The sequence below is a fragment of the Lytechinus pictus genome, chromosome 12 (assembly GCF_037042905.1).
Source record: "Lytechinus pictus isolate F3 Inbred chromosome 12, Lp3.0, whole genome shotgun sequence".
NCBI lineage: Eukaryota > Metazoa > Echinodermata > Echinoidea > Temnopleuroida > Toxopneustidae > Lytechinus > Lytechinus pictus.
The window spans coordinates 24,420,989-24,532,070 of record NC_087256.1 but is presented as its reverse complement, the minus strand read 5'-3'; the positions used below and the strand labels follow the sequence as shown (position 1 = coordinate 24,532,070).

The 111,082-nt window shown below is 35.9% G+C and overlaps 4 protein-coding genes and 1 long non-coding RNA gene across 5 annotated transcripts; 1 reads left to right on the top strand and 4 right to left on the bottom strand.

Moving 5' to 3' along the window:
* Nucleotides 1-1,025: 1,025 nt before the first annotated feature.
* LOC129272605 (ankyrin-1-like) lies at nucleotides 1,026-14,727 on the bottom strand. The gene is made up of 5 exons (XM_064107745.1): nucleotides 14,353-14,727; nucleotides 10,973-11,122; nucleotides 9,814-10,041; nucleotides 7,588-7,800; nucleotides 1,026-4,586 (listed from the first exon to the last, which is right to left on the bottom strand). Exons 1-5 carry the CDS (start codon nucleotides 14,621-14,623, stop codon nucleotides 4,093-4,095), a joined length of 1,356 nt encoding a protein of 451 aa, XP_063963815.1. The 5' UTR covers nucleotides 14,624-14,727; the 3' UTR covers nucleotides 1,026-4,092.
* A 2,463-nt stretch (nucleotides 14,728-17,190) lies between these two features.
* Nucleotides 17,191-33,800, top strand: LOC129272604 (BTB/POZ domain-containing protein 16-like). The gene is made up of 15 exons (XM_064108016.1): nucleotides 17,191-17,753; nucleotides 18,622-18,688; nucleotides 19,380-19,536; nucleotides 20,316-20,499; nucleotides 22,505-22,611; nucleotides 23,585-23,762; nucleotides 24,122-24,294; nucleotides 25,453-25,567; nucleotides 26,318-26,387; nucleotides 26,811-26,873; nucleotides 27,707-27,774; nucleotides 28,692-28,811; nucleotides 29,606-29,858; nucleotides 30,590-30,691; nucleotides 31,208-33,800. Exons 1-15 carry the CDS (start codon nucleotides 17,629-17,631, stop codon nucleotides 31,463-31,465), a joined length of 2,040 nt encoding a protein of 679 aa, XP_063964086.1. The 5' UTR covers nucleotides 17,191-17,628; the 3' UTR covers nucleotides 31,466-33,800.
* On the bottom strand, nucleotides 31,912-36,346 carry LOC135156230 (uncharacterized). Its single transcript, XR_010295371.1, has 2 exons — nucleotides 36,055-36,346; nucleotides 31,912-34,465 (listed from the first exon to the last, which is right to left on the bottom strand). It is a non-coding gene; the product is annotated as an uncharacterized LOC135156230 (long non-coding RNA).
* Nucleotides 36,347-37,839: 1,493 nt separating this feature from the next.
* On the bottom strand, nucleotides 37,840-62,839 carry LOC129272603 (angiotensin-converting enzyme-like). Its single transcript, XM_064108015.1, has 12 exons — nucleotides 62,060-62,839; nucleotides 61,322-61,492; nucleotides 58,202-58,307; nucleotides 48,489-48,632; nucleotides 47,916-48,107; nucleotides 43,614-43,708; nucleotides 42,342-42,514; nucleotides 42,018-42,244; nucleotides 41,227-41,371; nucleotides 40,562-40,660; nucleotides 39,546-39,668; nucleotides 37,840-38,510 (listed from the first exon to the last, which is right to left on the bottom strand). Exons 1-12 carry the CDS (start codon nucleotides 62,450-62,452, stop codon nucleotides 38,276-38,278), a joined length of 2,103 nt encoding a protein of 700 aa, XP_063964085.1. The 5' UTR covers nucleotides 62,453-62,839; the 3' UTR covers nucleotides 37,840-38,275.
* Nucleotides 62,840-91,048: 28,209 nt separating this feature from the next.
* LOC129272301 (vacuolar protein sorting-associated protein 51 homolog) lies at nucleotides 91,049-110,230 on the bottom strand. The gene is made up of 15 exons (XM_064107387.1): nucleotides 110,100-110,230; nucleotides 108,267-108,355; nucleotides 107,363-107,519; nucleotides 106,109-106,212; nucleotides 104,286-104,397; nucleotides 102,807-102,987; nucleotides 101,416-101,555; nucleotides 100,280-100,402; nucleotides 99,167-99,271; nucleotides 98,667-98,807; nucleotides 96,974-97,203; nucleotides 96,096-96,222; nucleotides 94,787-94,899; nucleotides 93,809-93,887; nucleotides 91,049-92,580 (listed from the first exon to the last, which is right to left on the bottom strand). Exons 1-15 carry the CDS (start codon nucleotides 110,187-110,189, stop codon nucleotides 92,551-92,553), a joined length of 1,821 nt encoding a protein of 606 aa, XP_063963457.1. The 5' UTR covers nucleotides 110,190-110,230; the 3' UTR covers nucleotides 91,049-92,550.
* Between the last annotated feature and the right edge of the window lie 852 nt (nucleotides 110,231-111,082).

Sequence of the window (111,082 nt, the reverse complement as noted above, 5' to 3'; positions counted from 1 at the left end):
TGAACTTGTAAGCTAGTGAACACTTTTTGCGAGAGTGATCACGAATTTCCTAGAAAGCTAGTGAACACTTTTTGCGAGAGTGATCACGAATTTCCTTGTTGACCATAGTAGATTGCGAGACAAATGAATACCCTCTAGCGATTATTATGAGGGCCGTTCAACAAAGGATTCAACAACTGAACAAATCCAAGGAGAAATTCTGGTCAAGTAAAACAAAATACAGAACATCAGTAATAATATTTTTCATGTCCAAGTTTGTTTTCTTATAAGCATGGGCGTAAATCCTGATGTCGCACTATTCAAGGGGGGATGAAAGAATAGTTCACCCCCCCCTGAACAATAGGTACGCCACTTGATTTACACCAGGGCCCCGTCTTACAAAGAGTTGCGATTGATCCAATCAATCGCAACTATGGAAAGCCAGCAAAGTCAACATATTAAATGCATGTTTATTTATTAAAAAAATCTAGATATAAAAGTATATCCATAAATTCATTGATTTCTTGACAATTTGGTATGATCTCCTTTGCTTACAAAGGATATTTTGCAAATTTCCTGTAGAAAAAATTCTGACACTGATGGATTTCCATAGTTACGATTGATTGGATCAATCGTAACTCATTGTAAGACAGGGCCCTGGCCCAAATGCCAGTCATATGTCAGTAATGTGGTGACAGCATGCAGAGTTAAAAGACTTGAAGAGGATGCTTCGGCCTGGAGAGATCATCATGTACATGAAGACTTTTCCGAGAACTATAGTCTCAAGCATCAGGGGGAGATCCAATCTGCCCACTGGTTCTAATGACAGCTGTACCATTTTTACTGATGTGGTGTACTTCTCAGAAGGAAAGGACAAGGTGCATTTTGCATTGGTGTCTGATGAGCTGTGCCACAACATAGAGGCTGTTGTGGGATTCAACAAGATCTTAGTTAGAGATCTGAGAAAAAAACTGAGCTATCCTATCACAAACTTTCACTACTGGTCCGATGGAGCAGCACATCAATTAATTTTTTTCTTTAAGTTTTGCTAACACACTCTACCAAAGTCAAGACTTCAATGCAACCATGGAGCAGTTGACAGTATTGGTGGGACTATTAAGAATGATGCTTGGAGGGCAGTCCTGAGGAGGAGATGCAGCAAAATCTGATGTTGCCCAATGTCTCCGCAAAGACACAAACATCTTGTACATTTCTGCTGAAATGTTGAAAAATGAGACCCAATTTTTTAAAAGCGATGGATCGACTGCAACGCAATCCCCCAAACTCATAAAATCATCTTTTTGAGGACAGCAGCTGCAACCAAACTAAACATGTTGCACACCACCATTCCTGGAAAATCAAACAAAATTGTAGAACATTATCTTCTTCTTGGCACTGATACAGCCTAGCTGAGAGATAGGGAGTCACTCACCAATCGACGTTATCGCAAATAGTGCTTGTTGCGTGGGAGCACATATCGCACAGAAGATCACGGGAAGGAAACGGGGGCAAACACGTTTTCAACCGCGCTGATGCCATATAATGTCATATATTTTCTACAGTACAGCTTAAATACTCAGCCTCTTTTTAACCTGAAATTTCAAAGCATTTTTTCAAACTCAATCTGGGAGTTTTAGAATGCTTATTGTACTTCATGACTGAACCCTGTAATCATGGCCAACATGATGGGTGACACTGTTCGTAGATTTCATCAGTTTTCTACAGCTGAACTCAAGCATTTTTTCAAGCTCAATATGGGAGTTTTAGAATGCTTATACTGTACTTCATGACTGAACCCTGTAATCATGGCCAACACGATGGGTGACGCTGTTTGTAGATTTCAGCATTTTTATACAGCTGAACTCAAGCAATTTCTGAGAGAAAGGCAAGTTCCTGTTAATGACAAGAAACACAATAAACTTGCTGAAAAGGCCTACTGGGCAGAGAAACTTGGTTTGCCTGTAAACTAGTGTTGTTTTGTCAAATTCATGAGGAAGCTAAACTTGTGGCCAAGCTTAGTTCACAGACAGGGACCCAAACGGATTGTGGAAATTTGCAGACTTCCTTCAGCAAATCAGTGTTGCCAAGATGACCATCAACTCGCTTGGCATACTTGACTTCCCACAAGAAAATGTCAAGATGCTGTTTTCAGGTGCAAAAGGAGAGATAAGAAAACCAAATGGTAACAATGTGGATATGGCGGTTACTGTATGATCATAAGACTCGTTACTGGCTCTTCAACCTCTCCTTGTGGATGCTGTGACGACAGCTATGTCAACGATGTTAGAAGAGCTGAAGAGCTTGAAGCCTAGCAGTGTAGGATCGCCTTGGAAGGAGGACGTCGATCGGCTAGAGCAAGACGGTCAACGTGACAACGTCTGTATATTTTGGAATAGAGTAGACTCCAAATGAGCATACAACACAGAAGGGGAATGATCCACACATTCAAGTCATCTTGTGATTCTATAGAGTCCTCCACTCATATCATTATCTCAACTTCCGTTCTGACCACTGTTCCCAGGTCAATCTTTTAATCCACATCTCCATTCCCAAGACTTATGGAGAGTGAACTGACCAACATTTTTGTGTGGTCTCTCACGGACTTTGTATTATTATTTATCTGCTATCTTGATTATTTGGAGTCATGAGACATGAAATAAAATCCCCCAAAAAAGGATAAGAAAAGAGAGTCTAGGTCAGGGGGCAAGCATCCCAGCAGCGAGGCGTCTCGTCTCTCAGCCTGAAGGCAGAAATAAACAGCCGGGAAGCATATGGAGGATGCAGGCGTGAGGGGATGGTCTAGGTGCGGACTGTGTTGTCTCAATATGCAAATGTATTTTTTCATGGGGAAGATTATAGGCATCCGCTACGTGTATGTCATCATGTGTGATACCGTCTGAGTTATTTCGATAGGAGTTACTGTAAAATAACAGCCATAGTCACATGGTGGCTGGGAGGGAATCTGCAATGGCTCGGCATCAGGTACATATATCAGTTACTCCCCCTTCCCAACTGAAATCGAAGGAAAAGTAGGTCGAAAAATGGAAGTTATTTTTACCAATTATGGACAAATTATGAGATCATTATAGAGCTCGCTGCAAAGATGAGGGGATTACGATGAGGGGATTTCTTTACTGCGAAAATTTCCACACAGTGAAAATTTTCACTTTTACAGGAGACTAGATTTTGGGGTAGACTTTACCTTTTATATTCAATTTGGATCCTTTCTTTACAAAAGTTATAATTTATTCTAGATCAAATTGATATTTCAATTAGATTTCTTGAGAGATATGAATTAAAATCATTCTTGATCTGAGTTTGAGTTGAATCAATTGCGGTCACATAAAATCATCAGTTTTATTTATAACCAAGGATAATCTCTTCACGATACAGACTTAAGCAACAGACCTGGAAGACTTGGAAACCTATACCACTTTCACACACACAGAGGCAAGTTAGTATGGCGAGTTGTTGATGGTTTACTTTTTAGAAGCACTTGTAATAGTGTTTCATGGCAAAGACATTTCAAAGACATCTCAAGTCAACTTCCGAACTTGACATGGCTCGGTGCACTTGACCGCAAGCTGAACAGATTTGCAGCAACAAGTCATAGCATTCTGGAATTGCTGCAAGTACACTGAAGAGCTCATGAAAAAAATTCTTTAAAAGAGGAACTTGAAAACTATTACCAAAAAAAAAAAAAAAAATTAAAAATAGATGGATTCTCGACTAAAAGCAGTTAAAAATCTCAACATTTTCCCAATGCCAGTTCTGAAATAAAATGTACACGTCAGATCACTATTCCTACGTGAATTCTATTCTCCATCAAAAGTCTCTTTTCATTAAAAATGGTTCATTTTATAACATAATATAATAACATCATCATCAACTCAAATATGCCAGAGGGAGGTGAACCCTGCCATCCTGTTCAATGGGGACAAAGTCAGATATAAGACTTTGAACTTCTGACTGAAAGTCCTCATATAGGTCAGATCTCTTTGCATGCCTGCTTAAATACATACCTTCATACACAAATTCATGTATACCATGATAATCCAATAAATATTGAAATGTTTTAAGTGGATTTTATCCGCTGTGACAATAATTGCATACTCAACATTTTAAGAGGATGTATTCCTTGAGGCGATCGGGAACAGCCAGCTCCCCGACTCTATTAAGACGTGTCGGTCTGAGGAGCCTCCTGACGCGAAGACGGCACAGATGTTGGAGCGGTCTCGGGTTAGAGAACAGAGTCCGCAGCATGGTCAATCTCTCTAAATCCCTTGACATTTGGCTATCCCTCGGACTGGGGTGGTGGGGTATCTCAAAGGAGTCCGTCGCTCGCAAGATAGTATCTAAGATGACATCATCATCATCGTCATCATCTTTGTTGTAGATCTCCTGTTGTAACAACGACCTGCCGTGATACTCGATGTTGAAGTCTGCTCCGTACTGCAGCAAGAAGCAGGTCAGTTCTGGGTCATAGCGAGGTCGGCCGGGGTCAAGGGTTATATGATCACGGGACATGTGATACTCTATGGTGTGTACGTGATGAAAGTGCTCTCTTCCGTCCGACTTGAAGGCCACAAGATGAAGAGGTTTTAATCCTAAAAAAAATATAGCACAGACCAGTGTGATGTTGATACTGCATGTCAGGAAAATTACAGTACACACATAAATCAGATCTATCCCAGGAATCGCATAATAAAATATCCTTCTACTAGTAAATTACTTGTATAAACGTATAAACGCACTTTATCACAAAACGCTTGAAACAGCCTACAAGAATGCAATAAAACGAAACTTGTACAAATCCTGAAAATCTAGATATTATTTATGTATTCATTAGGTGGTCTGTCTCTGACAGATCACCTCTTAATTTTGTCAGAATTTTCTTTATTTATTTCTTTATTTCTTTTTCGCACCTATGTTTGTCGCCAACTTTTCTACAAATCGGCTATATCAATTTTGCTGAATTTTTCGTCATATATAAAGTCTATCACAGAAACGGCATACCTAGCTTTTCAAGTTCATCAAGTTATGATGACGTCATCTAGGCGCCATTTTGTAAAATGATTTATTTCATCATATCTACATAACGGATAATCAATAATCAGTCATATTTACATCAAATAAACTTTAGGTCAAAGGTTAACTGTCGATGCCATCAAAGGTCATGAAAAATTGAAAAATGCTCAAAATGGCCTATAATTAATTTTGGGTACGTTTCAGGTCATTTTAAGCATTTCTGCGCGCGTTTTCGTGCGTAACGGTGTTACGTAGCATAAATTTGCTGTTTTTTCTCTGTGTTTTCATCAATGATATAATTCTGATCAAATTGATACCTCAATCAGCTCTCTACGATCATTAATGAGGGAATGAGCACCCATTAAAGTTTGCAGCACGCGTGCCCGCGAGCTATTTCAATAGGCTCTATATGGGCAAAAACATGCCTATTAAAAATTCACTGTAGCTCTTCAGAACGAACGGGGACCCCAATTTTGAATCATACATATGATTTCATGTCTCATTGGACCCTAACGTATATTATGACAAAATAACCATTTTGCGTGTTATGACGTCATAATAATTATGCAAATTTGGCTCTAACTCCATGAATATTGATCAATTTCCGCCCAATTTTGGATATGTTGTAGCTTAGGTCTTACTCTTTCTAATTTATTTTTCATTTTGATCAACGGATCATCCTGAAAAATTGCAAATAATAAAGGCATGTCATTTTTACTAATTATGCGTGTAATCTCTATGGGACATGACTTTTTCTAAAAACTAGATTCTACATTCCTCTATTTCATGAGCCATATCTCCATTTTTTCTTGTCAGTTATCCCTGAGCTTTTAGTATGTTGTAGCTGAGATTCTAAGCTTTCGCCAGTGTTGCCTTCATTTTCCGATCAGATGCCGGGATCATGCCCGTATTTCACTTGCAAAATTGGATTTGAGATTCTCGTATTTTGCATACGTGTAAAGTCTATGGCAAATATTGTAGCTCAATCGGCGTCAGACTTGCATCTCATTCAGTCATGTGGGCAGGGGTTCGAGTCCGGGGGTGAACATGATTTTTTTTTTTTAAACTATCTTGCGCGCGATTATTTATAAGAATTCCAATGAATAATAGTTAAAATATTGCAAAATAAAACAGATTATAATTACTTTTTTCATATTATATCTATCTAATCATATCCGTCTATCTATCCGCTATCTATGTTATAAATCTATCTATCTTTCTATCTATCTATCTGTCTGTCTATCTATCTACCTACATGACATATCTATCTATCTGTCTATCTCTCTGTTTAATATATATCTATCTATTTGAATATGTATATCTTTCTATCTATCTATCTGTCTCTCTCTCTCTTTCACTCTATCTATCTATCGATATGTCTGTCCGTCTATCCATCCATCTATCTATCTATCTATCTATCTATCTATCTGTCTGTCTATCTATATATCAAGATATTATTATCTACTTTTATTCTATTAATCTATCCACTTATCATTTATATCTCCATCCATCTATCTATTTATTTATCTTTCTTTTGTGTATCTATTTAAATATGTTCTGATACGTATCTAATACGTATTTATCTGTTTATATATATCTATCTATCTATCTGTCTATCTATCTATCTATCTATCTATCTGTATGTCTGTCTGTCTGTCTGTCTCTCTGTCTATTTTCTATCTATCTATGTTCTATCTATCTACCTTTCTTCTATTAATCTATCCACTTATCATTTATCTCTCCATCCATCTATCTATTTATCTATCTTTTCTTATGTGTATCTGTTTAAATATGTATGTCTCTTATCTGACTGTCTATTTATCTTTCAATCTAATATCAACTCTTTTGTTTAAGTAATTATGTCTGTTTATCTACTAGTATTTATCTTTCTACGACAGACCACCTAATTCGTCCGCATGACGAATTTAAATCTAGTTTTATTTTATTTCATTTCCAGGTACACATTATACTCGTAACAATAATCAAATTCATTACATTGAAAATAATCATCATACAATATCAATACGATATTAGATGAATAATTTATGACCTGTGAATTTCAATGAAAAAATATCAAATAATAAAACAATAATTGCAAACAAACTGCATAAAGCCGGCCCTGGAGGCGGCTCAATGTAAGTGCAACACCCTGTTTTTAAAAGCTGTACTGACGCCAGCTCGGACCGAGTCAATCTCTGGATGTGGTTTGAAGCCACTGTCACTCCAGTTTCAGTTCTGCAATTGGTACGTGTATCAACCCAAAGTGACCTTTGAACTATTAATTTTGTATTTCTACAATGGGATTGACGTGATAGCGAACAATACTTACAGCTAACCACCCGTACAAGAACTATTCATAATGTTTACATGAAAAGTCAGGTGACTCGTGTCACGTGAATAGGCAACATGAAGCCAGCTTAAGTGTAGACACCCAACTGCAGGACTCGGACCATGTTTAACAGGGGGTATAATGATCCTGAGGCGGCATCAAACTGCAGGCGTGAAGGCAGTTCCAAAGCTGGCGTTGGAGCCGGCTTCAAACCTGACGCATGTGTACCAGGGGCCTGAGAAGACATTTACCTTTTCTATTCGGAAGGTTGACCTCAATATCGCGGCCATGCAGTATGAGAGTTCGTATAAGATCTGGTCCAGCATCACTTGTTTGTATCATAGCAAAGTGCAGCGGAGTATAACCAGTTGGATTAGCTGCGTTCACCTCGACCCCGTAGTCTAAAAGAGCCTTTGTCGCTTTCAGAAGGCCACAACGTACGCAGTCATGGAGTGGGCTATTTCCTAATGGGGTGGTGGGGGGGGGGATATGATTAAAAAAATAAATAATTTGGATTTAATAGCCATCGCCTCAATCGAGACCTAGAAGTAGTTTAGAGAAATTATTAGGAAAATGGATGAACATGATATCTTTATGACCCTGACACTTTTCCCATTAATACAATCACTGTCCAAGCTAGAGACTTCTTATGGCGACCGCACACCTTACGACTGGTCTGCGACCCGATTTCAGAATAAAATGTAGTAGAATTTGATGCTAATATTGAGACTTGGAATATCTTACCGTGTAATGTTCTAAATCATCGAACGAATACCTATGATCAAATTTGTGACTATGCTATCATCCTTCTTAGAATAAAAGCGAATTTAATATCTAGTCGTAATGACGTCATAGCAGTCGTACAATTGGCTACAATTTGTAACTAATTTGGTCTTTACTCCAAAATAAGGGCTTGCAATCTTTCAAAATGGTTATAATATTATTATTTCAATTAATTTTAACCTCAAATAAAATGATATGTTCCATTCACATCTTCAGAAATTGAGCAAAATGCGATTTGTTCCAAAATCGGGTCGCAGACCGGTCGTAAGGTGTGCGGTCGCTTTTAGTGGTGGTCACAACTTGACAGCAACAAAAAGTTTTATAGGCTGAGTTACTTATCTAAAAGCTGAAAGTGAATGAACATAGTGACTCTTAGAAATTGTCAAATCTTTGAAGAGTAATTTTTTGTAATCAAATATACAAATGAAATTACAATTCTTCGTTGCAAGGAGTTGGGTTTGAAACACTTATCATTAACAAGTGGAATGCCTCTGGCCGTCTCACCTGCATCACGCGATTCAATATAGCAGCAGTGCTGATTTTGAAAACTACTATAACTCGCACAAGATGTTCAGTGATACTTGGTTACTCTTATTTCCACGTTTTATGAACTAGACCAATACACTTATAGAGATATGATGGCAATTCAACAAATACCCCCAATGTGGCCAAAGTTCTTTGACCTTACATGACCTTTGACCTTGATCATGTGACCTGAAACTCGCACAGGATGTTCAGTGATACTTGATTACTATTATGTCCAGGTTTTATGAACTAGACCAACACACTTTCAAATTTATGGCTGTAATTCAACAAATACCCCAATTTGGCCAAAGTTCATTGACCCTAAATGACCTTTGACCTTGATCATGTGACCTGAAACTTGCACAGGATGTTCAGTAATACTTGATTACTATTATGTCCAAGTTTCATGAATCAGATCCATAAACTTTCAAAGTTATGATGGTAATTCAACAGATACCCCTAATTCGGCCAAAGTTCATTGACCCTAAATGACCTTTGACCTTGGTCATGTGATGTGAAACTCATGCAGGATGTTCAGTGATACTTGATTAACCTTATGTATAAGTTTCATGAACTAGGTCCATATATTTTCTAAGTTATGATGACATTTCAAAAACTTAACCTTAGGTTAAGATTTTGATGTTGATTCCCCCAACATGGTCTAAGTTCATTGACCCTAAATGACCTTTGACCTTGGTCATGTGATGTGAAACTCAGGCAGGATGTTCAGTAATACTTGATTAACCTTATGGCCAAGTTTCATGAACTAGGTCCATATACTTTCTAAGTTATGCTGTCATTTCAAAAACTTAACCTCAGGTTAAGATTTGGTGTTGACGCCGCCGCCGCCGTCGGAAAAGCGGCGCCTATAGTCTCACTCTGCTATGCAGGTGAGACAAAAATTAGTGGTGGTCATGAAGAATGGTGGCCAGATATCATCTGTGCATGTTGGGCCCGACCGCTGCAGCTATAACACTGAACAGGATCAAGGATAATGTCGGGACCTTTTAGATTTCCGTTGCTGATTTATTGTACTATTTTGAGGTAGTTTTGTTATCTGAATTAATAGAACAGATGAGTTTCAGATATTGATAATCCAAATGAAGTCATTATTTGCATCACTGTATCTCAGTATTCTCAGTATGTCATGCAACCTCACTTAAACTAACCTGTGCCTATCGATGACTTAGCCGCTATCTTCTTTTCTCGAGACAGCCTAAGAATGGTGAGAGCACTCTCTTCGTGGCCAAGTTGGCATGCAGTGTTCAGACAATTCATTCCAATCACGTCTTTCTTGTCAAGATCAGCATGGCCTTGTTGTACCAACTCTTCAATGCAGTCGCTGCGGTTCAACTTGGCTGCCATGTGTAAGGGTGTGGTCCCTCCTCGAAATGGCTCTGCAAACAAAGATGTGACATTCTTTTCTTACATTTCCTGTTTATACAATTTATACCCCTGGGGCCCATCTTACAAAGAGTTACGATTGATCCAATCAATCGTAACTCTATGGAAATCCATCAGTGTCATAAATTTTTCTACAGGAAATTTACACAATGTCCTTTGTAAATAAAGAAAAGCAGAGTGAATTTTTTAAGAAAACAATTAATGCATGAATACACATAGCTAGAAAATATTTTGAACAAACATGTTTAATACATGTTGACATTGCTGGCCGTCCATAGTTTGCGATTGATCGGATCAATTGCAACACTTAGTAAGATGGGGCCTTGTACTGACAAATGATAAAAATATGTTATTGAACACAAACATAAAGTGCAGGTTTGTTTGTTTGTTTTACTGGTTGGTGTTATTTTATTCATATTGTCCTTTGTGATTTTGTTTTCTTTCCATGGTGCAAAAACCATTAGGTGACCCCTTAATTTAAATTGTAGGTCTGGTTGGCTTTTGTCCCCAAAAATACAATTTGAAAAAGAAAGTTGAAAAATGAGATATAGAGTCACATATCAGTAGTAATTCAGGCCATTACATTTGCATTAAAAGCATACAATTCTTGAAATTTTACTTACAATTTTTAAGAATTTTAGTTTTTCAAGATAAAAATGTATTGAAACTTGTCTGTTTAATGTCAAAATATTTGACTTGATAAAAATCAGAAATCTCTGCATTAGCATTATCTTGACTGTCAATGAGGCCATAAATCAATAATAACCTACAATTATCATGTCTTTGCATGTACTTGTAATTTCAAAGATTCTATTCTTTCAAGACAAAATAAGTGTATCCATCAGATAAAAATTGTCAAATGCATGACAAAAGATTCTTCTTTTTACCAATATTTACAACAAAATTGAACTATTTCAAGCTCACTTTTGTAGACACCAGGCGCATTGAAGTCCGAAGTCTCCGCGTTAGCATTTGCTCCAGCATTGAGAAGCAGAGTCACACAATCTCTGTGACCGGCATGGGCAGCAAGATGGATGGGCTGGACATGGTACCTGTTCACACCACACGGATCAGCTGTATCAAATAAATTTTAAAAGAACGTGGAACTATAAATGTAGTAAGATTGTGGAGGCCGGGGGGGGGGGGGGGGTGGGCTCTTCTTGTCCAGTTTATTTCCACAAGCCTCAATCAATGCTATGGTCACAAATACCTTTACATACTGTACCATTTATAACAAGTGGAGTGCCTCTGGCAGTTTCGCCTGCATTCAACATAGCAGCAGTGCTGAATTTGAAAACGACTACAGAATAATTATTCACAAAAACACCATTCATATGATACCGGTAATAAAATACTATGTTCGTTGACCCTAAATGACAGTTGACATTGATCGTGTGAGCGAAGACTTGTGCAAGACGATCGGTGATACTTGATTAATTATTATGTCCTCATTTCATGAACTAGATCCATAAACTGTCAAAGTTATGATGGCAATGCAACAATTACCCCCAACACAGCCAAAGTTCATATACCTTGGTAATGTGACCTGAAAATCACACAGGATGTTCACTGATGCTTGATTACTCTTAAGTCCAAGTTTCATTAACTAGATCCATAATATACTTTCAAAGTTATGACATTTCAAAAACTTAACCTTGGTTAAGATTTCATTTTGAATCTTTGAACATAATCTAAATTCATTGACCCTAAATGATCTTTGACCTTGGTCGTATGACCTGAAACTCACAAAAGATGTTTAATGATACTTGATTACTCTTATGTCCAAGTTTCAAGAACCAGATCCAACTTTCAAAATTATGAAGGAAATCAAGAAATACCCCCTACATGGCCAAAGTTCATTGACCCTAAATGGCATTTGACATTGGTCATGTGACCGGAAACTCAGGAAGGATGTTCAGTAATACCTAATTACCCTTTTTGGCTAAATTTAAGAACTAGGTCCAAATACAGTACTTCCTTAGTTATGATGGCATTTCAAAAACTTAACCTTAGGTTAAGATTTAATGTTGACGCTGCCATTGTTGTCAGAAAAGCAGCACCTATAGTCCCGCTCTGCTGTATGCAGGCAAGACAAAATCGTTCGTATGGTAGTTGTAAAGGTATTTGTGAGCGTAGCATACATGTTAGTTGCATCTTGACTAAACAATAGTCAGAAAACAGCACAACTTATGACAAATAAATGTTCGTTAGTTGTTACTTGCAATATTGTCCAAACAAAGTCTAAAGCAATATGGGCAATTCCATAGGTTGGTGGACATGAGCTTAAAAATTATAATTCAATAGGTAGCCCATCTGAACTGTACATTTTAATTGTGTTTGCCTTACTTATACTTATTGCTGGTTCTTTAATGGATGTTGAAGGCTTGAGGCAAGAAATGGAATGCATTTGTTTAACATTTTTTGATTTACACAGCCCAAGCCAGATCTCGTACAGTTTAGTTAATACATTACTAATATACTGACCAATAAGTAAAAGAGGAGGAAACTTATTCAGAATGTTACCTTTAAACATAAACTGGTGTCTAAAATCCTACTCATATTATTACAGAACAGAAACATGAATCTTACACACTTTATTGAATTTTTAGTGACATTTATGTTGTTGACCATACATGGACAAAATGTAACGTAACCGTAATGTGAGTAACCACTTTATCTGCACCCCTAGTAAGACCCATGTGTTCTTTATTTTTTTAATTATATACAAAGTTTGTCTCCCTAATATACTTCTTTGAAATGGATATAATCAACTTTCATAAAAGCCATGAGGTCACTTTTCACTTACAGGTGTATGTCGACATTTCATTTTATGCATGTCCAAATCATGTAACATGAGTAACCGACACATTTCAAAGATTTGCCAGGAGCATAATAAAATTTCCCAAGTTTTGTTTTTAAATACAAAGGATAGTCAGACTGCGTACTTTGTTGTGATAAAGAGATGTTTAGTTCCTATCAATAATAATGGAGTTACAGCTCCAAGTATGAGTCAAGGTGTCTCCAAATGTAACGTGGGTAACCGTGGAATAGCCCATATGTGAAATATTGCTTATCAATTCAGGGAATAATTTTCCTAGTATCACATCACAATTTGCTCCACATTTTAAAAGACTGAGCACTACACAAAAAGTGTAATAATAGGTGTAGCAGATTTTCTACATAGGACTGTACATCAGATTGCAGAACTATGAACTTTTCTCTTATGACCCAAAATATATAAATCAAATGTTGTAAGCAAAATTATGCCCTACAATTTCTTTTTAAAAAGAAATTGTAGGTAATAATTTTGCTTACAACGAAATTTCTATTTGATCAGTCCATCCATCCTAAACACTAAAGCCTTTATAGTTGAAGATTAAATTTAAAACAGAAGATGAACACATGATTTCATCAAAGTCATGTCAGCATATTGTATGGTTTGCAATTATTTTTTCTATCTGGAGGTTGGCCTGGGGCTATACGGGCATGGTATGTCCCTACAGAGTTTTAACATAACACATTCTTACTCTGTGCTTGCCTGAGGTGATCTGCCTTGAGATGGTGTACTGATCTCCCTCGAGATTTATTTGCATAAACATTTTTTTTTTTAGAATTGTAAAAAATTAAGATGATTTGTATACAAAAGGAAGAACATGAATATAAATGACTTTCTAATTAATATAAATGAGCTATGAATAAACATTACTTTAATTTTACTATTAATTTCTAAATGCTAAACCATTGAGAGTGAATCAACTGAACCATTGAATGAACATGAAGAAAAGAACATTGTAACTATTGCATGAGGAATGAAAGGCAGGAGGTGAAGGATGGCAATTTAAAGACTTCTTTAATATGTATTATGAAGCAGAGAGGAGATAAAAATGTTCAGCATGACTTGAGATGATAAAAGGAGTCACTATACATGTAAGTATTAGAAGTGGAGAGATCAAACTCAAAGTCAAGACAAAGGAAAGGTAACATCAAAGGAAATAATTCACATTGATTATTTGTGTTCAAAATAAAGTCTGTTTTTGATATATGTCAATACAATAAATGCAAATCATCAAATGACTGACTTTTTAAAAAAAACTTTCACTTTGCCTTTGGCAGATTTTAAAAAGTTGAATCCAAAAATAAAAAAACACGATTGAAAGACGTTCAAACGGTTCAAAACAAGTGAAACTGAAATGACAAATGTTTAATCAAGAGAGACTAGACAGAGTGCAAGATGATTTGTTTTTATGAATTCAGTTCTAAAATAACCAAAATCAATAACACTCTATTAGTATTAAGTATCATACCTCCATTGTCTAACAACAGCTGCGCAATCTTCTTGTGCCCGTTCATCACTGCGGCCATCAGCGGCCGCTTGAAGTTTTCCCCACTCGCAATCTGTGTCATCGCATACGCCTCTCCTTCCGGGGAGGCTCCCTTCTGCAAAAGGTCGATCACCGCATCGTCATCTCCAGACAGACAACATTCTACGAGTGCTGTATCCAGTGCTCTTTGTTGATTTACTCCACGGTTTTCTTGGAAGAAATTCATGGGATTATGAAGCTTCTTCTTGGACATGATTTACTTCAGATGGAACTAACTAAATTAAAGAGTAAACATGATGGTAATTTGTGTTCTAATTTGGCTCAGGCAAGGAAGAAAACAATGATGGTATGAGTGACGAGACAAAACATCAAAGAAATAAAATGCATAGTATCCAAAGGAGCTATGACCGCGGGATCCATTCAGTTAATGGTTAAGTTGGTTTACCTTATCATTTGGCTAAACTCGTTTGGGCTACTATCATTTGATCCTATCGCCGTTTGGCCTACACTACACTAAGATCTAATCTATACCCACTTGATCCAAATTTTTCATTTAGTATAATCCATGCAGCTAATTGGTCTAATTTGAAGTTCTGTTAATAAAATAAACAGTCCATAACCGTATAAAGTGGATATCAGACGAAATGGTCTATGACCTATATGAGAATTGGACTAGATGAAAAACTGACTGCTAGTAGCCTAAGTGGCAATTTCAATGTAGACCATAAGATATTATTAGACGAACTGGTTGTAGATCATTTAACAATCCGAGACCAATCGGACAAAATGGTGGGAATCGGCTTATCGGCACGTTGGTGGTGGGAGGTATGCGGCGTGCGGACCAGGAATACTATTCAGTTGTGAAAAGTTCATAAGAGAATGGAATCAAATTGCAAAATGAGTGAAAAAAAGTGGAAAAAAATATATACCTCTTCTTTATTTCCTTCCTTCCTTCTTTGATTCTCTCTTTCTGTTTCTTTACTTTTTTCCCTCTATTTTTTTTAATTCCAGATGTGGCACTAATTGATGGAGAGGTTAATAAATTTATTAGCTGTGTATTAGGCAGCGTACAACTAACCGCACATAGGTGGAGAGGGGATTAGTGCCACTCTGATCCCTCCAAAAAAAAGTTCGTGATCAAGAAAAAAAAGTATTAAAGAAGAAAAGGGTATGATATTATATTATTTTGTAAGAACTCCTAATATGTCAAAATCTATCACAAAATTAGATTTTCATTTTTAAAAGACCAATATTTTCGTTCACTTGCGACTAGTAATAAATAGTGTCCTATATAACCCAATTGTAGCTCACTGCATCGACCACGACTGGTGTTAAGTCTCATCCTCGACCAAAATGTTTTTTTTTTTTTTTTTTTTTTTTTTTTGGGGGGGCATTCTTTGGGCTTGAGAAATTTTCGAAGTTGGTTTATTAAATACAATGAAATTGCCTATGGTGGGATACTGACCAAGCAGCTTGTCCCCCCCCCCCCCCTCCCCGACTATAAAAAAAATATTAATAATATCATGGCGAGGGACTCGGGTGTAGCGACCAAGCGGGGGAGAAAAAAAATCACATTTTCAAAATGCTTGAGAATTTTTCCCCTATAACATGCATCAGGGCCTAGTGGATGTTATAGATGTAGATGAGGGCATGTAACGATGATGGTGGGGGGGGGGGGGCAAGGACTGCACTCATGAAATGGGTTTGTGTTGTTACTCTCGTCAGGCGTTTTTTTTTTAAGAGCGATATTCTCAAAATTTGCATTGGAGCCCTAATTGGAAACTTCCAAATAACCTAATATATACTTCGTTAATACTGAACGGGGATATACTCAACATGCATATGGGCTGCAAAATAACCCAATGATCACTGCTGCCCTGTATAATGCAAAAGTCTACAGTATAGTATTGTAGAGAATAGAGTCAAACCATTCTACATGTTGCTTCTATCATGGGACGGAGGGGGGGGGGGGGCAGGGGCGATCGCCATGAAAATATTGGGGATTCGGCAAACATCAGTTGATTTGCCCTGCCCAATAATTTTGAAAAAATGAAAAATTTATTAATCCAATGCAAAATTGTGTTGGAAAAAAACATCTGAAAGCGCTATAAAATCATCAAATTTGACATAAAAATAATATTAAACATATATATTGCAAAATTTTCGATGTGCTTCACATGCAAAATTATGCATAAGGCCTATAATTTGACGAAAATTTTGGGCATTGACTTTACCCCTCTCGCCATCTGAAACATGGATCGACTCTCCTGACTCTAAACTGTATGTTTTAAATAAATTTATATTAAGGAGTTTATAGCGACGGAGCCATTTTCTAAAAAAAAATCAGAGCGCTTTTGACAAAACACGGTAAGAGTTAAAACTTCAATTTTATGGCATTTGTATGGTTATATTCATAGTGGGTGAAGTATAATGAGAGGGAGGTTAATTTAATCTCCTTCTTAATCTTCTTTCTTCTTCTTCTTCTCCTCCCCCTCGTTCTTCTTCGTCTTCTTCAACTTCTTCTTTTTCTTCTTCTATACTTATCATTAATTACATAACATTTGGCACCCATACCATTTCTTGTTTCCCTTACCTTTTTTTCCCTTCAAATTTTATCAGGCCTAAGTACTAGGGCAGGGCCTATATGTTTCTATTGCTTGTTTCTTGCTGATCAAGGGGGAACTCGGGAAGGCATTCATATCATTGTTCATATGTGATTTTACCTGACAGTGATAAAATAAAATTCAATTCAATTCAATTCATTACGACACCTCCGCCCCGCCCCCCCCCCCCCCCCCCCCTGGCGACCCCGACCCCAGCGCAGTGTGCATGTGAGCGCGGCTGAGCTAGCTGAGCTCCTTACCCTAGCAACCGTTACTAACGCCATCATTTCCACACGTGAGACTCCTCCTCGAAGGTTGCATTGTAAACAAAAGCTGTCGCAGGCAAATGGAAAGCGCCAGCGAGTGCTGATTATCATCGTGGCCGTAACTTCCCGGGCGGGCTATAACACCGCACCGTGTCCTGTTCTCTTGGCAGAATCAGCGCTGATCAACGGACCGAAATAATCAACAAAACTTTCATGACATTTGAACATTTGTTATAGATTTCTAGAAATGGATCGACAAGAATGACATTATTGTCAGGAGTGTGCGTGCTCGTTATTTAGTTAAAAAATAGTGAAAAGATAAAGAGATTTTGCAATCTGATCGTCTGGATTTTGCAGTGAGAAACGAGACGAGAAAAAAAAACAAAACCATGGCTGAGACAACTGTGCTCCGGAATATTTCTTCGAGTACATCGCATGCATCTGGAAGACTAATGTTGCCATATTTACCAACAGAACCTCCAAGATTTAATCCTCGTGCACTTTCTTATTCCATGTGAGTGGATTTTTTTGGCACTGTCTGGAAGATTCTAGAATTGGACCGAAGAAATTTGATTTGAAATGAATTGATAAAGATCATGTCATGACATAAACAAGTTCACAAGATTTTGTTGTTAAACTTGTTTAGACCCTAAACAAAGAAAGAAAGAAGAATAGTCTGCAGTACAAACTAATTAATTAACGCAGGGGTGGGAGGGGGGGGGGGTTACAGGGGTTAACCCCCCTAAGTTTTTTTGTGAAAACTTAACATTCTTTTTTTTGTTTGTCAAACTTTCATTCAACTCAAACCCCCCCTTTCAAAAATCCTGCGTACGCTACTGAACACCACAACTGGGCATTGTAGCATGTGCCTGTATGTAAATGTAATCCAACCTAGATATATAATTATATTCATATTTGAAAGTTACTTACAAATTGATACAGAGATTGAGAATCAATTGAGGTTCGTGTTTGAGTGTCTTTTGGATGGTGACATTAAAGGTCGGTCTCGGACGTAAAAAGTCATATCTGATTGAAACATGTCTGACAAAACTCAATAAACCCCCACATACCGGTACTTTAAAAATAAATTGTGGTTTATAAATAATAATTGTCTGACATATGTTCCACTGCTATAATAATCGACACTACGTCTTTGATGTGGTCATCAAAGCCAATTCAAAAGAAAAGACAACAATTAATGAAAATATTGCTTACTCAAGTTACTGTTACTTGCAATTGATAAGAGTCTATTTTTTTTTAGCTCTAGAAGTGCTGTCTTTTCCAGACACAACCTGTCAGATGTGTACTATAATTATGATGGTGAAGTTAATCATGCTAAATTGAAATCTGAAACTAAAATATGAATATTTTGTTTTACACAGGGCCCTTCAGAGTGCTCCTTACACGGCTCTCCGGGGTGTTGTAGTCGATGGAAGACAACCACCAAGAGTAAGTTTACAGATAAACACCAAGTTTGGTGATGATTTCAAAATGAGTTCGTACAGAATCCACTAATATAACTACCCAAGTGTCTGTTTGCATAAAGAAAAAAATGTGTGCCAAAAGATACTGGAAGAAACTCTGTCACTGCTGAGAAATAACTGGGATTCGAGCAAAATGTCAGGTATATTCCCACGCAATAATATCTACAGTGTGACGGTTTTTCAGCTTAGATTACAGGATTGATCACTAAGTTCAGTTCATCACTAACTACCATGTTAAGGTCCATGATGATATAGTGATAATTAATCTAGGTTTTACATATTTTCTTGTGAAATCAGTGTTTACAGCTCAGCTACTTCATTCGAGTGTCTACATTCCAATACAGTTGTTCGTCAATTTTTTATGTTTCATCAGAGGGATAAAAGTTGGAAATTAATACAGAAATGAAATTATTTTTTTGGGGGGGTGAGTACTGAGCAATTCATTTAGGATTTTTGATATATGGGAGTGTGCTGTGAAAATGACCCCTTGATGCCCAATGTTAGGTGTTACATTACTGTATATTGTTTAATGCCTTGTGGTTCTCTTTATTTGTTATTCACTTTCATTTCAGTCTGCACTGCGAGACTGTTTTTAATGAAAATCCATTTGATCTATCTATCTATCTATCTTTATCTATTTTTTCTAAATTTGACAGCATCCCGAGTCTCCACGCTACAGGATCAGGAAGCAGGTCGGAGGGACCAACAGGTGGAGGCTCCCGGAGTCACTCGGAGGTGATCTTCTGGGAACTTCTCAAGCCATTCGATCCATCAATGAACCCTATAACAAGAACACTGTTGCTATTCTATCAGGTAATATTCTAGTCCAGTTCCTAGGCCTTGGCCTTGGCCATGGGTATTGAAGCCTTGGTTTGGGCCTGGAGGGTTTGGGCCTTGACTACAACACTGACTCTAAATAATGAAATAGAATAAAAGCTAATCTCTCCTAATTCAGCAAGTGAAGATTATAATTGATTGTTATTATTTTTGCTTTTTTGTAATCAAACAGCTGGAAAGATATAATTTTGAAGTGAAAATCCCCCTATTACAAATTTGCTCCAAGTTCACTGTGGTTATTATTTTCCAGTTATTTGTTTATTGAAACATGCAAAGATGTCACGAATGTATAGTTGAAAGTTCCTTGTGGTCTAGTACTTTGAACCTTGAAAAATAATCCCTTTCAGCAGCTCCAAAGCTATCAGGGGAAGAAAACATTCTGTGTATCAGTGGGAGGTGTCACAGTGAAGTAAATTAAGTTTCACTTATATATGTATTAGTGTTTTGACTGCACTCATTTTGTTATAAATTTTCTGTTTAAAGCTGTTTCATTAATTTGCTTTGAATATGAATCTTCCCATAAAACATATAGGTCTGTTTGAAAGGAAATAAGTAGCCTATAAATGTTAAATTTATTAGTTGTATGTTTCATATTTTACAATATCTACATGTAAAGATACAGTTTATCAAGATCTCAAATATAACAGTGAGGGACCGACCAAACCATGGAAGGCTTGTAAAGAAGATCTGTTGGTGTCGCTTCATCGCAAAATCTTATTTTTCATCTTATCTCAATTTTCATTGTTATTCCTTAGCTGACAACCCTGCTACTACAACCAACCGCGATCCTGACCGTCCCTATCAGTTTCATTCCACAGAGGGCCATGATAAGCCGATGACAGCCCCTCAGTTTGCAAGCGAGAGCTGGTACAACCAGAGAGGGCCCAGTCCACAGCCTCCCGCCACCGCCCCAGTCTATGGGAAGAAAACAACATGTCAGTAAGTTATCTTTAAAGGACAAGTCCACCCCAAAAGTTGTGACATTTTAAAGCCTCGCTTAATTTTACAAAACAGTTATATGCACATCCTGGTTATGACATCATCCACTCACTATTTCTTTTGTATTTTATTTAGATATATGAAATAATCTAATTTTTGCCTCATTATCAAGTGAAAAAATGATTAATTCCTCCCTGAAAATGTGGAATTAGCATTATTTAATACTGTGTGGTTAAGTCAAGTTGGCCCTTCTCATTAAATCTGTAAAAAATGAAATAATGTATAATTCAAACAATAAAAAACAAAGGAAATAGTGAGTGAGGGACATCATAGACTGTCTCATTTGCATGTCACTAAGTTGTGCATATCACTGTTTTGTGAAAAATAAGCGAAACTTTAAAATGTCATAACTTTCTTATTTTACATCCGATTTTGATGAAATTTTCAGCATTATGCTAGTTTGATTTAGCTCTATTTATTCTAATCAGCATTTTCCTGGGGTGGACTTGACCTTTAATTATAGCCTCTGTTCACAAAGGAATTGCATTTTGATTTAATCCATATTTTGATTTCACAGTTGTATCATATCTTGACTTGATATGACATACGGGTTCTCACAGCTACAAACAAGTGATCTCAAAATATCTAAGACAAATCTAACATCTTGTCTTGTTTATTTGACCTTAACTCAGACAAGAGGTGACGCTATATACCTCTATTCTTATAAATCATATTTGTACATTTATGCATGTACGTATGTTTATCCATTGTGGATTGTAATTTCTGCTCAATTTGACTTCCATATGCAATATTAGACAAAACCTACTTGTATTGAACTAAATTGAATCCAATGTTAAACAAATTCTCCAGGCTGAAGATATTTATATCTAAATAAATAGAGTAAAACTCACAAAGCAAAATGCTGAAAATTTTATCAAAATCGTATAACAAATAACAAAGCTATTGAATTTTAGAGTTTAGCAATATTTTGTGAAAACAGTTATATGCACGTCATGAATATTCATTAGGTGGGCTGATGATTTCACATCCCCACTTTCCCTTTTCTTTGATATGTTATTACATGAAATCATAATTGTTTCATTTTTCATACATGTGTAAATGATGTGTCTCCATTATGATGAAATAAGTTGTAGCAATAAATAACCAATGCACTTAATAAGTTGTCAATTCAGTTGTTTTAGTTCTTGGTAGAAAATTTTTGAATAAACCTAATTTCATATAAAAAAATACAAAAGAACAAGTGAGGATATGACATCATCAGCCCACCTAATGAATATTGATAAAATCATGCCTAGAACTGTTTCACCGGAATAATGCAAATCTCTAAAATCTTATAACTTTATTGTTATCCGATTTTGATCACATTTTCAGCATTTTGCTCTGTGGAATTTACTCTATTTATTGAAATATAAATATCTTTAGCCCGGAGCATCCCTTTAAGTCACATAATGGTTTGTGCTTCAGTTAAGGGCAATCGGATCTGTAGAGGTATATGAAGATGGAGGGATAATATGGACAGAAGGTCAGAAATGAAAAGGAGTCTTAAAGTTGTGTAATTTATCCTGGTATAGCGGTTCTGACTCTCGCCTCGTAATCGGAGGGTCGTGTGTTCGAATCCCACCATGGCCTAGCGTCCTTTGGCAAGACGTCAATCCACAATTTGCCACTCTCCACCCAGGTGTTAAATGGGTACCCGGTAGGATGTGAAAGCCTATGTAGTATTGCCTAGAAAGTGAGCCTTGGAACTCTTGTTGGAATGCTCCCTAGGGAGTGGAGAAGGTGCATATATTGCATGCAGGCATGCAAGGAGCCAATGACCGGGGTAATAATATATCTGTAAAGCGCTTAGAGACGTCGTTCCGATGTGTTAAGCACTATAGAGAGACCTCCCAGGCACAGGTGACGCCAAACAAATAATAATAATATAAATGCAGAATATTATTATTATTACTCAACAACATTGATTGATTTTTTATTTTCACAGACCCCCTGCTCCAATAGAGACGTTCCGACCGATGTCTGCCAGGTCTCCCACGCCTGTTGATATCTTTCACTATCATTCAGCTCCTGTGCACAGTCTGCTCGGGCCTGGTGAGTACAATAGCCTTTCCTACTTGACGGCTTCTCCTAGCCCTGTAACATAAAGCCTTGTTATTGATCATGGAGCTAATTTTTACAATTGATCATACACAATAATCAAAGCAATCAATTGTAGAAATCAGCCTTATGATCAATGAATAACCTTTATGTAATAAGGCCCAGATTACTGATTATGTATGTTTTTTTTTTTTTTTTTTTGGGGGGGCACAATTTTGCAAAGCTCACATCTATCACAAGCCTTAACCCTATCTAGGCCGGGGTATTTTGGGAGATCATATGGCCGGGAGGGGGGAGCGGGCGCCTCCCAGGCCCCCCTTGAGAATCTAGGCCGTCGATAATGCGATCGCGCCGAAAATTGGCACGCAGGTTGCCTGGGACATAATCTACAAAATTCTGTATTAATTTATGAATGCATTATATTCAACAAATATAAGTATATACATGTATATCTTTGTTATATTGGTCACAGTTGCACAAACTTAGGTTGATCGATCTATACCAAGAAGGAAGAACCAGTTTGAACCAGTAGAATTTCAACTGGTAACTCTGGAAATTCGAATGGTTTTGCTAATCTACCTGGTCATTCTGGTCCAGTTGAATATCAAACTTGTCTTGAATTGTAACAGGAATTTTAAACTGGTCTTGATACTTGAGTTTGGTCTAAGGGGTATTTTAAACTGGTATCCAATTCAACTGGCCTTAACTCAACACCAGTTTGATGAAAAACAATTTAACTGGTATTAATCCTTTGTTTCAACTGGAATACATTTGATAGAACTGGTCTCCAGTAGATTTTTACTGGACCAGTTAAGAGTCAAGTCAAAGTAAGAATTTACTGGAAATCAGTAAAAATCTACTGGAAACCGTTAAAAAGATAACCGGTCTTCCTGGTTTTTTCTTCTTGGTAGATCTCACTCTGTTTACAATTGATTAATTTTTTTATTTATCTCATTACCTCCACCAGACATCTTGCTCCAGTGTCTGGATACAAATTGGGAGTTGCACCGTCCATACATCCGCAAGGCATCCACCCTGACACAGTTGCTGCAGAAAGCTATCGATAAACCACACGAAGAGCTCTATTACAGAGATCCCATGTCTGCAACCGTAGACCAGTATATCAGCAAAAGTCAGTTTTACAGGTGAATATGATTGCTTTATTTTTGCTATGGATTTGGACCCTAAAGTTCTGGAATGAGAACTTATCATATAGTGGTCCAAGATTATTGGACCACATTTTTTGTCATTGTAATCTACATCTCAATGCTATTTAGGTCTTGAGTGAAATGCGAACGTTAAGCTTGCCTGATAAAATCAATAAACATAAAAGTGAATGATTTTGAACCCTACTTATATTGCTTATTTTTTGATGAGCTGGAAAACCAACTAAACATGGAAAGGAATATGAGCCAATCTAAATTACTTGTTATGCATTTGTGAGGAATGTGTGCAGTACAATTGGGTCAAGGATTCACAACTTCCCTGTTCTTGTTCTTTTCAGCTCTGAATATCAGAAGATTAGCAGAGAACAGAGTACCCGACAAGCTCCCCCAGACAGCGTCAAACAGACCTCTAAGAAAGACATCAACCACCCAGCACACGTCGTAGCCGCTAGAACTAGTAACATGGTGAAACTCAAGCTGAAGATCAAAGATCCGATGGTCTCCAAGGAAGGTATGTAGGAATGTAAAGGGAAATGGGTAATAATGCAAGTGCCGGTGGTACGCGATGCTGCTCCTTCTGTGACCACGGCTCTTGGGACTGCAAAGAACTGTTGCTACTGCTACTGTTACTCTTACTACCATGTACTCATAATGCTTCTGTTACTGACTCTTACTGCTCATGTAGCTGCTAATATTAGTGTTACTGCTACTTCTGCTAGCACTATTGCTTTTGCTATTTGTTGCCTGATATAGTCACTTGTGCTAAATTGGCAGTTGCATCTCTTATCTATGATATTATCATAGTCGTTAATGTCAGTATTATTTTCATCTTTATCATCATCCCAATCATTACCATCTTTATCATTATCCCATTTTTATAGTCATTATCATCATCATCATCCTCATCATCGTCATCGTCTTCGCCCTCATCACTGTCATCATCATCATCAACACCATCAACACCATCATCATCATCATCACCGTCATCATCATCAATATTATCATCACCATCATCATTATCATCATCATCATCAATATTATCATCATCATAATTATCATCAACATCATCATCATCATCACCGTCATCATCATCATTATCATCATCATCATTCCAATCAATGTCATCATCATCATCATCATCCACCATCATCATCATCATTATCATCATCTTCGTCATCATCATCATCCACCATCACCATCATCACCATCATCACCATCATCATCATCATCATCATCATCATTATCATCGTCATCATCATCATCTACCATCATAATCATCATCATAATCATCATCGTCATCATCCACCATCGTCATCATCATTATCCACCAACATCGTCATCATCATCATCACCATCATCATCATCATCATCATCATCACCATGACCATCATCATTGTCATCATCATCATCCAGCATCATCATCATCATCATTGTCATCATCCACCATCATCATCATCCCCATCATCATCATCATCCCCATCATCATCATCATCATCACCATCATCATCGTCATCATTTTCATCATCGTCATCCACCATCATCATCATCATCATCCACCATCATCATCATCCACAATCATCAAAGTACACCATCATCATCATCATCCAAATCAACATTGTCACCATCATCATCAACCTTCTAATCCTTGGTATCTCATGTTTGTTTTCAGCTTTTGCCATCGCCCTTGGTAACCTATACCATGAAGGTGTTGACCCGGAGAGGACCGATGTGGTTGGGGTTCTAGCGTCAGGACACGCCTTGGGATTCTCAGACCTTGAACGGAGGTAGGTACCCCACCCTCTTTCAAAGAATTTTAAAATTCAGTGTCAGGTCCAGTTTTCCTGGTCATGGTAAATATTACCTTGAATTTGATTAAAGTATGATAGGCCTTCAGCCAAATCTCGGCACCTCCATCCCCATGAATTGATTCCCATGAAATTTTGGATGTGGATATTTTTCCATTATCCTCTATTTATATATGATATGCATGTAGCTGAAATTAAAAATAAAATGAACTACAAACTCAGTTTTTAAGCAAATCCGTGAATAATGTGTGATATATTGGGGAACGGGAGCCTTTGGAGTTTTTATTTTTATTTTAGATAATTGGTGCTATATAAATTCTGTTCATCATCATCATCATCACCATCATCATCATCACCACCACCACCATCATCATCATCATCGTCATCATCATCATCGTCATCATCATCATCAATCATCATCATCACCATCATCATCATCATCAGCATCATCATCAAGATAAGAAAATATGATGTCATCACTTAAGTACTCATAAGTATACATCTTCTTTCAGTATCCCCGAAAAGGGGTGAACATAGTTTAAAAGTCAAAGTTTCTAGGTAATCTTTATCCGTAGTAAGATGAATTTTGCAAATTTATAACAATTTGCTATTTTGTGCACTTAATGAGAACCTTATGAAACACCTCGTACACCAGAGACATTCATATTCTGTCCTATTTTTTTTTTTTTTTACAAATTTCTCTCCCCTTTTTCTTTCCCTCTTCAATAGATGTGCTGATATTATGATGGATGACATACAGTCAAGTACAATTTGTAAATATCATCAGGCAGCACTCAAGGTAATTAGTTATTTTATTATGATATTTAGTATAATATTTATTATAATATTTTTCTGCTTTATTTAATTAATTTCAATGAAAATATCAAAATAATCAAACAAGGGGGCCCATTTAGCAAGAAACAATTGTAAAAAAAAGTGTAGCAATATACTTATTTTGAAGAAAATATTATTCCTGTTGTGTGTTACATTATGGATTTGATGTATATTCATTAAATTAATACTATTAACACAAATAGGAGAGCTGTTAACTGTTGTTATTTCAAGCTTATTTAAATAAAAAGAAGGAAATTTTGGTTTATTTCTGCTTATTTGCAGAGAATCGCCTGAGAAGAAAAACTCTGTATTTTGACACTAAATATTACATATTTTTGTTTGATGATGTTTATTAAAATATTTGTCATGTTATATTTTCCCATTCCAGTACAAGATTGGTCAGGTTGTGAATGCATGTGAGCGTTGGTTAGAACTCAATCTGGTTCCACAGGTAAGGCAATAGATTTTGATATGTGACTGAAAAGGTGAATACCTTTATATATACATGTATGCAACATACATTTGTGCTGGTTTATAATAATAGAAATTTGCCCATAATATTCATTAATGATTCTGTCAATTTACAGAAACATAATGGAATTTTGTCTTTATGCAACACGCATTTCTATTGGTTTATGATAATAGATATTTAGCCATAATATTCATTAATGATTTTGTCAATTTACAGAAACATGATAATGGAATTTTGTATTTGTATTTATGCAGTTGTAATTCACCAAATGTAAAAAAAATGTACTTTATGGACAATTATAATTGTGATGATTATACTTTGAAAGTGCATATAACACTAACTTTATTAGGGAAGCATGTTGTGACGGGACTTGGCAGATATTTTTATCTTAGGTCTGTTTTATTTGACAGTTAAGACACCTTTGCTTCTCAGCTAATCAAATAAAGGATAATTGGCAAATCTGACAAGTCAGATGAGAACTCCCTGGTGATATTATCAAGCTGGGATCAATAGATACATTTAGATCCCAAACTTTGAAATTTTTGAACGAATGCTCTTGACCATGACCACATACCTTAGTTGCGGTGTCTCTACATGGACTAGCAAGTCTTTGAAGAAGAAGAAGAAGGAGGAGGAGGAAGAGGAGGAGGAAGAAGGAGAAATGTTGATAAAGCATGCCCTGGGAATCTCTATGTGCTCTACTTTGGCTATGACAGAGCAGTTGGCACACACTCTATGTAATTCAGTTCAGTTCAATTAAGTTCAAATAAATTCAATGAGTAAATTATTTAAATACCCTTCTCTATCCACAGTTGTCTGTTCAGATTCAGCTGAGGCAGTTACCCATAGAACTTCTTCAGAAGATTATCAAGTCAAGCAGGTTAGTCTTTTCAAATAAACTTTATAATGAATACAATATATGCAACATTTTTATAGCGCTTGAAATAGTATTTCTGAACACAGCATTTTATTAAACAGACTATATAGCATGGCTACCCTGATCAGGTTCTTGAGCATTATAGGAATTCCTTCCTACCAGGTACCCATTAGTAAACTGCTATATCACAAGGATATAAAAATCATCTCTGTACAGTTAAACTTGGTTTAGAAACCACCTGTAAAAAAAAAAATAATAACCATATTCTATCTGGGAGACTTGCAGACTGCGCACGTGTGAATTATAGAAAGTTTTCAATGTAAAGGCTTTATGGTACAGCATGTATATCTTGTGAGCATGTTTGGTCTTGAAAGATACATTGTTCCGTGAAGCCTGAGCCATATTGATTTGTCCTTCGCCATGGAAACCTTCAGAAGTTATGAAATGTTTTGTCCTGTTGATAGGCATTTGCCATTAATATCAGTGACATCATTTTTTCTCTGTATTGAGTGAAATTCTTCTTCCATACTTAAAGGTAGTAAAGTCATATGGATTTTTTTTAAACCTTGAAGCTTACAGTAATTCGACCAACAATATACAATACTGACCATGTCAGTATACTATCATAATGCTAATATTATTTGCTTTGCAACACATTGATATCATGCAAAAACAGTGTAGTGAATGATATTGTGTATGTTTGTCGTGCTCACACACACAACACTTTCGCTTGATCGTACATGGATGTAGTAGCCTTCAAGCTCACTGTACTCTCTCCTTATGTCAAGCTTTCAAACTAACTTCTGTTTCTGAAAAAATACTTCTGCCAGACTCTTTAAAGTACCACTGTGTTGTAGTTGTCATATTTAAGGCATGCAAAACATTTTGTCCTTAATTATTTCTTTTTTTCTTTTGTACAGGTTCTTTACGTTCAATGAATACTATGTGTATAAGACGCTGTGTTACTGGATCTTCCTTCAGGAGAATGATCATCTTCAGTTGATGCCATCCCATAGTACCATCGTCACCTTCTTCAACAGGTAACTACCAGTTTTAATTGGTTTAAACTGCATCAGGAATGTTTCATACCAATTTAAGGTTGACTACATGCCATAATGTTAGTTTGAATGTGTCAAGTCTCAATGATATTGATAATTATATTATATTGGATGGCTCAGAATGTAATACCAGAAATATTCCAAGAGTGAGGGCCAATATTCCACTCATCTGCAATTCATGAAATATTGGCCCAATAAGTGGAATATCTCTGGTATGCCATGAAATGAAGCCATCCAGTATAATTGATATTATCTAATCCCATCCCCTCCCAAAAAAGAAAAATTTGCATGAGCAAGTTACTTCACGTCAAAATATGGCCTCACTTCACAAGATTACTTACATGTATAGTTCGTTATGAAATTCAAGTCAATATGAAGGACACAGATTGTTTTTGTTTGTTATCAGTGTAATCATCATCACCATCATTTATATCATTACCATTATCATCATCATCACAATAGTAATCATCATGTTATCAGTGTATTCATCATCACCATCATTAATATCATTACCATTATCATCATCACAATAGTAATCATGATCATTGTCACTACCACGACCACCACCACCACCATCGCCATCATTAACATCCTCATCACCGTGATCATCATCCTCAACATCTTCCTCTTAATCATCACCATGATAATCAACATCATCTTCATCTTCATCATCATCATCACCACCACCACCATTCATCATAACAACTACTACCACTACATCCACCACCTCAAATAAAACCACCACCACCATCATAATTTTTTTTTTTCCCCTTCAGCATGTCGCGCTCCAGTGCCTTCATAGAGCAGGAGCGGGGGCAGCCGTACGCCGGCCTCTTTATGTCGTTGAGGATGAGTGGTATCACCGACACCCGACACCTAGACGACATGCTCCAGATGAACGTCGTCCCCAGCCAGTGGATCCTGCGAACCCTCACCTTGCATTACCACGCCCTCCAGGGAGGGGGCGATATGTCCCTGATGCAGGACTTCAAGAAGGATGCCATCAGACTCGGTTTCATCATTGAACTGGTAAGTGGGATTCTGGCATCACACTAACCAGTTTTATAGCTACAGTGGACGGCAGTGGTCGGGCCCAACCAGCACAGAAGATTTCTGACCACCACTCATGAAAAACACTGCTTCCGTCCAACACTAATTTCAAATGAAAAGTGTTTCAAAACTATCTCCTTGGGAAGAGGAATTGCTCTTGCGTTCATTTCCATCTTTAATCTTGTTTTATTTGCATAATGTCAGATTGTTATTACATCTAACTCAGCCTGAACAAACTTTGTAATGCTGTGAAATAGCGACCACCACTAAAGTGTAGGTAAATTCTCCAAATAGTGAAATGTCAACCCACTTTTTAAATGAAATTTTTTTCATTTTTATTGTCAATTTTGAAGAGGAAAATTTGTGTCTATGTATCATACCATAACACTAGGTTACATTTCATCTGACTACTTATAGTAGATGACCAAAGCTAGAAAATAGGTGTATGCTGATTATTATTTGACATTTTTTAAAGCAAAGTATACACTCTTCGCCACAATAATTTGAAAGATGGTCATACTTTGCTGTCATATCAAGAAATTCTTTCTTTGTTTTATAATTAAGCATTTTTTACTCCAATCATTTGTATCATCATGCATTAATTTACAATCAGCTTGAAATGAATCACCACTGGGTTCTTGTACACAGTTCCTTAAGTGTGTGTGTCAAAATAATAATTTTGTATTTTGTTTTGTTTTGTGTGTTATTAGGAACCTCGCTACCACTGTGAAGTAGTCTCACTGCATGGATTCCACTTTGAGCTGAAAGCACAGCGTGTTGGCAAACAGAACTCGTACCAGTTCTATATCCAGGTTAGTTGTACGCGATACTTTTACAGAATTATAAAATTCTAAGTGGACAATAGTATTCTATTCAAACTGTTTTTTATACAGTCATCAAGGGTTATTATGCTAATGTAAAACTGCTTTCTTAATTTCTTGATTCCTTTGTAATTTTGCTTATTTGCTTATTTAATGTTTTTTTTAATTCTCTTTTGTGAATCATTTGTCAATTCAGCTGTCAGGCTGCAATAATATATCTTTGGTAAATCTTGATATCTTGAAAGGTTCTTCCTTTTCCAACTGGGGAAGGAAAACAAAATTTAAACAGTATTTGAACTGTATTGATATGAATTTTCATTAAGTTTAGGAATTTTCTTGTCCTAACATAATAAATTTGTATAATTACTTTGAGTGCTGTTAATCTTACATTTAAACTCTGTTGAGATGAATTTTTATAAAGTGTAGTTATTTCTTGTCCTCATATAAAATTTTGAAAATTAGTTTTAAAACTTTTATCTTATTTCAATCTCATTGTTTTCTTCACAGCGTCTGAAGCCCCGCGACCCTGCCCTCTCCTTCCGCGTCTGTGAGCGTCAGACGTTCTCGCTGCGGCACGATCGGGAGGTCCTCTATTCCATCCGCATCCAGTGCCGCATCAAGGGCCAGGACTATGCGTTCAACACGGGCATCCTGGGAAAGCGGTTTGGGATCGGACCCAAGACCTGCAAGAGCGAGGTCCTCACCCTGGAGGGGCTTTGCTTACCCCTCTATGTCACCTACTCTATTCTCTTCCCACCATCCTAAAGAGAGAGAGGATGGAGAGACTTATTGACGTATTGGACTTTAACATCTTGAAACAACATGTTATGGAGGTCAAATGTTATGAAAAGCCAACGCAGTGGAAGGAAAAGTGAAGATACAGATGATAAGACCCAAAGTTATATACATGAACTAAAAATTTGAAAATTTATAATGAATTAATTGTGGTTATTGATGGGGGTATGTTGACAAATGGGTTTTAAGTGAAAATGGCAAGTTTTTTTCTATTATTTCTCACCAGAAGAATTCACTTGTATTAGTTTGGTTATTGGCCCATAGAGCAGAAGCCGAAAAACATTTGGTTTTCTGTTGCAAAGAATGTGAAGATCATTAACTAATGAATATCTAGAAAGAATGTGAACAAAATGGGAGGAGACAACTTCAGACATATAAATGAGAAATAAAAAATGACCAGGCAGATGTTCTTGTGATTCAAGTTTATGCATTATTTGTTTTATTATTAGTGAACATAATGAAGATAAGAGCTACATACAGGCTGATATGAATATAAGCTTTACAAGGCAACCTGAAATATTCTTCATTCCATGATGATAATGATAAAAATAATACTATAAATTTACATATTGCTTTGTACAGATGTTTCTAAGTGCAGTATATCACCATTATTATTATCAATGCATGACGTTTATCTTATACATCCCATCTGTAAAGCTTGTATTATAGAGAGCTTTTACAAATTTATAAACAAAGTATTAACGCTCAGTATTTAATGAGGTGTGAGGTTTTGTTTTTGTTTACAGTTAAAGACATAATACAAACCTGCCTTTAGCTGTGTATGAATGCCTGGTACTATTTGCATTGCATTGAAATTATTTTCTATATATTACACTGTATATTGTGTTAGTTACAAGGTAGAAACAATTTCAATCTATTACTTCATGGATGAAATGCTCCAAGTTTCTTACATGTTGATGTTGTGAAGGATATATTTTGCATTTACCAATTATACACATAAAACAAAAGAAAGCAAGGCCCTGCAACACAAAGTTTAAAGATTAATTATTGACTAATTTATTAAAAATTGGTTGCACTGATCGTTATGTACAATCAATTATAAAAAGCAATAAAATTATCCACCATTAGTTTATGTTACAGGGCTCAGGAACTTTGTTAAGAGTACCTTTAAAATGTATTCACATTCACATTGCACAATAGCTGAATTGACAGAGTGACCAGCATACAAAGATTATTTGGTGTAAGAAACTGAAAAAATATGTTAAATAGAGTCAATCAAAAGTTTTTAAATTGTGCACTCATCAAAGTTTTGAATATGAATCGTTTGAAATTAGATTTAAACAAGCCAATTCACTGTTACACTAAGCCAGTAAATCAGGATACAACAATTGTCAGAAGAAATTCCCCATTTAACTTGTCTCATTTGCTATAATTTATGCATCATATCCTCATAAAAGCACAATTTAAAGCTTCAGTATGACTAGTGTAATAATTGATAAAATATAACTATTATTTTAAAAACAATGAAACAGATGCCTTATTACACTAATACACAAATGTATTGTAGATTTAAGTGAAATTTTACATATTAACATAAAGGAATTATAACTTATGTAATTTTTGTAGAAAACTACTTTTTGTCATTTATTTTACTTAGAGCAAGGGAGCATTAAAACAAACATATTGTATATTTTTAGAGCATAATATATTAATATGAATACAGGGTAAAAAACATTATCAACATATTTTAAATGTTTACATATGATAATATCCAGGTTTTAATGTAAACATCTTTTGAATCAACTCTTCGTAGTATTATTTTCACTCTTTATTTATTTGTATGATTTTAGGATTCCCTTAATATTGCTTAGCAAGGACTGCTTATTTTGTATAATCCAAACAAAATTTTATTCTAAAGATTGTTAATACCTTAACAAAAGAAAAATAGAACCTGTACACAATGTAAATATTTTATTATGCCATTTTATTGTTTTTATTTCTTGCAGCTGATATAAACATACCCTTTTTGCATAGGAAAGGGGAAAATGTACAAAAGATTTTAAAACCAAAGACGGACAGCTTTGGCATTTTCTGTAAATACTTTTGATTTTGATGAAACAGTTAGTAGCAAATATTTCCCCTTTCATTGTCTAATTTGATTTAATTTTCTAAAATCTCTTCATTCTACAGCAAATATTATTAAGAACTACTCTATTTATCTTTATATTGATTTCTGTATCTAACTTTTCACAATCAAATTGTGGTTTGTGAGTGGCTGATTTTAATCCTTCTTGTGCATCAAATGCATTGTGTGAAACATAATAAAATGCAAAGCATAATTCCATTTTACTTGTCGAGCTTGATTTTTTATTCTCTGAAAGCTGTTACATGCCAGGAATGTATATATCTATCTATCAATATTGTGACCCCTGTGCAGGGCTTCATGAGCAAATTGAGTGTGACATTTCAAGATACACAATACAATCTTGATATAATTCATGAACAACTGAAATTCTGTGCTCCCCATAGTCTTTGAACAGGGCCATTGAATTCCAATAGGCAAGGAGTTAAGAAAATGTTAGTCTATCAAAATAAATATATATATTTTTTCATTGACAAAAATGTTACTCCAAATATTTGATTCAAAATTCCATTTACAACTTTAGCTTATAAGAATAAATATGATTAGGAATGTCATTTTTCTTTCCATATGCAATTGACCTATAAAGCAGTTCTATACTTTTAGAATAGCTTTGTAATTTGTCACACACCACGTCCTCAGGGTATGAATATTAGAAGACATTTTATGATGTAGAGAGCAGGTTACAAATCTTCCCATGTTGATGATGTTCAGCTATTCATTCAGTTCAATGGGTGAATCTGATGAAGCCCGAATTAATCTGGTTGAGTCTTGTTTAGTCCGGTTGAATATGGTTGTATCTGGTTCAATTTAGTTGAGTCTGATTGTAAAGATTGTATCTTTTAACAGATTGATCACCCCATGATTAGCTAAGGAAACAAAAAATAAGGAAAAATAGAAAAAATTAAAACAAAGCTAATTTAAAAATACCTGTTAGACCTCTCCCCGTTCAAGATGAAAAAAAAGTTTTTTAAAGTGTAGTGTTCTCCTACATGTATGCAATAATGTACCCTTAGTCCCTGTTGCATGAAATGACGATGACATAACTTTGCCATTAATGACAACTACAATGGTAACCGTGCTCAGCGGCCAATTAGAATGGTTTTGACATGGTAGTTAGCATTGATGGAACAGTTATAGCTTAAGGAATTACAATCTATACAATGAAAATCCAAATTGAATCTGTTTTGTTGAAATATGTTCAGGGGGGGAAATCCTTCTTAGGGCGGCAGTGGATGGTATTTAAAATAAAATCAATACATTTGAAATAGTTTTAAAGTGGTCATAGTATTCTTGGTTCACATTTATGAACTTTGGACGTCATATTTTGAACCTTTTGTATCCAAAGTAACCCCCTTGGAAAGAACACAAGTGTGTTCACAGTGTGCTCACAGTATGTTCATAATGTGTTCACAGTGTGCTCACAGTATGTTCATAATGTGTTCATAGTGTGTTCACAGTGTGTTCACAGTGCGATCACAGTGTGTTCACTTTTTGTTCATAGTGTGTTCACATTGTCTTCACAGTGTGTTCACAGCGCGATCACAGCGTGTTCACAATGTGTTCACAGAGTAGACTATGTAAAAATGTTATTCACACTGTTAAATGCTCAAATTCACTAGTGTGAATATATTTTCACACTGTGGACACTTTGAGAGTGTGACTGTACACAGCGTGTTCACATGAGTCAACAATGTGAATATGTGATTCACACTGTTGAAATGCTCAAACTTAACAGTGTGAAGGTGATTTTACATTGTTTCCACACTGTGAACATACTGTGACACACACTGTGGGACAAGGTGTTCTTTCCAGTAGGGAAAGCCTCGTGCTACATACAGTCACACCAACAAGCCTGACTCCAAACTGATCGATGGTATGCCATTGGAAATAACGTACAGTGAAAATGAGCTAATCTGTACCCTAATCACACTCCTCCCAGAGTGAGACGAGGTACCAGTCATTTTGGAGTGGGATTTACATCTTTTGAGAGTGCATTATAGCTCCTTCTGGCACTCTGGAGTGAAAATGTCTAAAAATATGCACTGTTCACTCCAGACGGAGCTATAATGCACTCTCAGGATTGAACCTTTTGAACAGTGTATATTTTTATACATTTTCACTCCAGACTGCCAGAAGGAGCAAAAATGCACTCTCAAGAGATGCAAATCCCACCCCAAAATGACTGGTCCCTTGGCTTACTCAGAGAGAGAGGAGTGTGACGAGGGACCAGGAGCCCGTAACACAAAGCTTAGCAATGATCGTAGAACATTTTTCTACGATTGATTGCATTGACTACAATGTACAATCAATCGTGAAAATCGTACGATCAATCGCTAACCTTTGTGTTACGGGACCCTGATCAGCTTTTGCATCAAGAATTTTAAAGATTCGGTCAGCCCGGAGTCGGATCCACTTGTGTGACTGGGGCATACGAAAGCAACTTCCTGCAGCTTACTCTTATATCATGGACCTAGGTCCATATCTTCATTAGATTTTGGTCCATTCCTATGAATCCAGAAGTCAGCTAGTTTCAGTCCATCTGTAGGAGCCTATTTGAGCTTGGTGTCTTCCATTGGCTTGTTGATCAGTTGATGGTGAAGGTTCACGGCCATGGTATGTTCAGTCTAGCCGCAGGGATCCCTTTATCTGTGATCTGACAGCACCTTGCTTCTTAAATAATGGTCAGGATGCTGATGTGGTGTATACTTGTAAGTACTCGTTAATTCTTGATAAAAATAAACTGTGAACTAAAAAGGGAGGGGAGCCAAAAATCTCAGAGTAGAGTAGAATGTTACAGTTATGCTATATTATACATTGGTGGCCAAGTTTTCATAGATGAAATCTTACCTGGAAGAGTAGAACTTGGAGAAGGTAAGGAAATGCACTCCTCTGCAAAACTTTTTTCACGACGTGTATCTTAGTCCATCATGTGCCCTCACATACGGATGTATTTATGAACATCTATCTGTTGAACATAATACGGATAGGAAACTGAAAAAAGAAAAATGTGACGGACAAAAGAGCTTGTAAAGAAAACAAAATGGTTACGGAATGGCCAAACAAATTTGGACAGTTGTGTCTGTTTTCATTGTTTACATACCTCTCTCACAAATCTTGGAAGGCACGATGCTGGCCCTGCTGGAAATACATTTTCTCAAATGATCATCTGACGACAATGGACGAGTCCTCTCAGTACGTTCTTTCATCTTGGCGAACCTGTGAAGCTTCCTTATGAAGAACGTGACAGAGAAAGGTGCGCTTCAGAAGGTAAAACCCCTGTGAAAATGGAGTGACTTTTGATCCAATTGTTGGGTTGTTTACTTACCTATTTCTTTCCAATTTCAAAGGTATGGAGAAAAATGAGTATAATTGTGATCCGAAACGTATCTAGATCATTTCATATCCTCGCAAAATGATGTCCCAACTAGCTGCAGAAGAGAAGTAGTTCCTGTCAAAATCTATTGAACCTGCTTGTGAAATACAACATGTTGAGGAGAAGGAAAGCATATGTGCATCGAATATGTTAAAAATTCTCCGGGTAATTTGCATGGTGGCCAAGTTTGTTATAGTCATTGATTATTCACACAAACCTTGAATCGAGATGTTATGATTGACGTCTTTCAGAAACTTCAGGTAAGCAGGTCCGAAGACATCCGAGCGATCACGAGAGCAGCTGAAACAGTTGATTCCAGTCGTCCGATTACCCAACGACACGAAGATGAAGATTAAGATGCCAACGACCAGCTGAAATTATTTTTTTAAAGAGACATGAAATATGCACCTGGGCATAGTTACGCCCTTAGGAGAATAATTATCTGATTATGGTTACACAACTGTTGGGTGGGGTAGCTGGTGGCCAAGTTTATATCATTTAACAATATTAACTTAAACAAGTGTGTGAGAATCATCATTTGTTTACTCAAACTTTGCAGGTTGAGATAATGCAACGTTCAGAAGCAGGTCCGAAGTCATCCGAGTGATCGCGACGGCAACCAAAACAGTTTTCTTCGGGAAACAGTACAGGCCACCGTCTGGTGTATTGTCGTACTGGCTTTTTATTCTGGAAACAGTTGATTCCAAATCATCCGAAGACACGATGATTTGAAGATGTAACCGACCTGCTTAACTGTTATTGAATATTTGGGGGAGAGACATGCCATATGCACTTTGGCAAAGAACAACCATCTGATTATGGTTAAACATTCCCATAGGGGGGGGGGGCTGGTGGCCGAGTTATTTCCGGTTAACAATTTAAACTTTTACAACGCTGATGACAAAGCTCTGTCTATTCACATAATCAGCACTGCTTTCTCTCCCTCTCTTTTGCTCTCTCTCTCTCTCCCTCTGCTCTCATTAGGATCACTCATATGAACAAATACCATATACTGAAAGCAACTCTAAATGTAATTGATGATATCATGATGATTGTCTTGTTTTAGATCGTGATGGTGTATATGTATGTATTAATGTTAAATGTTCTATGTTTTATGTTATATTTATGATAATTAAATGAAATTACCGCTGAGTTGTAAATATGAAAGAAAAGAAATCTGATAAACGATAGCTCTTGGATGAAATCTTCCAATACTACAACACAAGGTTTTTTCAAAGATTATTGATAAATATGTTTGCGCTTGTGGTTATATTCTATCATGATGATTAACGTCATCTCGACATTACATACGGTCATCGGGTTTACTAGGCTCCGTTCGTCCAGGCGTTTGGTCGGGCCTTCTTCTTGCAGACAGTGCCCAGCCAGTAGAATCCCCATTCCTTCGATTTTCTCTCTCCAGAAACTCATTGAGCGGCTGGAAATGTTCTAGGAATGGTGACGTATCCAAATCGTATTGTTGCGTCAAGATGTAGAAGATCTCGGTCCATGAACGTGTTTTCCCAAGCTGCATTGCGGTGCTGTAAAAAGACATAGGGCAGATAAATTAAAACAAGAATACAAAACAAAACAAAGAAGGGGTGAGAGAGAGAAAGAGAGAGAGAGAGAGGGGGGAGGGGGTGGCATGAGGGGAAGATTGAAAGTAAGGGCAAAAGGTCTACCAAATCATATTCAAGACTTCTACATCTACTAAAGATCATTAAAAAAAATTACGTAACTTTCTCTATCCAGGCATTAAATATGAGGCCATTATTTTGAAGTCTCGAAAAAATGTCAATATCATATCTACATATCTATCTATCTATCTATCTATCTATCTATCTATCTATCTATCTATCTATCTATCTTTCTATCTATCTATCTATCTATCTATTCTTCCATCTATTATTTTTATGTCTATAATCTATCCATCCATCGATCCATCCTCCCATCTATCTATTCATCTATCTATCTATCTATCTATCTATCTATCTATCTATCTATCTATCTATTCTTCCATCTATCATTTTTATGTCTATAATCTATCCATCCATCGAACCATCCTTCCGTCTATCTATTTATTTGTCTATATATATCTATCTATCTATCTATCTTTCTATCTATCTATCTATCTACATATCTATCTATCTATCTTTCTATCTATCTATCTATCTATCTATCTATCTATCTATCCATCTATCTATCTATCTATCTATCTATCTATCTATCTATCTATCTATCTATCTATCTATCTATCTATCTATCTATTTATCTACATATCTATCTATCTATCCATCTATCCACCCTATCTATCTATCTATCTATCTATCTATCTATCTATCTATCTATCTATCTATTTATCTACATATCTATCTATCTATCTATCCATCTATCCACCCTATCTATCTATCTATCTATCTATCTATCTATCTATCTATCTATCTATCTATCTATCTATCTATCTATCTATCTATCTATCTATCTATCTATCTATCTATTTACATGTCTATCTATCTATCCATCTATCCATCCACTCTATCTATCTATCTTGTTATGTGAATAATGATGATGCTTACGTAATGAGTTGTCCTGCCACTCTGTTTCCATACAGATTGCAATCTTGGATTGGTCCCGTATGCGCAGCCGCTTGACACAGAGATTTTATAAATTGAAACTTCATTATCTGTCCAAGAAAATGCCTGCAAATTAAGAAAGAGATAAGTATGCGCACTGGTCATCAGTCGGGGTCATCGGGCCGCAAACATAATAGTCGAAGGATTACATACCTGAGATTAAATTATATATATACATATATATATATATATATATATATATATATATATATATATGAAAAAGCAGGACGTTGCAACTCCACACGTGGTAAAAGAAATGATACACGGCCTTTGGTAATTTACAGAATATGAATACAAATTAAACAAAAAAATATTTGTTATTTCACTCTCCTCTCGCTCCAAGAATGAGGAAAAATTACTCATATAAGAGCACTTTTGAAAACAATCATGGTTGCTTATCAATGCAGCAGCGGAATTTCAGGTTATATACGTCTCGATTTTTAAAATTGATATATCTATAATCATAAGAAGTAGTGGACAGACGGAGGTTTTGAAAACGTTTATATCATACCTCCCATATCGGTCAGTTTCAATCTCCGCCTCGTTTGATTGTATATTTATATTCTATTCACTTGAATAAAATAAACTTCAAATCGTGGGAAAGGGGAAGAGGGGGGCAAATTGAGGACAAAGAAAAGACTTATTGGAAGAAAATTTCCTGTGCCCTCATATGATCATTACCCTTTTTTCGTGTCACCGCTTATGCAAGGGGGCTTAGCGACCTAGCAACAAATGTTTAAATATGAAGAGGATAAGGTGGTATTTCATAGATCAAATAATGTGATGTTTATGACAACATTTAAGCCTTAAAAATGTATTTTTAAGTCTAAAAAATCAGGGGCGTCGCAAAGACTCTGATTAAGGAGGGGGGGGGGGCATTTGCCCCCGCACATGCACACCAATCTGGCACCTCTACTTTTGATCATGGTTGAACTCATGTGTATAAAAGAATTTCTTACTTTGCATACGAGTTGTCTGAGATGATGTTGAGCTCCGCGCCGGGATCAAAGTCAGCTTCAGTCCTCTCCAATGGCGGGACAATACCTTCATAATTCGATCTAAGAAAAAGAAAATATTCATGTAATGTATATAGGTTTTGGTTGAATTTACTTAAAATGACGAATGAATTTACTCTAAAATGATGTACCTGTATAATTTTCATAGACTCATTTCGGACAGGAAATGTATTTTGAATCAACGCTAATGCTCAGATAGAAGATATCCATATAAAACGTAAATATAAGATATAAGATATTCATATAAAATATAGCTTTGTTAATTAGTTATTGAAACTAAGTTTAGGGACTTGCCTTTTATACAAGCATTGCCTTTCTTGGCAAGTCCCTCCCCTCCGTTCAATTAATTTATCGTCTATATTTGTTATGGAATGTCATTGAACTGACTATATTGTTTTGAATATGTACTATTACTTTGATTATATTTGTCTATTTTGTTGAACGGAAATAAATCTAAATCTAAGAAAAAATGTATCGATATGAAATCAATAAATAATAATTGTATACACATTTTTGTAGGCTAACTTTACTAATCAATATTTAACAAACAATTGAATATAGATTGGATAGAACTGTGGAGTACTCTCTATCACCTCTGACCAACTAACCTGAGTTTCCACCACTTTGAATTATATTGATCAGGTTGAATGGATCCATTAAACACGCCCCATCGCCACTGATCTACTGCACTGGCGTAGGGCAAGAGCGCAAGGGAGTCCAACGCAGTCCTCATCAAACCATTGAGTTGTATCTCTGTAAATGATATGAAAAGGGTGGAAAATTTAAAGAAGATAAAGTGAAGTGAACTCAATAACAGTGGATGGAAAGCATTTACAAAGCTTGGGAAAGGAGTGTGTATCTTATGTAGCCACAACTTCTTGAAATGAGCTACCAATCACAATCAGAAAGAAGCCTAAGCATCAAGGTCAAGTTTTCCTAAAGCTGTCTTCGAACATCTTTTTAGAAAATTGAATACATTGGATTTGTTATCATTAATATCTTGATATCTAAATCAATAAATTAATTGTGTTATGCAAGCAGTGTTTATGCATGTACGTTTATTGCAGACTATAATTAGCAGATTCACATACAAAGTGATGTAATGTTCATTTTTAATTAACAAGTTAAGAAACATGTTTTAACTGCCTAAACTTCAAGGGGCCAGACTTGACTAGCATTCATGCTACTTTCTGGTTCCTATTTTCCTTGCTTTTTATGTATTCGTATATAGCTAATTGGCTATAAAAACTTGTGTAATTGATTTGGATAACTAATTAATTCATTCATTCATAAATCTGCATCCGGTTCAAGTCCTGAATCATGATGTACGCTAGACCCGACTTGGCTTACCATTTATAACATCTAACCAATCAAAAAAGTTTACGTGACATGCGCTTACTCTCGTCATTCTCCTCGTCCAATGGGAGCCCAAGCTGCCTCAGGTAGGCGGGGCTAAAGACTTCAGATGACGTCAGATCAGCCAGGGCTTCGAACAGCGCGGGACTCGCTGGTTCCCGGAAGGCTAATGGATGGTGGCTGTAGGAGTTTTGGTATTGGGTGTGGCCAAGAATATTATGCGCCCTTGAGAGTTCGTCAATGGTCACTTCAGATGAGCATGTAGTAACCCTACATACGAAAAAAAAAATAGAAATCATAAAAATAAAGAGGAAAAAATATTTTTGGGACATTTTGTAGGGCCTATATCCAGAAATCACAAAAGTACCTGAAATCTGTTTGATTGTGGAAGTCCCACGATGTCGGCTCACACGAGACATTGCGACCGTCTTGGGGTTTGCCGAAGACAGAGTTCTCCCAGAAGGACTCGGGAAGCTCTTCAAACCCCATCGATGTGTAGAAATCTTCCGCGGTCTCATAAAGTCTTCGTACGTCATAGTTCTGATAAAAAAATGACCGGTAATTATTGAATTTAAAAATCATTATGGTGGGGTGGTGTATGGACAGGGAGGGGGGGGGGGGATTCATTAACAACCGTGACGAAAAAAAAATTGTTGCATATAGAAATGACTATTAAGACTTTATCAAAAATCTAAGTTTATATAGCCTGTCATTTCAATTTCGAATAACATTACAAATACATAACAACCGGAAACCGCCAAATCCTCGCAACTTCATTTAATTTTGTTCATCTTCATAAATGTTTTATAGGTTAAATGTGAATACTTTGCCTGTCTAGCAATCAATATCAGTAAAAATATAATTTTCAGTTATCAATTTTATCTGGAAAATGTTCAATGTCAAGAAAGGTCAACATTGGATAGTGTGATTCGGAGAGATTTAAAGTCCTCTGAAAAGGGAACTTTATATTCTGGTAAAATGTACTAAAATTATAGCAACATTGAACATTGATAATTCAAGACATTCATAATATAACAAAGTCTAAATTTTTTGTTAGCAAGCATAATATCTTCAATATTTCAACATCATTTTGATGAGTGTAGAACAGGAACTCATAGTATCACCTACTTCATTATTGTATAAATTACATACAGCATGACAATTACTTGCAATATGTTGACTAATGTGAAGTAAAGTAAATCTTAAAGTGTCATCTTGTAATCTCAAAAGCACTGCTTTTAAATTACAATTGCCAACACTCAAAAACGAATTTTTGTAAAAACCGTACTATCTACGTTGCAACTTATTTATTCAATCAGCTATACTGGGACCATTCACAATTTCAAAAATATATTTCTTCTGTCTTCATTCTTGAATTATACTTTCATTCATTTTTTCTGTCACTATTTTTTTTATTCATTTCGATAGTGCATTTAATGAGTTATATATACCTATGTAAAATAGGTATATTTATGTTGAACTTACGTTTTGTTATTTTTCTGTTTAGTTGTAATGGTTATATTTTTAAGGACTTGCTGAAAAACAGTCTAACGGCTGATCAATTTTTTTTTTAAATCCCGTATTCAAATAACAAAACAAACAAGAAGCAAAGTATAAGGGCAGGAATTATATCCTTCACCTGTTCTTGAAGGAATTGAGTGGGGTCATCGTCGTCGACTTCGTAGGGTTTGGCGACATCGAATAGATTCGACCACGAGTGGGACCACATACCACCTGAATATCGGAACAGCACATACAGATGTTTCAGTATTACAACAGAGAGAAAATAATTGCATCTCAGCTTTTATCCTCATATGATTATAGTTCAGTGTGCTATTATTGTACAATAAGTTAGATTTACAACCAGGCGTGCGATCATTATTAGCATTTAGTCGATTTGACAGTCCCATAGGCTCAATACACCAACCTAGAAATGTTCTTTCCGATGAAGTTTTTTTCTTGATTCGTGTTCCTATGGGGTCCTAGAACAAATTCAGCTTGGTTGCCCAAAGTTGCCGTTTGGGCAATTTTGCTAATTTGCATAAATCCAAAATGGCCGCCAGATGCCATCTTGAAAACCTAACTTTTGAACCCCTTTCCACAAAATGATGAGTAATGAGTCGTTTTAGTGGTTTAGAGATGTGTAGAACCGATTTCTGGAATCATTTTTGCAATATAAGGTCATCTTCAGGTCAAATCCAAGATGGCCGCCAGATGCCATCTTGAAAAATTAAAGTTGAACCCCTTGCCACAGAATGATGAGTAATACCTTTGTTTAGGGGTTTTGGGGTGTGTAGAATCCATTTCTGCTTTCTATTTTGCAATATAATGTTATCTTCGGGTCAAATCCAAAATGGCCGCCATATGACGCCATCTTGAAATATCAACTTTTGAACCCTTTGCCCCAAAATCATGAATAATAACTCTATTCGTGAGTCATTTTGGCATGTTGATTCAATTTATGCTATAATTTTGCATAAAGGATAATCTTCAGATCAAATCCAATATGGCCGCCAACCGCCATCTTGAAAATTACTTTCCGTTGCTTATACGTGGAAGAGCTAATGTAAAGGGATTTTAGTATAAGAATACTCACTCTTTTATTAATTCTCACGTTTTTGTCCCAGAATCATGAATAATCCCTCTTTTTGTGAGTTATTTGGTATGTTGATTCCATTTCTGTAAATAATTTTACAATATATGATCATCTCCAGGTCAAAATAATCGAACATGGCCGCCAAACTCCATATTAAGAAAAATATATATTTCCCGAGACTATCGAACCTTGAAGAAGTACTCTCCCTAATAAGGTTACTATTATGGATGGGAGCTCATGTAAGGGGATTTCAGTGAGAATGATTCATGTCTTTTAATCACTCCATTTTTAGTTCGAGGTCAAGTCACGTCTAAGATGGTCAGATGGTTGATAGATTTCGTCATTAACCGCTTACTTTAGAATGAAACCATTCAAGGTTTGGGCTATGATTTCGGGAGTTCTAATCCTTTTTTTTTAATATTTCTGTCCAACCATACTTTTCCAGTGAAAGGACTTTAAAGTATTATTTAAATTAAAAAGTGATTTCTCCGTATTTTTTTCAAAAAAATTAGTTAACTTATTAACTTTCTTTATAATTATCATTGGAATTTTCGTCCTGACAAGAGCCATTGACTTGGTCAGCAGGAGTGCACTATTTAGCCTCCTGCAGAAGATAGGCTCCCCAAGACTGTTCCATGGTCAGGATGGTTCTCACTCGTGAAATGTTGTACGGAAACGATGTCGCCCTTGCCTCTCAAGAGGTGAGCGTACAAGACCTAGTCATCAGAACAGCTGCCTGTCCTGTGCATGTAAGGAGTTTGGATCACCCATCAGCCTCTGAGACAGAAATCCTGATCGACTCAAGACACTGACTGTCCTCCAGATATCTATATCAACAGCACGCACTCGTCTGTTTGTGGTGGACTCCTCACCTACCTTGGATCGACTACATAGGCCCTACATGTAGCTCCCTTTCACTGGACGAGTATATAAGCACCGGGATAGTAAAATCTGTCAGTCATGACCAAGCTCCTGTACGGAAGCAAGTCCTTGAAAACGTACGCCGACCAAGAAAAACGGCTAAACACCTCCCATGTCAGCTGCCTCGGACGTATCATGCACATTAAATGGCAGGACAAAGTGAAAAATACAGACGCCCTTCAGCGTAAGTGCTGGCATCCCCAGCTTATTCTCGCTCCTTAGTCAAAGGCACCTCAAGTGGTTGGGGCATGTTCGCCGCATGAAACCTTGGCGAATCCCTTCTTGGATTCGCCAAAGTAAGGTCCCCAAGGCAAGGTGAGCTGTGTGATTGGTCTCACCCCCATCGGTAGATCACACCTCCGTTATAGAGACACCTGCAAATGTGACAAAACTTGCCGGCATAGACAAGAACACTTGTGAAGATGTAGATGATAGTCGCCATTCTATGGAGAGCTACTAAGTACAGGGGTCAAGACGTCAGAAAAAAATCGGAATGCTAAATTGGCAGACCAAAGACCTAGGAGGAATGCTAGGGCAGCATCTCTATCTAAACCTGTCTCAGCGCCATCCTCCTTCATCTGTACAAATTTGCTATAGATACTGCCACTCTAGAGTGGAGCTCTACAGTCACTCTCGAAATTGTAAGACCTAGCGCTACACCATCGTCTTTTAAGGGGAACTGATGCCTACCAATCATTGGACACATTGATTTAGAAAAAAATATTGAGAAAACACATTCAAATAAGACTCTAAAGCCTCTTCAGTACAAAAGTATGGATGGACATTATACTAAAAATTGAGAATTAATACAAGAAATGGGTATTCCTAAATCCCTTTACATTAGCTCTTACACGCATAAGCCTCGGAAAGTAATTTTTTCAAGATCGCGGTTGGCGGCCATCTTGGATTTGATCTGAAGATTATCCTTTTAGGCAAAATTACAGCATAAATTGAATCAACATACCAAATGACTCATGAATAGAGTTATTATTCAGGATTCTTGGGCAAAGAGTTAAAAAATTGATTTTTCAAGATGGCGTCATATGGCGGCCATCTTGGATTTGACCTGAAGATGACATTATATAGCAAAATAGACAGCATAAATGGATTCTACACACCCCAAAACCCCTAAACAAAGGTATTACTCATCATTCTGGGGCAAGGGGTTCAACTTTAATTTTTCAAGATGGCATCAGGCGGCCATCTTGGATTTGACCTGAAGATGACCTTATATTGCAAAAATTATTCCAGAAATTGGTTCTACACATATCTAAACCCCTAAAACGACTCATTACTCATCATTTTGTGGAAAGGGGTTCAAAAGTTAGGTTTTCAAGATGGCATCTGGCGGCCATTTTGGATTTATGCAAATTAGCAAAATTGCCCAAACGGCAACTTTGGGCAACCAAGCTGAATTTGTTCTAGGACCCCATAGGAACACGAATCAAGAAAAAAAATTCATCGGAAAGAACATTTCTAGGCTCGGAAAATGTCAAATCGACTAATCATTGCCATTCTCATAATTTCGATGAACGATGAATATTCTAATCATCATAAAAAGTAGGAGTAGTAGTAGTAGTAGGAGTAGTAGTATAACGTAGTAGTAGTAGTAGTAGTAGTAGTAGTAGTAGTAATAGTAGTAGCAGCAGCAGCAGTAGTAGTAGTAGTAGTAGTAGTAGTAGTAGTAGAAGTAGTAGTAGTATAGTAGTAGTAGTAGTAGTAGTAGTAGTAGTAGTAGACTAATTATTGCCATTCTCATAATTTCGATGAACGATGAATATTCTAATCATCATAAAAAGTAGGAGTAATAGTAGTAGTAGGAGTAGTAGTATAACGTAGTAGTAGTAGTAGTAGTAGTAGTAATAGTAGTAGCAGTAGCAGCAGCAGCAGTAGTAGTAGTAGTAGTAGTAGTAGTAGAAGTAGTAGTAGTATAGTAGTAGTAGTAGTAGTAGTAGTAGTAGACTAATTATTGCCATTCTCATAATTTCGATGAACGATGAATATTCTAATCATCATAAAAAGTAGGAGTAGTAGTAGTAGTAGGAGTAGTAGTATAACGTAGTAGTAGTAGTAGTAGTAGTAGTAGTAGTAGTAGTAATAGTAGTAGCAGCAGCAGCAGCAGTAGTAGTAGTAGTAGTAGTAGTAGTAGTAGTAGTAGTAGTAGTAGTAGAAGTAGTAGTATAGTAGTAGTAGTAGTAGTAGTAGTAGTAGTAGTAGTAGTAGTAGTAGTAGTAGTAGTAGTAGTAGTAGTAGACGTAGAAATAGCAATAGTAGAGTAATAGGTCTATTTGGTAGTTGCAGTATTCCGTTCATCCCGTTTCACCCTTCTTCATTCTCCCCCCCCCCCCTCCCTTCTCCGCTTCATTTACCAATCTCTGAATATGGCTATGGCAGTTTGAGCTTTCTACAGCTAATTGGGCTCACCAAGAAGATGTGAAGGAATCGGTCCATCTAGATCAATGACCTCGGGCCCATGTATATCATACAGCCTTCTCCTGATGAATGCATGGAGGTTGTTATAAAGAGGCTGGAGATCGGTCAGTAGGTCCGACATGGTGTTTTCCAAATGAGGCATGTTGTACTCTCTCCGCAATAAGTCCCCGTGATCGTCAAAACCTATAAGAATCGAGTGTTTGAGACATAAATTTGGGTTATTTCTAGGGCAATTTTCCTCGTGTAGAAGGATAGTCATTTGAGATACATTGAGTATTCTGTATTCAGTATATCTGTATAGAGAGACATGGACAGTTTATTACAGAAAAAAAGAACATGATTATGACAATGATCAGATGATGGATGATCAAATGATGCAACCATGGTACAGAGCACACTCTTCAGGGTTATACACGGTAGCCTTTTCTACCATGATCATCCCGGCATTTAATTTTGTGCTGGAAACATGCATAAAATGAATATATTCCAGTAAAGCAGAATAATAAATAAGCCCACAATGGTAATAAACATGATAATTTATAATACAGAATGAGGGGATATTACCGCTCTGTTCTGCCACAGTGTTGCTGAGTTCTACGAACCGTTGGAAGTCATCCCGATTTGGAGCCCCTGTCTCGTTCCGCCAACCCTGCCACGCCCATAGAAGCTCTTCATCGTCGCGACTCTCACCCATTACACGTTTCAAATCTGAAATAAGAGTTGAATGAGTTAAAATTGTTAGTGAACAAGTTCGTACTTCTTATGAGTGACTACTGTATATAACCGGCATGCTTATCGGGAATCATGGTTATTTACTGAGAACTGAGAGATGATGATGACGGATGATGGTGTTGGTGGTGGGGATGATGATGATGATGGCGATGATGATGGTGATGATAATGATGATGATGATAGTTGTGATGATTATGACAACGACTATGTTGACGATGATGATTGATTAACAAAAATCTATTTCATTTTAATAAATTCCGCGATGGTGATGATGATGATGAAGATTTTGTTTAACCGGATTGCTAAGAAAGCATGAATGCTTGTTAACAAGTAACCAGAGGACAAATACTAGGCTCAATCAACATGATTAAGATATCTAACTGATAATGAAGAAAATGCCTTCCCAAAGCATACAAAGAGCAATATAGCGCAACAAATGGAAATCGAACCCGGGTCGCGTAATATTGCTGGACCACCGCCATCAACAGCTCTACCTGATGATGATGATGACGATGGTGATGATGTTGATGATGATGATGATGATGGTGACTTATGATGATGGTGGTGATGATGATGATGATGGTGATCGATGATGATGATGATTTATGATGATGGTGATGATGATGATGATGACTTATGATAATAGTGATGATGATGACTTATGATGATGATAATAGTGGTGGTGGTTATGATGATGATGGTGATGGTTGATGATGATGATGATGATAACTGATGATGATGATGACTTATGATGATGGCGATGATGATGATGACTTATGATGATGATGATAATAGTGGTGGGGTGATGATGATGGTTGATGATGATGATGGTGATAACTGATGATGATGATGGTGATGATGATGATAATGATGACGATCATGATGATGATGCCAATTTGTAAATAATTAGCATTGCTAATATTTTTCAGATTCATTGTGGAAGTATTCAAAATAAAATGCCAACGATAGATCAAAAGTTTATCACGTTATGATAAAACACAGGCACGCGGAACGAATATGAAAGGAGGGGGGGGGGGGGGTTAGCATGCATCCCCCCAAAAAAAAATCAAAATTTGATGGTCATTCTCACATTTCTATGCACTATTTCTGATAAACGGTACGTTTGAATTTACTTTGAGCATCCGCACAATGCAAGTGTCACGCACTAAAAAGCTTAGAGAAACAGATTGTATATACAAACATATTTATCATTCAGGACACTGCATTTATAAAATCGGGATTTTTTTTCAAATCTGAAACCTCTTTTGTGAGTTCGGCCCTATAATGTATATCATATTTGAGTGAAGTAACCCAGAGAAAAAAATTGGGTATGATTATGTTACATCCTTTTCTCTATAATACAGTTTTCCCTAAAAATTGACGTGTTGAGGGTGCCCGCCTGCAGATAACAATAATGTCGTGAGAATTTAATTTATTTCAAAAAATCCTCGATTTGACAAAGATCTTGATATAGCACCTGACAATAAGATCCTACTCGGGATGATCCGAACACTATCCAAACAAACTAAGATATCCTCAACGTCCAAAGGTCATCAAAGTTGTCAAGTTCGAGAAAGCAGGATCACTCATGGACGTTGTATTCACCGAGGAGGCGAGACATTCTGAACTTAGATCTAAACAAGATGACACGGTAACCACGTAATTCTTGATTTCCAAATATTGGATTCCAAAAAACCCATTCTCGTAAATCCAGGATGTTGATTATTCTTTATATTATTCAACTCCGGGGGGGGGGGGGGGGGTTCAAAGGAGGCTGTGATACTCAACATCGATTTATTTCTCCTTTTCCATTATTAGCCTTACCTTCTTTTCGACAAAAACAGCTACATAAAACATAGAACATGACAAGTTTCTGAGTAACAATGGCAAAACTACAAAAACGAGACATCTGAAGACCGATTGATGAAAGTTGTCAGCACTGACAAGTTGACTTTCTCCGACAGTTACCATCGTAACAATCAGAGGGCAGAGCCTTTGAGCCAATCAAAACCAAGGATTTCTCTGAAATTGTAAGCGCTGACAATGTTTAGTCAAAGCTGACAATTTTCACGAAACGCCCCCGAATTCGTCATAAATTTATATTTTGTGGTTAAATAATGATTCTCATATAAGTCGAGTGATATTGAAACACATTATTTAAAAAAAAGGTTACTTCATTTTACAAATTACACGAGTCTACACAACGATTTCTTGATTGTGATAAGGTATGAAGATATTTTATGATGGGATCTATTAATGTCATAATCATCATAAAAGTCATCAACTCCAACGACAATATTATCTCCATGAGCATCATTATCATGACCATCACATCATTTCCATCGTGACTGACACGCCTGATTATGTACACCATCATGATCATCGCTCTGTCGGTACCACCATCATCAACACCACATCCACCACCATCGTTCATTTAGCCATCATCAACATCATTATCATCAGCAGCAGCAGCATTATCATCTTTATCATTTCCATCATCGAAATCATCATCATCATCGTCGTCATCATCATCACCATCATCTCCTTCTTCTTCACCACCATCTTCATCACCATCATCATCATCTTCATCATCATCATTGTCATCATCATCATCATCACCATCATCATTATCATCGTCACCACCACCACCACCACCATCATCATCATCGTCATCACCATCGTTGTCTACAGAATAACATCTTGGTCGACGTCGTCATAATCATCATCATGATCACTACCACCATCACCACCCATCATGCCACCCACTACTCCCATCCACTACCATTTCCACCCCTTTGGGATCCCCAGCATGATCCCTAAAACCCGGTATATAGTTCACCCTCCTGCATGGCGTTTCGCTTCATTGATACTTTCCATTTCGCGAGATTAACAAAGGTCCTTGACCATGAGTATCATGATGATGTCTGGCTGAAGATCAAGACTCTGTGATCATCACCAAAGCTGTCATCACATCCTATCACCCTTCAATGATGACATAAAAAACGAAAGGGACCATATCTTGATTCATTTTCCTCGCTTCAATTGTAATTTGCTGTAAAGTTGTAAACACACCTGGTCGCCGTGGTTACACATCTCCAAATGTACGATTCGTAATGTTTGCATGTGTATCAAAACAAGGACGAGTTGGAAGTTTCTCATAAGTCCTGATGTAGTATACTTATCTGTATAATGCAATTTCTGCTAATGCCAATACCTTGGTTGAACTTTAGACAAATTAACACCCACGGATCAAAAAGACATTGCTTTTATTTTTAATGTCCTTACAAGAAACATGAAATCCCTTTTTTTAAGCATGTGGCACACGATCAAAATTCGATCAGGTTTTGAAACAAATTTCATTTTTCATTAATCATGAATGCTTCGAAATGCAAAAAAAATTAGCTCCGAAACTGATAAAAGGATCATCAACTCGAAATGTTATTGAACTGAAATACTGCAATTCGTTTTCGAAAATAACTCCTATTTCCGATCGAATCCGTCCAGAAGAGTACTAAAGATGATTAGTCAACCACTGACATCACTTTTGATTATATATGATTAAGAACTAGAAACGATGATATTAACTTGATTAATATTAGAAATTCATGCAACTATTTAGAGTTGAAAGTGTGAGTTTTTAAAGCTTGATGATTTAATGCAAACAGATCAAAAGGGATTCGTTGAGGGAGCTTTATAGTCCGACTCGTCCTGGGGGTAAATATAGGATTGGTTTACACCGATGTTCTACCAGAATAATACAAAATATGGATGGTGGCCACGTGTATCTGATTATAAAGATGGTCATGTGCTCTCCATGTTGAACCAATTATCATATCAAGCAGCACCCCAGGCATGCCAGGTGACGTGTCGGAATTGGCAAGTGGGAACGAATTTTCTAAGAAGAGGTGGGGGGAGGGGGCGCTTCCAGGGGGCGGCTTCAAGTGGCGACGTAATAATAACCAGAAGCAAAAAATAAGGCGGCTGTACATATCGCTGGTTCAAAATTAATATTCGCACAAATTCTCACACAGCATGCATCACACTCGTTGGGAATTGATAGGTTGCTGATGTTTAAAGACTGGTTACACGGGAGGGGGGGGGGGGGGCAGGGTGGTAATGGCGTGGTAATAAAGGCTTCCAACGAGAGGGTCAAGTTGAGAAATAATGACCAGAAGCCATGAGACGCGAGTTTACAATTGATTTGAATATTTCATCAATTTTCACGCAACACGCATTGATCCCACCCGGTGACGGGGAGGTTTATTTCCAATTCGTCAATGCCAATTCGTCCAATTGCCAACTTGTCTACTATCATTTAGTCTACCATCAGTTCGTCCACTCACCACATGGTCTACTCTCATTTAGTCTAATGCCATTCCGTCTAATAACCAGTTGGTCCAGTAGCCATGTTTCGGTCTAATTGGACTAAGTGTTAAATTGTGCAAAATGGATGAAAATGAAATGGATATTAGACCAACTTGTCATGAGACGAAATGGTCATAGACGAAATGGTGATTAGACGAAGTGATGATTAGACCGAATGGCTAATGGACCAAATGGTTGTTAGACGAAATGTTGACGGACGGAATGGTATTAGACTAAATGAAAGTAGACCATGTGGGGAGTGGACGAGTTGGCAGTTGACGAATCTACTGATGCAGATTGCTGAGATGCTAACATTTGGGGACCTGTTAATGGGAAGGAGGGGGGGGGGGGGCTTCAACAGGACATCAAGTGGCGGTTTAATAACCAGAAGAGGCGAGTTCACAATGGATTCGAAATGTTGCACTAATTTTCACGCAGCACGCATCACACCCGGTAAACGGGAATTGACGAGCGACTAAAATTAAAGGGGTTGTGGGACGGCTTCAACTGGCGTAAAGGGGCGGCTTCCAAGTGGCGGTGTAATAACAAGAAGGTATACAAAAGGCAACTGGACCTCTGGAAGAAAAAGATTGTCTGAATTTTTACACAACACAAATCGGTCCAGTGTGTCGAAATCGACAAATTTTCTCATGTATGTGGATGGACAGGTGGGGGCGAGGGAAACAAGAAGGGGGTATTTAAGAAGGGATGAAACCCTCCTGACCATTTGTAACGTAATTTAGCTGCTGAAACTAATTTCAAAGCATGAATGTGTATATTGTGAGGCTGTCGTGGTTTAGTGGTTACGCTCTCGTCTTTCACGCAGAGGGACGTGGGTTCGAATCCAAGGCAAGGCGTGCTTTCCTTCAGCAAGAAATCTACCCAAATCGTGCTGCACTCAAACCAGGTGAGGTGAATGAGACCCGGTCAGGATTAATTCCTTGAATGCACCAAGCGACTTTATCAGCTGGAGCTAAAGCCGGAGCATATAATGCGCCATTGAATAGGCAACTAGATAATTATTGGCGCCTCATAAATGTTATATATTATTATTATTTTTATCATTATTTAATACTTTCAGTTTTTAAAAGATTCGCGTTTTTGGTATTGCGTGATAGAGGGGGTGGGTACTGCTAGTTAGATATTTTCATGTAATACAAAATGATAAGCATCAGCTGGCATCGATTCAAACTTTAAATTAGCGTTAATATTGAATTTATTGTGTTTTGGTTTGGGCGCTTTGATGTTCGTGGATCGGAGGGGAGACCTATGTGACATATCCATGGTGACTATACTAAACATACATGACATAGTGAAATAGTTATATACGGAAGGAAATGTCCGGGGGAAATGTACGTGTTTAAATGCATGACTTCACAAGTTCACAGCCACTTGGGGGCGTTGAAACGCGAGGGGGGGGGGGGGGCAGGGGAAGGACCATCCGATTATTTAAAAGCGAAAAAGGGACGGAAAAAGAAAAAAATAAGAAGAGAGAGAGAGGAAGAAAAAAGGAAGATTATTCGCTTTGAAACGCGGATTGTGGGGAGGGAGGGGCAGGGGAACGACCGTCCTGATTATTTATGGTAATACAAAAAAGAATAAAATAAAAGAACGAGGGAAAAAGAACAAATAAAGAGAGAGGGGGAGAGAGCGCTGAATGAAGATGAGTGAAAAACACAATATTTATTTTCACTGAACACACTGAAAGAGAGAGAGAGAGAGAGAGAGAATACCGCATTTATATCAGCTCCCCTCATGGTCTTGGGGGGTGCTGCGTTTGTTCCAAATCACCTTCATGTTTGGAGTGAATTTTTTTTTCAAACCAATACCCCCTATCAAAAATAGTTCCCAGGGCCCCGGCTCTCCCCTTATCAAACTGCCCTGGCGCCGCCCCGGCTCTCGACAACAATGGTGATTTATAACAGCCAACCATCTTGAAAGAATCGTACAAAAATAATGAGCCATTTGAAATATCCCCATCTATTGACACCCCACCCAATTATCACAAAACGAAAGCATATCGAATAGATAGTGCAAGTCAGAAAACTCTTGTTATTCTGGGCCCTGTTACATAAAGCTTAGCAGTTAATCGTATAGGGCTCATTTAACAACTGATCATACGCAACAATCAATGCTACCAATCGTAGAAACCAGCCTTATGATCAATCGCTAAGTTTTGTTTAACATGGTCCCGGTGACACATCCAATCACACTGCGGTGCCTGTTCAGCAATCATCTAATTGATCTCGTTCAACTTCTAAAATAATGCTGATGTCACCAGCATTTAACCTTTGACCCCGTGAGGTCAACGTCATTACGGAATATCGGCAGATTGCTCATGACACCCATTTGACCTCCAAACACCCAACTTTCATTAAGAGTAGTAATCCATATGGTTAGTTAAATGAAAAGTAGGAGAGACCAACATGACCAAAGGAGGTGATGTAGGGTCAAGTTTAGGTTTAGATTAAAAACACGACATTCCTGAGGAAATGACCTCAATATGACGTCTTCTGGTAGAACTATAGTGCGAACGGTTTACTAATTGATATCCCACGCTACAAGTGTAATGCACCTTGCTATATAAGTGCGATACCAAGACGATATTATCCAAAATCTGGTTTTAAATGCATTAGTTAATTAAGCAAAAATAGCGAATGCTGAATTGGTGCCATTGATGGCACAAAATGATATGTTGAATTGATTAAGGATAAGTTATCATCGGAGTATAAAAAATAAAGCATAATATGTGACACAACTGCAAATAAATACTTCATTCTTTAAAATCTTACTTGTACTTTCACGGTAATAATTATTTCCCATAACTTTCGCTGACGAGTTTGAATATTGCCAGTTCAAAAGACCGAAGTACATTAAACAAAAGTCAGGATTCATAATCTGACATACATTTGAAAGTGACTGTAAGCGATAATAATCTATCATCTTAAAGAAAAATGTCATTTTTTCGCGGAATTCAGGATTGGTGCAAACAAGATTCCATATCTTCTGGATATAATGTGATTCCTTGTTACATTCATCGCAATAAACAAGAATGATATATTCGAGAAGGAACATAAATTTACATTTCCATAAATTTAATATCGGTGAAAGTATACTGCTTTAACCGTGTTAACGGAACAAAATACAATGTTTACGACATGCTGCAAAACCCTTGAACCCTTCATAAATTGAAGTGGGCGTGAACTCATGTATCCATCCCTCTGTTATTTGATACTATTGAACAATTTTTTTTTAAATTCTCTGAAACATTTTCTCTTTTTTATAGCTGCATATGAGCATGAATGATTAAACAAGTCTACTTTTTTCAACTCGAATACAACGTCAGCAGTAACCTAAAATATTTTGTAGCATTCTTTGATAATCACAATGATTCGAAGTGAAACTATGAAATTCGTGTTCACTTCCATTTCGTCTAATAATAATTTTCATATTTTGTTCTATTCGTAAATAATTTTCTCAGATTATTATGAAGGACCATGACAAAATTTGTCCCTTCTTAGAGACAAAAAACAAAAGAGTATTCTCTCTTGCCCCTGCTACCACTCTACACGCCGACTCAAGCCAGCCTTCTCTCACCTACTCAAGCCTTCTACACAAGCCTGCCTACTACTCAGTTTTCCACTCCTTCTGGTTTACAGTCCTTTTAAGGGCTACACCAGAGGCGTCGATCCTGGGGGGCAGGGGGGGCGATCGCCCCACCAATGAAAATATTGGGGAGGGGGGCAAACATATCATTTTGCCCCCCCAATAATTCCGGATATGCATTAAAAGAAAACAAGATTGTAATGTTCAGCAAGCGAGATTGAGATACACAACTCGTTCTTTATTTAAAATCGTGCTCAAAATGTCCGCTTTTCAGATTGGAATATAGTTCAGCTCGCGCTTCGCGCTCGCATCATTTCTGTAGCAAAAACCCATACTTTTCATGATTAAATTGGTGAATGTAAATGTCCCATTTTCAGTTCTAAGCCTCAAAAGAACTGCTTCAATTTGCAATCATCTTTTCTTGGATATATAGCTTGTTCTTTATCAAAAACGTCCAGTAAACTGTCATTTTTTCAGATCGAAATATCAAAATTTTTAGCTCGCGCTTCGCGCTCGCATCTATTCTCTTTTAGATACAAATCTTATTCATTGGTACAAAAAATGCTTAGAATATCAAGTTTTCAGCTCAGAATATAAAGAAATTTGAGCTCACTCTCGGCACTCGTACTATCTGTGTAGTGAGATACGTGTCTGTGTCTCATGAGTCATACATATATATAGATATATACATATATACATATATATATATATATATATATATATATATATATATATATATATATATATATATATATATGTGTGTGTGTGTGTGTATATATAATATATATATATATATGTATGTGTGTGTGTGTGTGTGTGTGTGGGTGGGTGTTTTGTACGATCGAGCGCCTTTCGAACGTTAATGATTTCGCCCCCCCAATCTGAAAAATGGATCAACGCCCCTGGGCTACACTCATTTCGAAAAGAATACTCTACTTTCAAACCTCCACTTTCTCACCTTTCCAATTCACCTCCATTTCTATCCAATTTTCTTGTCTCAGTCCTTCCAGGACTTTACACATGGTGTACCGAAAACCTCTTCTGCGATTAAAAACAAATGTTGTATTTTAGTTACGATCCAGCCCTCTCATTTCATTATCTCCTCTTTCTTTCTTTCCTATATCGAAATTTCACGTCCTCTTTCATGCCCTTTTTCTTTCCCTCTTTTTCTTATCTTTTTAAAAATATTTTGAAAACCATAGGGGCATTCGCCCCTTTCCTCCTTCCACGTGGTACCATCCCTGACAGTCACAAACTATGTTATGATATCGAACCTAGTCATCTTCCACAATACGCTATGGCCATAGTTATAACGGGGGAGCATTTCATGAAAAAAAATTTGTCCGACAATTTGTCAGATCTGACACAACTTTCCTTGATTTTGATTGGCTCAGAAGCATTGTTACTATGGTACCTGTCGAATAAAACAGGACTTGTCTGATAAAACGTCCCCGGGGTTGTGATGCAAGAGTCAAGCCGACTCCAGGCCGACTACGTTCGGAGTCGGATTCTTCTGTGCCTGTTTTGCACTGGGATTGGACCTAATAAAGACCATGAATTTTAAGATGCGTTACCTGGATCTAGAGGCAGGCATTCTTGTCGTGCTCGTCTACCACGTTTCTTCCTGCAGACCTGAGCTGTGTGGTATCTCTGCTCCATACGAGACTTCACATCTTCAAGCTATAATAAATATAAAAATATAAATGAAAGACTGACATCAATTGTCTGTAAATTTATTGATCAGGAAAAATTATGATTTCCTGCAAGAACAACTACATACGTGTACTATGAATTAAAGGAAATCTGGTTACAAATAGAGGGTCCAATATACTGAATTATCAACACATTGTATTATTGGGTATGTTATTGTACAGGAATGTTTAAAGAGATATAGCTTAATATCATTCTTTGCATCTTAATCAATCGTCCGTTATGAAATATTTCCAGTGATATATGTAATAAACAACACTTTATCATCAACACCGAAAATCGGACTAAAATATTAAAAAATTTGTGAATTTCGGTGAGAAAACTGTTTTTATTGAAATTGTCAATGTTAACTCTAAGAATATAATTGTTGGGAATGTCTATAGACCTCCCAATACAGAAATTGACTCGTTTTTACATGATATGGATTCTATGATTTCTAAAATATACAATGAAAAAAAATTACTATACTTAATGGGAGATTACAATATCAATTTGTTAAATACTGATAGCCACACTAAAAGCAAAGAGTTTGCTGATACTATGTTCTCATATGTTAGCCCATTGTTTCCTTTTTTTTTTTTTTTTTTTTTTTTTTGTATTTCAATGTTATTTGTTGTTCACTCTTTATGTATGTATCATATTAATTTGTATTTGATTGTACCATGGTGGTGCCCCACTCACAAGTTTTTTTTAATGAAAACTTCTAGGGGCTCCCAATCCCATGTTTTTACATAATTTGTATATACCTGTATTTTTATGATCGATTGATTGAATTTTTTTTAAATTGAATTGAAGTTGAACAAGTGAACGTGTCTACATAAATTCAATGACTAAGTACAGTAAGTAATATTACAAAAAAGAAGACATTGTCTCTTAAGTATCAAGGCATAATTTCATTTGATTTGTTTTCTTCTGCATTCATTACATTCGTATATAATAAATTTTTCATTACATAATAAACATAATAAGTTATTATTGTTTTTCGCATGAATCATAAAGAAAAAAAAATAATAAGTAAAAGTCATTATAAACAAGTATGATCTACTACCAAATAATTTTAACATTCACAGTTTGCAGGAAATGGATTGTTATTATAAGCGGATTGCTTGAAAAAAATGACAACCCCGGAATAAAACTCATTAAATTAATTAATACATTTATACAGCAGAATGTTAATATTATTTTGTTCGTAATTTTGATGAGGAAGATGGAGATGAAAATGATGAGGATGATGGTGAAATGCAATGAAGGCCATGAAGATGATGATAATGGTCATGGGTGATCGTTTGGTGAAGATTAAATCAAACGAAGAGTGATTTACTGATTATCTGAAAAACTGACAAAGCAAACTTACTTCAAATATTCTGATAATAACATGGATTTAACGTTTGCCTTAAATGAGTAAAGAGATGAACAATTTTTGTTTATAGATTTAGGATGAAATGGCAGAAAATCTGGAAACAAAAGGTTTCATTGAATCCAAGGAGATGTCAATAAAACGATTTAGATCCCTCTCTCTATCTAAAAGAATATGATTTTCTCATCCTCTCACGGAAGCGGTGTTTGGATCGAAGCTTTCATCGCAAATCACCTTATCCAGGAGCCCGTAACACAAAGCTTAGCAATGATCGTAGAACAAATTTTCACGATTGATTGCATTGACTACAATGTACAATCAATCGTAAAAATCAAGCGTCCGATCAATCGTTATGCTTTGTGTTACAGAGCCCAGGACATTCCATGGCTGAAGGTGAACTTCTCAACTGGTTTATTATTCAACCTGTCAAGCAACCAACTGATCTAGGTCAAGTTCAAAATTGGTTTATTTGGGTTTTTCTTTGTGAACCGACTCGATGAAAACACTCGATCAGACGAAAGGTAAATAATAGTGATCGAGCCCATTGCTGTAGGCAAAAAAAAAATTATCCCGAGCAAGGCGCATACAAATTTTCAAAGAAACCTGAAAGCGAGAGAGAGAAGAGACTGAGCTTGTCATGGGGGGGGGGGGGGGGGAGGCGCTTCTGCGTAATTATTCTAAAGTGAAATCCCCCGGCCCCCTCCCGTTGCGTATGATCGCGCCTTCTGTGTATCTTACCTCAAATGAAAATAAATGTTCTAAGAAAAATATGTAAATAGATGTAATGCACGCACATATCGAATAAAGCTTGTATATATTTAAAGCAAATTAAATACCAACATACATCCAAATGCAAACTCCGTTGATCAACTTCAGACAATGCTAAAATGTACCATTTTAACGCGTAGATTTTCCCTTCTCATATCACAGGTGGGTTGGTCTATTTATATGAAGGTTTTTGTATTATGATTCTGAGAGTAAGTGATTTAACTATTTCTTTTTAAATTCTAACTTTAGATTACGGTCACCAATTATAGTCCGAAAATTGCCTTATATAGAGACATCAGTAGTCATAGTATTAATATATCTATATCTCAACATGTATACAAATATATATTTAATCCTCCTTCCATAAATGTCGGAGTTTTTTTTTAATTCTTTAAGAAATCATTTATTTATTCATCGGCACGTATGCTTCTAAAAAATACGTGGGGCTGTATCAATATTGATTAACAATTATTTCTTGAAATATCTGTTAAGCAATAGAAATATATAATCATATTTGAGAAAACCAGTCATGATGTTAATATTTGGATGAATAATTTAACAATAATTCTTTCATGCTAACTAGGAAGTATTCATGTTGTTGGTGTCAAACATACCTCGTTTAAAAGTGATATAATGTATAATTGAGGATATGCACTAGCGATATCTATTCATAAATTAAGTAAGTTGTAAATTGAATAATAATTTATAATTCATTATTCATAATGTCAATCATATTCACCTGTGTATATGGAAAATATAATTGCGTCTCTCAATACAATTCATTGTAAGCAAAAAGGAAAACTATTATAGTAAAAATTATTTGTATACAATGCGATCTTCATACGAGATAAACACTTACTTCTTGGGTGACTTCGTTGACGTACTTAGGTGAGCCCGACGTCGAGGCGACGGCTTCGAGCTCGCGCCTGATATCGTATGATATCTGATGAGACGGGTAGGTATGGTAATAGGTCTGGGCCGTCTGACGGGCCTCGGAGTCAAACCGAGTGATTCGAATCTCAGCTTCAACCTGACAGAGAAATGGGGGAATTATTGATGAAATTCCTTGGAAAAAAGGACCAATCACTTGATAACAATATTGTTGTCAGCCATCAGTCATTTAATGATGTAATACAAGAAAAAAATGAACAGGATCATTTTTTAATTTAAGAATAAATTGCAATGAGTTATACAAATATTATGTGAATTATATGTACTAGCATGTCACAGATTATCATCAGAATGAGGTTGATTTATTTGTAAAAATAAATATGAAACATTATCTGACAATAGTAATCTATTATTATTATTATCATTATTTATTATTTTACAAGAGTAAGATATAGAATAATTTTTCATGTTACTTTCATAATTATGAAAACATCAATGTCATTATACTTCAGAAGAGTCATGATTATTTACTCGTTTTTTAATTTGCTCCTAAAATAAATTGATTTAGGCTTAAAAATCTAATTAAGATGAGAAATAAAAGAATTATCACATATTATATCATATAATATTTTTTGTACCAACAGGTGGAAATACATGTCTTTTCATTAAATTTTAAAAAAATCTGAAAAGAAATAATCATAATCACCTTTATTTGTCGATTTTCCTCTGTCAGATTGGTGTAATAGGTCCATTTTTTCTCCATCAATCCGGGAAACTCCCCATCAGCACGATGGTCGAAATCGTCCAAGAAGGCTTTTATGATCTGGTCAGGGGTTGGGTCGCCATCGCCCTCCGTCGCACCACCGAGCACGAACGTCCCCGTATTGTCGGGAGCGACGACGGAGCTGAGCGAGCTGGATGCATCGCTGGTTTCGAACGCCGCTCCGAACTCAAACTGAGCGGAGACCAGCACCGGGCCGTCATGCAGTGAAACACAGAGGACGAACGCGAAGAAAATTACAATGCGCTGGAGAGCCGTCATGGCATCAAATACACTGGTTTCTTGTCGTATTTGAAAGATTATGAGGAGAGAATTCATGAGTTTATTTAGAAGAAAATTTTCACTGAATCCCCGGATGCTCAAAATACTCCTGTATTTGTCCAGATGAATATTATTACTCAAGGTTGACAAACATAACTAACTTTTTTTTCCATAAAGTCGACCATGCCTCTATCGGGGCACTAAAATTTCTAAAAATATCAATTTTAGACAAGAATATTATTGACAATGATGATGAAAAAGTTGAATATCAAGCTCAAAACTCCCTGAATTTGAGAGGCTGATTATGGAGATGACATTTTCCGCTGCATCAACTTCTTTCGGCGGATTCTCATCTCAGAATGCAAAATGAACCCGAACGTTCTTCTGCTCCTGACCCGTACATCAGACGTCTGGCTCACTTAATTATTCTCCATTTCAATAGTCTCTTACCCCATCCTTCCCTCCCTCCCCATCACCTCTCATTTTTGAACGAGACTTCCCTCAGCATCATCGCACCCCATCCCTGTGAGAGATTCGTCCAATCAGCGCCCATAGCTTCCACATCGCACCGACTCACCCTCACATTTCATCCAATCGGCGCGCAGGTTGCGTCGACACGAAGAGTCGCGAGAAAGATCCCTCCAATCCGCACTCGCCTCTACATCGATAGAAGTACAGCCAATCAACGCCCGTCTTACATCGCGGACTGGCTACCGAGAGATTTCGATTATCCAATCAGGATCCACGTTCCTCTGCAGGTGGCATAAGAGTGATCGTGGAGCGCTTTTCGGAAAGTCTGCACAGAGAATCACGGAAGTGTCATGACTTTTGCCCGAAATAACACAGTTCATTTTCTCTATACCATTTTCACGGTGGATTTTCCTCCCTGAGTAAGAGACGGGATGGAGGTGATAGAGGTGGAGAATGTTTATCCCAGGTTATCTTCTGTTGGATGAAGTTTATATTCCTCGACATCACGAAACGAACCGAGTCGTGGGAACGAATACGTCATGATGTTGGCCTATATAGTTAAAAAAAAATACCTGGGCAAACCAAAATAATGTTAAGCTATCAAGAGCATATTTATATAAGATTCAACCCGCATTGGTGCACTTTCCACAAACATAATAAACAAGATATATGTAAATGAATGGGTGATTCACAGTCTTAGAAAATTTTGTGTGATTTACATGGAAATGCGCTGTCAAAATTAACATCTTCCTATCTTTTATAAAGTGTAATGTTTATAGATATTTTTTATTACCATTCTCCCTAAAAGGTAATTTACTTTAAAAGTGAAACAATAAAAAAAAAAAACATGTAAAAAGGTAAAATGGACGATTTGGGCCAACGTAGCATTTTGTGGCTGGGCTGTTAAAACCTCGCATATCTCAAAACTTGAAAATTTTGAGGGCAGCTTAGAAAATGCTGTATTTTATAAATATGGCAAAGGTGAGAAATATCATATTGTCTTTTCTGATGCCTGTCAAGAACTCTTTCTAGGCAAAAGAAGGCTCCTTCCCTTTTTATCATTCTAGAATCAAACTTATTCTGAGCTGTCATCAAAATATTTTAATTTTGAGATAAGTTTTAACAACCCAAAGACGAAAAGATTTTGACGTTATTTTACCCAACAAACAATTAAATATATGTTGTCTTTTTCACACAATATTGGCAAAACTTTTTTTATGAGCACATATTATTAACGTCTGCTTTGATAACCAAGAACAAGAACACTCCTTATAACAAACAATAATTAATTTATTCAAAACTTTGCAACGCTTTTGAGATACGAATGATATTTAAAAGACCTAGTATTGTTGGAAAAGAGGAGATTAAAACTATTCTTTTTGTTAAGTCTCAAGGATTTAGGAAGAATATTCTCTCCGGTCGTCCTCTATGTCTGCATCGTACCCCTCCCACCTTTTCTCCTCTCCCTCCCATCTCTTTCTTTCTTTCTCTCTCCCCCTCTCTCTCTCTTTCTTTCTTTCTTTCTTTCCTTTTTTCTTTTTTTCTTTCTTTCTTTATTTCTTTCTTTCCTTCTTTCTTTTTTTTCTCTCTTATTTTTTAAATTAAATTTAATTTCATTTAATTTATTTTCTTTTTCTTTTATTTTAATCTTACATCCGGTTATATCGTTTTTAAGTGTGTGTATACTCTATTTATGTTGGATACACTGTAAAAAAGAAAAGAAAGAAAAACTACATAAAAATAAATGACACCAGTTGCTGTCCATACAAGACCACACCATGAGGTGTTAAAATTACACCTTAGTGATTGAACATAACACCAAGCAGAGTAAAAGCACTAAAGGTGTTGTAATAACATTGTATATAGGTTTTGAACTAGCACCAAGAATTTAACACCGGAGTAAATTGACTGGTGTTATCCTGTATCTACACCAATCAACACCTCTGTTTTTGTGTATGGTAAACAACCAGAGAAAACGATAAACCGATATCTCGAGTACGTTCTATAAATTCCTTGCATGTCTCATAAATAAATTCACATTTACTTAAATTCACACATGACTTTGACAATAATTACTGTAAATTTCCGGCAACTTGCTGTGGTATTTGCAGTTTACTGTATAATCATGGAGGTAAAGTGTCCATGGTGAAACATTGAATTTCTTCGTTAAACAGCATTTCAGCGTAATTAAGCGTGATTATTTGCATGGTTCCCCGTAATACATACTGAAACAAATTGAAGCCATTTCCTCATATATACAATTTCCAACAGCATACATGAACATTGGCTGGACGGGAGAATGATTCATGGTTGCCTCCTTTTAATACAGAATTTTGACTCAATGTTTTTATTGTCTTCAATACCATTCGAAAATTATAAACGATTTTGGATAAAGCTCTCTTTCATAATGACGGTGTATACTTTTTCAATGGATTTTCTTGCCATTTTCTAGATGTGAACTTATTTTTGGGGACAAACTTGGCATACTATACAGTGCGTCCCAGAAAAAACGAAACCGAGATTTATCGATGATTTATCATAACTTTATCACATATACAATGGACAAGTGACCTACCACTGTAAAGCTTAAAATTTCCTCTTTCATCTGAAATTACTTAGATTATTTCTCATTCACGCATGAGTGAGCAAAAACAATTTGAAGAGGTGATACCAAAAAGTCACTTGGCGGGCTGTATCTGGGTTTCAAAAAGAAGACCACATTTTCGAAAAGTTCAATATCTGCTCTTTAATTTGATACCTCAATTACAGAAAATGGTAGTGCACGTGTCCCCCATCCTCAGGCACTGGTTACCCCCCTGTATAAAATAATGTATATACATTTACGACTTTTGCATAAATACTTATTTTGTCTTCTTGGTGATCTTGGCGGTTATTATTTTACTCAAGCATTTTTCGGCCCCCTGCCGTATTCCAATATTTGTATCTGGTATCTGTTAATGAATTATTTTATCACCTATTGTTATTTTATCTAATTGTCACATTTGTCACTTGATCAAAATTATTTGGTATGTTTTGTAATCATTCTTGTTAATCAATGTATCTTGATTAACGCAGACATCCCTGCTTAACCCCCCCCCCCCAATAAGAAAATAAAAAATACAATACGATGCTTGATTGATACATTGAAAAGTCAGTATTACAGACTTGATACTCCCCAGGGAGTGGAGATGGTGCACGTTATGTGTGGAACAGTGATGGATCCTATGACCGGGGTAATAATAATCACAATGTGAAACGCTTAGAAACCAGCGTATGAAGCGCTAAATAAATGTAACTATTATTATTATTATCATTAGTGCATACATTCTACGTAATGATCAAGCATCATGCACAGAGCAGACCGTGGACCTATATGAGCATACTAACAATAATTATATTTCTTTCATAGCGAATGCTATTCCTCGTTACATAAGCATAAGAAGGTCGAGTTAGGCCTACCCTCATTTTTTCAATTATGACGTAAAATCAAGCAAAATATGCTGGCATTTATTTATACGGTAAATAGATGAAGGGAAGGTCGAAAGTTGAAAAATACATACTACTGCTTAGCGATTTTTTTTCATTCACATAGATTATAAGTATATTTTATCATATAAAGATGTTAGATGGAATATCAATGATAAAGATAACAAAAGTATAACATACACTGTAAAAAATGAAGTGCTAATTTAGCGCTTAAAGTGCTTTTATAGTGACAGCACTACGAGTGCTGATTTTCTAATTTAAATTTGAACTAGAAACTCAGCACTCGTAGTGCAGTCACTATACAAGCACTGTAAGTGCTAAATTAGCACTTCATTTTTTTACAGTGTAACAATATTTTCTTTATTTTGCGCAAATAGAAATAAAGTCCCTTTCTATGGGCGTTCTTAAACAGATAATGAGTTGGTGGAATTTGAATATAAAAATGAAAATGATAATATTATTCAAATCTATTGATACCATGATACAATTCACTGTAAAAACTGTGGTGTTAAAACTGACACCAGTTGGTGTTAATAGAGGACCACACCCTGAGGTGTTAAAATACATCATAGAGATTGAATATAACACCAAAGAGTGTTAATGTAACGACCAAAGGTGTTGTAATAACACCTATAGGTGTTAAACTAACACTGTCAATTTAACAGCGGTGTAAAATAACTGATGTGGTTATCTATGTACACCGGTTAACACCACAGTTTTTCCTGTTAAGGTAACCCACGTCTGTAGGCTGTATTCTTTTTGTGAAAATACATGATTCATCTCCATTATTTTTGCTCAAAAACCTGTTTGAAGATCATCATCAATGGCAGTGACTTTTATAATTGGGTAGTGACATTGTGTACGATTCCCCCCCCCCATTTTTTAGCCTTCGAAAGGCCTTTTATTGAGTCAAATATTATCAACATAATTATACACAAGCAAACATTATTACACAATCAATAAATGAACCCAAACAATAATAATACATGTACTTCACATTTCTCACAAATTAATAAAGAATGAAGTGTCATCCATTTAGTATTAAATTTGTTAAACAAACCCGATATATTATATCTCTCATCTTCATAATACTGAATCATTTTTTCTTTGCATATGTAAACAGGTTTTTACTATCTAAATTTTTGAAGAAATAAATGTTGTTCGACTATACATACCAAGCAAGTCATTGCATCATTTCTTTTCTCATCGAAACCAAAGATTATGTTTGTACGATTTTGATTAACAGTTATTCAAAATTGAAGTAAGAGATTGTGATTGAGAATGTAATTTATATATTCAACACTACATAGTCAAACACATATCATAGGGTTTTTCAATTGCCAATCATAATAATAATCGCAGAAGTAATGGAATACAACAAAATAGAACAATGCAATTTGAAAACGTTTCATTGCATATCATCTTTTAGATATAATTGATTTTCGTGTATGAAGTATTTTTGTCACACGTAGAGGGTTATGGAAAATCCATTATCTTTATCATGTAAAAACGCTGTTAAACATGTTAAGCAACGCTGTGTATAAAAGCCCGTCACTCTATAACAACTATTTCTTAATCTTTTAAACAATTGTTTTACATTTTTAAAACAACTTGTTTAAAAGTTTAAACAATAGTTGTTAGAGTGACGGGCTTGAACAGATATAACAAGTTGACGTCATCCATGCATTATGGTGCTAAATATAGTGAAGATTTAATACAGTCTCTTGGCCATCACCACAAATGAAAAAAAAAAGTGAAATGAAAGAAAAGAAATGTTTACATAAAAAAAATGAGAAATGCAAATATTTAAAGTCAAGTCATTGTGAGGGGTGGTGAAATTCAACACTCTTTATGAAAGGATGTAATGGAGTTGTTCACCCCTTAAAAGGTCAAGGAGTGACAGCATTAACACCCCTGTCCATTCCTATACCCTTAACCGCCTTTTGTGTTTTTATTGTGATATATTGTGATGGCAGTGTTGGTGGTGCGGTGTTATAGTGGTGGTATAATGCTGATTGAGTATATGAAGTCAATTAACCCATAATACTTCCTTTTGATTAACCGTCGACTAAAGTCTATCGATACGACCCTATAACGATAATACGAAGATCATTGTCTGTCAAAGGATGGGGGCAAAAAGGGACGGGTAAAATTAATGTGAGGGTATATCCGAAACCTTATCGAGCCCCACCATCTTATCGCCCCTTTGAAGTCAATGAAATGAATTGTAGGTTAATAATTATTTGCTCTGTAAAGATAGGCCAAATTACAGAAAGGGGGCCATGCATTTCTGCCCGGTAATTTCTGTTTCTGTTTAAGTTGTATATCTCTTATGCCGATCAGAGATGGCAGCTCAAAGCGCTTTGATTCTCATGGAAAAGGCGCTATACATATATAATTATGAACTATTTTGATTATTTATCGGGGGATCGATTAATGCTGTCGTTGTGTTTTAGTGTTAAACGGCGCTCTCATAAAAACAACAACAGCAAAAAAATGTATTCGCCACACAGGTGTTAACTTTAATTAAAGGGTCGTATATTGTGACAGAGTGTCGCACTGTTTTCGATTAATATGATGATTGTAATATGTTTTTAAAGGGCTAAACAACACAATAACAATAAGTTGATTTCAATAAAATGGGAAATTTAAGCAAAGATAACACTAAAAATATCTTCAAAATCGGATGTGAATTAAGAAAAATATATGACATTCAAAATTTCGCTCAGTAGGTCCATGATTTCACAAAAATGCTGAAAATTTGATCAAAGTCGGATAACGACAGTTCTAGGCATGTCTTCATTCCACTTGTTCTTTTGTATTGTATTAGGTGTAATAAGGTTTATTCATTTTTTTTCTACCAAGAACTAAAACTATTGGATTGACAATTGGTTAAATGCATTAGTTATATATTGCCACAACTTATTTCATCATAGTGGAGACACATCATTTACACATGTATGAAAAAATGAATCAATTATGATTTCGTATAATAACATAATAAGAGAGGAAAGTGGGGATATGACATCATCAACCCACCTAATGAATAGTCATGACGATGTGCATGTAACTGTTTCACAAAATGTTGATAAACTTTAAAATTCGATAACTCCGTTATTTGTTGTCCGATTTTGATGAAATTTTTTGCATTTTTCTCTGTGAATTTTACTCTATTTATTTAGATATAAATATTTTCAGCCCGGACCATCCCTTTAAATAGTTATATAGTTGCACATTATAGTCGGTATGAAGGAACCGATAACGTCACTCACTATTTTTTGTATTTTATCATATGAAATATGAAATGTTTTAATATTATCCTCATCATAACATATTTGAGAGGGTTTAGTATTATTTTTGAAAACGAAAATAGAAGCGGTTTTTAGCCAACAATGTAATCAACTGGTAATAACTAAGAAACAAAATATAATAGGTGTTGGTTTAAAACAATGTCAGCGGGACAACGAAGTGAACTTAAGTTTTTAATTACTTTCAGTATACCATGCATAAAATGTATATGTTAATTTTTTTCCGAAACAATATAGGCTACTCATCCGCATCACAGTATAGTACTGAAATGCTTTTGGATAATGTGAAACAAAGTTGATTTTTCCCTGCACAAGTGGCATTGCCATTGCTGTAATCTATTATAATTTAAAGAGTCACCTTATTTTAAAACCTGCAAAAATGAAATATTGTATAATAATAAAAACAATGATATACAAAAGAAATATTGAGCCAATGACATCATCGCTTCTATCATTTGCATATCGCTGTGCTGTGCACATTACCTTATTGTGGAAAATAAGCGATTTTTAAATGTCATAATATTATTTATTTTATATCCCATTTCGATGGAGTTTTCAGCATATTTTTATTTGATTTTTCTTTATTCAATTAAATGAACCTCTTTTTTTTTTTTTGGGGGGGTGGTCTTTCTTGCCCTTTAATGTCAGTACATAATGTTAAGCAAAATGAACTGTCATTCTAAAAGTTATAACTTCCTGAATGACAGGTCATTTTGCTTAACAATTTTTCATTTTCTTTTACATGTATCAACAAGACCAAGGGCAGATGTAGATCCTATCTGAGGGACCGAAATGTAGTAGAGTATCTTCTTGGTTGCAAACCCTGGTCACCTAAATTATATGTTTTTCTCGATTTGTCTATGATATGGATGAATCTACATTGGGTTTGCTAATCTTACGTCAACGTAAATCTCAGATGACGATATTGCTATGGTTTTCTTCATATATAATATCAAAGGTTTTAAGTTGAAAGAAAAAAAATTAAGATATGATTATTTAAAAAAAAAATCTGAAAAGTGGACATGGTTAATAAAGTAGAAATGCGTACAGCTGACACCCATCATTAAACGTATAAAAACAGAACTTTGGTTGAAGAGTGATTAATAAATCAATCATTCATACATTGAAAGAATTTCCGTGCATTAGAATAAATAAAATCTAAAAAGTTTATGAAAAAACACATTTGTAATTAAAAATTGTTCAATAACCAGTAGGGCCTGTAAATAACATTATGGAAATACTATACATGTTACATAATACTTATCAATTTTAACGTTAACCCTGGTAGATTTCAACCCTTACATGTTTATATTTCGGAAATGAGAGTTAAAAAGGTAGTATTATCGTGCAGGGTCCAATATTAACTTGTCACTTTAAAGCGGGGTTCATTAGGTGTATAAGAATGCAACGCCGCAGGTCTCTCTCGCCCGTAAATATTTTTATCACCCAAAATGGCGGGAAGAATGCTGGTACCCTATCCTCTAAAAATTCTCTTATAAATTGGGGTTCTTTTCCAATTGCGAATCACATGTTTATTCTCCATGTGTATGTAGAAGCTCTTCTTGGTGTTGGCCTCTCTTTTAAATTGGGTGATAGAACTCAAAATCAGGCAAGTTTTTCATCAAAATGTTTGTGATAAAAATTGTTTAAATTCTGGACAGGTGGCGAGTTTGATGGACAGGAGAGATAACAGGCCTGCAAAGTGGGACAATTTGACCGAAGAGATGATACGATACATGAGCTCCAGTCGGAAATACATAAAGAGGCATGGTGAGTTTTTAGTTATTTTCTTTTCCTATTTGAATATGGTGACATGTGCAGCTCTGGATATTGTGGGGTTAGTGATATCGAGCATAGGAATTTTATTCCTGTAAAACTTCTACGAGCTCTAAAAGTGATCCATGTTCATTTGTAAAAAAAATACTCCGATCTGTAATCGACATTGCCGATATAATACTAGTATTGTACGAGGTTGGAGTCACGTGGTCGCTGAAGAAACTTCAATAAGTGGATATTACTTCTCGATCAGTCATGTCAGTATAGCGCATGATGCAATATGAGTGTGGTTTTTCGCCCCTTTTGACTCGGTGGTACGAGTAGATTTTCAAACACATATCGATTTCAGGGTTCTATATTATCAAGTATCATAAACACGTTGAAGTTATTCCTGATATATATTGTCGTAAAACTGGTTGCAAGTAAAAGAGGGTGAATTATATTATATAGATGCGAGCGTGAAGAGAAAACATTTCCTCTTCTTACTCTGAGCTAAGATGACATATTTCACGTATTCCTGTTTGACTCTATAACTTTCCATTTTTTTTTATATGATTTCATTTTATTTCTGCATTCACATAAGTATCAGAATTTCAAAATATACAATATACAAAATTAATATATAACAGTAATATAAGCAGTGAAAACAAATATCAACAAGATGTATTATACATTTTACAAAAATAATAATTTTTAAAGGAATGCAGGGGACCGCCATTGTGAGCCTGTTCAGTTTGATAAGTCATAAATTAAACGTTCAGTTTCATATAAAATGATGAAAAGTACTAGCATAATTTATCTGAATGTCATTAAGGTTTGCGTTTAATAGCCGATTATGAACTATTCATATCAAACCAGAATTTTTATTGTTAAGGGCATTATATTCAATTTTGATCATAAATATGATCGGGAGGTGGCGCTATTTCACTCTGCTGTCAAAGGACAAGGATGGGAAATCCCAATTCCAAGTACAGAGGTGTACTGTAACTGGCAAAATAAAAGAGAAGAGCAAGAGAGAGAGAGGGAAAGGCGGTGCAGAAAAGATAGAGGAATCTAAGAAAATAAAATGGTATAGCCGGAAGTATTCGCTCGCTTCGCTTTCGAGCATTCATGTTAATAATTAATTGAAGCTTAATACTATGCAAGGACGTTCTCTGCAACCTATGCATGGTCTAATTTGAAATTAAGGGTTACCATACATTGTTCCACTCAGATATAAGCAGAGCTATCTCACCACAACTGCATTTCAAGGACTCTTCCTAAAAATGGGCCCTATCATTGTCATAATGATATAGGGCATTACAAAAAGTAACAAAATAAAAACAAATTCGTAAGTCCGACCTTTTTGAGCTAGCTCGCTCCTCCATGTTCGTAATGATCTTAAGATTTCAGTATGTAAGTAATCATAATGTATATCGATGTCGTGAGGACATTCCCATATAAAAATGAACACATAATATTCTTTGTTGACATTTCCGGACATAAATGTTTATGTGGGAGGTGTGCTCGCTTGCTTTACTCCAATGGCTTATTGAAAAAAAATGAGGGGCCAGACACGGCGAATGGCGCTATATTTTTCAAACAAAAATCTATTTTGTGATAGATTTCAACATAATATTCACATTATGACGGTAATCCCTTTCCTTTCCCTTGGTCTAATGGGCGTGAGCGACAAGGGGGTGGGGGGGGGGGGTGTAGGCTGCACGCTCCCTAATTGATTTTTTTATTCAAAATTTTAACTTGTGAAAGGAAATACATCAATAGTGTGTATGAATTATTAGTGTACAAAATCCTTGAGTTTTATTTTCTATAATGAACACTTGAATCGATGCTAGTGTCCCCCCCCCCGGCCCCTCCCGTGATGGGTTAACCCACGGTTCGCCCCTGCAAGTACAGTACGTCCATGGAATGCGATGGAATAGGCACATTTAATACACATTTTCCCAATCATCAATAAATTTGAGGAAATTTGGAGGAAGTGAAGAAGAGCGGAAGATATGGAGGGGGGGGGGGGAGACCCGGTAGCAGGAGGGGAAAGGAATCACACAGAATGATGAAGAATTCGGAAGCCAAAAGAACAGAGATACGAAGCGTTAGCGTAATTAAAATGACACACAGTCGGAAAAATCGACTTTAATCAGGTGATCAGGGGTTAGAAGCGTTAAGGAGACACATTGTCAGGCAGGGATTCGACTTAAATCACGTGATCAGGGATCAAAAGCGTTAAGGAGACACGTTGTCAGGCATAGATTCGACTTAAATCATGTAATCAGGGATCAGAAGCGTTAAGGAGACACATTGCCAGGCATGGAGAGATTCGACTTAAATCACGTGATCTTGTCAATGTGACCGATATAATGGGCATGAATATTATCCAGCAATGTCCAGTATACCGGTGACAATGAGATGGTCATGTGGTCATCGTACTTATTACGTCATCATCACCATGGCTACACACATCGTCACCATGGATACAAACATCATTTCCTATACATGTAGGCCTATAGGCTCTCCTATAACAAGTCGGGTTGGTCTGCTGGCAAGTTTCCGACTTCTTCGAAAGGAATTCATGTTCGGAATTAGCAGAAGCACAGATAGAGTCGAAATATAAGTCAAATTATATAAGTTTAAATATAAGTCGTATAATTCGTAGTTGTATGATTCGTATAACAAAAGTCGTATAAGTCGAATAATTTGTATATAATTATGTAGGTGGTATAAGTCGTATAAGTCTTACAAGTTGTTGTATTGAATCTTATTATTATTTGAATGACTGAATTCCCTTCAGTTCTATTTTCCTTTTGCTAAGAGTATACATCATCGAACCTTATCACAAATTTAATAAATACGGAACGATTTTTTAAAGTTAAAAAATCTATAATCTATCCTCTTTTCGCATATGAATGTAGAGTAGCTCTCATGCAACAATATCAATATTTATAATACACACTGGATGAATGGAAAGTTGACCCTGCTCTTTTATATATCTTGGGTTAAATGAAAATAATTGAAACTGCATATACACAATAAAATTCAAACAAGTGGGTTAAGACGTTCGTCAGCTATATAGGCAGATAATGATAAAGCTATTAACTGATAATGTAAACGTTAAAAAAGAAACCATAAGAATTATCGTAAATTTTAATCAGATTTCGATTGAATTGTCAGTGTTTTGCATCTTCATTTTACTCTGTTTATCCAATTAATATTAACATCAGAACACCCTTTCAAAAAACAACGAAGAGATGCAGCTCTAGGCCCGATAAGGAAAGTCGTCAAAATAATTTCGGGCTATAATAAATATAATACTGATCATAATATGCTGGTACCGGACTTTCTTGTAGCAATCGTTTGAATCAACACGATGATATATGAATTTAATTATCATTCCACTATCTAAAATTGTTTCTACATTAAAAAAATTGTTAAAATGATCAATGGGCTACGATTACAGGAAATATGGTGACACGATATTTGCTCCTGCGACATTTGCTCTGGTCTTAATATCTCATGAGGACACAAAGGGTTAGAGTTATGATTGTAATAGAGTTTCTGGTTCAGAATAGTTTAAATATAAGGAGTAGGCTTTATAAAGGTTAGGTTTTATGTTTGGCTTAACTTGCAGATTCTCCATCGGAGCAATTATCGCCGGAGCAAATGTCATGGAACCGGTAAGATAGCCAATCACAGTCCAGATCTTCCCATGACCAGTTCAGAGGTTCAAAGAAACAAAAGATAGTTTGAGTTGGTCAACATAGTTGATCAATATTTGGAAATTATATTTTTCAACCAAATCGATCACCCCACCTCCCAAAAATCATCTTGTCCACATCGTGATTGTGACGTCATCTATCATTCATCAGTGACCGGGTAAACGTTTCACAATGGAAAAACCAGTATAACTTTATCAAGATGACCACCTGTTCTCATTAGAGAAAATGATATCAAGTTAGAAATTGATCTGAAATGCTATATAGACAAAACGGTCATTTTGGTTGTGAAAGGATATTACTATGATTTTGTTGGATTTTTGTCGTAGTAATAGAAACAGTAGCAGTATAAGTAGAAGCAGAAGTAGAAGTGGAATTAGAAGTAGAATTAGAGGGTAGAAGTAGAATTATTAGTAATTATAGTATAGAAGCAGCATAATGTAGTGTTGGTGGTAGTAATATACACTACTACTACTACTAGTAGTAGTAGAAGTAGAAGCAGCCCACGGAAGCAGCAGCAGCAGCAGTAGTAGTAGTATTAGTAGTAGCAGCAGCAACATCAGTAGTACTAGAAGTGTAGTTGTATAGTAGTAGTAGTAGTAGTAGTAGTAGTAGTAGTAGTAGTAGTAGTAGTAGTAGTAGAAGTAGAAGAAGAAGAAGAATAAGAAGAAGTAGTAGTAGTAGTAGTAGTATATAGTAGTAGTAGTAGTATGAGTGGTAGTAGTAGCCTAGTAGTAGTAGTAGTAGTAGTAGTGTAGAAGAAGAAGAAGAAGAAGTAGTAGTAGTAGTAGTAGTGTAGTAGTAGTGTAGTAGTGTAGTAGTAGTAGTAGTAGTAGTAGTAGTAGTGTAGTAGTGTAGTAGTAGTAGTAGTAGTAGTAGTAGTAGTAGTAGTAGTAGTAGTAGAAGAAGTAGTAGTAGTAGTAGTAGTAGTAGTAGTAGTAGTAGTAGTAGTAGTAGTAGTAGTAGTAGTAGTAGTAGTAGTAGTAGTAGTAGTAGTAGTAGTAGTAGTAGTAGTAGTAGTAGTAGTAGTAGTAGTAGTAGTAGTAGTAGTAGTAGTAATAGTAGCAGTAGTGGTAGATTATTCACAATATCAGTGGTTGTACGGTATTTTTAAAACCCCTTCACACTTAATAATAATGAATAATAATTATAACACCGTTTTATTTACCAAGGGTGGCAACTCCAGTTGGGAAACTGCTCTACCAGCGGGCCCAGCATAACATTATGTTATTATTACCCTTCTCCTATACTGTGCGCCTAGCAAAAAGGCAGAAGGTTCAATTTTTATACGTCTTGGGAGTGACTCGACCGGGGATCGAACCCACCACCTCCAGAGGCCGGCGTTCTACCACTGAGCCATCATATACCCGGCAGACTTTTATATCATAAAGCTGTATTCAAGACCATCCCAAATAATTCTAAGAAATTTCGAGATAACAACAGCGCTTTGGTTTATGAAAAATGTAGATTATTATTCATCATTAAAAAAATGTTTGAAAGTAAAAAGATTATTCACTAATAACTTTAAATCCCGTTCATACACTTTGCCCGGATACGGATGCGGATTTCCAAATTTACTTTGATATCATGAGGGTTATGCCCTCACATTCAAAGAAAGTTTACACAAGACGCTCTCCAGGACAAGGGGAGGGGCATTAAAAAACAAACTTTCCTCTACATTGAAAGGGTACCTGCATGCATTGCCTAAGAACAAGCGTTAAAGCGCCTCTTATCTCGAGGCCTGCACTTTTTTTCTCCAGATAAAGCACACGGTATGGTGGCATTACAGAAGCAAATCAAATCCATAACACCTGAAATAAAAAGAGGCGTGCACCTTCCTTTTTTTTTTTACCAAGAGGGAAGCTGAGGGTGGAATAAACAAAGAACACCTGAACCCATGAGATAAAGAACACCAGGGCCCCATCTTACAAAGAGTTACGATTGATCCGATCAATCATAACTCTATATGGAAATCCATCAGTGTCATAATTTTTTCTACATAAAATTTTCAAAATTTCCTTTGTAAACAAAGGAGAACAGACCATGATGTCAAGAAAACAATGAATTTATGTAATTTACGTCATTTCTAGAAAACATTTTGAACATTCATGCATTTTAGATGTTGACGTTGCTGGCCGTCTATAGTTGCGATTGATCGGATCAATCGCAACTCTTTGTAAGAGGGCCCCAGGAATCTGAACAATAATTTTGTTATTCCTTAACTACTTTGTTTTGAAACATAAATATACTTTCAGATTATATTTAAAATTTTATTTTCATGAATGTTGCATATATTGGAATAAATTCACCAAAATCTGAAACAAAATAATTTCCGTTAGATCTGGATATAACCTTTTAGAAAAAAACAGCACTTTTTAGAACCTTTTTTTCAAAGAAAATACTTTATATGAATTCATTTACCTTCGTATCGTTTAACTTGAATAGTGTTATATCTAGCATCATTAGAAGTAATTTTCAAACTTAATTATCTATCATCATTAGAAGTAATTTTAAAAGTGATTGCATTCGCTCGTGTGTCACCAATAGCGTAAGCTATGGAATCTTCGAGTGAAAATGGCTTTAGAATTATTTTGATTTTGATAAAATATATTTATATTGAAAATAAGTAGACGAAACAGGATTCCTTTCATGAATAACAGTCATGTATTTTCGAAACAGAATTGATTGGATTTATTTCTCTGAGTATATTATAGTAATCTTAATGCTCTATCATCGGTAAAAAAAACACAATACCAATATATTCACCTTTTCCCATTTTCTAGAAAAAAACATTTTACCCTTCATACTTTCTATTTAGTAAACATTCGAATTGATGGGCAGAGTCAGACGTCATCATGATCAAATACCTCTTGAGACATTAGATTAACTGATAATTAAATTCAAATGCAACAACCTATATTTTGTATAACGAAATATTAATGTTACATGGCAACATTTTCAGCTAACATTGTAGTGCACTCCAATAAATATATCATATTCAGATTTATAATGATGTGATATCGTCTAAAAAAAAATCAAGCCTGAGAATATTTTGTGCTCCTATTTGCTGGAGTTTATAAATCCCAAAAAATCACATTCGGACGTTATTGTTACATATTTGGCTCAAAACTGGTTATTATTCATTATGTGCTGTATGTTTGGGTTCATAAGCATACGTGTACCAAACTATATGTGTTGAATTATCATAATGCACTTCGGAGCTGTTAGTTTTATACAGACAGGGTCGCAGTGATAATAATTATACCCGCATTTCTCAACAAACAAGATTGGATTACGGTCCCAACCATACGGAGTGTACAATTACAAGGCGGGTTACAATTTGCATAAAATATAGAAAGAAACGGGGGGCTGGCTAAAATGAAATTTATGTGTGTGCATATTTCGTCATGTGCTAAATTGTTCTTTGTTGATTTTTAGATTTGGTCCGTTCCGGGGGAAGGTTATTTGAATGGGTGCCGGAGTAGGGTGGACATCATTCTGCAGCTAGGATGGACAAGGAGCTGGATTTCGGACGTTCGGAGTCTGGTCTCTGCACGGAAGAGGTTTAATTGAGTTCTTGGTCCTGATTCAGGTCCCAGTTTATGCTGCGTCGTGCATGGAGATCCATGAGGTAAAGATTATTTGGATATTCGTGTAATACAGAAAATGTGTGTGGGCCTAAAGGGTGCAACGTGGTTTAATCTGGTTTACCATGCATCTGTAAGTATACCTCCTTCTGTCCGTGTTTCTATATATCTGTTTGTCTGTCTGTCTGTGTGTCTATCTCCTATCTTTTCGGAACATCATCGATTCCTCAGAAGTATATTTCGAATATATATAGCTCTGATCTCTCTATCCCATTTAGAGGGCACTTTCGATAAATATGGTGTATAATATCCACTCAGATATACAAGTTGCAAACTTACAACTCGCTACGCGAGTCAAAAAAGAAAGTGAACAATGTTCTTGTTTGGGTCCGAGAGTTCTTATATAAAGTTTGCTATATAGGCTTATAGAATTATGCTTACTGTATGTTTTCGAGTGGTATTCTAGGTACCATTTTAAATTTGTTTATACCATGTAGACTTATTTCAAATTGATAATATTTAATGAGTGATTTTCAGAATATATTCCAAAATGGACTATTGCAACAACAACAACAACAACAACTACCACCACCACCACCACTACCAAAAAACAAACAAATAAAAAGAAACAAATAAAAACACAGGGAAAACGTTTAACGTCATGTATGAAACAATCTAAAAGACTCGGAAACATGCTAAAATGATTACAATGAAATTAATAGCAAAACAATGTAAAGGGTTGTGACACAACATACGGGTGGAACACGTCCCTTTCCCCTTAATTTTGTTATAATAAATGATTATGCAAATCAGTTTCCACCTGGAGCATGACTCGTTCTGATATTATTGATTTAGAGCACGAATTATCAACGATAAAATAAAATTTATTAGTAATCACACGTAGGATCTTAACTTCGAGAAACCAACATACATCGATACATAATTCGTCCTTTACATTCGATACGAATTAATGAGAACAAAGAGCCTGCGTGCAAGAAAAAAAAATCATTTTACCGGTACTTAACAAAATATTAGGGAATGACGGTGCTGTCCTTTGCACAGCCAACGGTGTTTCGTGGCGATAAATTTGCGGGTAGTTGAACAGAAAATTGTTAATAGAGATCAACCAACACGGGATTGGGCACGGGATGCATATTACTAGTACATCCTCGATTTTGGAGAAATGATTTTAAAATATGTATTTTCACATATAATCTGTATTCATTTATATATCATTTTATCTATTAATTTTCCTATTTATCATTCACTAAGTCATTCATCTATATACATGTACATTCATTTATTTATGTTGTTCACTGTTTTCCTTGAAAATATATTTTTTTATTTCTATTTACAGATTTTCCCTTAATTTTTATTTTTCATTTCATGTACTGTCATCATTTATTATTTTTTTAATCGTTATCATCATCATTATTATCATTATTATTATTATTATCATTATCATTATCATTATCATTATTATTATTATTATTATTATTGTTATTATCATTATTAATATTATTTTATTGTCATTATTAGCAGTAGTAGTAGTATTCTTATCATTATCATTATTATAATCAGTATCATTATTATCAAAGTTATATAATAAAGCGGCCTAATTATAATAATAGTGTATATGTTTTTGATATATTTCATTTTTGTTCTCATGTAATGTATACACAGTCGGGTTCAACAATTCATGATTATGTGGAATAGCTTTTATTGATACCCGGATTAAAACTTATCATGGTTCAATCAAGTACTCATTTAGCATCAATCCATAAAACGTGAAATAATTTACTTCCAATTTGATGCAAGTACAATAAGAAATAAATAGTGGGTAAGTCACATGATCGACTTTCCCATTTGCATACTATATGTTGTGCGCGCATAATAATGTCTTTTAGAATAATTAAGCAAAAACTTTAAGATTGCATATGTTTTTCTTTCATATCGGATTTTTAAGAAATGAAAAGTGGTTGGCTGATTTGAATTTTGCGATCTGAATTATCTTGGTATTTGGGTGGGGACTTGACGTTCAAAAGCATTATTGTCAAGAAAACTGAGCTTCACACAAAATCAAGGAAATGCAATTTCATTAATACAAATTTCAGATCGTATACACTCTTAAAAAGGTTGGGCAAAAAGGCCTTATTTTCAACCATCACTGGGCAACATACTGTCCACACAACTATTGGTTAAAATCTGTCCAAATTGGGCAATAAAAACTAATAATTGGGTAATAAATTTGCTCAATTGGATAATAATTGTCTAGAATATATACATATATTTACCAACATACATTACCCCAAAACACAGTGGACAGTATGTTGCCCAACATATTAAGTGTGTATATAGTGCGAATTGTTTTCTCCGTAAACTAAATTATATTACAACATGAAATAGAAAGACTGGTAGACAATATGAAAAAGGGTTACTAGTAGTATGTAAATTAGATAGGTTGGTTAAAATAGATGAAGATCAGGGGGTTAAAAAGAGAAAAACCCCTTTTGTTTGAGTTTTTCAAATACATCGTGAACATAACCTTTCCACCCAAAGCTCATTATTGGTGCATATCACTACGTCACGTGACTTCAAGCTTCATACGTACGGGAACGTCGCCAAAAAACTTGCATGAAGCCCACTTCTGTAATCTGTGTATGTATGCCATAAACAAAGAAACAAAAATTTACGATCATTATTTTGATACATGGTTCCTTAATTCGTGTTCCAGGATTCGTGCTATTGACCTACACATACCACCACATGACTTGGAAATTGGATATTATTCCGTCTAAGTCATTTAGATAGTTTGGAAAATTTCAGATTTTTTTTCTGAAATGTTTTATTGTAAGTGTTACATTTTACTGCTATTTTAAGATTTTTGTGAATCTTTTTGTGTCTGATTTCTTAAAAGTTTTTTAAATTTTCTCTTGACTTTCCTTTGAATTTATTATGGTGTTACAAAATAATGTTATCATTACACAGCGTGTTATTTGTAATTAAGGTATCGTCTCAGATTTCGCAAGATAGAGGCACGTCATCATCTTCGGTCCACGTTGCCAATCTAAGTAGTAGTGCCGCAGGTACTGATTTTTAAAAGGGTTACCTGTACACGACTACTTAAATTGGCAACGGTTGGAATATCAACGCTCAGACTTCTTCCATTCGTGTAAAGGACATTTAACTGATTATTAACGGTACAATATCCCGGATGTCAGATTGAAATTATTCAATAGATATTCGCGATTTCAGATTGAATTCTTTCATAATTATGTCAATTTAAGTTAAGGAAATAAATTTAATTTGCTCTTAAATCAACGATATCGGTGGATAAAATACAACCTATGAACATTAGATGATAGAGAAACATCCAATAGGCCTGCTCTTATTTTTCTAAAGTACATGTTATATGCCACAAGTTTTCACAGGCATTTCTTAGCATTACCCCAATGGATAATTTCAACCAGCAAAAATCACAAAATCATGCCATACTCCGTTATGAAGATGAACAATCTTGAAGCAATAAATAATGTTTAATTTTGCTTGAGGTGAGCACTGAAGAAGAAAAAAAAACCCAACTCCGATCCCTACATCGGTCACAACCAAATATTCTAATAAGTTTGAGAAAATTTGCGGTTAAGTGATTATTTGAATATCCTTGCTGGTTGGACTCATCCATTTGCACTGTCGAAAACAATTTAGACCCCCGAACCGACTTTCCAGTCATTCACAATATTCACTACATTCAGTTTTGGATACAAGATTCTTCGAAAAGATGCAGGGCATAGATTTTAACCCCGTGATCAAAATCTGTTTTATGCACCATTTATGCAAGAGAGCCGAGCGACCAAGCGATTTTTTTTCAAAAAATTGAAAAGCGAAAAGTGGCATTTTAGAGCACTATAGCTTGAATCTGATGTTTATACATGAGAGGTCTAGGCCTACTTATTTTTTATCTGTCTTGGAATTTGGAAGTGGGGCTATAGGGCAAATGATATGACGGAGGATCAACTCTATATCATAAATGATATTTTCATCCGTCTCCTTCTATTGTTTCATTTTAATGATATTCTATTGCCCCTTCCCCTGTTAAATTAGGAATAGGCCTAACTGCGTTTTGGTTATCATCTTTCCATATAGGTTTAAGGGATTGCAAACAATCGTTACAAAAGAAATGTCGAAATGGTATCCACCATTTAGTGCAAAGCTGTGCGTGACCCAGTTGCTTAATGTTCTACAGAAGTGTATGCATCATACAGTAGGCTATAATCCACGATTTTGCTGTGATAAATATAACATTATCATTTCCATGAGAAACTAGCTCTATAACAAAGTTAGTGAAATATCTTATGCTCACCCTATTCCATAATATGCTGGTATCACAAATATTGTAATTCTAGGGATTACTATGATGAAATGCTTTGTCAGAAAGAAGGAATGGAAATGTACATGTGTTTCCTTTTTAATGCATGCTCCGCAAAGGATGCTCAATGATTATTTTTTGTTAGATTGTAATTTGCAAGATATGTATTAAGATCAATGAGAGACTTATGTTAAAGAAGCTTTTTTTTTCATCAATATTTAAAAAATTTCATATACACACAGCAATTTTTTTTTTTTTGCTAATTCATTTTAATTCCTCACAATTATAAATTGTTTCAAGTTAGGCCTACAACATAAAACGTATCAAGAGACATGAAATATCCCTTTTTACGTTTATACGATATAAAGCAGAAGAAAACGAATGGCTACATCAACTGCAATAAAAATATTCATATCCATAATGTTTCCAAAAGGTTTGTATGGGCTTATGATTCTGTATAATGTCTAAAAACGCAAAACAACAGCAACAAAGAAAATCCCGAGGATAACCGGACATGCAATATAGTTCAGCCTACAACGTCACGATGACCCGGATGTTGCAGATCACATGACTTCGTTCCATCCTAAGTACTAGTGCCGTAGGTTGCTTACTGGAAGAGTAAAGCTAGTCTATAGCTTCTCAGACCTGTTGCACTGGTGCTTAACACGGAACAAGTCTAATTCATCGCAGAAGCTTCGAGAACAGCCACCTTCGAGGTCTACCGATGACGACTACGTCTTTTAAAATAATATCATCGATCATGGATTATCGAGCGAGATTTTTGGGGTTTTATCGCGAACTTCATATCTTCTACTGATAAGTAATATATGAGCAGGGGAGTGATGATATGCTAGTTTTTAAAGACATTCAACTGTATTAAATGCCATTGAATGATTATCAAACATAAGAATGAATATCGGGAATCATCTATATAATTAATATAGCGTTAGATATAATATGGTTTTGCTGATATACACTATACGAATCAACAGTTATTGTATCTTTATTTTTTGTCTTTATGAATGCTCCGATGAAACTATAATAAATTGAACCAATCTTTTTTTGAATTATTTTAAAGTACATTAAAAAAAAAAGTTATTTAATTTATGTTAAACCGCTAAATATTGTTTTTAGTTTTGTATACTTGAACTGCGAATAAAGAGAACAATGTTAGCAAGGTGATGAATTGATGATGATGATGATGCTGACATCGACAGTTAATATCATTATTATAACTTTCATCACTATTTCTATCATTACTAGTATTAGTAGTGACTATGTAAAAATATTCTGACGGAAAATATGACTTGTGTCTGATTTTTACCAATCTTTCTGGTCGGACACGTTTTCACCAACACATTGGTTACAAGTGCAATATTATCATCATTCTTAATAATTATCTTGATCACTATGAACACCATTATTATTATTTACCCTGTTTCTATTCAATATGCCAAATAGGATAAGTACGGAGTGTTACCATCGCGGCATAAATTCCTCTCCGATAGGGAGCGCCAACAACAACAACAAGAACAACAACAACAGCAGTAACAACAACAACAACAACAACAGCAACAACAACAACAGCTTACTGTATACACGTTAAAATGACAAAATCAATTACGATTTTAATTTACTCTCACTTGCTGTTGTACACGACCTACTCACAAGTTCATATCACTTGAATTATACAGTCACAATTGCGGAAAAAAAATTATTATTAGATTAATATTCCACTCACTCCTCCCTACCAGGTTTGCATTATCAACATCTGTGCGACCCCGCCCTTTCCCGGGTCATTTATCATTTATACCGCAGGCAAACCACGCAACACGAGGATACACAGATGTATATTTGATTGTATTGTTTACTCATAGTTTGCCCACACTTGCATTTGCACTTAATTGCAAAATCTATTTTATCTTTACACAGTATAAACGCTGTTTAAATTTTTTTATACAACGCTTTTTATTATATGAACATTACAGTATAGTTATACAACAGTTAATACAACCTTGCTTGATTTATAGTGAATGAAATATCAAAATAATTAAACTTTGTTGTTTAAAATAGTGAACGGTTGTTTAAACTGTTTAAACAACTACTGTTAGGGTCATACATAGTAACAAAGCATTGTATACAAAATTTAAACTGCCTTTTTTTAATACTATGTATGTTACAGTGACCAGGGGCCCGTTTCATAAAGGACTTGCAACTGTTGTAACTTTGCCATAATGGTAACTAACAAGGTAACCTTGATTCTGATTGGCTGCTGAGCCCTGTTACCATGGTAGTTGCCATTATGTCAAATTTACAACAGTTGCAAGTCTTTTATGAAACGGGCCCCAGGTGGATGTCAACTCATCCAGTATACCGGGAGAGCTCTCATTTTGGCGAACAGAAGGTCATGATTCGAAACCCACCTTGGGTCATCAAGTCACCAAATACAAAGCTAGAATTACATTTTTTTACCCTGTATATGAAACCAATTAAATACAAACGTTTGCTAGACAGAACTTCGTAGTTTTCTCGGGCGGCATGCAGTTTACATGATCGCTGTTTTAGAAAGGCTGCTCGTTTGTATCTCTTAATTAATGATTTAAATACAATCATAACTATTAGCGCCCCGATTAGTGCCTTGTTAAAGTATTCTTTTATTGGCCATGTTGCTGCGTATATACGTATATTATTCCATAATCATAATCTACAGAAACAGTAAAAATCAAAATCAAATCCTTTTCCTCTTTGAGCTATAACATCTGTGATATAAGAGAACAAGGAAACATGGAAATAGATGGATACAAAGCACGAAATACTACCAGCCGATTCGCGAAACCCGGGGAATATTGTAACCCTATCGTGCATAGCTGGTATAGGCAATAGGCTAAAAAGAGTTCTATATGTTTCAATATACACAGTAAGCCCTTGAAATTATAATTTATTGACGAATCTTAATTTATTACGACAAATAGGCCTATTCATCGCTAAATAAATGTCTCCTTTGTAGATTTATAGATTTACAATTATAATAAAGATTGTAACGATTTTTTCATTTTTTAAAAAATATTTCGGTGTATCGTATTTGATTGCAAGCGTTGGCGTAGAGGAATCGACTATAACGTTGGATCATAATGAGGAACTAGAGTAAAATTAATGTTTACATTTCAGTATTTGTAATAAAGAGATAAAGAAAGAGAGAGAGAGAGAGAGAGAGAAGGGGGGGGGGTAGAGAAAGGGAGAAAGAGGGGGAGAGAGCGCGACAGTAAAAAAATATTATTTTTTGGTAAATTTGACCATGTTGACCAATAGAAATAGCCCATGCTATAGGCATCTACTTTGGTTTAATTTAATTTAAAAAAAAGAAGATTTTTTTTTCGACTTGTGCTTTTAGAGAGTAAACGCAAGAATGAACAGATAACCTATTTAAAAATAAAAAATGGAAGCTAAAATGGGTAAAAAGGCGCCAAAAATGTTGATCTCTTATCTGGCTGTCTGAAGTTAATGGTAAACCTACTTGTACAGTATCTTATTACTGGGCCCGGTTTCATAAAGGCCCGTTATAATAACAAATGCACAATTTCTATAACATGTTTACCCTAAAATAGAGGCCTAAGCAAATCAAACCAAACGATTTCAGTAGCTTTAAACTGTTGCTGATAATTAAACAAGTTTAATGAGACGGAACCAGAACGGAGTTGTATTGTGCTGTATGTTTTAACTAAGTTGAAGTCGAAAACAATTCTAGCATGTCTCATTCAGCGCCATTTTTAGATATTGCAATATCGATCATTCCTGGGTCAGATTGATCCGTTCCGAGTCAAATATGACCAGAAAAAGGGTCCAACGTGCCTATTTCTGTAACAAGGGGCTGTTCCATAAAAAGTCACCATGGTAAAGCTTGATTATAATTGTTATCTGATCCCTGCTATCACAAAAAAAGGTTTTCGCCCGAAATTTAAGGTCATTTTGTCCACGGAAAATCTGATTTACAAGCAAAAAAAAAAGTCCTCGCTTTCAAAAGGTTGGGGGGAATACTTTAGTTAGAACAGCTAATTTACAATAGACATTTTGATTATGCCTCTCAATGGGAGGAAAGGGGGGGGGGGTGCACGGGGCCGGATGTGCCCCCCTGGGTGCGCCAGTGCCTGCTACCATGGTTACAATAGTTGTAGCTCTAGTATGAAACGGCCCTCCGATCTGACCCCTTCTGAGCGTATTTACATTGGGTCAATTCCGGGTCAATTTTGATCCTAAAAATTAGAGTTTACACTCCAAATTACATGGATCTAAAATAGTTAGGGAGCAATCGAATTCTGAATTTAGTTTCAATCTCAAAATATTTTTAAATCTCGGGGGGGGGGGAGGGGGTTGCATTAATTCCTTTGAGATTTAAAAGTGAATCTAAAGAATCAAAACTGTACTTAGGGACCAATCGAATTCTGGATTTAGTTTTGATTCTTTAGATTCACTTTTAAATCTCAAAGGAATTAATTCAAACCCCTCCCCCGAGATTTAAAAATATTTTGAGATTGAAACTAACTTCAGAATTCGATTGCTCCCTAATTATTTTTAAATCCCTGTCATTTAGAATGTATGCACAAAAAGAAGAGCACATATGAAGCTGGGATCAGTGTCAATAATAACCATCTATCGGTAATTTGTAATAAATGGGTTCCATGATGTAACACTGATCTAAAATAAATTCGTAGGTTAAAAGCCATACATTTCTTTTCACTCAAATTAAAATCCTGTCCAATAGTAATACAGATTTAAAGCAATGGAAGTGAACGAATCACTAATACTGAAACCTAACAGAATACATGTACATGATACCAAATAAACCGCCGTTATTAACAGCCATCTGTAAGTCGTATACACAAAGCAGAAACATCTGTCGTTAAGAATGTATGAATATTTATAGTTGTAGATATCCACTTTCCTTGTTTCCGTGATCAGAAAATATACAGGTACTGCTTTTCGTAGGCCCATGTGATCTGTGACGTAACAATAGGAGGTTATACCAGATTGACCAACGTATAGAATGGAAGAGATATTATACAAGGAGATTCGATGCAACTAGCAATGCTGAAAATTGCAAATAATCAGTGGTACTATTATTTTGTGGGATTGAGGTTGTGAATGAAAATTTGTTGATTTGAATCCTTAATTATCATCATTACTAAGATTATGACTGTTTTTAATATATCATTTCTCTTATTCATATAATAAAATTCAAAAACCATAATTATGAAGGGGGATCAATACTGTACAAGCATTGCTTTTAGCAGGGTTTAGCAGTCCCCTCATTTCCATATGATTTATTTTATACTGTCTTTGTCTCACCTGCATAGCAGAGTGAGACTATAGGCGCCTCTTTTCCGACAGCGACGTCAACATCAAATTTAAGGTTAAGTTTTTGAAATGACAGCGTGACTTAGAAAGTATATGGACCTAGTTCATTAAACTTGGACATAAGGTTAATCAAGTATTACTGAATATCCTGCCAGAGTTTCAGATCGCATGATCAAGGTCAAAGGCAATTAAGGTCAATAAACTTTGGCCATGTTGGAGGTTATTATGAAATTACTGTCATAACTTTCAAAGTTTATGGATAGAGTTTATGAATTGTGGAAATAGGGGTAATCACATATCACTGACAAGTCTTAGGTCACATGATCAAGGTCAAATGTCATTTAGGGTCAATGAACGTAGTATTTTATCATTATATGAATGGTGTTTTGTGTGAATAGTAATTTTATACTGTAGTAGTTTTCAAAATAACAATGATAATAATAACAATCAAAATAACTGATTCCAGACTCTTTCCTTATAATGTCCCTTCCACTCCCTCCTCTCTTTCTTTTTCTTCCCTGTATCCCTTTCGCCCCATCTCTTTCTCTCTTGCAGAGTGGGAGGGGTCTAATGTCTCATTGAGATGTGTTCATCATCCATACAAAGGGAAATACCAAAGAAAACACCCACCCCTTTCCACCACCGGACACGTCTCAAGGTATTAACATTAGCATATATCAAGAAAAAAAAGTGGTATCATATAGACAGAGATATTGTATGAAGGAATTCTTGGAACAGGATATACAGATTCTGGAAACTAAATCCCTGTTCCTGGTATCAAAACGACTCTTGTCGGAAATTCAGGACAAACAAAAGTGACGTTTGGTAATCGTAAATACAGTGCGTCCCACAAAAAACGAAACCGAGATTTATCGATGATTTATCATAACTTAATCACAAATACAATAGACAAATGACCTACCATTGTAAAGCTTAGAATCTCCTCTTTCATCTGAAATTACTTAGATTATTTCTCATTCACGCATGAGTGAGCAAAAACAATTTGAAGAGGGGATACCAAAAAGTCATTTGGCGGGCTGTATCTGGGTTTAAAAAAGAAAACCACATTTTTGAAAAGTTCAATATCTGCTCTTTAATTTGATACCTCAATTACAGAAAATGGTCAAGAAATAACAAAGTTCTGGTTATTTGAAATAAGGCTTGAATTTCAATAATTTCATAAAATGAAGAGGTTTTACAGGCTAGCGTTCAAACTCACTCGACACTCCGTTTTGTTGACGATCAGCCATGCATTAAGTCTTTTGTTAACCGTGCGATAGCTTCTGTGGGAAACCGGTGAAAACGCGTTTATTTAATGAAATTATGGAAATACAAGCATTTTTTCGAGGGACCATAACTTTCTTACATCTTGACCATTTTTTGTGATTAAGGTATCAAATGAAAGAGCAGATATTGAACTTTATGGCATGTGATTTTCTTTTTGAAATTCAGATACCCCCCGCCAAATGAGTTTTTGGTACCCTATCTTCAAATTGTTTTTGCTCACTCATGCGTGAATGAGGAATAATATAAGTTATATCAGATGAAAGAGGAGATTCTAAGCTTTACATTGGTAGGTCATTTGTCTATTGCATTTGTGATTAAGTTATGATAAGTCGTCGCTTAATCTCGGTTTCGTTTTTTCTGGGACGCACTGTATATATGGGTATTGGTTGAGTGTTGCTCTCTTCCAACAAACTTGAGCAACATTTAGAAACTCATTTCTGAGATAGAGTCAACAATACTTAACTACATCCCTGAAATTTATGCTAGTCATAGCAATAGCGTTTTAAAAGTTTTGTGCTGTAGTAATTAGCCCTACATCGACGCCAGCTGTCAACATAAAACTTGAAAGCACTCCATTCTCATATTAACACCAAATGCAAGTCCCAGCAGAAGCTTCTTTTCAAGTTCAGTGCTGTGGTTGGTGTCATAATCAGCCCTATATATCGACACTAATCAACCCTTGCAGGAGTCAACTCTCATGTTAACTCCAAATAATACCAGTCCTAGAAATAGCTTCTTTTCAAGTTCAGTGATGTTACTGTGAGTGGTGTTATAATCAGTCCTACCACATACCAATCGTCAGTACCAAACTTGTAAGCAATTAATTCTCATTTTAACCTCAAATTTATGCTAGTCCTAGCAATAGCATAAAAAAAAAACAGTTTTGTGCTATAATAATTAGCCCTACACTGACACCAGCTGTCAGCACCAAACTTATAAGCACTCCATCCTCATGTTAACACAAATTATGCCAATCCCGCAATAGCTTCTTTTCAAGTTAAGTGCTATGGTTGGTGCAATAATAAGCCCTACACCAACACCTGTCAACAAACTTGAAATGACCAACTGTCTACTGGAATTTCCTGGTGTAAGGCTGAACTCTTTACACTGGTTTCACAAGATTCCAACAATCACAATCAACAGAAACCCTGATAAAAAGCTCTGATCTTGATGGGAATGTGGTGTACACTCGCGCCTCTCTTTTACATTGAGGAAATGCTGGGACGCTTTAAATGGGTGCTTCATTTACATAGCCAGTGTGAATTACACAATTCAGTATTCAATATGTTAAGTCAAGGACATCAAAGGCATTCTCTTTGTAACACATTTTACTCCTTTCATTTATTTCACTATCTGCATGTACATGATAAATTGTTAAATATTTTAATGCTTTTTAAAAGAAATATATAATTTACTCACTTAGACAAATGAAGAAATAGACAGTCTTCCATTCAGTTTGGGAGATCAAAATATAATGAGATTGACAATGGAAGGCATGACATAATATACGCTCCGGTTCATATCTAGGAAAAAAACACATTCATATATTGAGCTAGTTCTTTCAAAAAATTGTTTGGGACCAGGATTGTTTTGACAGTTTTTCGTGTTTGTTTACTTTATAAACCTGGCTTAAGCCCCCATGTATGTTACTAATGGAGAGACAGTATTCTAGGCTAATACTCATTATTCAATTCCCAATATAATAAATTGGAGAGTTTTCGTCTTTTTTTTTTACGTAAGGAAATGTCTTGGTAAATGGAAATCAAAGTTATCAGACAAAATGTCATTTCTGAATTTTCTCACAATTGGATTTTCAAAACTAATATCAAAGGGATGGTAACAATTTATAAAAAAATAAAATGATTCTAGGCTGTGCATACACAGATACGATAATTGTATCAATTTTCAGCCAACCTTTTCATATCATTGAAATTACTTTGTTGAAGAAAATCTTAATGACGTACTGTATTAGAATTAGTAACTAATTAAATCTATTATTGTGTAAAACAATATTCCATGAAACATGGTAAGTTCACGCAAGAAAATGGAATGCATGGAGGCGACGCATCAAAAAGAAATAGTAGATATCTTGCGAATTGGACTTTGTAGTCATCAGAGATCTTGTATCTTATGAATAATTATCTTCCCCAAATCTTCGCTGGCACGTTTAGTCATACATAGAGTGGTGCTAAAATGTTGGTGAACCCCACCAGAAAATGCACTTGTTCATGCTGAGTTTTGAATGTAGAAAAAAGACCACAATGTCCGGCAAAGCCAGGAAACAAACTATTTATTTATGTAATATTTTATCACCTGACTTTACAATGAAATATCTAAAACATGACAGAACTTGAACACTTGAAATATGTTCATTTCCTGGTGGGGGTTCTCCAACTTTTGAGCACCACTGCACACTGTACTTAAATTGATAACAATATGCCTAAAACACAGAAAAACAGAATTACATCACAGATAACATTAACACAATAAGACTGTATACATGTATCAACATTCTCTTCCAAATTATAGTATCTCTCATTCACTCTCTTAAGAGAGACATAACTTATCTTGTCATCAGACATCTTGGATAATTTTGTAAATCCAGATCAAAATGACAATAAAAAAGATAAATATATCAAATTCTATATTACATCTTGCTACCATAACATACAGTTGGCAAAGGAAATACAAAACAATTATCATATATTGAAACATAATTTGAATACGAACATATATCTGTCTGTCCCAAAATGTTATCCTGATATACTATATATATATAAATGACCAGTCTTGATTGCACGCATTGCCGATTTCATCCTCGTTCACATATCACTTCCACAATCTATTGGAAGAAAAAAATAGAAAAGTAGCAGCATTAATATTGTGGTAATTATGAATTCAACCATTAATTAACTGAAGCAGTGAGTGTTAACCCTAAATAGACTGGGCTATTTCGACGCCTAAGAAGACGGGGGGGGGGGGGGGGGGGTGGCTGATTCAGCCCCCCCTTTTGATCTCGGCCGTCGATCGCGACGAAAATTGGCACGTGCGTTACCCATGGCATTATCTACAAAACTTTAATATCAAATTCTGCGAAAAATCTCATTGCTCATTAATTATGATAATTTATGCATAAAATCATAAGTTTGCTCTAATTAATAAAATAATGTCCCTAAAATGATAATTTTTGTTTCACATACTCTAGATGGGCATCTGATCTAATTCATTCTTCAAAAATTTCAACATCACATTTATTTTCTTATGTATTCTATTGTTTTCTAAATTTCTTATGTATTTCTCTGTTTTTCGACTTTTTGTTTTTTATTGTTTTTTCAATGGAAATTGTCGGGGACTTTATTTTGACCATAAACAAGATAAAATTAATTGATTTTAAGCAGTAAAAGGAAAAATAATGATACATTTTATGAATTTTGGCTAAAACACTATATGCATTGGATTTGTACACAAATTCACGTTTTTTGAGTAATTTTGGGTCTGCATACACTTACGAAATATTGCGTAATTTCGAAACCGCGTACCCGGGGGTCACAATTTTAGTCTTAAAAATTGCGCGAGACTTGAAAGTAAAAAGTCAGCGAGCGACGCGGTCAAAAAATTTCAAGTGGCGGATTTATCGCGAAAAATGTCGAGGGGGGGGGCTGAATCAGCCCCCCCAGTCTTCTTAGGGTTAAACAGATTATACAGAAATTTTACTGGCTATTGTAATGAATGGTGTACATACTGAACCATCATCATTACAAAGATATCAAACTAATTATCTTGTAAATGAGACCAATTTGAGAGAAATAGTGGGAAAGTAATCACTGTATTGAAGAACAACTATATTTTGCCCAATATTGTATGATGTATAAAAATCAGTATCTGGCTACCCCACCCCTCCACCAGGTAAAAAAACAATTTGTGTATACACAAAGCACAAAATAATTTAAAGGACATTTGCCTAACTGAAAATGAAAATCTGATTAGCAAACTAACATTTAATTAACAAAGCAAATGACTGAATTCACTACACTATTTTCACCATTTTTTTAGAGTGATTGTTAACTTACACTCGTCTCCATAAGAGTTGCATCTAGACATCTGTGAACAGTACTGCCTACGATCTCATCCAACAAAAAGTGTACCAATCTGAAAGATAAGAAAAAAAAAAAAACTTTATCATACTAATAGTGTATCTTTTTAGTGTATCTTTTGTAAATATGTATATCTGTACTTTGGTTATTTACTCCAATTTTTAGTTTGCTTGTTCTATGATGTTTTAAAATGATTGGAAATATAAGTTTTTAACATTCTGGTGGCCTATGGCCCACAAGCTAAGCTTCTTAGTAGGTCACCACGTTTCATTTCCATCTGTTCTCATGGGTGTTACTAATGTTCCATAAAAAGTAGTGCATGTATTATGTATATTATCCTGTAATTATTTACTTTTGTTCTTTGCTATTTACTTGTATCCCAATAATTTATTGTTGTTGTTTGATATCGGAATTGAAACGAAATAAAGATTCATTCATTCATATTATATTCTCTATTTAGATGCCCTCAGATGTCATTGGTATGACTATTGTGCAGACAAAGAGATTGTAACTGGGTCTTTACAATTTCATTCAAAACCTGGGTAACAAAAAGGGGTGAGGTAACACCACCACCACCAGTAATATCAGAGTCATATTTTACCCAGGGTAGCCACTTGATAATGTTATTATTATCCTGGCTTTAGCATGGCAACCTTGATCAGGCGCTCAAACACTCAAGGAATTTCTTCCTACTGGGTACCCGTTCACCTCGCCTGGGTAGAGTGCAACACAATGTGGGCAAATTTCTTGCTAGGAATTGAACGCACGTTCTTCAGATTTGAAAGACGGGGGTCGTAACGAGTATACCACGATGCTGATTCACTAAGAACTAAACTCAATCTCAAGAATATGAAGATTAATAAAATTGTAACAAAATTGATTTCATCACAATATACATTTATTTTAGCCCAATTTTGGCTTTACTACTCTAAACCGAAAAAAGATCAAACTTACTTCTCATCTGATACAAATCTCCATAAATAGAGGTTGAGATAGTGTGTGTCCACCTGAATCTGTTGGAGGCCATATCTTCCAAATGTCCTCAGTCTGACACACTCAAGGAATGTCTGCAAAGAATACACAAAGATATACAACATAATACACTCTGTTGGAGGCCATATCTTCCAAATTTCCTCAGTCTGACACACCCAAGGAATGTGTGTACAGTAAATCATCAACATATACAACATCATACTTGATTCTTTTATTTCCCCTTCTAATATCTACATTGTCCCTTCGTCCTGAACAAATTCAGAAATGTCTACAAACGTCTAGAAAGTCTACTCAGAAAATGTATATTATGATGTATCACTCATTTCATTACATTTTTCCTTTTCAAATATTGATATTTTCTGAATATCTAACATACTCAAGAATGTCTACAAAGAAAAGCATCAACATAAACATCATACTAGATTCTTCTCCCCTTCTAATATCCAAATTTTCCATTTGTCCTCAATCTAACAAATTCAAAAATATCAAATAAATCTATAGAGAAAACATCATTCATTTCATTGTATTTTTTTCATTTTCAAATATCAATATTGTCCAAATGTCCTCAGTCTAACATACTCAAGGAAAGTGTACAAAGAAACACAAGGATACACAACATCATAAAGTCAACCTCGGACAACTTGGCATCTCATGGGTCAAATTTTTTCAAGGTCAAATCAAAACATTGGTCCTGTTCTCCTCTATATACATGTATTACCATTAAGGAAATGCATGTCCACATCGAATTTCACAAGGAAAATCTGACACCAAAATACCAATAAAGTGGAGGGGGAATCAACTTACCTTCAAGCATATCTGGATTCAAGTGATCATAAAAATCCTAGCAAACTTTATACTTCTGAAGCTTTCATCAAAAAACCACACATAAAATACAAATAGAGAGAGAGAAAGGGGGGGGGGGGCTTAAACACTGATGACGATGGAGGGGGGAAGGTGGAAGCAACAACCTTACCTTCAAACTAATCGTGATGATGCCAGTGACGACGGAGACCTTAGAGAGTTCCACACTGCTGAATTTTTTATAGAAAAACACATAAAAATACAAATAGAGAGGGAGGGATGCTGATGATGGAAGGGGATGGGAGCATCAACCTCACCTTCAAGCGAATATTGATGATGCCAGTGACAAAAGAGACCATAGAGCACTCCACACTGTTGAAGATTTTATAGAAAACACATATGAAATACAAATAAAGGGGGAGGGGGCACTGATGATGATGGAGGGGGAGGGGGGAAGCAACAACCATACCTTCAAGCTAATCTTGATGATGCCCGTGACGACGGAGACCTTAGAGAATTCCACACTGCTGAAGATTTCTATCCTCTCAGAGAAGAGCTTCTGGATGTTGCTCATCAGACTGGTATCGAATGTGGTGCTGTGGAGATAAAACCAAACATTTAGCTTTAAATCAATTATTCATCATTATTTGATTGGCAACATGGACAATAGTTTTACTTTTTTTAATATTAAGAAGATTTTGCATAATTCATACAGCCTGTCAACTTCTAAGGAACAGGTGACCTTTCTAGATCCTGAAGAGTTGCATCCTAATATGCTATGCATTCACAACTGTTCATTCCTACGATCATGTTGCCTCCAGGAATCGCATGGTCCCTGTACAGAGCCTATGGGAACTACACAATTCAGAAGTCAAATGGTTAACCCATAGCCTACTAGAAGTGGATGTTCCCTGTGGAAAGCCTATGGGAATTACAGGAATTCAGGAGTCAATAACCCATTGCCTATTTGAACCAGGTGATCCATGTACAAAGCCTATGGGAATTACAGAGTTTCAGTCATCAACTGGTTAACCAATGACCTACAGGAATGAGGTGATCCTTGTACAAAGCCTACAGGAATTACAGAATTAAGTAGTCAAAGGTTAAGTCATTGCCTAAAAGAATCGGATGTTCCATGTACAGAGCCTACAGGAATTACAGAATTCATTAGTCAAAGGTTAAGTCATTGCCTAAAAGAATCGGATGTTCAAAGCCTATGGGAACTACAGAATTCAGTAATCAACAGGTTAACCAATAACCTACTGGATCCAGGTGATCCCTGTACAATGCCAATGGAAATTGCAGAATTTCAGTCATCGACTGGTTAATATCCTAGTCTGTCCCTACCTTGGAGTGTAACTCCTCTGCGCCCGTGGCTGCCTAGACACACTGAAGCTCTGGTACGTCCTCTTGCTGGAGTCGCTGCTGTGCGCTTTACGGGTTCCCTCCTCATACAGCGACCCCACATTGCTATCGATGGCTGTGATGTCCTCGACTACACGCTTCATCACCGCCCTCACGTTGCGGGGTTCGATGGTGTTCAGCCAGTCTCTTGTGTCCACACTCTTCCTCAACATCTGACAAGACAAACATCAGAATGAAAATAATCATAAAATACCTTTTAAAAGATATTTGGCACTTAATATAAAAGCTAAGGTCATGAGTAACTTATTACTGGTAAACAATTTCAAACCCCTGTAAAAGCATTTTCATGAGGGGGCTCCATGACATCTGCTCCAGCGATAAATGCACCGATGGAAAATCTGCATGTTAAGCAAAACATAACACCTAACCTCCAAAACTAAATAAACCCTAATCCTACTCTTTACATTATTCTGAACCACAAGCTCTATAACAATCCTAACTCTAATCTTATGCCCTGTGAGATATTAAGACCGGAGCAAATGTCGCAGGAGCAAATGTCGTGTCACCCATGAGGGATGCACTGCAAATATACCTGTGTGTATCGGATTTTTTCAATCGTGTATCAATCAGATATGATGATTTACATATGGGACCGACTAATGTCACTATGCGAGAGACGTGACCAGGGCTTGAACCTCAAATCTCTGCATCAATTTGCAACTTCGTCACATAGCTGGGACTACAGGTGCACACCACTATGCCCAATAGAGTGAAATGCATAATACGCTTTTTCACAGTATATGCAGCATTTTTTGCACCTTGCCTGGCAACTTCCCAATCTGAACTGATAAATAATGTTCATTTTTTTTCTTGTATATAAATTAAAACTACTAAATAAGTGTATGTACATATAAATGACTACTTAGATGTAAAAATAAAGTATAGAGTACTTCAAACAATGATAAGACAATGCCGATCCTACCAACCCTAAAACGCAGGAAGACTAGACAAAAGGGAAAACATACAAGTTTTGCAAAAAACAAAAAACAAAACAAAACAGGGAGACCGTGTCTTTCTCTTTTACTAAAAAATATGGACAGTTGGTAGGTATGCCATTGCTCATATGCTTGCATATTACAAATGAGTCATACAATCAACTTTTGGTCCAGTATGATCAATTTCTGGTAGCTTGAGCTTAAGGCAGGGTACTAATAGTTATGTTGTATCCTCTGGAAAAAAGTGATATATAAATCGAGCTATCACCATCATCATCATCATCATCATCATCATCGATATTCTTTGTTTATCATGTATGTATTATTATGAATTGTAAATGAAAACAAGAGAGGAGAAAATAAAATATTATAAAATCAAATCAAATCATCACCGTCATCACATCATTATCATAATCACCATCATCACCATCATCATCATCATCATCACTGTCATCACCGTCATCAACATCATCACCGTCATCACCATGAGGATTCGCTATCATCATCATCATCATCATCATCATCATCATTATGAAGATCCACCATGACTGCCAAATTGCATGGGGTTGCCATGATGCATACACACTCCTTTCGTGACTAAAGTTGAATGTAGCAATCAACATTAGTCAGCCTATTGTTGGAGAGAATAAAAGATGTTCACTACTGAAAGATGTACTCACTTGGGATATCTGCAGACCCTGTGACTGCACGTAGTGATTGAGAAGCAACTGGGCAGAATCTTTGGCTTCCGAGCAGAGGGTCGATGTCTGGGTCAGGCCTCGACTATCTTCGATCAAGAACTGAGCATTGCAAGTACCAAGCTGGTCAAAAGAAATGGATTTGATCAGGATGTGTGTACAAGGTGCTCATGAAAAAAAATCACACTAACTAGCAGTATGAGTTGTTTAAAAATATACAAGAAATCTACATAGGATTGAGATGAGCGTATGGGGTGCTGATGATATTTTTTTCTTCATATTTACTAGTTGGATGATGTGAGCAGTTGTAAAGTCTCGATAAGATAAAAATGAATGTACGAGTTGCTGATTAAAAAAAAAAATATATTCAATATTTACCAGTTGTACTATGTGAGCTGTTTCAAAGTCTACTAGAAGTCTGGATAGGATCAAGATGAGTGTATGAGGTGCTGATTTAAAACAAATATATATTCAATATTTACCAGTTGTATGATATGAGTTGTTTCAAAGTCTACTAGAAGTCTGGATAGGATCAAGATGAGTGTATGAGGTGCTGATCCTTTCTCTCCTCCTCCTTCACAAAGATTCTAGAAAAGAACACATGAGGAGTTTCATTCATGAATACAAAAATGAATCCCAATATAAAACCATTATTAATAATAATTTAATAATAAACACAGCATTAATCATGAAGTATTGAGAAAAATCGTATAGGAATGGAGATTATACAGTCTACTTAGCGGCACTGATTTATGCCATCTTACTTAGAACCACATGGAAAAACGTAGTGATGCAATAATAAAATGTAGTACATTGTTTTCTAATATTATTTGGTGATGATAGGAAAGATGACAACAGACAAGGCGGATGAAATAAGGACAGGTGTAATTTCTAATTTCCAATTCTGGACAAATTCTACAGCAAATCATAATTTAAAGTTTGAGAACAGTATTTTGAAAATCATGACTAAAAGTACTTTGAACTGAAAATTGTTAAATTGAGAGTCCCAAGTAATAATTCCACAAAACTCTGGAGTAGAGAAATCTTCATGAAAACAGTTATGATATAGTAGGCTATTGTTATCAATATGCTAAAATTGAATTTCAAAAAATATATACTAATAGTCTTTTAGTACTGCTTGAATACTGACAGTGATTGCATGAAATCATCCTTAATTCAGCATGTCTAACCCTATTTTTCCAAATTACTTACATGCACTCCACTTTGTGAACTGCTTCAGTATCATATTTTTTTATATGAACTAAAACCAGAGATGATGATTTCAGGGAGGTTCCACAAATAGGATCTCTAAAGAGATTGGTTAAAACAGCACATTATCTATATTTTGGCTCCAGATTAAAAAAAGGATGAACTATGAGTACAAGAACTAGATTATCGAGATCTATTGTCCTAACTTATTAAAAGTAGGATATAATACAAACATACCAGGCCTTTATTTCAAAAGAGGGAATTATTCATCCTCGGTTGAACTGGCATAATTACTATATTTCCCTTGGCGCTTTGCCCCTCGGGAAAATAGTAATTCCTGCTATACCTACTCAAAGCCTGGTATTTGTATATCTCATCATACTTACTGTACAGGTCTGGAAGATGTGCCTGAGGAAGTCGACTAGGAGCCCTTCTCTCACTGTCTTGGTGGGATATTTGGTAGCAAAGAACAAAGACTGAGCAAACGTGATATCTTGGCCGAGGAATGACTGCAAGGATATAAAGAGATATAATCGAGATCAGAGTCTTGTTACATAAACTTGTCAAAAAACACAAATTGTAATGACTGTGGAGGTTCAGTGGTCTGAGGTGCCAGACTACCTTGCATCTTGTGCTCTTCACTTCCGAAAATGTTCATGAGGAACAGGAAGTTGGTGAGGGGGCTCGACAAGATGATGAGTTAAAAAATCAATTATTTCTTTAGACAGCAGATTTAAAAGCCATGCTGGATTTAATGTCCACAGCAGTGTCGGGGATGTCACTCCAGAGTTTTACTGCTTCAGGAAAGAGGGATTGTGTGAATGGTGTGGCTGAGCATGGGAAGATGGCTAGTTGCTTATCGTGTGTCCCTTTACTTCCTGGATCTTTCCTCTGGATGTAATTCTCTAGAGGCTAATCCAGCTCTGCATCAAGCATCGTGTGAAGAGTATTTATACTTTGGGTGAGGCACTTTCTACTTTCTATATTATCCCATTTGTTGAGATCCTTTTGGTTACATTGGATCGAGAAGTGAAATTACTGAGAACAAACTGAACATACGAAAGTCCATGGATAGATTCCTAGCACACCGCTTCTGCCCTTGAACAATGTAATTGCTATGGGCATTATTGATATCAATGCATGCACTTGTCTAGAGTAGAAAAAGAAACCCCAGCACCAAACTAATGACCGTTATCAGCGTTAAATGAAAATACATGTAGGGGAATTTGTGATTAAAATGTACCATCTCTAACTGATATCAGGTTTTATAAACAGGGGCTAATTATTCATCCGTGAGAAATTATATTAGGACATCGATCCTCATCAAATGATCTTGAAAAGAGATTCTTAAGAAAATATGCTTTATAACCAATCAAAACCATTACAAGGCAACGAATTCAAACTTTCATCATTCTATTGCAAACATTTTACCCTTCCAAACATATACTTTATCACTAAGGTTCAATATCATTAAAGAGGGTTGCCTTTTTGACCTAATATCTGACTACGCTTTGAAGCATACCTTGAGACTAGTAAGCACAAGTTTGACCTGATCGATGACGGATGACGATGTTACATTGACTAATTCAGCTAGGTTGGGTGCGGACTGCTTGCCCACCACTCTCGGGGCACACAGCGTCTGACGGATGTCGGTTATACACTCTGAAAAACATGAAACAATCATCCAACTGTAATTTTACAGCAAAACTGAATAAATATTTACAACCGACTTTCTAACTGTTGAAAAATCTTTATTTGGCATACATGTGGGGTAGAAAAGAGCTGTTTTTGCAATGGAAAGCAAGTGATACCATAATTTTTTATCTTGAATATGTAGTCTATGCATATTTCTGTCACAAGAAAAATTGTGCATTTGAGCCTGTGTCATTTTTAATGAGTAGACATACTCCTTCATTTCTGGATGAAGAGGAACAGTGCATAGAGCTTCTGGAATGTAATGATTATTATTTCTATTATCATTATTAGTTGTTTGTCATCACTTGTACATGGAACATGGGGGGGGGGAGTGAGCAAAATGAATCAGTATGACTACCCGTCTTACAAAGAGCTACGATTGATCCAATCCATCTCAATTATATGGAAATCCATTGATGTCATAATTTTTTCTTCACGAAATTTGCACAATGTCCTTCGTAAACAAAGATAAGCACACTGTATTTTCACGAAAACTATGAATTTATGAATGGACATCACATCTAGAAATGTGTTGAACAAACATGCTTTTTAGATGATGACGTTGCTGGCTTTCCATAGTTGTAACTCTTTGTAAGACATGCCCTGGACTCTCCTCCCAACATAACTGATTTGGGGGTGTGCAGGTGCACCACTGCATTGGGGTTTCCTCCTACTCTTATACAAATAGTGCAGTGGGTTCTACACATGCAAAGGGGGTTACTCTTCTCTAGATGGGGCCTCCATTTAACATCCTATCTGAAGGATAGATTACCTTCTACTGTAACATGCAATGCCGGCTTCAGTCATCTGCCTGGGATGCACTTGAACCTACAACCTCTGGTTCAACAGACGGACGTTTTACTGACTGCACCAACTCGCACTGCATACCTTGGCCCTGTCTTACAAAGAGTTGCGATTGATCCGATCAACCACAACTATGGAAAGCCAGCAATGCCAACATGTAAACTACATATTTGTTCAAAATATTTTCTAAATATTCCTGCGAACTTCTCTTTGCTTACAAAAGACATTGTGCAAATTTCCAGTATAAAAATATGCTGACGTTGATGGATTTCCATGCAGTTGAGTTCGATCGGATCAATCGTAACTATTTGTAAGACGGGACCCCGGCCCTCCATAATTACGACTAATATCAATCTAGTCTATTCTTGATAAAAAGGGCCACTCAGGATAATAATCCAACGTTCTGTCACCCACCTGCAAAGTGCTTCTTAAGACCATCCCCGTAGTACTGGGCCCTCTCCTTGGCTGCGGCTGCTACTATATCAGCTCCTCGCTGGAGAATCTTGAGGTCCGGTAAGAGTCGATGGACCGCTTGCAGCCGTCTGAAGAACCGATCTAACGCTCTCACCAGCAGCGAATTCTCCACAGAAGATTTCTGGAATGGTATGCACATTGCAAGAAATCTTTTAGCTTGCTTACAATTTTCTGATTGCTAGCTGTTGTTATATAAGGAACAGAAATGTCATATTGTTTCTGTACGACACTTTGCAACTTCTTGTGAACAATTCAACGATGCATATTAAAATTGAACATAGATATGAAATTTTGAATTACTGTATGTCACATTATTTTACAAAACATTTTTTCTTATGCAAAATACTATTTTAAATTGAGTTTCATTGCATTTGCTTAAAATGAAATAAGCAGAAATAAAATAAAATTCCTATGATCATCCATTGATTACAATGCAAAGTACCAGCTATATATATTGTTTTCATGGGGGTGAGGGAGGGTGGGTCTAAAAAGAATTAACATTGTTGGAAATACAAGTAGTCATATAGATACTTTCTTAAAGGACAAGTCCACCCCAGCATAAAGTTGATTTGAATAATACGAGAAAAATCCAACAAGCAAAATTTCATCAAAATCGGATGTAAAATAAGAAAGTTATGATATTTTTAAGTTTCGCTTAATTTCACAAAACAGTTATATGCACATTTGTTCGGTATGCAAATGAGGGGACTGATGACATCACTCACTCACTATATCTTTTGTATTTTATTATGTGAAATATGAATTATTCTAATTTTCTCCTCATTGTCCTGTCAGACAAAATTTTTTCCTCCCTGAACATGTGGTATTACCATTGTTATGACATCTTATGGCTCAGTTAAGATGGTCTTTAATGTCAAATTGGTGAAAATTGAAATATTGTATAATTCAAACAATAAAAAACAAAAGAAATAGTGAGTGATGGACATCATCGACTCTCTCATTTGCATGTCACTGAGTTGTGCATATAACTGTTTTGTGAAAAATTAGCTTAACTTTAAAATGTCATAACTTTGTTATTTTACATCCGATTTTGATGAAATGTTCAGCATTATACTTGTTTGATTTTTCTCTATTTATTCAAATCAACATTTTTCAGGGGTGGACTTGACCTTTAAAGTATCAGAAAATATTTTACACTCAGCAAAATGAATGTATATTCAAATCATTTGTAAAAGTTCTGCTGAACTGAACAGCTTTATAAAACAGCCCCTGAAATTATATAAAGGGCGATTTAAACAAGATATTCTTAAGAGAAATAGCAAAAAAAAAGACAAAATGGCTAGATGGCAAAGCTACAATAAAAGTAACGTTTATGCAATGAGGCCTAGAAGCTTAAAAATTATCGCCCAAGATTAAGCATTGATTAAATTTCTAGTGAGAAAGAAAAGACTGAATTACCTCAGCGTGTATTCTATCCTGAATACATGTAAAGTACTGTTGAATCCTGGAATCCACAAACTGACCAAGCTTGGCATGGGCGACCTGCTCCAACTCCTCCTCTTCCTGCGAACTTTACATAATACACAATGGTAAAATAACAATTTCATTTGACCATGAAATAATCTTAAATTCATTCAATGACACAACATTCCATGCTATATGGTGATTTTTCCTATCATTATCTATGTCTTTTGGCTAGGTCAATGTCGACATAAAGATTAACACAAATATATATCAATATTAACTTAGGAACAATTACAGACACAACGAATATAATTTTTCAAATCAATGCATTTTGACATATAATTTGATACAGTATGTGAGTGGTGGTATAAAAATTATATCAAATCAATAAATCACCATTTGACATGTGGGTACCTAGATAAAGCTCACTTGATGATTGCACTAGACTGTAAAATATATAATACACATCTTTAATAGGTTCTTACTAACAACTGCTGACTATGAAGTTTATCAGACATAAGAATGAATGTACGGTACATACAAATATACAAGATCTCTTTATATACATTTAACAATTACCAACAATTTCACACAAGAACAACAAGATTTAAAAATATTCCATTGCCTTTTTTGGTTGACATACTAAAAAAAGATGTGTCCACTAGGAAAGGCAATGGAAAATGGTCACCCCCTCCCCACTTTACAGTCAATTTTGTGAATAAAAGAAAGTGCCAGTCTCCTTCAAGTTAGCCATTATCATGTTAAATTCATTCATTGCCTTTTATGTTGTATCTAAAATTGCATTAGCTTTTTAAATGTATAGCCTTTTTAATGCATTTTACTATGTTTTTTACTGTGTAATTTATTGTGCCAACACAAACTTGTAAACATGAATTTTCCAGCTCCGGCTCTTTTTTATGTGCGATTGTTATTAACATGTTTGATCATCAATAAATACCATTTTTGAATTGAATTGACTTCAATCTAGAGCATGAATACTTAAATTTGTCAATCTTCTCTTTATTTATTACAACTTTTTTGGTTTTCTGCAGCAATCCCGTGTAGTTCAGCTGAAAATAAACTATACATGTCCTTCAAATTGGATGTTGAAGAGACATTTCTCAAATAGTGCAAGCAGCAGCGGGGATCAAGGCCACATTAAAGGGGGAGTGAACTGTGTGTGGTCTCTCATTGACTGTGTGTTACAAATACATAGTCTTAAAATATATGTTTTCAGATATCTACTAATACTACAGAGAATAAATTGACCTATAATTGTATTTGTACAGAGAAACTAAAATGTTTTGAGAGGAAAAGTAATTGCTTTGCTACTTGGTAACATAATTATTGCAGTATAAATGTACTGAGTAGTTAATTAGCACGTTATCATTCAAGTGGGTCTATATTACTAGACTACACTGGCATTATGGGTCAGGAAACTGGCCAGGTATGAGTAGTTGAGGACTCGATATGGCGCTAATGGTTCGTATCTGCTTTAAAAGAGGCAGGTGGCCTAAATTCAACTTTAATCAGAAGGAAGAGGGCATCGAAGCCTTGTAGTAGGGGCGCTGAAGGCCTCAGGCTATTTTCAGGCCTGGAATAACCTCATTTTCCCTCTTCGTCTATCAACCTGCGGCCTGTTTCATAGAACTTGTTATAATAAGAAACTTGCAGTAACAGTTAAAAACTTCTGAAATCATTCCATTTGATTGGCTAACAATAAACATGTAGAAATTTGCATTTTGTTATTAACACAATCAATGGGACCATGATCTTATCTTATTAATGAAACAAAAATATCAGTAATATGTACTTACTCTCCTGCTTGCCTGTTCACAAAGAGCTCCTTGTATGAGGCTATTACTAAACAGATGTTCTCAAGAAAACCATTGCAGCTGCTGTCAACAAACTCCAATATATCCTGAAAGAATAAAACACAACTTTATCATAGGAGGTTGGCATTGTATAGGGATCTTAGTAGATTTTAACTTTGGGTTTATAGTTGAAAGCCTTTGGAAATCAACCTGTACTGTGCCTGGGTGGGGGAATTAGAGTGAGTTTTGAAGCAACTACAGTTTTACAAATTACACAGAATTTTCCTGTAATAATTTCTCTTGAGGAAGCTTTCTTCTCGAAGATGAGTACAACTGCAGCAAACATAAGTCTTTACAGCTCAGGCTAACTGTCATCTTTCATCACTGATCTAGATCAGGTTCATCTACATCAACCTAACTCTCTGAATCCATGAAATCTATGCTGAAAATGATCACACCGAACCTCACCAACACAGATAACCACATGTGGGACCAGGCTTTTATTGCCTGGAAAGCCATGTTTATTGTTTCAATATCTTAGTAATTACGCATTTTCTACCACAATCATTTGACAGATATGATTTTTCACACATATAAATTTACTGGATTCTTTTCAAACTCATATGGAGAATGTTACAACTCGCGTTAATGTTTGAATTAATGTTCGATAAGACAGAACCTGCTATATACATTGAAACCATCATCCGTCTCATTTCTTGGGTCTCCCGATCAAACAGATATTTTTATACAACTCCCAAGAGTGTTCTGTGATCTGATTGGTCCAAATCGGATCACATGATATTCAGCGAATTGCACTATTGCATCCAATATGCACTATCCTGCACTCTGACGTCAGAGTGCAGGATAGTGCGAGGTCTGGAATTATCTAGAATTTAGATCAAATATAGCATTTGGGGCAACTCAGTAACATGGGGGGGTTGTACAAAACAAACAATGCACGCATTCTTGTGCATAGAGGACCTAAATAATGAACTCTGTGCTCAACTCGCCAAATATCCATTGGCTCTTCTCGCACATCGTTCATTATTTAGCCCTGCATGCATGCGCTTACGTGCATTCTATGTGTATACTATGAGATGTCCCTCTCCTTTAAAGAGAGGCCAATAAACACAGGATATTGAAAAAACACCACAATACACACACAAATATTCTATTTCAACAATACAGAAATGTGCAGAGCGATGAAGATATGGAGGCCCAGAGGGAGAAACATATCAAAACAAAAGTTAGGCTCACCATTGGAAGTGACCTCATGATCTTATCAGAGGGTCTCTCCCCCTCCTGATTGCTAACACCATCCTCATCTTCCTCAGGGCTGGATGCGGTCCGCTGTCTACCAGTCTTCACATGACTTGACATCTCCCTCAGACTCTCATCCAACTTGTGTCGGGCACTGTCAGTGAATTCACAGACACGAAATTTAGTCTAAATACACTCATTACATGAAATTAACAAATTATTTCGTTCCTTCAATAAAGATAAACATAACCCACTCCCCAAAAATCCCCAATATCATCATTTACGGACAATATAACCTCTTGCCAATTTCCTAAAAAAGCTACTATTACAGAAACTTTGGTATCTTTAATGCAACTAGCCAACTACCTTGATAACAATACTTTAATAAATACCTACAAATCAATATCATTTTTCCAGTGAAGTGATGATTTTAATAGTAAAATTTCATACATCGGGCCATTGGGGTCTGTTAATGAAGAGTCACGATAATGGTACCTTTGAGATCCATCTGTAACTTCCTTGGAATCCTAGACTTGAGTGGTTGTTGAGCATTGTTACCATAGAATGGCAAAGTCACAATGATAATGATTGATGATGATGACGATGATAATAATTAATAATAATAATCATTTTGTATACCACAAATTGCCTCTAAGCGGTTAAAAGAAAGGAAATATGAAGTGAAAAAGATGATGACGATGATCCTGACGATGATGATGATGATAATAATAATAATAATCTGCTTTTATATAGCGATTAATACATCGGAACATCTCTAAGCGCTTTACAGATATATTGAAAGTTACAATGACAGTTACTTTGAAGAAACAAGTCTAATAATAAGAAAGTGTCTACATAGTTAAAGCTGTCAATTCATTAAGAAGTCATTACTCATACTTACTGAGAAAGAAACTCATCAAAGAGCTCATCGGGTGGTTCTTTGAGTTGCAGCAACAAATCTACACATTCAGCTAGCTGTTTAGCATCAGACTAGGGAATAATCATTGTATGAAAGATTACACAATATTTGGTTAAAAGCAACAGATCTATACATTGTTTAGCATCAGACTGGAGAATAACTACTACACGTATATGATGACACAATGGTTGGTTAAAAGAAACAGATCTACAAATTCAGCTAGCTGTTTAGCATCAGACTAGGGAATATTCATTGTATGAAAGATCACACAATGGTTGGTTAAAAACATATGTAACATTCTGCTTAGCATCAGACTAGCCATAATAATTACTGTATGAAATTGATTATACAACAGTTGGTTAAAAGCAACAGATCTACACATTGTTTAGCATCAGACTAGGAAATAAATACTACATGTATATGTAAGCGATTACACAATGGTCGGTTAACAGAAACAGATCTACATATTCAGATAGCTGTTCAGCATTAGACTAGGGAATAATCTTCATATGAAAGTGATTACACAACATCGGTTAAAAACAGATTACACATTCAGCTAGCTGTTTAGCATCAGACTAGGGAATAATCATTGTATGAAAGTGATTACACAATGGTTGGTTAAAAGAAACTGATTTACATATTTAGCTAGCTGTTTAGCATCAGACTAGGGAATAATCATTGTTTGTAAGCGATTACACAATGGTTGGTTAAAAGAAACTGATTTACATATTTAGCTAGCTGTTTAGCATCAGACTAGGGAATAATCATTGTTTGTAAGCGATTACACAATGGTTGGTTAAAAGAAACTGATCTACATATTCAGCTAGCGGTTTTATAGCATCAGACTAGGGAATAATCATTGTATGAAACTAGTGATTACACAATATTTGGTTAAACACACGTGTAACATTCTGCCTAGATCAGACTAGCCATAAAAATTACTGTATGAAATTGATTACACAATAGTTGGTTAAAAGTAACAGATCTACACATTAAGCCAGCTGTTTGGCATCAGACTAAGAAATTAATATTGTATGAAAGTGATAACACAATTATTGGTTAAAAGCAACAGATCTACACATCAAGCAAGCTGTTTAGCATCAGACAATGGAATAATAACTATGTAAAAGTAATTACAGAGTAGATAAAATTTAATATATGATCGAGGATTGAATTCAAAGATAATAACACAGAATCTAACAATTTTCAATCAAAATTCCAGGTTGACTTTGCAATCTGAGTAAAGTGTAATGATGTGGTAAATATGGTTACCCGACTCAAAGTGTAAACAGAAGTGCTATTTACAATCAGTTCAAAATGCAGATAACTTTGCTTCTTAATTCCAATCTATTCGGACCACAAATCTGTTTTGTTCAAATGAGAAATGTGCCTTAGAAGAGGTCTATAAAAGATGTGTAGCCTAATCTGGCATGAAAAAATTGGTTTGACCTTGGCGAATATTTGATTCAAGTTTACATGTATTACGGCAAAGTTTTTGCCCAATAATCTAAAGGCCTGGTCCCACTGGCCGAAGGACACAAAAACGTATTCATAACGGATACAGCGGACAAGCAAAATTTTGGGGTGGCTCCATCCGGTTTCATCCACTCCAGACAATGGACAAGATGGGCGAACAATGAAATAACAGTGGATGGATGCTCGATGGATATAGAGCGTATGATACATGTATGCCAAGAGTACACAACGGATACAAAACGTTTTCCAACGGATGGCAAGATTCTTTTCCATTTTACATCATCTCTGCATCCGTAAGTGGAGTGGGACTAAGCCTTTTAAGAATGATAGAACATTTACCTCTTTGTTCCCGAACTGTTCTCTTAACTTGAGCCTTAGTTCATTGACGATTTCATTGCAGTCTCTATGGATACCGTGGAATGAAGGCATGTGCTGGTACTGAAGTAGGACAACACGCGCTTTGGAGTAGTATCTGGGAGAGAAATCAAAGTAGATATACATGTAGACAAAGAATTTGCATCACAAAGTCTACAAGTAGCATATAGATTCAATTCAATTCATTTACATTCTCAAAAAAACACAAACAAACATGAAAAACATACATAAGATATAGAAGTAAAACATTGTTATGACATACAAAAAACATATTTATGAGAATGAGGGGCCAACAAAAAAGAGCAGGTAGCCTTATTGAACGTTGACCCAACATCTATAAAGACAAAAATAATTAATATTCCAAAAACAGATAACATAAATGAAAACAAATATTAACACGTAAATTCAGAATAGCGTAATTATACAGCAAATTAAGAATACAAACTTGAAAGATGTTATTTGTAATAATGTTTGAATGAATTGAAGGTTCGGCATATTTTTAAAGAATATGGTACATTATCCAAAGAATAGGTCCTTCAAAAAATTGAGTTATAAGAAACTGAAGCTCGCATATACATGTATGTAAATAATAAAAACAGGTTACATGGTGGCAAGATTCTTGTGTATGCACTTTTAGAGTAGTATCTGGGATAATTCAAAGTAGATACTGACAAAGCATTGTCATCAGAAATGAATGCAACATATGGGTCATTCTATCTAGAGCCTTGAATTTTGTAGGAATGGGTTCATCAGACCTGAGGTAGTATGACCACATGAATACATATGTGACCTACCACCCCCAAACCACCAATAAGTCGCCAGGTTAGGTTCTCTGTAAATAGCCAAAATAGTAATTTAGTCTCCAAAAAACAAAAATTAGAAAAATGGCTTATCTGAAAGAGCAATTCTTCTTCTTCATACTGTAAAAAAATTGTCGTGAAGTTGTG

Excerpts from the sequence above, each read along its gene's own strand:
- LOC129272603 (XM_064108015.1), bottom strand. The coding sequence starts at position 62,452 with ATGAATTCTCTCCTCATAATCTTTCAAATACGACAAGAAACCAGTGTA. Across the intron at positions 48,633-58,201 it reads ATGCCTGCCTCTAGATCCAG|ATTTGAAACGTGTAATGGGT; the intron begins GTAACGCATCTT and ends CTCTTATTTCAG. Across the intron at positions 38,511-39,545 it reads GTGGCAGGACAACTCATTAC|CACCGCAATGCAGCTTGGGA; the intron begins GTAAGCATCATC and ends GTCTTTTTACAG.
- LOC129272605 (XM_064107745.1), bottom strand. The coding sequence starts at position 14,623 with ATGTCCAAGAAGAAGCTTCATAATCCCATGAATTTCTTCCAAGAAAAC. Across the intron at positions 11,123-14,352 it reads GCTGTTGTTAGACAATGGAG|CTGATCCGTGTGGTGTGAAC; the intron begins GTATGATACTTA and ends TATTTGATACAG. Across the intron at positions 10,042-10,972 it reads TGCGCCTGGTGTCTACAAAA|AGCCATTTCGAGGAGGGACC; the intron begins GTGAGCTTGAAA and ends CTTTGTTTGCAG.
- LOC129272604 (XM_064108016.1), top strand. The coding sequence starts at position 17,629 with ATGGCTGAGACAACTGTGCTCCGGAATATTTCTTCGAGTACATCGCAT. Across the intron at positions 19,537-20,315 it reads CACTGTTGCTATTCTATCAG|CTGACAACCCTGCTACTACA; the intron begins GTAATATTCTAG and ends GTTATTCCTTAG. Across the intron at positions 25,568-26,317 it reads TTCTCAGACCTTGAACGGAG|ATGTGCTGATATTATGATGG; the intron begins GTAGGTACCCCA and ends CCTCTTCAATAG.
- LOC129272301 (XM_064107387.1), bottom strand. The coding sequence starts at position 110,189 with ATGCCTTCATTCCACGGTATCCATAGAGACTGCAATGAAATCGTCAAT. Across the intron at positions 107,520-108,266 it reads TTTGATGAGTTTCTTTCTCA|TGCCCGACACAAGTTGGATG; the intron begins GTAAGTATGAGT and ends ATTCACTGACAG. Across the intron at positions 106,213-107,362 it reads TCATGAGGTCACTTCCAATG|GATATATTGGAGTTTGTTGA; the intron begins GTGAGCCTAACT and ends TTATTCTTTCAG.